At 42.6% G+C, this 126,394-nt stretch overlaps 4 protein-coding genes and 1 non-coding gene across 10 annotated transcripts; 2 read left to right on the forward strand and 3 right to left on the reverse strand.

The window, feature by feature from the left end:
- Positions 1 to 7,816: 7,816 nt before the first annotated feature.
- On the reverse strand, positions 7,817 to 20,362 carry RPL30 (ribosomal protein L30). 2 transcript variants are annotated; one of them, XM_068525608.1, is made up of 5 exons: positions 20,344 to 20,362; positions 11,010 to 11,061; positions 10,604 to 10,749; positions 8,656 to 8,786; positions 7,817 to 7,916 (listed from the first exon to the last, which is right to left on the reverse strand). In XM_068525608.1, exons 2-5 carry the CDS (start codon positions 11,028 to 11,030, stop codon positions 7,867 to 7,869), a joined length of 348 nt encoding a protein of 115 aa, XP_068381709.1. In that variant the 5' UTR covers positions 11,031 to 11,061; positions 20,344 to 20,362; the 3' UTR covers positions 7,817 to 7,866. The 2 variants fall into 2 exon arrangements, with proteins under 2 accessions (XP_068381709.1, XP_068381708.1); XM_068525607.1 differs by lacking the exon at positions 20,344 to 20,362 and adding an exon at positions 11,168 to 11,215.
- Positions 8,095 to 8,226, reverse strand: LOC137751669 (small nucleolar RNA SNORA72). The gene has a single exon (XR_011070915.1). It is a non-coding gene; the product is annotated as a small nucleolar RNA SNORA72 (small nucleolar RNA).
- Positions 20,363 to 20,377: 15 nt separating the features above from the next.
- On the forward strand, positions 20,378 to 41,953 carry ERICH5 (glutamate rich 5). Its single transcript, XM_068525606.1, has 3 exons — positions 20,378 to 20,645; positions 37,433 to 38,335; positions 39,834 to 41,953. The coding sequence occupies exons 1-3, from the start codon at positions 20,588 to 20,590 to the stop codon at positions 39,944 to 39,946; spliced, it is 1,074 nt and encodes a 357-aa protein (XP_068381707.1). The 5' UTR covers positions 20,378 to 20,587; the 3' UTR covers positions 39,947 to 41,953.
- Positions 41,954 to 52,908: 10,955 nt separating this feature from the next.
- Positions 52,909 to 60,634, reverse strand: RIDA (reactive intermediate imine deaminase A homolog). Its single transcript, XM_068526028.1, has 6 exons — positions 60,432 to 60,634; positions 58,138 to 58,243; positions 56,611 to 56,665; positions 55,237 to 55,305; positions 54,262 to 54,317; positions 52,909 to 53,290 (listed from the first exon to the last, which is right to left on the reverse strand). The coding sequence occupies exons 1-6, from the start codon at positions 60,494 to 60,496 to the stop codon at positions 53,228 to 53,230; spliced, it is 414 nt and encodes a 137-aa protein (XP_068382129.1). The 5' UTR covers positions 60,497 to 60,634; the 3' UTR covers positions 52,909 to 53,227.
- A 76-nt stretch (positions 60,635 to 60,710) lies between these two features.
- Positions 60,711 to 101,852, forward strand: POP1 (POP1 homolog, ribonuclease P/MRP subunit). 5 transcript variants are annotated; one of them, XM_068525962.1, is made up of 16 exons: positions 60,711 to 60,794; positions 66,187 to 66,327; positions 67,811 to 67,978; positions 69,678 to 69,853; positions 71,396 to 71,644; positions 74,914 to 75,001; positions 75,823 to 76,010; positions 76,700 to 76,956; positions 77,081 to 77,186; positions 79,359 to 79,470; positions 80,000 to 80,119; positions 86,576 to 86,691; positions 88,740 to 88,931; positions 90,028 to 90,182; positions 98,329 to 98,670; positions 99,631 to 101,852. In XM_068525962.1, the coding sequence occupies exons 2-16, from the start codon at positions 66,189 to 66,191 to the stop codon at positions 100,283 to 100,285; spliced, it is 3,063 nt and encodes a 1,020-aa protein (XP_068382063.1). In that variant the 5' UTR covers positions 60,711 to 60,794; positions 66,187 to 66,188; the 3' UTR covers positions 100,286 to 101,852. The 5 variants fall into 5 exon arrangements, with proteins under 5 accessions (XP_068382063.1, XP_068382064.1, XP_068382065.1 ...); XM_068525963.1 differs by having other exon boundaries at positions 77,081 to 77,180; XM_068525964.1 differs by having other exon boundaries at positions 77,081 to 77,174.
- The last annotated feature ends 24,542 nt before the right edge of the window (positions 101,853 to 126,394 follow it).

Consider the following 126,394-nt stretch of genomic DNA (forward strand, 5'->3'; position numbering starts at 1 on the left):
AAACAAATACTAACAGACATAAAGGGAGAAACTGAAAGGAATACAATAATAGTAGGAGACTTTTAACACCCAATCACATCAATGGACAGATCTTCTAGACAGAAAATCAATAAGTTAACAGAGATCCTAAATGATACAATAGAACATTTAGACTTAATTGATATTTTCAGGACATTATATCCAAGAAAACCAGAATACACATTCTTTTCAAGACACTTGGAACATTCTCTAGGATTGACCACATACTAGGGCACAAAATGAGCCTCAACAAATTTAAGAGTATAGAAATTATTTGAGTATCTTTTCTGACCACAAGGGCATGAAACTGGAAATCAACCACAGAAAGAGAAATGAGAAAAAAATGATTACATGGAGACTAAACATGCTACTAAAAAACCAATGGGTCGGGGCTTCCCTGGTGGCGCAGTGGTTGAGAATCTGCCTGCTAATGCAGGGGACACGGGTTCGAGCCCTGGTCTGGGAAGATCCCACATGCCACGGAGCGGCTGGGCCCGTGAGCCACAACTACTGAGCCTGCGCGACTGGAGCCTGTGCCCCGCAACGGGAGGGGCCGCAATAGTGAAAGGCCCGCGCACCGCGATGAAGAGTGGCCCCCACTTGCCGCAACTAGAGAAAGCCCTCGCACGAACCGAAGACCCAGCACAGCCAAAAATAAATAAATAAATAAAAATAAAAGTAGCTATAAAAAAAAAACAAAAAACCAATGGGTCAACAATGAAATCAAAGAGGAAATTTAAAAATACCTTGAGACAAATGACAATGAAAGCACAACCATACAAAATTTATGGAATGCAGCAAAAGCAGTTCTTAGAGGGAAGTTCATAGTGATACAGGCCTTCCTTAAAAAACAAGAAAAATCTCAAACAACCTAACCTACCACCTAAAAGAATTAGAAAAAGACTAAACAAAACCTAAAGATGGCAGAAGGAAGGAAATAATAAAGATCAGAGAGGTGATAAATAAAGGATGTTTTAAAAATAGAAAAAAAAAATCAATAAAAACAAGAGCTAGTTTTTTGAAAGGGTAAACAAAAAATGACAAACCTCTGGCCAAGCTCACCAAGAAGAAAAAAGACCCAAATAAACAAAATAAGCAACGAAACAAGAGAAACAGCAACCGATACCACCGAAATACAAAAAACTCTAAAGGAATACTATGAAGAATTATATACCAACAAATATGACAACCTGGAAGAAACAAGACAAGTTTCTGGAAACATACAGCCCACCATAACTGAATCAAGAAGAAATAAATTGGGACTTCCCTGGTAGCGCAGTGGTTAAGAATTCGCCTGCTAATGCAGGGGACACGGGTTCAAAGCCCTGGTCCAGGAAGATCCCACATGCCGCAGAGTAACTAAGCCCGTGCGCCACAACTAATGAGCCTGCGCTCTAGAGCCCATGAGCCACAGCTACTGAAGCCCACGCACCTAGAGCCTGTGCTCTGCAACAAGAGAAGACACTGCAATGAGAAGCCCATGCACCGCAACGAAGAATAGCCATCGGTCACTGCAACTACAGAAAGCCTGCACACCGCAATGAAGACCCAATGCAACCAAAAATTAATTAATTTAAAAAAAAAGAAAGAGATTGAACAGACTGATCACTAGTAATGAAACAGAACCTGTTTAAAAAAAAAAAAAAAATCCCCTACAGACAAAAGTCCAGGACCAGATAGCTTCACAGGTGAATTCCACCAAACATACAAAGAACTTATACCAATCCTTCTTGAACTCTTCTTCCAAAAGACTGAACAGGAGGGAACACTCCCAAAGACATTCTATGAACCCACCATAACCCTGACACCAAAATCAGACAAAGACACTACCAAAAAAGAAAATTACAGGCTAGTAACTTTGATGAACATAGATGTAAAAATTCTCAACAAAACATTAGCAAACTGAATCCGACACCACATAAACAAGGACCAAGTTGGATTCATCTCAGGGTCACAAGGATGGTTCAACGTAAACAAATCAATCAATGTGATACACCACATCAACGAAAGAAAAGACAAAAAACACATGATCATCTCAACGGATACAGAAAAACCATTTGATAAAATTCAACATCCATTCATGATAAAAACTCTTACCAAGAGATATAGAGGGAATATGTCTCAGCATAATAAGCTATTTACGACAAACTCATAGCCAATATAATACTCAATGGTGACAAGCTAAAGCCTTCCTGCTAAAATGTGGAACATGACAAGGATGCCCACTCTCACCACTTCTATCCAACACAGTATAGGAAGTCCTAGCCACAGCAATCAAACAAATGAAATAAAGGTATTCAAATTGGAAGGGAACAGGTAAAATTGCCACTATATGCAGATGACATGATACCATATATAGAAAACCCTAAAAACTCCACACAAAACTACCAGAACTGATAAATGAATTCAGCAAAGTAGCAGGATACAGCAAACATACAGAAATCGGTTGCATTTCTTTACACTAACAATGAAAAATCAGAAAAGGAAAGTAAAAAAAACAGTTCCTTCTAAAATCACATCCAAAAAAATAAAATACTCAGGAATAAACCTAACCAAGGAGGTGAAAAGACTTACATGCTGAGAACTATAAAACATTAATAAAAGAAACTGAAGATGATTCAAAGAAATGGAAAAATATCCCATGTTCTTGGACTGGAAGAATTAATATTGTTAAAATGGCCATACTACCCAACACAATCTACAGATTTAATGTGATCCCTATCAAATTAGCCATGACATTTTTCACAGAACTAGAACAAGTAATCCTAAAATTTATACGGAACCACAGAAGACCTGAATTGCCAAAGCAATCCTAAGGAAAAAGAACAAAGGAGGCATAACCCTCCCAGACTTCAGACAGTACTACAAAGCTACGGTAATCAAAACAGCATGGTACTGGCACAAAAACAGACATATGGATCAATGGAACAGCATAGAGAGCCCAGAAATAAACCCACAAACCTATGGTCAATTAATCTTCGACAAAGGAGGCAAGAATATACAATGCGGAAAAGAGTTTCTTCAGCAGGTGGTGCTGGGAATGTTGGACAGCCACATGTATATCAATGAAGTTAGAACACACCCTCACATCATACACTACAATAAACTCAAAATGGCTTAAAGACTTAAATATAAGACATGACACCATAAAACTTCTAGAAAAGAACTTAGGCAAAATATTCTCTGACATAAACTGTACCAATGGTCAGTCTCCCAAGGCAATAGAAATAAAAGCAAAAATAAACAAATAAGACCTGATCAAACTTATAAGCTTTTGCACAACAAAGGAAACCATAAACAAAACAAAAAGACAATCCATGAACTGGGGGAAAATATTTGCAAATGATATGACTGACAAGGGCTTAATTTCCAAAATATACAAACAGCTCATACCACTCAATATCAAAAAAACCCAATCAAAAAATGGGCAGACGACCAAAACAGACATTTCTCCAAAGACATACAGATGGCCAACAGGCACGTGAAGAGATGCTCCACACTGCTGTTTTAGACATGCAAATGAAACCTACAATGAAGTACCTACCACCTCACAACGGTCAGAATGGCCACGATTAAAAAGTCTACAAATAACAAATGCTGAAGAGGGTGTGGAGAAAAGGGAACCCTCCTACACTGTTGGTGGGAATGTAAATTGGTGTAGCTACTACGGCGAACAGTATGGATGTTCCCGAAAAAACTAAAAAAGAGTTGCCATATGATCCAGCAATCCCACTCCTGGGCATATATTCAAACAAAACTATAATTCAGGGCTTCCCTGGTGGCACAGTGGTTAAGAGTCTGCCTGCCAATGCAGGGGACACGGGTTTGAGCCCTGGCCTGGGAAGATCCCACATGCCACAGAACAACTATGCCTGTGCGCCACAACTACTGAGCCTGTGCACCTAGAGCCTGTGCTCCACAAGAGAAGCCACTGCAATGAGAAGCCCGCGCACCACAATGCAGAGTAGGCCCCACTTGCCGCAACTAGAGAAAGCCTGCGTGCAGCAATGACCCATTGCAGCCAAAATAATAATAATAATAATAATAATAATTCAAAGAGATACATGTACTCCTATGTTCATAGCAGCACTATTTACAATAGCCAAGACATGGGAACAACCTAAGTGTCCATCAACAGATGAATGGATAAAGATGTGGTACACATATACAATGGAATACTACTCAGCCGTAAAAAAGAATGAAATGCTATTTGCAGCAACACGGATGGACCTAGATTATCATACTAAGTGAAGTCAGGAAGAGAAAAGACAAATACCATATGTTATCACTTAAATGTGGAATCTTAACTATGACACAAATGAACTTATCTATGAAACAGAAACAGACTCACAGAGAACAGACTTGTGGTTGCCAAGGGAGGGTGGGGTGGGGGAGGGATGGAGTGAGAGGTTGCGGTTAGCAGATGCAAACTATTATATATAGGGTGGATAAACAACAAGGACCTACTGTATAGCACAGGGAACTATATTCAATATCCTGTGATAAACTGTAATGGAAAAGAATATAAAAAAGATATATATGTTTAACTGAATCACTTTGCTATACAGTAGAAATTAACACAATATTATAAATCAACTATAGTTCAATAAAAAAAAAAACAGTACTACCTCATTGGATTGTCACAAGGATTAACATGTACAGTACTTACATGTTACGTTAGATATCATGTTTTTACTCTTCAGTAGCCAAGAGTATTGCACACAAGGATGATACTTTAACTGTATGTTAAATGAATGAATGGATTCTTTGCTTATCTTACCTGAGGAAAGTACTTTGGCAGACTCCCACTCCTGCATTATCTTTTGAAGCAAATAGGTAGGAGGTAGTAAAGGTAATAAATGGTAAATATACAAGATGTTCAAGACCAACTATCAACAAGAAGAGGAAAGAGGGAAAGAAACAAGATGCCACTGAAAGCAGAGGGAGTGCAAGTCTAAGGGGTAGCTGGAAGTAAGAGCTGCAAGAAATCAAAGAGAACTGTTTTCTATGAACTAGATGATCATCGTCTAGAAGGCCCAACTAACTGCATTTGCTACCAGCCTGAAGTTTTCTTTCTTCTCCATATACCTTTTGCTCCTGCTTCCATATCATATCGATTGCAATTAACATACTCCACAACATCCAAACTCTTCTTTGGGACCTTCCTATCTCTAGGCCTAAAAACAGGTAGTTCAGCATTAAGTATGGATTAAGTCCAATTGACTGGAATTTCCTGCAATCCTTGCATATTAGAGCTTCCCGGCCAAATACATTACTGTAAGTCCCCTACGTACAAACCTTCAAGTTGCGAACTTTCAAAGATGCGAACGTGCCCTGTATGCCAGCTGTTGTACTGTACTACTGTACTTTTCAACGTGCTGTACTGTAAGATTAAAAATGTTTTATTTTTTATTATTTGTGTGAAAAGTATTATAAACCTATTACAGTACAGTACTATATAGCCGACTGTGTTAGTTGGGTACCTAGGCTAACTTTGTTGGACTTACAAATAAACTGGACTTAGGAACACGCTCTCGGAACGAAACTCGTTCGTATGCATGGGACTTACTGTACTTTCATTATAATCAGAAAAATATATTTTAAAATGCTACCTTAGACCTCATTTTCTCCAATTCTGGCAGCACTTTAATGGCACTTCATCACAGTTGCCCTAGGCCAGAATGAATGAGGTATGTTTCCCATCTACTAGTTCTAAACTCCTTTCCTCTGAACTTTAAACTTTCTGCTGAAACGATGAGTGCACAAAAGCCACATATAAAGAAAAGGTAAAAGCCAAATGATCTTATAGCATATTAACACTACCTAGAAGGCCCTAGAAATCATAAATTATTTTTCTAAAAACCATAATTCCAAAATGCCTACAGCCAGTCATGCAACAGAACCTTTACAAAGAAATGGTACACTGGTAGTCACAATATTGTATTCTTCGGGTACCACCCAAACCTTAAGAAATTAATTGGAACTAGTCAACCTTGAGGGGGAAAATAATCCAAAAATAACCCGAAGGGACTTCCCTGGTGGTGCAGTGGTTAAGAATCCGCCTGCCAACACAGGCGTCACAGGTTTGAGCCCTGGTCAGGGAAGATCCCACATGCCACGGAGTAACTAAGCCCATGCACCATAAGTACTGAGCCTGCGTTATAGAGCCTGTGAGCCACAACTACTGAGCCTGTGTGTCACAACTACTGAAGCCCACGCCTAGAGCTCATGTTCTGCAATGAGAAGCCACCACAATGAGAAGCCCGCACACCACAACGAAGAGTAGCCCCCGCTCGCCGCACTAGAGAAAGCCCGTGCACAGCAATGAAGACCCAACGCGGCAAAAAAAAAAAAAAAAAAAAAAAACACCAAATAGCATGAAAGGTCAATCTGAAAGAAGAAATTGACCAAGTAAGTAATAATCACACAAACTTCCTTAACCAAAAGACAAACATTTGAATGACCACAGAAACAGACTAACAGCATTAGAAATCAGCAGTAGTCTGACCAAGGAATTCTTATCAGAGATAAAGATTTTATAACTGTGGTTCTTAACCAAGAGATGCTGTGAAAATGTGGTGACACTTGGGGGCGTTGTTACAATAACATGGAAGGAAAACCAGGAATGAGACATATCAAGCAGTATCCACAATCCTCCACAACAAAGAACTGTCCCATCGAAAAATGTCAGTAGTACTCCCTAATCGAGAAAACTTGAGTAAATGAACTGGTAAGAAAACTCTAGTTAATAATGGCCACTCTCCAAATTATACCCACAACCTGATTAACTTCAGGTATTAACTAAAATCATGCAACATCCAGCTTGAAAGAAACCAATTCCCTCACCTGTGAAAGTAGGAATTTGACCCACCCATGGCTGTTACATAACTATTAAGAGGTAGCCTTCTGACTCCAAGTTCAGTAAATACTTCCTGGATAGTGTATTGAAGGCAACCATATCTCCTATGGCTCATTCCTCTACCACCAAAAACTGCCTACCCAAGTTGATTGATTCTGAAGACCAAAAGACATTTCTGACACTTCTGCAACCTTAGAACCCAACACAAATTGTGCAGGGTACCCTACCAGCAATATTCAGCTCTGTAAATCTAAGTCAACATTCTTCCCCCAAGTTAACTTCTTTGAATGTTCCAAAGGATATTATTAAATGTGGGAAAAGGTTTACATAGGACATACTTGGGAGATGTAGTATGCAGTTTCCCCAAAATCTGAACACCAAACCTACCTCACAGTGTATCTTTTAGGACTAAAATAATATAAAACACACTTTGCAAAACTGTGGAATTAACACTATTTAAGATCTAGGAATAGTCTTAAGTTGTCCAAGTACATTTCTTCTACCCTAACCACTGCACATCCTTCGGTAAGACCTTGCTTCATTAAAGTTCAACAGAACTTTTCTCAGCCTGTGAAAATTTTGGGGTGGAAGGAGCATATTTCACTTAATCCTCTTTGCTACTCAGATTTGGTGGATTTAAGCTGGACTGTACACTGCAATTCTGGTTAGATTCTGGGTATTGAACCTTGCTGCCTCTGACATACTCAAATATAAAATAACAATATCCTGAGACTGAAAATGATGAAAATTAAGTCTCTTAAAAATCTAGTACAGGAAAGGAACTCAGTGCACTCCCTTTACAAAAACAGGGGAAGAAACTGGGATGTCTGGGAAGTCTTGCCAATATATCTAGCTGCCCCATGCTCTCTAATCCTAGCTTCAGGAAAGTATACTGAAACAAAAAGAAATTTAAAAAAAATGACTGAAATGAATACAGTATTTTTAAAAGAAGCTCTGGCCAGTTTTATTAAAGAAAAATTGTGCATGATTTACTTTTCACCAGTCTGTTCTGGCATGCTTCTAATGATATCAGAATCACCTAGAAAATAAAACACAATAATTTTACAATTCATTTAATGTCAACAGGTAATCATCAAATTAGCAATGGTTATCTTCAAAAGTTATTACACTAGCTGTGCTACCATTTCTCAAAGTTGATTGGATACGTAGAGTCACAGACATTTCCCACATAAGATTCATCATGTAAATCAGACTTGGTTTATCACCAGCATTTATAAAACCAGACCTAGGAAAAGAACTAGGTCTGGGGACACATGCATGGTCTTAATATAGCGAATGTTTAGCCTGCCCTGATTATTACAAAATCAGAACAGCGAGAATATTCGCAGTATTTTATGAATTAATTAAAAATTCGTAAGTTCAAAACATGACATGTTTTTGTAGGCCCTTCTTTTTCTCAACTTAATTTTATCCATCTGTTCTCAGGCAGCCAGTAAACATTCCTTTTTTCTACTGTTTCACCTGATTATTCTGTCCCTTTATAATTTCACCTTTTACCAAGGCCCTAAAGTCATCATTTCTTAGGTGCTGCATGAAATGAAACTCATGATCTCAAAGTAAAAAGAATTTCATTTATAAAAAGGTAATTCTGTACTGACATTCATTATCAATTCTCTGTAAAATAAAATTACAGCATATCCCTTGCTATATCCAAATCCTCAACATCTGAACTTAGAAACCAAAGACATTTGTATAGCAAGAAATACTTGTATTACATTATAAAGGAAAAGCATTACTTTATGATTTAAAAAGCATACCTGGATCAATGATAGCAAGTGTGCATACTCTGTAGTATTTTCCACACGCTGTGCCCAATTCAATATTATTGCCACTGTAGTGATGGACACCAGTTTTGGCCAACATGGCATAATACTCTATTTCAGATTTCCTTTGGGAACCAAAAGAAGGTAAATAAATACCATACCAAGTGACACAGATTAAATGTTACTTCTTTCATTAGTTCTAATGTTGGTAAGGCCTTCAAACAGTAAGCCAGTTATTACTCTTAAAAACATTACCATATCCATTATTCATTACAAACCATCTTTCCTTGGATCCCTTACAAGGGATGGGACAACCAGTAAATACCTGTGCTCGTGGAAAAGAGTACAAAATAAAATTATCATTTACTTAGCATTTACTATCGCCAGACACTTTACATTATATAATTCCCATGACAACTTCTAAGCCATTTCTATCACCCTCTGGTGCTCTGAAACCTAGATGGAGAGTGATATTACAGGTATACCTCAGATACTGCATATTCATTCCAGACCACTGCAATAAATCAAATACTGCAATAAAGCTAGTCACAGGAATTTTTTGGTTTCCCAGTGCATACAGAAGTTGTGTTTACCCTATACTGTAGCCTATTAAGTGTGTAACAACATTGTGTCTAAAAAAACCAACGTACATACATTAAAAAATACTTTATTGTAAAAATAAATAAATAAATTTAAAAACTACCCATCATCTGAACCTTCTGGGAGTCGCAGTAGTAACATCAAAGATCACCATAACAAATAACAGAGAAAAAGTCTGAAATATCTCGAGAATTACAAAAATGTGACATAGACATGAAGTGAGCAAATGCTGTTGAAAAACTGGAACCTACAGACTCATTCAATGCAGGGTTGCCACGAACATTCAATTCGTAAAAAAAAACAAAAAACAAACAAACAAAAAACCAACCCGCAGTATCTACGATGCGCAATAAAGTGAAGTGCAATAAAACCAGGAATGCCATATGCTTGTGCTTACCCAGAGTTAGCAGTTTTGTGTCCACTAAGTAGGTAGACATGAATGGATTTACGAATTTGAACGGAGTCCTAATACACTGTTGCCACTACTCACTCAAAAGTGTGGATCCGCAGACAAGTAGTGCCAAAAAGTGTTTGTTAAAAATGCATAATCTCAGGCCCCAATCCAGATCCATTCAATCAGGAATTGCATTTAAACCAGATCATTCGTGACTGTGTGCATATTCATGTTTGAAAAGCACTGCTATAGAAGGTAAGCATGAAAGGTTTGGAATAAGACCAAAGGTTTGGGAGGGGATGGGATGGAAGAAGAGATCTCTCCAGGCTTTGCCAATTACCTACAGACACTATATGAAACGCTGTGAGGTTATGTTATTACCATAGAAAAATCAACAAGGGAAAGGGACTGAAAACACGGTTTATATTCTGCATGGCCCAAGTTTCTTTAACTTATTTACAATACCCATTAAATTCAGTTTCAAAACAGTGAGGCAAGCAAAAACTGGGGGAACTGGGAACCTGCAGCTCCACAGGCCAGCCTGAACTTTTCTGACCTTAGCTTTTCTACACTACAACAAGTTCATAAAATGAAGCTCTTTTAAAGCATCTCAAAGTTAAAAAAAAATGACCCAAAAGGCAGGACACATGGACAAACAAGTTATGTTTCTGCGCTGCCCTCAAACTTCGACGTTCTCTGGTTTTTACCCCTTCTGCCACGCATTTCTCCCAAAGAGAACCTCATACGAGGAGAGAATATGACGAGGAAGAGAAAAATCAAGAGCCAAAAATCAACAACCGTTAAATTATTCTCCAGGTGTCCCTTCGTAATACAAAATTTTACACGATACCCAGTTTATGCTACCCAGATTGCAAGTTCACATTCCCGGATATTCGCTCACGACCAATTTGCAGTGGGAGACAAACATACTCAGGTTCTTTCAATTACCTCAAGGCTGGGCAGTTGTTGGCGAGGATGACCAGTTTCGCTTTGCCGTGTCGGATCATTTTCAGAGTCTGCTTGTACCCCAGCACGTACTTTCCACTTTTCATAACCAGCTGGAGCCTAGAGTTGATCGACTCCAGTGACTTTTTCTACAAAGCAAACATGTAACACGGACTTGAAGGCCTTGTTTGTAACCACTCAAAACTGGATCCAGCTTCCTGGAAGCTGAACCCCTTAATAAAACCTCCGTAGAGGGTCCCAAATCCCTGAGAGAGTCCTTCGGGTTCATTCTGGACCCCTACAAGGCCAGCGGGCACGCTGTGCGCCCACTGTGCTCGGACCTGCCCGCCCCGGCCGAGACTCATCTCTCCACGTGAACAGGCTTCCGGCCCTGGCCTGCTACACTTACCGTCTTCTTTGCGGCCACCATCTTCCTGCCTTAGGCGCGGGACGCCCCCAGTCTAGAACACAGAGGACAAGACAGGAAGTTTAGGATCCGAAGCTCCAAACGGCAACTCCCTGGACTCCCCGCGTGGCTTAAACCTCGGTACGGAGGAGCCTACTCACGCACTGCAGCCGCCAAGATGGCCGGAGAGCGAGAAAAGAAGGATATCCCACAATGCCAAGCTCTTCACGTCGGGGCTGGGGCCCCGCGACCGGAGGCGGAAGCAAATCACAAGCGGAAGGGGCGGGGCAAGAAGAGTAGGGGTGATGTGGGTATCTCTACGGACTTTGAATTGGTTTGGCAGCTGACTGGTGCTGCCCACCTGCCGGCTGCGGGCTGTAAACCTCGCCGTGTGTGTTCCGCTGCTCATAGCTGAGGACTGAGGAAGTGAGGAAAGTGGACACGAGTTGGAGAAGCCGACTGAGAGTGAGGCGGGAGGGACGGTGAGAAGAGGCGGCGGCGGCGGCGGCTGGACCTCGGTCTTAGCGCCGCTGAGCGCATCTCTGCCCCAAGTCGGGGCTCTTGAGGAGACTCGGGGAGGACCGGGGTGTGCCGCAGCTCCCGGGTCTACCCTCTGCCGTCGGTTCCGCCGGGCCTGAAGCAGCTCCGTGCACTCCCCTGCCCTCACCCAAGTTGCCGGTACAAGTTGTCGGAGAACGGTGGCGCCCCCCTCTGGCTCCCCTAAACTCACCTCTTTTGTGGCCGTGTTAGTGGGAACTTGTAAGCCGAATTTTCACTGGGAGTGATAACAGGTCTAATTAAAAATCTTTTTGTTGTGAACGTTGGACCTTGATACAGATATCCAGTAACGAATCATTCAAAATATTAGGCACAGAAAGTCTCTCACCACCACACACACACACACACGCAAAAAAAGGTAACATCTGACCAATAGGTAAGCTGTCATCGTGTGTCAACTTTTAGGAATCTATCCTACAGGAACAGTCACACTTGCCCAAAGACATGAGAATAAGGATATTTATTTCAGCATTAATTTTTAATAGCAAAACAAAAATAGAAACAACCTCAAATGTTCATCATTCTTAACCACTATATATGTTGGTATATGCATAGACAATTCAAGTCTGGAAAGCTAATCATCGGAACGTATCTTGGATGAGAGAGATAAGAGTAGGTGGTGAGGAGAGAACATTTACTTTGTATGTTTCAGTACTGCTTGAATTATTTTACACTGGATTATTTTACAGCATGCATTGTTACGTAAAGAGCTCCTTTTTAATAAAAAAGTGGTTGTTTTCAATAGAGCTTGTGAAACATCAATTAAAGCAGTATTTTTCAAAGTATGGCTCCCAGATCACCTGATTCAGAATCACCTGGAATTCCGAGCCCTGGGCCCCACCCAGGTCTGTGGAAGAAAACTTTGGATGTAGGGCCTGGGAATCTGAGGTTAATGAGCAGCCTCCACGATTCTCATACATACTTAAATTTCAGAAGTAGAGAGCAATGAAATAGCCTAGTTGGTTCTGAGGCATGCATGCTTAGACAGAGACAAACTAATGATGCCTTACACTTTTATAATGAGCTCTATACTTTGAATGCTATTTAATATCTACTTTCCCTCAAAGGAATCAGGCCAAATATTACCTGCATTTTAGAAAGTATATGATTAAAGCACTTGAGGTGACTTTCCTGGGTGCTTTTCATTTTATAATAACAAATTTCTGGTCTTTAATATATGTCCTCACTATATATATATATATATATATATATATATATATATATATATACTTTTTTTTTTTTCTTAATGTCCTCACTATATTTTAAAGAAAGGCCTTAGGTGCTTTCTCACAGGGATCTTACCATGGTTTTGTACTGGAAGCCAGGGAAGCCCAAAGTACTCATTCATCTCTACATTCATATATATGAATCATGACCACAAAATGTTTGAGAATTCTTCCTAGGGAATCTTAACTGATTTTTGCCATATCTTTTTGGAGATATATTTAGGTTCTTGGTTTTTCTATTTAATACCTGCAGGACTTTGGTCAAATTGTCTAACCTCTCTAAGCTTCAGCTTCCTCATCAAAAAACAGGAATAATAATGTCTACCTCATGGTATTGTTATGAGGATCACAGTAAACGTAATGGTGTATGAAGCACCTAGCACAGGGCCGTGTACATAATAAGTGTGCAGTGGATGTTAGTTCTCTTCCTCAGTCCCACTCCTATCTCCCTAACTCCCCGCTGTAGCCATCCATCCACACCTTAAGTTGTGGTTCACAACATTGCAAAAACCCAAACGCTAGGGGAAGAAACACTTGCCATGCAAGAACGACAGTCAAATCCTTTGGCTCATGAAGATTTTGTAAATATTTCCACACTTGTATTTATTAGAGCAGGAGTTGGCAAGCTTTTTCTGTAGAGAGCCAAATAGTAAAGATTTTAGGCTTTTTGGGCCATATGGTCTCTTTGGCAACTGCTTAACTCTGCTGATGTAGCACTAGAGCAGCCACAATATGTAAATGAATGAATTTCATTCATTGAATGAATGAGCACGGCTGTGTTCCAATCAAACCTTATTTACAAAGTCAGGATTTGGCCTGCAGGCCATAGTTTGTTGACCCCTGTGTTAGAAGATTACTATTACTTTCATTAAAAATAGCTACTTTAGGGCTTCCCTGGTGGCACAGTGGTTAAGAATCTGCCTGCCAATGCAGGGGACACGGGTTCGAGCCCTGGTCTGGGAAGATCCCACATGCTGCGGAGCAGCTGGGCCCATGAGCCACAATTACTGAGCCTGCGCGTCTGGAACCTGTGCTCCGCAACAAGAGAGGCCGTGATAGTGAGAGGCCCACGCACTGCGATGAAGAGTGGCCCCCACTTGCCGCAACTAGAGAAAGCCCTTGCACAGAAACGAAGACCCAACACAGCCATAAATAAATAAATAAATAAAATTTAAAAAACAAACAAACAAAAAATAGCTACTTTAAGTCACGTCATTATTCTAAAGAGATATGTATTGAAGTATTTACAGATGAAGTGTCATGATATCTGCAACTTACTTCCAAATTGCTAAAATAAATGTAAATAAAATCCTAAAATAAATGTAGATAAACAAGTAGGTAGAGCAAATGCAGCAACATGTTAACAACTGTTGACTTTACAGTACACGGGGAGGGGGTGAGGTGGGACTTCCCTGGTGGTCCAGTGGTTAAGACTCTGCGCTTCCACGGCGGGGGCCTGGGTTTGATTCCTGGTCAGGGAACTAAGATCCTGCATGCCGTGCAGCGTGGCCAATAAATAAGTAAGTAAAACTACAGAAAAAAACCCCTAAGAATATTTTAAAAAATAAAAATGAGAAACAAAGTGGGGGGTATACAGGTATTCATCGTACTTTTCAACTTTTTGTGAGTTTGAAAATCTTCATACCAAAAAGTCGAGGAATTTATATGTTTCAAGAAAGGACTTTGCCATTCAGACATTATTTTATTTTTTCTGGATGCTACTCTGCAGCATTTCAGAGTGATTTAGAAAGAATACCAACAGGTAAATGTGACAGGACAGAATTCACACAAGGCTCTCTGGTTTTCCTTCCCCAAAATCACTGCTCTAAATTTCTGAGAATTCTGCAGGCACCTGCATTTATTGTGCTTCTGGTTTTTACTTGCTGTGAGAATGAAAAGTGACAGGCTGCATTCCCTGTTAGAGCAAATACCAACAAGATCATCTGCTATTCATTGGTTCAGTACACTGGCCCATCCCCTTATTGTTAAGCAATTAAATCTATCATATTCATTGTCATCAACTATTACTTATTCAATGTCCAAATTAGGAAACAACCCATTAATGATTTGGAATTCCATTTGTCTAACTCAGCCTTCATATTCTTAAGGCACCCTGGACATTAAACATGCTCAGAAATAAAGCAGGGAGAGGGAGGGATTGTGACTCCAAGTGAAAAGACCCTGTGTAAACTCAGTGAATGTTGGTGGCCTTTCAGCTAGCTAAACACACGTACACTGAGACACGAATTCTGAACCCATAGAGGACAAGAGGGAATGAATGCCACCTATTCCTCTCCACCCTTTCTGCCTCCACAATAGTGAAGAATCCAAAATATTTCTCCTATACCCCTTTCTGTTCAGACTGGGAATGCTCCAGACTGCACTGCATTAAAAATAGGGCAGAGAGGGCTTCCCTGGTGGCGCAGTGGTTGGCAGTCTGCCTGCCAATGCAGGGGACACGGGTTCGAGCCCCGGTCTGGGAGGATCCCACGTGCCGCGGAGCAGCTGGGCCCGTGAGCCACAGCTGCTGGGCCTGCGTGTCTGGAGCTTGTGCTCCGCGACAACAGGGACCGCGGTGGTGAGGGGCCCGCGCACCGCGATGAGGAGTGGCCCCTGCTCTCCGCAACTGGAGAGGGCCCTCGCGCAGAATCGAAGACCCAACACAGCAAAAATAAATAAATAAATAAATTTATAAAGTTCCTACCAAAATTCAAAAAAAAAAAAAAATAGGGCAGAGAAACACCTTCTCCTATTTTCTTAAAAATCATTTTTCCATTCCTCAAAATGGGTATATTTTTATACTCTTGGATACGAAGAACCCAGAGCACTTTATTCACTGTTTTACTGTGGCGGAGTGACACTTTTGGAAAGTAGAGTAGTTTTACATTTCTTAGAGTCAGTTTTTGAAATTTTAGTGTTAAATGAGATTCCTGCGTTTCTAAGCGTCCACAAAAGTATGATGTTTTACATTTTATTTTTAATAATTTGAAAAGTCTAACATATACTTTTATTCTTAATAAAGCTATAATGCACAGGCTTCTTTTTTTTCTTTTAACTAAAATTTAATTCCATAACACTGCATGTCATGCTGATCAGAAAATGTCCCTGATTACTTAATGGAGAAATAGATAATAAATGCAATTTTGTGACAACATCATAACATGGGTATGTCAAAGAAAAGTGATAAAAGGAGTCCTTGAAGGCAAAAAAGATTTATGAACTATGCCTTCAAGATGTAACACATCAGCCTGTAAAATCACAGTATCGGTTATGATTCCATATTATCAAGACAGGACTAAAGGAATAAGACAGGACTGGTAATTGCTAAGAATGAGTGTGGTCTGGGAGAGCGGAGGGAGAGTAAGCATTATATCTTAGTTTAGATACTTATTTTGTAAGCAATAGAAACAAGTTAGCCAGTTAAGCAGAAAAGGAATTTATTTTGTAGTTCACCAAATGAATAGGAAGCCTGGAGAGCAAGAACTGGATCTGTGTATACTGGTCATGGGGGAGGCACCACCATTTATTAGTCACTGGTTCAGAGCACACTCTGCAAACCTCAGGATAGCATCCCAACTTTCAAAGGTGCTTTACCTTGGCTGTGCCATAACTGAGTGCCCCCCTATCATTCTATAGGTTTGGCTTCTTCTGGATGATGAGGTATATGGAAAGACCAGTAAATCACATAGAAATTAACCTATTACCTTGCTTGTCTCATAGTAAAGTGAGTTCTTTGATAAGATATGATACTGAATGTAATGTCTTGATGGATGTGTAATGGCTTGATAATACCATCCCCTAATTGATGGTGTTGGCAGAGGCATGATGGGCAGGAAAAGCAAATTTAATCCAGTGTCTATTACAGTAAAGATTCTCTACTGTCCCCAAAGAGGTCCAATAAGTCTTCTGCAAGGAAGATCTTCAAAGTAAGGATACCATTTCAGAGGCTTACAGTTGGTTACTCTTGCTGCTGCTGGCAAATTAGGCACTCAGCCAGGAAAACCATGTTAAGTGGTTTGAGCCCATACATACCTTCTATCCTTGTCATTTTATACTTGAGCCCATTGAGCAAGCATTGGGGTGGCTCGTGAGAAAGATCTCTTAACATCCATGGGGCACCTGATTATTACTGTTCACCTGATTATAAAATGCTTCCTCTGAAAGAAATGGAAGAGACCATGACTTGAATAACAAATTATCTCTGAGGCAAAGTAAGATACCCAAGTCAACTCCTAAACAATAAACGATGGGGAAAAGGGGGCACTTACCCGGGCTCAGTAAGCCCTGGTTTAGCACAAAAGCATTAAGATTCAGAGAATTCCAAGTCATGTATTTATATTTAATCTGTGAGTGATTGCATCCCTTTCTGTAACAATGGAGTTTTGAACATTTTCACTAGCTAAATAGAATGTGGCTTTCACTTAAAAAAAGAAAGAGAATCATCTGAAGTGGGAGCCTGCTATGAGCTGACTTGTGGCCCACCCCAAAGTCCTATGTTGAAGGCCTAACCCCCACTGTGGCTCAATCTGGAGACAGGGTCTTTAGGAGGTAACTCAGGTTAAATGATATCATAAGGGTGGAATCCTAATCTGATAGGACTCTGGCTTTACAAGAAGAGGAAGATCTGCCCCCCTCCGCAACCCCCCATGTGAAGACACAGTGAGAAGGTTGCCATCCATAAGCTAGAAAGTAAGCTCTCACCAGAAACCACATTGGCCAGCATCTTGATCTTGGACTTCCTAGGCCCCAGAAGCATGAGAAATAAGCATCTATTGTTTAAGCCACCAAGTTTATGGTATTTTGTTATGGCAGCCCACACTGACTTCTACAGGGCCTTTTGATAACATTTATATAAGAAATAAATATTTCCCAAATCTAGGCTTATTCTGAAAGGTCCATCCACATTCCTCCTTTAAACTTCCTGGCACTAATCCTGTATTCTTGCTCCTTCTCAGTTCTTGACTTGGAATCCAGCCAAATCATTAGCCACTTTCAAAGTACTTCTCTTTCCTTGGGGCACAGTAACCCCAGACAGAAGGTAAAGAGAAGAATCACAGTACATATTTGTAATGTTATGAAGCATACTTCCTCAAAGATACCCAGTCTCCTCTTCCTACCAAGGGATTTGTGAACTGACTGCTGGATGGCCAAGGCTTCATCTGGCTTGTGCTGCAGAAGGGAGAGGGAGAGGAAGATGGAGAGAGAGAAAAGAGAAGGGATCAGGAGGGGGAGGAGAAGGGAAGATGGGAGTGAAGGGAGGGAGGGAGGGAGAGACCTCTAAACATATGGTAATGTCCATAGTTGTGTACCCCATGACCCATAGAGGGAAATATGACAAATTTTAGGCAATTTGAGCATCAAAATAAATAATGATGGTGTTATGAGCTGATAGTGTCCCCACCAAATTCATATGTTGGAGCTCTAACTCCCTATACCTTCAAATGTGGCTGTGTTTGAAGCTAGGGCCTTTATAGAGGTAATTAAGGTAAAATGATATCAATCCAATATGACTGGTGTCCTTATAAGAAAAGGAGATCATGACACAGAAACACATGTCAGGAAGACCATGTGAAGATACATAGAGAACACTGCTGTCTACCAGCAAGGAGACAGGCCTTCAGAAGAAACCAACCCTGCTGATACCTTGATCTCAGACTTCCAGCCTCAGAACTGTGAGAAAATAGATTTCTGTTGTCTAAGTCACCCAGTCTGGTACTTTGTTATGGCAGCCCTAGCAAACTAACACAGATGATAACATAACTCATTGACTAATATAAGAATTAATGAGTATTTATTGCTCTAAATAAATGAATAATAAATGGAGGGAAAGGGAAAGTGCTCCCTAACAGTAGAATGTCAATAATAAATGTAGATGGAATAATGTAGAAATTAGGAAATTAGAAAAACCACCGTTTGATAACCATCATAGTAGTAAGTGTTCCAAGCAAGAATATTAATGTATGCTAAATTAGCAGGTAAAAGTTTGATGAGACATGTACACACTACTACACTTTAAATAGATAACCAACAAGGACCTACTGTATAGCACAGGGAACTCTGCTCAGTATTCTGTAATAGGGCTTCCCTAGTGGCGCAGTGGTTGAGAATCTGCCTGCCAATGCAGGGGACACGGGTTCAAGCCCTGGTCTGGGAAGATCCCACATGCCGCGGAGCAACTAGGCACATGAGCCACAACTACTGAGCCTGCGCGTCTGGAGCTTCTGCTCCGCAACAAGAGAGGCCGCGACAGTGAGAGGCCCGTGCACCGCGATGAAGAGTGGCCCCCGCTTGCCGCAACTAGAGAAAGCCCTCGCACAGAAACGAAGACCCAACACAGCCAAAAATTAATTAATTAATTAATTAATTTAAAAAAATTCTGTAATAACCTAAATGGAAAAATAATTTGAAAAAGAATAGATACATGTATATGTATAACTGAGTCACTTTGCTGTACACCTGAAACTAACACAACATTGTTAATCAACTATGCTCCAATATAAAATAAAAATTTTTTTAAAAGTTTGATGAGATACAGGATACTCAGTCTTAAACTCTCTTCCCATAAATTACGAAGAGTAAAATAGTAACTTTTCAGTGGAGAAACCTAGCAGACTAACTGCTAGGTAGTTAAGAAACCTACCTTAACTAACTGATCAAAGTTAACATCACCAGACTTCCCTGGTTGCTCAGTGGTTAAGAGTCAGCCTGCCAATGCAGGGCAGGGGGGTTCAATCCCTGGTCCAGGAAGATCCCACCTGCCAGGAAGCAACTAAGCCCGTGCACCACAACTACTGACCCTGCGCTCTAGAGCCCACGAGCCACAACTACTGAGCCACAGCTGCTGAAGCCTGCACTCCCTAGAGCCCATGCTCCGCAACAAGAGAAGCCACGGCAATGAGAAGCCCGCAGACCCCAACAAAGAGTAGCCCCTGCTTGCTGCAACTAGAGAAAGCCCGCACGCAGCAAAAGGTTAACATCACCAATAATAGGGCAAATTGACATCGTGTGCCCTTTATATGAATCCACAGACAACATAACGTCTGCCCATTCCAGACAAAACTGCATCACCTGAAAACAATCATGAGGAAACATCAAACTCAAACTGAGAAACTTTCTACAAAATAAATGGCCTGTTCTCAAAACAAAGGAAAAACAAAAAACAAAACAAAAAACGAAAGACGAAGAAAGACTGATGGAACTACTTTAGTTCGTTAAAGCAAACTAAAGAGAGGCACGACACCTAAATGCAATGTGTGGTCCTGAGTTGGACAACTGAACACACTTGAAGAGAGAGTGGACTAAATAGTATGTTATCAACGTTGAAGTTCCTTGTGGTAACAGTACTGAAGTTATGTAAGAAGACTGTCATCACATATCTAGTCACCAATCAATAGCCACTGGCTACAATCGCCTCCTCCCCTCCCCAGCGATTTCGCGATGATTCAGATGAGCCCTCCCAGGCCTTCGCCCTCTCTCTCCCTGACATCACCCTATCCCTGCTGAAGCCCTTTTCCTCTCTGCCTTTCCCACCCTCTCCACCTCCTCCTCCCTACCTGGCTCCTTCCTTGTCTCTGTCCTCTTCTGCGTCCTTGCTGTCCCCACCCTGGCTCCTTCCCCCAGCGAGCGGCTCGCTTTCCTTTCCAGGCTTGCGCTCTGCAGCCGCGGGAGGCGGCCGCGCGGAGTCGGAGGAACTGGTGCTGAGGCAGCGGTTCGCGCGGGATCCGGACTCAAGGACCCAAGCCCGCGCGGAGCTGGGACAGGGGGCGCGCTCGCCCGCCGGGCGCCCTCCTGCCGGCGATGGGCTGCTCCAGCAGCGCCCTCAACAAGGCCGGCGATGGCAGCAGGCCCCGCAGCGGTGAGCAGGGGATCGGGCCCCACCCACGCCCGGGCGTCGGGCTTCGGGTCGTTTGCTCCCCGGGTGTCCGTCAGGTGCGTCTCGTGCCCACGCGGCCCGGCAGGGGGGCAGCTCCTCCCTGAGGATGCGAGTGGAACCCGGAGCGGCGCTGCTGTGCCCCAGGATGCGGCGGTTCCCGTGCTCTCCGCCGCGCACGTTGCCCCCCGCGAGAGCCCAGGCGTGGGGAGGCCCTGCTGGGGGGATGTGAGCGCGGGGAGCTCGCCTTAAATCCCTAAAGCGGTCAGCCACAGAGTTCTCTTAAACAGAGGCGGAATTGCCTCAATTTACGATAACTGCTGTTAATCCCTTAAACGTACGAGATTTCAGATTACTCTACAGATGGGCATTCACTCCATCAAATAGGTTCCTGCACTTTTAAAGAGGCCAGATACATTTTCCTCTATCCTTGGCTTAAGTATTTCTTGACGAATATGCATGTGATAAAAAAGAGGTCTTCACTGAATCCTATATAGAAATTCAACACGTATTCTAAGTGTCTACTGTATGACAGCCAGGTGCTTGGCTAGATGCTGAAGGTATTCAACGTAACTGACCTTACTCTTGGGGGTTGAGGTTGGAAGAGACAGACAACAAAAAAGTTAAACAAATGATTGGAGGGAATGTTACTCTTGGGGAGGGACAAAAGTGTCCAACGGATGGAAGGGGTTTTTTAATCCTCTCAGAAAAGAATGAGTAACCTTGTTTTAAAAAACATTTTATCGCCAGTATAAATAACCATCCACATGAGTCACACCGTTTCATTTTTTATTCATGCTTTCATTGCTGGTCTAAGTTTTCGCGGATGCTGTTCTGAAAGAAATGTTAAAACGAGTGACAACCAGTTGCATAGAAAATTAATTAATACACTGCATAAATTGCTCAATGCACATCTCGAATCAATCAACAGGTGTATTTTGCTTCTGACCCTCAGTTAGACAGTACTCTCTTGTAATTGGATACTATTGTATGTTCATTAGCATTTCAACTCCATGGTCTTGGAGGCCCCATAAATAATTCATCCCTGTTTCTGTAGCTCACAACTTCTTTAAATTCTGTGTACAACCCTAAGCCTGTGTTTATGTGCTTTTAGATAAAAATAGTCCAAGGTTATTAAATGTCCCGTACATGCATTTACTCACTGTACCCCCAGTGCTTAACAATGCTTGGCACATGATTGTTGAATGAACTACTTCATTTAATCCTTATAACAATGCTTTGACTAAGTATTATGATCATCCCCATTTTACAGAGAAGAGTACATAATTTGTCCAAGGTTGCGGGGCTCCTTGAGAGTCAGAGCTGGGCTTGGGACTCAGGTGCTGTGATTCTAGAACTTGACCTTTTATCTGTTCTTTTCCTCCTTAAACCAGTTTGTGGTAACTAGATTTAAACCTGTTTTTGTCTCAGATCCCTCTGGTTCCCCATTACGTGTGTGGTCATCCATTATGCAAACAACAAAAGAAATATAGTAAAGTATAATAGAGTATTTATTATAATTTAATAAATTTAATTTAATATTATAATAGAGTTTATTATAGAAATATTATAATACATGCACATAATATATTAATATGATATAAATATAATAAATATTATCACAAGTAAAATATTTATCCCTAAGTAAGAGTCAGTAAAATATGAAGTTTATATTTGCTTCCAAGTTTAAACTAGGAATATTTGGAGGACATTTAGCCTTAGAGATATTTTCAGCAGCTACATAGATGCAGAGGAGTTTCCTGTGCCCTCCCATAGAGCTACAGATAATCTTCATATCATAAGAGATTCTTTTAAAATTCACAATATCAACCTTAGAACTCCATGAGTTAAAGCTAAAATACATCAACTAGCCTGTAGACTGGATTTCTGTTTGTACAGTTCCGCCTAACAATTTTCTGTAACTGGCTTAAGAACTGTTATACATAGTGCAGTATTAGCCTAGAAGCAAAAGCATCATAAAATAATGGCTTGGACTAGATTACCTCTAAGATCTCTTACAGCTCTAAAATCCTGTAACACTAAAATATGGAGGTATAATACTTATTTTCTGGGCTCCAACGAATCAGATAGTTACTACTGGTTAGGTAGCTGTTAGGCTGAATAGGAATAGTCCATACTATTGATTGCGTGCAGACATTTGCTCTGACCCATCAGACACCGAATCCCACTGAGCTGCTTTCCATCACCTCCAAAAGATGACTCACTAGGGAAAGAGATGTGGGGGGGAGGGGATGAGGACAGAGGTAGAGACTGGCCTCCGGTGTAAATAATTAACCAGTGCTACTCAAAGTACAGAACAGAGCCTGGTACGTGGTAGTCACACATAGATTTTTACTGAATGCCCTGAAATGTGTGAGGAAAGAGGCTTTTCTTTTCCAAAAGACAACTAGACAGATTGAATTTGGAATTTCTTGTGTTCATGGAAGCATGGTCTACATATTAGGACAATTTTTGGTCCTTTCAGTGCCTTGAGGAGCTGATGAATCTGAACACAGAGATTCTGTTGACTTCATAGACATTAATGGACCCAAAGGTTTCCAGGTCTTTGGCATCTAAACCTTCCTCCCTGTGCTACCAGCCCCCTGCTTCTAGGTGTGATTACTGTTCCACTCTTTTCTGATATAAATGCCATCCGTTTCTGGCAGACTTCTTCCTGAGATTTTATAGCTTAAGCACCAATGTGGACAGAGTAAACAGATGGTAATTATTGACAAATTCATTGCTAGGTTAATGTGTACATTTCCACTGACAGCTGTTATCATGTGTTTGTTCTTATCTGAACTCTCACTAGCTGCTTGGAGTTCACACTGCTTAGGTAATAGGATGAGGGTTGAATTTCACAGTTATGTGAATTGATCTTTGTACTGTAGAAATACCTTCAGTCATCAACCAATATTTTCACACAGTGACATTTCAGTCCTAAGTAGACAAACACTTCTCCTTTGTAATTGAAGAACAAACATCATTAACATTAAAATGAGTTTTATAGGCTTTTCTGGCATACACATATTATATAAATGGGATTACTTTCATTCAAGTGCTAGAAGTCTCTGGACTGAGTCTTGTATGTCTTTATGTCGCCTGTAGAGCTTGGCACAGAGAATGCTCAGTAAGTCTTTGTGGTGGGCCTGATTATTACATACAGCTAATTATAATGGAATATAAGAACTATGTACATGGTTCAAAAAATTGAAAACATTTGAAAAATGCGTACAGTGAAAAGTATACCCCCCACGCTAGCCCCACCATCTGCTTAGTTCCAATCACAGCCATGGGTAAAACTTTTATTAGGTTTTTTTTTTTTTTTTGTATATTGTTCCAAAGTTTCTTTATACACTGCCAATATTATTTCCCTCTCCCATCTTTATTCATAAAATATAGTGTATTATACCTATTATTCTTTACCTTGTTTTTTCAGCTAAAAATATGGAGCTCTTTCTATAATCTCTCTATAACATAGAGTACTTCTTTCTCCTTTTTTACCCTTGTTTAAGAATCCGTTGTGTAATTTATTTACCCAGACCGCCAGTGAGGGACATTTGATTTGTTTCCAGTCTTTTCCATTGCAAACAAGACTGCAGTGAATTCCTTTACACATACATCATTTTGAAAGTATGCAAGCATAACTGTAAGACCATTTCCCAGAAGTGGCATTACTAGGTCAAAGGGTATGCACATTTATAATTTTGAGAGCTAACTGCCTAAATGCTTTCCATAAGGGTTGTACCAAATTACACTCTCATCAACAACATAATACATCTTTTTCTAAAATTGAAGGCTTTTGACATTAGTTCAACCTCATCAAAACATGAGCATGGAGCAGAAATCAGGAGACAAGGTAGGAGCACCCAGTTGGTTTCAGATGTCTCATGTAATCCCCATAAGAGCCTTAGTTTCACCAAGTACAGCTAGAAAACTGCAGCTTAGGGAGGATAAGTAACTTGCCCAAGGTCTCAGAGCTAGTAAGTGATGGACCTGGGGCTTAAGCCCAATGTGTGTGCCTCCGAAGCTCTTGTTCTTTTCACAAACTCCAGTTCCATCTGGGTCCTGTCCTGGTTCTGCTAGAACTCATCATGTGGCTGTCCATGAAGGAGAAATGCAATCCATATCTCTTGAGGGGGTGGTTGGGTCAATGGATGGACTGATGGAGATGGGGATTCAGGGGGATGAGAGTACAACTGAGAAAAGCAGAGGGAGAGTAGGCATCAGGACCCATGGAATAACATAGACTGGAAGGTAACACTGGCCAAGATGGACTTGAGAAGACAGGGTTGGGTTGTGAAGAGACTCTCCTAGTCGTGCAGGAAAAGATCAATCCAGCAAAACAAAGCTTTATTGTGTTCTATGAAATCATTCTTCTGTAAGATTGCCGCACGTCCCAGCTCACATGTACACTTTCACTCTTTCCCTTTTGTGTTAATGTTTTACAACATCAAGTTTAAAATAAAAAACCAATACTTGTGAGGGTTCCTGAAAGGCTCACCAAAACTGATTTTAAAAAAAAATCAAACTTGGCCAGGCTTCGAATCCCGGTGTATATAAGTGTAGGTAGTACAGGTAATTATTTTGTTTTTTTAAAGTGAAATATCAGAATATAGCTCTCCAAGTGAGTGTTAATGTCAGGGAAGTATCATGATGGCCTCAGAAGCTTCCTTACTGTCCCGGAGCTATTGCTGTTGTTCACATTCCTTAAACCCTTCCTTGGGAATTGCCATCAGGCGCTAGAGTTCATTCTTTTGTGTGTATTCAAGGGTGTCAGAGCTTCATCCCTTTAAGGATGAAGATTGCCGGGGGGGGGGGGCCGGGGACCCCAAAAACCCAAACCAAAACACCTCACATTGTTTTTAACAGCTAAAACGCCATAGGCATTACGCTTTATGAAGGTGGGTGAAATAAGCCAGGTGGTGCTAGCATGCTGAGAAACAAGGGTGGTCATTGGAGATGGAGAAAAGAAAGGGCAACCTGTGTCATGGGGTCAAGTTCAGCTGACCCCATTTTCTTCTCCGTGGAAGGGCCCAAGGGGCTGTAGGGTCCCCAGGACTACTGCACTGGGCTCTGGTGACATGGTGACTGTGTGGCCGTAGCCCCACATCCAAGAGAGATGACCCTCTTTTCTCAGACGACACAATCAACAGTCCTTGGGCCTCTCCTCCAGCCTGACTTTTCTAATAAGACAAAAGCCCCCGAGGCCTGATAACATGCTCTTTATTCATACCAAACACTTCTCGACTTTCTAATCTGTATGGCTTCACTTGCTTTGAGATGAGCAAATTCATATTAGGCCCGTTTAGATAAGTGACAGGTCCAAATGAACATTAAGTAGGAGAGGCAAGATGTAAAAAGATGCAAGAAGCATCATGACATCTCTGCTCTATCTATATATTTTCCAGGTCACCGAAAATCACATTTCATTTATATACAATTTACTCTATGGCCATGACAGTATAATTCAAAGTGGACATCAAAATAGCACCAATTAACATCGTGTAAGACAGATAAGTATAAAATGAACTTGACTTCGTAGGCTAAAGATTGAAATGACTCTTGGTCAAGAGGCTGCTCAACAAGCCTCCTCTACGACCTGAGCCCCCAGCCTCGGCCTGCTCCTTTGTGGCTGTTCCAGATTCCTCTCCCCCAGGTCCCCCCATGCCAGGCCCCTGGGGGTCAGTGATAGACCTGCCTCCTCTTCACTAAAAGAAAGGCCCTTGCGATCTGCTTCTTTCCCCTACAGTCATAAGGATGTACCATCAAATCAAGTATTCTTTTTTTCTTATCAATTAATTGTCTGCTCCTTCCACCAGGACACTCATTCGGGGACAATACTTTTTCAAGCCTGTAGTGTGTTTGTCTTTATACTCAGTGAAAAGGCCCTTTCTGCTCTCTCCAACAAGCAGCTTTTCTTTAAAACCTAGTCCTAAAGGGTCCCTGCAGGATGAGAACATTCCACCCTTTGCAGACTGCCCTGCTTCATCTATCTTCTCAGCCTTGCCCAGCTAATGCTGCTCTAGTCTATTTTTGGTGACAGAAATACACTTGTCCCTGTATTATATGTATCACAGTTTCCCAGCCTGTGAGCATGGGATCCAGTGTGCCAGCCTTCCTCCCAGCCTCTAGGGAGGCAGGGTCTGGATGGTCCGAGCCCTCCGGGTACAGCTTTCTCCATGTGCCCCGTGTGCTGCACAAATACCATATTCTATGCGTGCTGTGACATTAAAGAGATGGGAAGCCCTGGGCTAGGCCTTCCAACTGCTCTATCGCTTTCACTAGTAGTTTCTCTTACTGAGAGAGAACATTTGCCCTCAGCCATTCCAGTGAGGACCTCTGTTGAGATGCCCTCCCCAAACCGCCCTCCTTGCTTCTTTCTCACTGTCATTGGTAATGATAAGGAACTTTTTTCCCCTCCTTATTCTTATCCTTTTCCACTTTCCTAAGACTGATAGGAACCGCATAGTTTCTTTGGCTAATTTCCTTTTCCTTTGTTTGCTCTGGAGTAGCCTCTACAGACTAGATGGTTTTTAGTTTTTTTTAAATTTATTTTTATTTTTGGTTGCATTGGGTCTTCGTTGCTGCGCTCGGCTTTCTCTAGTTGTGGCGGGCAGGGGCTACTCTTCGTTGTGGTGCGCGGGTTTCTCATTGAGGTGGCTTCTCTTGTTGTGGAGCACTGGCTCTAGGCGCTCAGGCTTCAGTAGTTGTAGCATGCAGACCCAGTAGTTGTGGCACATGGGCTTAGTTGCTCCACGGCATGTGGAGTCTTCTGGGACCAGGGCTCGAACCCGTGTCCCCTGCATTGGCAGGCGGATTCTTAACCACTGCTCCACCAGGGAAGTCCTCTACAGACTAGATGGTTATGAGAGGCTATAATCACCTGTACACCTTGAATTAGTGTGTGTGTGTGTGTGTGTGTCTGTGTGTGTGTGTGTGTGTGTGTGAGAGAGAGAGAGAAAGAGAGAGGTGGAGGGCACACGTGAGAGCGAGAATTTCAACAAACTAAGAGACAGTATAGAGTTCCAATTTAAAATGTGGGTCTGGAGTTGACTGTCGGGGTTTAAATCCTGGTTCAGCATCATTTATTAGTTGTGTGACTTTGAGCCACACAACCTCTTTATGCCTCAGTGATGTCATCTGTAAAATAGGATTAACAATAGTTCCTATTTCATAGAGTTGTTCTGAGGAATAAATGGGTTAATACTATAGTGTGCCTGGAATGGAACCTAAATATTGCCTACACCAGGGACTGGCAAACTGGCCTGCTGGCCAAACCAGCCCACCACCTGTTTTTATAAATAAAGTTTTATTGTAACACAGACATGCCCATTCACTTACACATCGTCTAAGGCTGCTTTCTCACTACGATGACAGATGACAGAATTGAGTAGTTGCAATAATGACCCTATGCCTGGCAAAGCTGAAAATATTTACTATCTGTCAGTCCCTTTACAGAAAAGAATTTGCTGAGCCCTGGCTTGGAATATTGTCTAGTAAGTCCTCAATGAAAATGATCAATTAATATCAATTTTAGTAAATCTCAATTTTTATTGCTTTTCCAAGATCAAGTTTTGTTTTTTCCCTCAAGATCAAGGTCTAGATCTGAATTTGTTGATTTTCTGATCTTTTTTTCTTTTTAGTAAGTGTGTTAAAGGAAAGTGACAAAAATACTGTCAGTAATAGCAAAAGTGGTACAAAAATATTCAAAAATCACAAAAGTGGTTATGCGAATGGCCCAAGTTTTATGAACATTTTTCTAGGGCTTCTCGAGCTTATTTTGCTAGGTTACTTGCTCTTGTACTTTTGCTACTATAATTTTTAAAAAATAGACTTGATTTTAGAATAGTTTTAGATTTACAGAAGAATTATGAAGATAGTACAGAAAGCTCCCATATAGTCCACATCCACTTTCCCCTATTATTAACATCTTACATTAGTTGGGTACATTTTTCACAAGAAATGAACCAAGCTTGATACATTATTATAAACCAAAGTCCATACTTTATTTTTAAATTTACTTAATTTATTAATTTGTTTATTTTTTGGCTGTGTTGGGTCTTCCTTGCTGCGCGTGGGCTTTCTCTAGTTGCGGGGAGCAGGCTTCTCATTGCAGTGGCTTCTCTTGTTGTGGCGCACGGGCTAAGTTGCTCCGCGGCCTGTGGGATCTTCCCAGACCAGGGCTCGAACCCATGTCCCTGCATTGGCAGGCGGATTTTTTTTTTTTTTTTTTTTTTTTTTAATTTATGGCTGTGTTGGGTCTTCGTTTCTGTGCGAGGGCTTTCTCTAGTTGCGGCAAACGGGGGCCACTCTTCATCGCGGTGCGTGGGCCTCTCACTGTCGCGGCCTCTCTTGTTGTGGAGCACAGGCTCCAGACGCGCAGGCTCAGTAGTTGTGGCTCACGGGCCTAGTTGCTCCGCGGCATGTGGGATCCTCCCAGACCAGGACTCGAACCCGTGTCCCTGCATTGGCAGGCGGATTCTTAACCACTGCGCCACCAGGGAAGTCCCCCCTCACTTCCCTTAATGTGATCTGTACTAACCATGACAGCAAAGTCATCTGAATTGCATGTGGATCCCTAACCTGAGAGAGCAGTAGCAGCGGTCAGCTGAAAGACCTGGGCTCTCAGTCCTACTTGGTCTGCCCGCTGCTTTTTCTGGGGGCTCTCAGGGTACACTAACCACCCAGACTTGAGGTCCAAATGTCTGGCGTGACTCTGACTGCTCTGTTGCAAAATTTAACTATTCCATCCCAGCCACAGACTTGCTAACTGCTAATGGGAACACTCCCTTCTTGAGCACAGACACGTGCTCTTGGCCACAGGCACCTTTGTACTCTGCACGGTGATGGAGTGAGGCACAGACACAGTGGCTGAGCCGGGAGAACGGCCACCAATATGAGCATCGGTGGAGCCGCTTGCTCACAGCTCTTAGAGAGCAAGGCACAGCAAGTATTAACCTTCATTTCAGATGAGAAATTAGAAGACCTCTTTGTCCTGACCTAGCCAAGGTGGAGGCTTAGCAAGCCCAGCCAGTTCTGGGACATGAGGAAGCTAGAGAAAATTCTTGCTCCCCAGTATGGAGCTCACTTAGATCAGCTCTGGCCCTTGCTTCATTGCTGAAGCAATATACTCACCTCATCTCTTGTGCTGCCATGGCATGCTAGCATGAGGACAGAGACCATACCCAATGTTTAAAGATGGGCAGTAATGCCTGCAGAGAACACGGGACACCCACACCCATCAGTTCTGTGTGTTTGTCATCCACTTTAGTCTCTCCTAACTAATCCCATCATGGCTTTCCCTGATAAACCCAGAGTGCTGCCATAGATAAGCTAACTATCTGGGGATCTTATTAAAAATACTGATTTTGGTTCAGTGGATCTGGGCTTGGGCCTGTGAGTCAGCACTAAAACAAAACCCAAAAACCTCCCAGGTAATACTGATGGTGCAGGTTCTGGAACCACAATTTGCTTTAAAGCACCTAAATCTTCAAAGTAGGATCACACTTCCTTTGGCTCACATCTGAGCTCTGCTACTCCGTCGGAACTGTGCACCCTTCCCCAATAAATGTTCTTAATCTTTCTGTGCCGTATTTCCTCAACTATATAATGGAGATAATAATGGACTTACCTGGTGGAGTTGTTGGGAAGATTGAATGAGATAATCCCTATAAAGCTCTAGGCACAGTGCCTCAATAAATCTTAGCCACTCTTGTTCCTAGTGAAGCATCATGGGCGAGGCCTGTTTAGGTTGGTGAAGTGTCACAATTTATGCATATCAGAGACATAATCTTCACTTTCTCTCTCTTTTTCCTTGTTCACTGACGAGTCTTTGATTTTGTAGACTGGATTTCTGCTCAAATGTTGGATCCCCATGTACCGATAATGACCATCAGTCAATGAAACTTGCCTTTTTTAGTACAAATACTGTTGATAATTTTTAAAGTGATGTTTTATGCAATCACTGTAAAATACCTTTTTTGAAATAAGAGTTTATCTTATGGGAGTCTAGAAGAAACCAAAGAAAATGAAACTAGAAAGTCATATCTGAAGGCAGTGACTATTTGCCATGTTTGATGACTGGCTCTGAGGCTCTTCAGTGTCAGCCTCTCCGCTAGGCAGAAGCCCCCCATCTCCATGTGTACTTATCAAGTATTCCAGAAGTGGCTTTCTAACTACATGGTCTTGTTACTCTGTAGTTAAATTTCAAAATTAGATTTACCTTCAAACTTTATTGCATTTACCTTGTGATATCAAAACTAATTTTAGGGACTTTACTGGTGGTGCAATGGTTGGGAATCCTCCTGCCAATGCAGGGGACACGGGTTCGACCCTTGGTCCGGGAAGATCCCACATGCCGCAGAGTAACTAAGCCCGTGTGGCACAACTACTGAGCCTGAGCTCTAGAGCCTGCGAGTCACAACTACTGAGCTTGCGTACCACAGTTACTGAATCCTCCGCGCACCTAGAGCCCGTGCTCCGCAACAAGAGAAGCCACCGCAAGGAGAAGCCCCCGCAATGAGAAGCCCGTGCACCGCAACAAAGAGTAACCCCCGCTCGCTGCAACTAGAGAAAGCCCGTGCACAGCAATGAAGACCCAAAGCAGCCAAAAATAAAATAAATAAATAAATTTATTAAAAAAACCTAATTTTAGATACGTAAATTCAGGTAGTTCTACTAAAAAAAGAAAGGTGGTTTGTCTGATTTTTATTTGTCCTCTGTAGGTTTTTTTGGCTAATGGTTTCATACTCCAGTTACACGGGATATTGCGTAAGTTCACCTCTCTTCAAAATGAGTGCCTTTTTAACATCTATTGACTGGTAGAACACACCCTTGGGGATTAACATTTGTGCCAAAGCACATAAGGACAGTATCTTTACATACTTTGACGAGGGAGAAGGGCAAAAACAGCTAGAATAGCACCACTGTTAGCTCCAGAAATATTTGTTGTATGGATGGATAAATGATGGAATGGAATTGAGGAGAAAGCAGAGAAAGAAAATGAGAAGAAGATGAGTGGACTCTTCCCTTAGAGCAGACTCATGCCGCATCCCTGGTTCCCAAAGCTCAAAAGCTACCAGAACCTAGAAATGGTGGCAGCAAGGGAAAATACCAGGATGCCGTTTCTCATTGATCATCTAGAAAACTCAGCAGACAATCCAGTGGGGTCTTTGGGATGGCTGATATGCCCTAGCCATGGATTAGGAAATATTGACCTCAAGTTTTTCTCCTTGCTGGGTAGAAACTTTTCATTTTTGATTAGGGTGATGAACTGAGTAGAAAAGCTTCCACCATAATGTGAATTTCAGGTATGTTAGTTCTGCTTCTAATCCCTTCTGTAATGTTGCCTAGTATTTAATTTCTTTGTGTGCCTATCACAACTGGTGCTTGCAACAAGGGTTCTGTTAGTTCAGCTGTCACAACAAATTTGTGCAGGGATCAACTTACAACAGAATCAAGAGAGATAATGAGCACCAAAGGATTAGGCCCAGAGCAGTGTATGATTTGATAAAATGTAGGGTTCAGAAAACAGTCACACCCTTAAACAGCTTCGGGTGTGGAAACAATGCATCTGTCCACAATATTTATTACATAATAATACAGATTAGGCACAGAATGTCTCCTGTTTGTGAACAAAAGATCTCACTGCTTTTCAAGTTAGAGTGCTAGAAGAAATGATGTAGAACCTTCTTCCACCTCAAGGAGTTATCCTGGGGATTCACAAAACCATGTGGACAGAGTGTGGAGACCTTTGGGTAAGAGGTCGTGCATAGGTACCAAGCTGTGCTTAATAAGGGAAGTAGCTATTATTTGAATTTCTTTGCAGACAGTAAAGTCTAGGATGGCGAGGACCAGATCTTCCTTGTTAACTGCTGTAACCCTTGTGCTTAGCCCAGAGCGGGCATATAGTAGGCACTTGATCAATACTTGATGAATAAATGAAATCAAAGCCAACAAACAGAATGAAGCATATTTGTGTATATAAAAGCTAACAGTGGCCTGTATTAATGCCAGTCAAGTCCGGTCAAATCATGGCTGACATGAATACTACTTCACTCTCTATCAACAATCACGATTTAAAACTTACCATTAGTAACAACAGAATTTTATAGGTCAACAGTGACAACGTTACAGTGTTTAGGGGACTGTTTATCCAAGCTCTTTAATGTTGCAGTTCATTCTTTCTGTTGCTGAATTAGCTATAATTTATTGACAGGGCTACTGCTAACCCACAGAGGACCTTTATGAAATTAGAAAAAGCTGCCCTTCCCACCCCTGATGCATGCAACCTTGCTGGTGCACACAGGCTGGACTTCATCTCTCCCTCGCCCCTTCAGCGGGACACACCCCATGCAATGAGAAACCTGCAGAGCCGTTTGCTGCGTCCCTGTTTACTGAGTACCTTCTCATGTCACATACCATGTTGAGTAATTACACACATATCATCTCAGAATTATCAATGATCCTAACAAGCCTAAAAGGCAAAGATAATATCCCCATTTGATAGATTAGGAAACTGAGGTCCAGAGAGTTTCATAACTTGTCTGGATTGCACAGTTAAGTAAATGATGGGATAAGGAGTCACACTGAACATCAGAACAGTCTGGAATGCCCTGCTCCACCTGAAGAGGAAGGAGCCCAGATGGATCCCAAAATTGTACTTCCCTCAGCAGCTGGGGATAAAAACATTCCGTAGCATAAGAAAGGAAGTTTTGTGGTCACTGTAGTCTTTAGTATTGTGTTCTCTGAGAGACGGTTTGAAACAACCATTTGTTTTCCAACCCTTTTCATTTATTCACTCTGATCTTTCTTTTTTTCTGAATAGGCTCAGAGAAAGGTACCAGTATTAAGATGAATGGAATTACCTTCCCTTTCTGTGTGTCCACCACGGTCTCTTCCTTGCTAGGGCTGGCAGGTGAAGTGTAACGCTTTCCATGGCTGGCTTGCTTGGCGTTCAGGGGGTGCCAGTCGCTGTGCTGGTGTTTTCCAGGTATTAACTCGTGTAATCCTCACAAAAGCTCGACTGCTCCTCTTCCCACTCTACAGGTGATGAAACTGAGGCACAAAGAGGCTTAACAAGGCTAGTAAGTGGAAGAATGAGGTTTCAAACCTAGTACATTGGAGGTGTCATTTTCAAGATCATAAGATCTCTGTCCTCCCTTTTAGAGCAGATTACTCTCTTCTATCACATAGAAAAAAGAACTACTGAGTGATTAGTGAGGAGTTATTAACTCCGAAATACATTTATTTCAAAATTCAGAGTGCAGTTAATCAACATGAATTACAAAATGAGTGTGTCACTACACTTTTTTCGCACTTTCTCTAATTGTTGGTGATCATTTTAAAGATGTTTTAGCTTTTGGGGCTACCTCAGAAAAATGTTAGAGACAGTGACTTCTTTTGTAATATTTCCCAGCTTGGTTGACTATTTTCAGGTTGCAGTATAAGAATATTATATGTTGAGGACATTTCCCTTCTTCACGTATGCCAGTAAGATTAGAAAAAGTATATAAGAATGAAAATCGATACTTTGATCATGGGCATCAATGTTCTAGTTATGCCAAAAATTGATAGATCCTTTGGAAACTTAAGACACCATGTGTGTATAAATAAATTTTCACAAAGCTTTTGGTTTTAGGGGAAAAAAACTTGACTTAGCCTGATAGCATAATATATTTTTCAAAATATAAAATTGAGTGGCTATGATTTGGGTGTGTCAACACATTTTTTTCCTTCAAGCTTTCTGCTCTAGAAGAATGATGACAATAGAATGCACCCACAGCTGGCACAGCTGGATGAAAATCATTCGTCTCATTTAACTGACAGTACTGAACACTGTAATAACTATTTTACCAGAAAATATAATTTGTCAGACATCTGTGATTAGCATAATAATACATTTCCTTGTCAATTCCCTAAGGCAGCCATCACCTAAACATCCTTTGTGTGACAGCTAAATGAATTATCTTGTCATAATGAATTTCTTTATAGACCTGAGAAATTGCTTCTGTTAAGTTGCCTTCTGTGCTATTAATTTGAAGGCTTCGTGCATAATGAGGCTGGAGGGGGAGGTGAAGGCTAGCCCTCCTCCCAGCTCTGGACCCCAGGCCCACAGCCTGTGTCCTGTGTCTCACAAAATCCTCTCTGAACTCTGCTTCTCCAGCTTCGGGCTCTAATTCCTTTCCACTGGGGGATTCACACACAGTCGCAGAGGTAGGGTGGGAGACTATTTGATGTGAGTAAATGTATTAAAAAGAGAAACAATTGGCAGTGAAATGAAGTAATGAGATTACATAAACTAAGGACGTGAAGATCCATGACAGTTACTAACTCGGGAAAAAACAAACAAACAAAAAATGTTTACACAAGTAATAGTTTACTACATGGCTCAGTTCTTCATAGCAGACATATTCATTATGTGTACATATAACTGAATATTGATATAACCCAAATTACAACATGATTACTATTGTATTTTATTTTTATTTTTTAAAAGATATTTATTTATTCATGTATTTGGCTGCATCGGGTCTTAGTTGCGGCACGTGGGATCTTTGTTGCGGCATGCGGGATATTCCATTGCAGCGTGCAGGCTCCAGAGTGCACAGGCTAAGTTGCCCCACGGCATGTGGGATCTTAGTTCCCCGACCAGGGATCGAACCCGCGTCCCCTGCATTGGAAGGCGGATTTTTAACCACTGGACCACCTGGGGAGTCTCATGATTACTATTTTAAATCATTACTAATATGCAATTACTGAATTGAAAGGAAATGTGAATGTGTAATGGGAGAGGGTGAAGGATGATGGAGGTGCGGGAAAAAAAGAGCTAAGTCTTTATTTTCCATAGTGGGAGTTAGTTGAAGTGCCCAAACTAAAAAATAATGAAGTAGCAATTCACTTAGAGATATAGGAAAAAAAAGTATCCCTCCTAGACAGCTAAATTTGACCCTAGAGAAGGGGAAAAGAGAGAGGAGACCTGAGTCTTAGTTGTATATCTGGGGTTTTTTTTGTTTTTTTTTGTAAATGGGATGTCTTTTTTTTTTTTTTTTTTAATTTATTCATTATTTATGTTTGGCTGTGTTGGGTCTTCGCTTCTGTGCAAGGGCTATCTCTGGTTGCGGCAAGCGGGGGCCACTCTTCATACCGGTGCGCGGGCCTCTCATTATCGTGGCCTCTCTTGTTGCGGAGCACAGGCTCCAGACGCGCAGGCTCAGTAGTTGTGGCTCACGGACCTAGTTGCTCCGCGGCATGTGGAATCTTCCCAGACCAGGGCTCGAACCCGTGTCCCCTGCATTGGCAGGCAGATTCTCAACCACTGCGCCACCAGGGAAGTCCTTAGTTGTATATCTTAACTTACATTAAATAAGCAGGTAACTCTTTAAACTATATGCATATATAACTGGGGTCAGGGGTAACTGAGGGAAAAAAAGAACAAGAAAAGATGAAAAATTATCTTTGGGGGAAAAAAGGTAGAAGAGGAAATACATCACCTAGAGGCCCATTTTAACATGCTGGTTTATCTTCTTCCAGTATCTCCCCCTCTGTTTGCTTTTCCTGTCTTTCTCCTTTCCAATGATCAACATTGCTATAATCATACTGTATATAAAATTGAGAGCTAACTTATTGAGCACATAATTGCACAGCAGACCTTGTGCTAATATACACTTTATATCCATTATTTTATTTGATTAACCCAACTGGGAGTGCTGATTTTTTAACTTATTATACAATAATTATTTTATTATTTTAGCATATGGTCTTCAGAATCATCTTTTGCATGGTACAGTAATATTCCACCCAATGGATTATTGATCTTTCCCCCAAATTATTAGACTTTCAAGCTGTTTTCCAGATTTTGCTGTTATAAAGAATACTGGGATGATATACTTTCCCCCAGAGCATTTCCCTGAAGTTTATGCTTTTAGGGTAAATTTCCAGAAGTAGGATCACTGGGTCAAAGAGTATAAACATGTTGCCACATTGCTTTCTTAAACTCTCCAGGGGGCACTTATGCATTCATTGTTTAATGTGATACGATGCCTCTTGCAACTCTGACGTAGGTAGGAGAGACAGATTCACTGCCATTTTATAGACATGATTATTGGGAGCTAAGTTCCCAAGGTCACACAGTTGGGGGAAGAGCCAGAATTAAAATGCATGTTTCCCAACTCTCTCTTGATTTCTCTTGTAACCGGGACCCCCAAATGAAATGAAACTCAGGCTGGACTGTGCCTGCCACTTTCTCTCCCAGACATCTTAGTTTTGACCTAGTGGGGCTTCACTGTCATGGGACCCTTTCCTTTCACTGAGGGCCATTCTGCTTTAGGGGGAAGGTAAGACCTCTCTAGCAGCCCAAGGACCACTTCTTGGGCTATAAAATCTTCTACTAAGCCTAAGGAGGAGAAAGGGTGGGACAGAGGAAAAAGCATGAGGGGACAAAGGGTACTGAATTAGAATATGGGACAGGAGTCATGAGAGGGTGCCCAACGAGCAAACAGGAAAAAAACCCTGTGATTTTGGGGGACCTTCATGCTTAAGACTAGGTATTTGAGCTGAAAACACTAAAGAGATTGGACTTAGGGAATGTTAGGGTCATGGTATGGCCTCTCTGTACTCAACTGTACTGTACCCAGGACTGTCTTGAACTGTTAAATCTACTTCTTGATAGCAATACGCTTTCTCAGGATAGAAACGAAACAACAATTTGTATTTTTTCTTTTCAAATGAATGATAAAAAGTAACTTCAAATATGTATTTTTCAACCACAGAAGAAAGTGAGTCCTGCTTTGTCCAACCAAAACCACATACACTGGGAAGAGAATCTACGTTATATGGCAAGGTACAAAAGGAAAGCCTTCCTCGACTAGAAAAGCCCAAGATTTCAGCCGTGTCTACAGCTAATGGTGTTAAATCCCTCCATGAACAGCCCCTGGCAAAGGATGCTGCAGACCCACCAGGATCCACAGAGGAAACTCAGCCTCTTAAGGGACTGAAGGAGTCTGGGCCACCTCAGCCAGGTGGCAAAGATGATACTCCAGGAGCAGGAGAAAAGAAGGACGTGGAAGCAGTGACAGAGGCTCAGCCTTTTAAAGGAAACGCTGAGACCGAAGCTTTAGGAGCAGAAGCCGAGAGTCAACCTTTGAGGACAGCGGGAGAGAGGGACTCTCCTGGAGCCGTGGAAGGTACTGAGAATCCACAAGCTGCCGGAGAGATGACACCTCGAGGAACAGCTGAGAAAATTCCACCTCTGGAAGCAGCTAGAGAGCCACAATCTCAAGAAGCTCTGGGGACGGATGAACAGTCCCAACTCCCAGAAACAGTTCCCAAGGAGATGGAATCTCCAGAAATATTGGAAGGAAGTCAGCTTGTGGAAACAGCTGAAAAGCAGCAACTTCAAGAAACATTGGGAGAAGATGAGCAGTCCCAACTTCTAGAGATGATTCCCAGAGAGAATGGAACACCAGAAGTATCAGACAGAAGTCAGCTTATGGAAACAGCTGTCAAGGATGATTCACTCCATAAAACTCCTGAAGGTCCAGGAGACATGGAGCAGATCCAACCTGAAAGAATAGTTGGAAACATGGAACATCCAGCAGGAATTCTAGAGACAGGGGCAAATGTGGAAACGGTCAGGAAAATTCATGCTAACGAAGAGGACCAACACGATGAAGGTAAAAGTCATGCTGTCACAGATTCAGGTAGTTTAGGTGTGCTCCATAAAAGATCATCTCTGGGGGACAGGGGTGGCTGACGCAGTCCCTCTAGTTTCTGTTTCCGTGGCTGAAGTTCATTTGACCCAAACCAAAAAGGCTTCCATACTTGAAAAACAGGCATTTGACTTTCTGGCACAAATTTTCTAAAACATAGTCTGTGTTCAGATTTGTAACCTAGAGCTTCATTGTTGAATAAAATGGAATATTGAAGGAATGTTAAATTTCTGAATTTTTCCAAGTTCACTCTTCATCAGGCCCCATGTATGGCACGAGGGTACAAATTGAAGATGGTCAGTGGAGGAACGGACTTTTTAATGAAAGAACACACAAATGACTCTTAGAGTGTCATTTTCATCTTTTTGCACTCTTATCCTTGGAAAATTACTGTCAGCCTGCTCCTGTCCTCCTATAGTCTTTTTATCTTTATTAGAAGACTAGAGAAATGTACTACGTCTTAGCAAATGGTGTTTTTTTTAATGTACTTTACCAGTATAAAGCAAATGGTATCTATACTGTTCTTTATTGGAGTTATAATAAAAAAAAATCTTCTAGGGCAGGATTTACATTTCGGTAAATTTGGGCTTCACCCTACAGTATAATCAAGTGAAACATTCATCCGTTTTTTAATTCTCTCATTAGTTAATGCAGCAGTTTTTGAGTGTCTAATCATCTGCTAGCTGCAGGAATAAGGGGTAGTCCCTGTTCTCAAGGGGCTCACAGTCTAGCGGGGAGAAGGCAGAATTTAAACAAAATACTACAGTCTACTGAGGTAAGTGCTTTAGTGAAGGTATATAAAAGTGCTCTGGGAATAACAAGGGAGAAGCAAGTAAAGGTATATATTTGTTAGATCAGGGTTGGCAAACTCAAGTCTTTAAGGCCTAGGATCATGACAGTGGGTGAAGTGAGGGGCACATGTAATGCTGTGGGAAGCCCCGGGCACCTTGGTGAACAGGCGCACAATCCTATCAAAAGAGGCAGCTGCTTCTGGGCTCCACTCAAAGCATGGGGACCAGTGTTGCCCAAAGTGACTTCTTAGGGAAAAATTTGTATGTGCAATGGCCAGCCTTTTAAATGTTTAAACTCTTTAAAAGTTCAATGATTGTTTTCTTTAAACACCAGAATGACCAAACAAGACGCTTTCTGGGCACCCATAGAACACATTTTGATTTAGATATAAATGGAACTTTCTATTTGTAATACGTTCTACTGTCTTTCTTGGGTAATTCTGCATCCTGATTTTATATAAGAAAACGCCAGGACTCGGAAATGGTAAGTGACATGGGCCACTCTGAGGATCTGAGAGACCCAGGGCAATTGCCTTTCTTGACACCACCAGAGAAACTTACCGTCTAGACCTAAAAAGCAAGAGCTGCCCCCCTTGGAAACCAGCTGCGGGGCACTTTGTTGCTAATGCTAAACAAGTATCTCTTAATATCACTTTTGGTTACTTTTCCAGGTGAAACAGGAGAAGAGGTTGAAACAGAGATGGAGAATGAGAAAGTAAGTGAAGGGGCTGAAACAAAAGAAGAAGAAACAGGAGAAGCTGTGGGTCTTTCAGCAGCCACGTAGATAGGTATGGTGATGGAAGGGTGAACCGACACAGCGTATTATAACAGAGAAGACAGAAAGCGGCAGTGAAGTTTGTGGTTACAGATCTTATCTTTCAACATCTACATCTTTTATACAAGGAGTGTGGTTATCATGTTCTTGATTACATTGTTCCATAAAACTGCTAAGCTGTGAACAGTTTTTCTAGCTACTTACAATTCAAAACTACAAAAAAAAAAAAAAAGAAAAGAAAAGAAAAAGAAAACTACAATACCCAGAGCCAATACCAACTAGGGTATATGTTCGTTTAAGAGGGTGAGGGTGTTTTCTTCACTGTGGCAATGGGTCCATTCAGTGTAGAAAATGAGACCCTAAAAGAAAGTATAAACCTTTAAGTATAGGTGGCTGGAGAAAGGAGTTAGCAGAGTTTAGGGAGCTCATGATAATAAAGTCATACAGTTGGAATTAGGATGGAGTAAGAATGATCAACAATAACCGGGCAAACTATACCTAGTATTTCTTTCCTATCACAGAATTTAGAGCTGGTGGGAACCTGGGAAAGTATGTCATCTAATTACCTTCTCACCTTAAGTCGATCTACTACCATACATCCTTATTGATCATGGTGTATTAAATATGGTAACAAAATTCTTCTTAAAGGAATGCAGACTCTGGTGCTGTTATAAGATTAGGTATTTTCACAATGAAAGGTTACACATGTTTTATGTGCCATTTTGAATCGTCTAGTGATTTTATACTTATGTGAGGTGTTTCAATTGGTGTTATCCTTTTGACTGACATTAAAGGTATTTTAAATTAACTGACTTTTAAATGTATTTCAGAGGCAACAAACAGCAAGAATTAAAACCTAGATTTGTTGCCTATGTGGAGTCTATTCCTTGGGCCCTATTTTTTTTGTTTTTAAGATTACTCTGATTTAATATTAGGCTTTAGATGTGGAAAACAGCTGAAAAATCAAGATTTAAAAACCATTTATAATATTTCATTTGTGTTAAAATGATACACCATAGAAAGTCACTTTTCAAGTATTCCTCCAAAGTTGCCAAGGGATTTTGGTAAATGATGATATGTGAATAATAATAATGATAGCAATCTTGCCCACCAATGAGTGCCTTGTGTTTATGAATATCAGGATAGAATTATATTCTGGAAACATTTTGTAGTTTTATCTTATTTGTAAATATGTAGTTTAAAGATAACTGCTCAGATGAATTAACTAGACTCTTTTACTTTAGCTTCTGTATTAAACTGACTATTAAGATGATGTAATTAATTTTAAGAATATAGGATAGAGGGAAGAATTATCATCCTTACTCTGATTTTAATGTTAATGTTTCTGACTTTAAAGAGTTGAGGTAGCTAACAAGAGGAGTTACTTGAGTAGATGACTTCATCCTTCCTGCAAAGTAAAGAAGCTGGATTGTGATTTTATTGAGAACAAGGATTGTTTTATGTGTCTTTGAATTCATACATTTAGCTCTTTTAATGGGACATGATAGGTGCTTGATAAGTATTTGTCGAATCAATAAATGAATAATAAATACCAAGTGTTCCCATTTACACTTAATTCATTAAAAAAGAATATAGAATTCTTTATATATTGCATTTGAAATATGAATTTGTGTGACACTAACGTTTTCATTCCAAAGCTGCTCAAGGTTAGTAAGACTATATATTTGGTGCAGTTCCAAAAACAGCAATAATTTGAGGTCAGAAAGTTACATAACTCAGAACTGATATAACATCTTTCAAGCTACATTTTGTAATCCAAAGGTGTTTTTCCTGACCCAAAGGTATTTTTGTATAGATATCTAGTAAATAGAAAATGTCAGAGCTTAGTGTAAAATATGATCACCTTAAAAAGTGATTGTACTTTGTATCAAATACTGAAATAGTAGGATTCATTTACTAGGCATAAAGGTCCATTCTCCATTGTGTGGATTTTTAAAAAAAATCTCTAACATATGTTAAAGAGATCTCTATTCAGAGCTCATTCTTGAAAGAAGTCTTTCTCAAAAGCATTATTATATAGTTGTAATGTAAAAGTTTTCAAATTACTTATTAATACCATTATTTTCCATAATAACTAAAATCATTTATTCTCAGAAAAATTTGGAAATTTGTATAAACTTCTGATACTTTCTATACTTTTGTCTTTGGCCTTTAATGTGGTTACTAAGACATTTTTAGAAATTATTCTTTTAGATAATATTAATAACTTTGTAATTCAAAACCTATAAAGAAAATTGAAATGTTCCATAATATTTGAATATTCCAAAATTAAAACGTTTCATCTAAATAATCTGCTAATTTATTTTTTTAAACAAAATTAAAGTAATAAGTGCCTGTAGTAAAACTCAAATAATAAAGAAAGGTATAAAATGGGAAGTAAAGTTGTTCCTCCCATATCCTTTAGTCCTTCTATGAAAAGATGATAAAGCTTCTTGTGTTTACTTCCATAAGAAGGTAATGTAGGGACTTCCCTGGTGGTCCAGTGGTTAAGACTCCGTGCTCCCAATGCAGGGGGCCTGGGTTTGATCCCTGGTCAGGGAAGTAGATCCCACATGCATGCCACAACTAAGAGTCCACCTGCCGCAACTAAGAGCCCGTATGCCTCAGCTAAAAGAGCCCGCATGCTGCAACTAAGACCCGGCACAGCCAAATAAATGAATAAATTTTTGAAAAGGGTAATGTATAAGCCAGGCTATATGGATATGCTAAAACAGAAGTGTATGCTTACACATCCACATTTTAAAACACAAATGACGGGCTTCCCTCGTGGTGTAGTTGTTAAGAATCTGCCTGCCAATGCAGGGGACACGGGTTTGAACCCTGGTCTAGGAAGATCCCACATGCCGCGGAGCAGCTAAGCCCATGCACCACAACTACTGAAGCCCGTGTGCCACAACTGCTGAAGCCCGCGCGCCTAGAGCCCATGCTCCACAACAAGAGAAGCCACCACAATGAGAAGCCTGCACACCACAAAGACGAGTAACCCCTGCTGGCCGCAACTAGAGAAAACTCCCACTCAGAAACAAGACCCAACGCAGCCATAAATAAATAAGTTAATTTAAAAAAAAACCACGAATCACTATTTTGTCCTTACATTGTGAAAAAGTGCGTGTAAAACCACGAATCCATCCTTTCCTATGCTAGAATTCTTTTCTTTTGCCTAAAACTGGTATATAGACTTAGCATAGCAAAGTGCATTCTAAGTTCCCAGACTCTGAGAGGAGTTTATCAATTTTGCTTCCAGATTTAAAATGCACAATTTGGATAAGGCTTGAGCTATTTATAATGAATTAATAGAAAAACTACCATCAGGGCTGGATTTTCCACTGGATTTTCTAATTCCAGTGGCCATACAACCACTTTGTAACCCAGTTTTGTGATCTATTAAGATGATTGCAGAATTCTCTGTATCTAGCTGGGAAGGAAATGGTGAACAAACGATTCGCCAGCTGGCATCCCCATTAGGGAGTGAACGTTGGCGTTTACTGACAGAGGGTGCCAGTTGCAAATCTAGGAAATTCCCAATCCAGATTCCAAAACTCTTGGCCAGATGTGCTCTGTACCATCTCCTGATACCAAGCAGGGCCCTGTGGGGCTCCTGGGCACAAAGCCTTTCTGTGTCCCCCATTTCTTTGATTACAGGAAACAGCCTTCATTCAGCCTCCATGACCTTCCCTGAGTTCCAGCGGGCAGATTCAAGCAGTTGTAATTAGGGAAGGGAGGGGATGCGAGACCAGGGAGAAACAAACAGTCAAGAGCAGCCTTGGGGCAAGGCTCTGTTTCCCCATCAATGGATGCACACAACAATATCTTTGAGCTATTTCGCGGATACTGAAACCCCCTCCAGGTGAGAGAAGTTAACGATTAACGATGATATGCTGCCCACAAGCATGTAGACCCCAGACCAGTTGGACCTGAAGGTTGATGATGCCGACTCCTACTGACCTCACCACCAACCCATCAGAAGAATGTCCATGAGCTGATCACGCCGTATTTGAACAATTACTATAAAACTTCTATCTTCTCCAAGTGAGGACACACAGTTTTTTGAGGCAGGAGCCTGCTGTGTCCCCCTTTGCCTGGCAAAGTAATAAAGGTAACCTTTTCTACTTCACCCAAAACTCTGTCTCCAAGATTTGATTCGGCACCGGTGTACAGAGAAGCTGAGCTTTCTGCATCACTCCTGGGGGACCCACAGGATAGGAGTGTGTGGCCAACATGTGACCTCATTGCTTTTTCCATTTAAACTTTGCAGTAAGAGTCCTAGCATAGCTAATAGCCTTTGAGCAGTCGAAACACCCACGTCATTATTTTAAAAAAAAATTTTTTTTGGCCATGCGGCACGGCTTGTGGGATCTTAGTTCCCTGACTAGGGATCGAACCCAGGCCCTCAGCAGTGAAAACACAGAGTCCTAACCACTGGACCACCAGAGAATTCCCCATCGTCATTCTTAACAAATGCTTTATTCCACACTTGGCCTTGAGTTAAAAATGGCTTTTAAAGGAAAATATTTCTTTTCCACATTGAAGTAATCAAAGAGTGTTGGGTGGTCATAGTCAAATAATCTGTGCTCTTTTGGTAAATACAATAGCTTCTTAGAGCATCTAACATTACAATCATCTCATTTTTATAAAGCTAATCTGGTGACCCAATTCTGAATTGTTTCACAAAAGTCAGCAATGTGAACATCATAAAGCCATTCATGTAGCCCAGTACATCTGTTGGGTGAAAGGAGAATGATCCTCTAATAGCAAGGCATGGCTGTGTCTGAAAAGTTGAAAGCATTTGCTCACAAGGTATCATTTAATCTAAAACTTTGTCAGCTCCTCTTGTCCCCAGAGCTTATAAAGTTAACGAGTGAGATTGGTTGTAATCTCAAGGTTTTAATTGCAGAATCAGTGTAATCTCAGAGAACTGTTGACAGGTGTGGAATTTCTCTTTTCAGTTCTTGTTACTTTCAGCAAAAGTTAAGGAATTCCCTGTCAGTGTTAACCCATATGGAGTCAAACTGGAGACCTTCAGCTTTACTTCAGAAATACCACCCAGCAAATGTACTGGGCAATAGTTGAGATATTGCAAGCTAACAACCATATCGTTACTTCTGCACCTAATGAAAGAAGTCTCCAGACATCAGCCAGGCTTTAATAACTTTTGAAGGTCGAAGAGGGGCCAGTCTGTATTATGTTAATGTAAATTACCCTTTCTGTTTAATAATGTGCAACTGACGTGAATAAACATGTAACTCTATCCACTATTGGGACAGAGATCTGCAAGCCTCACCAGTTTCCAGAAAAAGAGTTCTGAGAAACCAGTTAGGGACAATAATTTTGGTTTGAAATCTGCCTCATTTTTTTTTCCTTGTAAAATATAGGTAGTTCTCAAATTTTTCTTAACAAAATAAAAGTAACTGTAGCAAAACATAATTCATGCTATCATATAAATTTATGAAAAAAATAATGCATATTATACTTAATCAATTTATGTGACCCTGATTCCAAATACTTAAAAAAATATATATTCAGTGATAAAGAGAAGAGGCTTTCCACAGCAGCTGTACTGTTGTAGAGGGGCTTCGGGCTGGGAGGGAGTTTCAGCCCCAGCACCTCACTAGGAAGACACAAGGCCCAAAGGTGAACTCATAGCAGTCCACTGTGAAAACAAATGAAAAGATTATTTCAGCTAGTGGTTATTTAGTGGATCAGTATGGATTTGCTTCAAGTTTTCTGGATATCAGAGGTTTGTTAAAAAGTGTTTTGTTTTTTTTTTGGTAAAAACACTGCTTCTGTCTAAGTACTTGTATGTGACACAGTGATTATTTAGGTAATAATTGCAAGGAAGAACTCCTTTACTATTAAAAAAATAATTTTTTCTTAGTAAAAAATGAATACATGTTCATGGTAGAAACTTCAGAAAATATAAACTTTAAAAAGAGGAAATCTAACATTACACATAATACAATCAGTCAAAAATCATGTTGATGCATCTGAGGGATTATTATTTTTTTAGTGTTGCAATAGCAAGTTAGCCAAAGCACAACTATTAATAGAACTTCATGTCTGTTGAACTGCTGAGCATAGCACTTCTGGATTTTCCTCACTGGAATCTATTGGAGATAGCAGGTTACAGAGAATGTTCCAATAATCCTTGCTATATTAGTAAATATTGATGAGTGCTATAGAGAGAGCAACTATGCCCAAGTATATTAGCACTTAGCTGACCACAATTTATGATAACTAATTTTTTGATATCTTAGGAAAAAACACAAACTAAAAATTTTATTTGAAGTTATTGTTAATGCTTTCTAATTGTTGACCAAATGTTAGTGAAAAGATTGTAAGCTCTTTAGAGAGCAGGAAAAGTGCCCTACAGGGCCTAGTACAAATTTTGCACTCTAAATGCTTGTTGATGACAAATGCTCTTTATTCTTATATAATCATGATAATTTCCTCAGAACTGAATATAATTGGCTACAGGGAAAATATGGCCAAAATTTTTATAAAATTATTTTGTACTGCTGGTTCAATATTTACAATTTTGATTGAATGTTATTAGAAATAAAGTGTTTGAAAGCTTTTCTCTGTATTTATGTGAATTTTTGCTATAGAAACATATTACTTTTGACTGATTGTGTCCTTCAGAAAGAAAAGCATTTTTTAAATTACCCACTCCCTCAAAGGTAACGAGTATGACAACAGCAGGGAAATATGGGTGACTCTTTAGACATTTTATGATCATTTATTTAATGATAACACACTTCAAAGAGATTGCTATTTCTTTATGTTTAAAAGGTTAACGTGCAACGTGTTCCTTTTCACGTTTAACAAAATCATGATTCTCCTTGTGGAAAGAAGACTCAAAATCCCAACCCAGCCACTAACAAACCAGCTTGGATACCAGCACTTTATTTCCAGCTTTCTCATTGTAGGGTTAGAATTTGAAGTCACGACCTATCTGTATCTATGCCCCTTAGACCCTGACTGGCCAGAGTAGTATCTGATTTCCTGGCTACAGTGACTGGTTTAGGAATGCATCCCTATCCTGGGCTGGACCAATCAGAGGCTTCTCTGAGACTCTCCTGCCAGAGATATCAGGAAATGATGTCTTTCTGCTGGGTTAGTACCTTAGTGGTCTCTCTCTACCTTGGTGGCCCTGCAGCATGTTCCCCTAAGAGACAGATGGAGCTGGGAGGTTTCTGGAACACACATGCTTAAAGCCAGCTGTACTCTGGATTTCTCTGTTACATGAGCCTATGAACTCCTCTTTTTTTCCACTTATACTAGTTGAGTTGGGTTTCTGTCACATCCAAATAAGAGTCTTAATATTAAAAGTAGAAAGAAGTGTCATAAATGAGCTGAAGAAAATATTAAATATAAGAGCAGAAATTAATGCTAAAGAAAAGAAAGGTAATAGAAAGAATCAAAAGAGCCAAAAAATGGTTCTGTAAATAGATTAATAAAATTGATAAACTTCTGGGCAAGACTGATTAAAAAACAATAGAAGCACAAATAAACTATATTAGATGAAATGAAGGCACTTGAATACAGATGCAAGAGATTAAAAAGGTGAAATTTAGATGAAGTGTGCAAATTCTACAACAATGTAAATGACCGCAAACTGAAGTAAAGACTAGAAAATCTGAATGTTCCTGTTACCATGAAACAAATTGAACCAGTAATTTAAAATTTTTTCCCAAAGAAAATACCAAGCCCCAACAGTTTTATAGGTAAACGCCATCAAACATTCAAGGATAGATATTTACAACCATAAACTCTTTTATAAAAGAAAAAAACCAGTCTCACAGATGAACATAAATGTAAAGATCCTAAACAAAAAAAAATACATCATTCTAAATTTGAGTGTATAAAACATACATTATAATATATATGTTGACCAAATTGAATTTATCTAGGAATGAAAGGTTGGTTCTACATTATAAAAAATTCATTACTATAGTTGTATTTTACCATATTAGCAAATTGAATGAAAAAAATCATATCACGACCTCATAGATAACAGGAAAAATTCAACAAATTTCAGCAACCATTTTAAACTCCAGTGTCACCTCACTGACCCTATTAAACCTGCAATCCCCTATACTCTCCAACTCCCCTTGCTTTGCTTTTCCCTATAGCTCTTAACATTTTAACGTAAGTTTTTGCGTCTGGTTTTTCTTTCTTACTTTAAAAAATTGTGGTAAAATATAGATAACAAAATTTACCATTTTAACTGTTTTTAAGTGTACAGTTCAGTGGCACTAAATACATTCACAGTGCTGTGCAACCATCCCAATTATTTCCAAAACTCTTCCATCTCTTCCAACAGAAACTGTAACCCATTAAGCAATAGCTCCCCATCGCTTGCTACTCCCAACCCCTGGTAAGCTCTAATCTATTTTCTATCCCTATGATATATATTTCCCTAGTATATAATTTACTTGCTTTGTTTGTGTAAATTTCCTGAGGGCAAGAATTTTAGGCTGTTTATTGTGGAAATCACGGTACTTGTGACAGTATCTGGCTTATTAAGTATTTGTGGAAGGAAGGGGGAGGAAGGGCTTTTAGCAAAGTACGGCTAGAAGGAAATTTTCTTGATCTAATAAAAGGGATATATAAAAAACAATAGTGGGGCTTCCCTGGTGACACAGTGGTTAAGAATCCGCCTGCCAATGCAGGGAACACGGGTTTGAGCCCAGGTCCAGGAAGATCCCACATGATGAGGAGCAACTAAGCCCTCGAGCCACAACTACTGAAGCCTGCGCGCCTAGAGCCCGTACTCTGCAACAAGAGAAGCCACTGCAATGAGAAGCCTGTGCACCGCAACGAAGAGTAGGCCTCGCGCCCCGCAACTAGAGAAAGGCCGCGCACAGCAACGAAGACCCAACACAGCCAAAAAAAAATATATAAATAAATTTATTAAAAGAAAATCAATAGGAAGCATCATACTCAATGGTGACATGTCAAAGACATTCCTTTAAAAACAAATAACAATGCAAATATGATTTCATTTTTGTTTCAGCTCAGAGACTTAAAATATGTCAATGATTCAAACATATGATAACAGAAGAAAGAAGAAATGATAAATGCAAAATTCAGGTTTCCTCTGAGATGGGAGGGAAGGGGACATCCGGATTGGAGCATCATATCTGGTCTTATATAGCAGTAAGAATGTTCTTTTTCTCAAACTGTGTGGTAGGAACGTGGGTGGTCAACATTCTTTTGTATCTGCTTGGTATTAGATGTTTAAAATTTTTTTAGACCATAATATTGAGTGAAAACAAGTCAGACAAATATATGCTGTATTTTATTAATATAAAAGTTAAAATCAGGCAAAACTAAATGATCTTCACTTCTTATTTGAATGCATAACTTCTAAATGGCAAAACTATAAAGACAAACCAGAATAATTCATATAAAATTTAGGACTGTAGTTACCTTTGGCAGAAGTGAGGGTAATGGTTTATGCAGGGCTCCCAGAGAATTGGTGATGTTCCTTTCTTGGGCTGGATTTGGTACGTAGGTGTTCATTTTATTATTGTTTAAACCATGCATATAAATTACAGCTTCTTTGATAAGTGTGAAGTAGTGGATAATAAACCGGTTTTGATGGGTAACATAAACTCAGGTATTGTCCTAGACAAATTTCATCACCTGCCAACATTTTTCCAAGCACACTTTGCGGGGGCTGTTTGTCACCTGCTGATTTTCCTATGTCTTTTTATTTATTTATTTATTTATTATTTATTTATTTTTGGCTTCACTGGGTCTTCGTTGCCGCACGCGGGCTTTTTCTAGTTGCGGTGAGCCGGGGCTACTCTTCGTTGTGGTACACGGACTTCTCATTGCGGTGGCTTCTCTTGTTGCAGAGCATGGGCTCGAGGTGCGCAGGCCTCAGCAGCTGTGGCACGCGGGCTTCAGTAGTTGTGGCTCGCGGGCTCTAGAGCGCAGGCTCAGTAGTTGTAGCGCATGGGCTTAGCTGCTCCACGGCACGTGGGATCTTCCCAGACCAGGGCTCGAACCCGTGTCCCCTGCATTGTCAGGCAGACTCTTAACCACTGTGCTGCCAGGGAAGCCCTTTCCTAAGTCTTTACATTTTTTAGGCAATACCAGTTAACTATGAGCAACATTTTTTAACTGAAAGGGAAAAGACCTTTCACTTAACAGTCTACCACAGACTGCATTACTACAGTCCTTAAAAAAAAGGTTTAAATTTTCTAGGGCATTTGTATGTACAAAGAGTACCCAAATACTCCTCCCCCTCACTGCACAGTTTCCCCAATTATTAACGTCTTTAATTAGTGTGGTACCTTTGTTTCAATTGATGAACACCGACACATTATTATTAACTAAAGCCCCTAGTTTACATGAGGGTTCACTCTTTGAGTTGTACATTCTATGGCTGATAAATGCATGATATGTATCTACCATTACAGTATCATACATAGTAGTTTCACTGCCCTAAACATCTCCTGTGCTTCACCTGTTGCTCCCTCCCCTACTTCCTCCGCCACCCTGGCAACCACTGATCTCTTTACTGTCTCCAAAGTTTTGCCTTTCCCAGAATGTCACATAGTTGGAATCATACAGTATGTTATCTTCTCAGATTGACTTCTTTCATTTAGTAACGTGCATCTAAGGTTCCCCATGTCTTTTTGTAGCTCGATAGCTTATTTCTTTTTTCTTTTTTGGCTGTGCCACACGGCTTATAGGATCTCAGTTCCCCAACCAGGGACTGAACCCAGTCCATGGCAGTGAAAGTGCCAAATCCTAACCACTAGACCACCAGGGAATTCCCTCATTTCTTTTTATTGCCAAATAACAGAAAGGTTTCTATCATTATCATCATAGCTATGTGCCAGGCATTATTCTAAGTGCTCTATACATATTAACTTATTTAAACCTTACAACAACTTTATAAGGTAGGTCCTAGTAATATCCCCATTTTACAGATGAAACAAAGGAGATATTTTACAGAAGAAACAGAACAGAGAGCTTAAGTAACTAGCCCAAAGTTACAAAGCTCATAAGTGGTGGAATAGAATTTGAAATCAAGTAGTTTGGCTCCAGAGCCTACACCCTTGACTACTGCACTGTACTGCTTCATGTAAAAATGTCTAAAATAATTTTCAGGGCCTAATCTTGTTTATCAACTCATAGTGCTATACTCCCCAACTCTACATCCTTGAAGAATCCTCATCCTTATCTTTTATGTCAATAAATTTAGGTATGTAAATAGCAGAAACTTTTCCATCTAGCACATTATTCATATGATAATTACTAAATACTGATGAATAGTGACAGCTTTTTTGATCCTTTGCTGTATGCTAGACACTGCTAAGTACTTTCCATATACATTATCTTATTTAATCCTTACAACATACCTTTGAGAAGGTGCAATTATTATCTCTCAAGAAACAGACTTAAAGAGGTTAAATAACTAGCTCAAGATCATACAGCTAATAAGTGGTAGATCTGGGCCTTGAATCCCGTTAGAATTACTCCAAAGTCTGTGCTCTTAAACTCGTTATTGACTGGGCGATTTTTGCAGAAACTAACTCCTATGGCCGGTGATTTGTTATTAAGTGATATTGATATGTCTCTCTGGTCAATACCGTTCAGGTAACAAAAGACATTAATACATCTCTAGTCAATGTGTTAAAACTGCTCTTCCCAAGTGCTTCTAATATTATCTTTTGGTTTACCAAACTTTTCAAATTAGCATGACATTTCTAAATTAACCTCAAACAAATAGGTATATGTAAAATGTTATGTGTGTATGTAAGAATGTTACAGCAGCATTGATATGATAATTTTGCAAATATGGAATTGTTTGGATCAATGGTTAAATCACCTAAGGCACATTTACACAAAAGATGACTCCGCAACAGCTTTAAAAATGAGGTAGGATCAATATGTAGTTACATGGAAGACCTTCAAGACAAGAAGAAAGCAATCTGTAGAATAATATAAGCAGTAAAGCTCCATTTATGTCAACAAGCCAAAACCAAACTAGATGATTAAGTATATAATGAATAGAAAACTATCTGCTGGTTACACTCAAAACTCTTAGCAGTGGTCGTCTTTGGGGAGGTAAGTGGAATGGACAGTGAGTGAAGGGGAATTTTACTTTTTTTTAATATATAAATTTATTTTTGGCCGCGTTGGGTCTTCGTTGCTGCGCACGGGCTTTCTCTAGTTGTGGCGAGTGGGGGCTACTCTTCGTTGTGTGCGCGGGCTTCTTAGTGCAGTGGCTTCTCTTGTTGTGGAGCATGGGCTTTAAGTGCATGGGCTCCAGTAGTTGTGACTCACGGGCTCAGTAGTTCTGGCTCAGGCTCTAGAGCGCAGGCTCAGTAGTTGTGGTGCACAGGCTTAGTTGCTCCACGGCATGTGGGATCTTCCCGGACCAGGGCTCGAACCCATGTCCCCTGCGCTGGCAGGTGGATCCTTAACCACTGCACCACCAGGGAAGTCCTGGGACTTTTACTTTTTAATCTACATAATTCTGTGTTGGAATTTATTCTATAAGGAGGTATTCATGTAGTAGTTTCTAAAAATGTTAAAAGACTTCAAAGAACAAACACAAAATGGTTATACATAGCCTTATTACCACGGTGTAAAAATGTAAAGGCCGAAGTAAGCTTTGAGAAAAAAAGTTGGAATTTAAACCTCATAGTTCCCCCACCTTTATTTAGGTAATAGGATTTAGTGTATACATTAAACTGTTAAAAAATAAGTGAACAGAATCACACAAAGGAAAATCTGCATGCTATTTTATTTCCATTAGAAAAATATTATCCATATAAAATTTGGTCCAGTTTCTTCTCCTTTACCTCTACCATTCAAACTTAAATGCTTTAATTTTACTCAAGTAAAAGCAGAATCATGTATCTGACATGAGAACTAAATAGTTCACATCATTAAATTAATAGAGTTTAATTGAATTAGGTGTGCTCTTTATTATTTCTCAGGAATAGTAACTCATCTTTCCTACATGCTATTTCCCTTTACTTTTATTTTTCTGAGTAACTATGTAATGTGTGTCTCTTTTCCCACATCCAGTAATATGAGTACTACAGAAGTGTAATTTATAACATCAGTAACTAGATTCATCATTAATCTTCAACTCATGTTCAATTCCCCTTATTATATGGTATTTTCATAATAACTTCAGATATTTCAGTCAACCTTACACTTTCCAACAAATACTGTAAAAATTAAGACGTTAATTTAAAAACATTATTAAAATTCCAGGCTAAATAACACTGGGCCCACTTAGAGTGATGCTGTCACGAGAGGTCCTTGGACAGCTACCGCTTCAATCTCAACACGGCCTCCCTGTCAGGAAAATAATGAATAAATTAAGAGAGCGCCATAATACCTACTAAAAACATATGCAATTTTTAACATATGCATTTTTAACATTAAACTTATCAAAGAAGTAAAGGAGGGGGCACATGCACCAAGAATCTACAGTAGGCCAGGTTACCATGCTCAATGTGTTCGTCTATGTTAGCTCATGTGATTCCCACAGCAGCTCTGTTATCAGGGGTTCTCTCAATGCAGAGGATTGATACACTGTAGCTTAGAAAGGTTGTTTAACCCATCCCAGGACACAAAACTAAACAGCAGAGGTTCAAACCCATGTCTTATAACTCCAAGTTTGGAGCTCCTTCTATCACATTCTATACCTTAATAAATTTGATGATACTGATCATTCCAAGTAACAACAAATTAAAGCAACAAAAATACCACTCATAGAAGATAAATTTCTTTAGTGGAAAACTGCCAGAAGTCCATGAGAGCTGCTTCTTTATAGGTAGAAATACTGTGCTGCTAAGGGGCATAGGAAGAGCTTCTAGTTCGACTAGAATACCAAAGTAGGAATGGTGAGAAATCTATGAGCCATTGGTTTTCAGATGATTTTTTCTAATAGAAGGTCTAGTGTTTTTTTGTTTTTTGTTTTTGTTTTTGTTTTGGCCACGCTGCGTGGCTTGCGGGCTTAGTTCCCCGACCAAGGATCAGACCAAGGATCAAACCCGGGTCCTTGGCAGTGAAAGCGCAGAGTCCTAACCACTGGACTGACCGCTAGGGAATTCCCTAGATTTTTTATTATACGATAGAAAAGTAAAATTTTTACTGCAGAACTCACAGACTTGGCTCAATTTATAGTCTCTAAGTAACAGTAAAACAATACAGCTGCTATTTTACTTTTTCTCACCATTTAAGTACTCTGATTCCGTTGTGTTCATGTCCATGTGTGGCCTTGATTTTTAATTTTCTTAATTTTAAGACAAATGTGTACTTACTTTGGGCAAAGCAGCAACCTGGTAAGCAGCTCTTGCAGGAAAATTACTCTGGAAATCTAAATTTAAAAGAATTTCATTTTAGTTTTCAGATACTATGCTGAAACTCAACACTGCAGGATCAAGAATCTGGTAAGTGCTTCAGATATGTGTCAGTTCTTAGATATAAGCGACGTGGAAAAAAAGAAGCTCATACTTATATTTGTTTGATAAAATACTTTGCCATGATTCCCATGATGTTTAATATTTAAAAAAATATCTTAGTTTTCTGGGAAAAAAAATGAAAATACTCACATACTCTGACACTTTGATCTTGTTTGACATGAAGGAGGTTGTTTTTAAAGTGATAATTGTAAGTAATGATGCCTTTTGCGTGTTATACCTTTGTCTTATCTCACCAGGTGGTAGGGATACTCATTTTCCCCACTAGGACAGCAATGTTAATAATAACAGATAACACTTACTGAGTGCTTACAACGTGCCAGCATCTGTTCTAACATGTTTACATGTTGTATTAACTCATTTAAGATTCCAACAACCTTATAAGGTTTTATCCCCATTTTGCATATGAGGAAACCAAGGCACAGAAATATTAACTAACCAGCTAATGATTCTGAGAGAGTAGAACAGAGGTGGTGGCTAGATCTTATCACAGCGATAATAAATACAATCTATGTGTTGAAAAATGATTAGGAGGGCTTAGAAAGCCTGAGAAGGGTGTAACAAAATTAAGCTTTAGGGAAATGGATTTGTCTGGTTGTAGTATGTTATTCTAGGGAATGCAATAGAAATATCTTGGATGTTTTCATGGGGGCCACACTGTGTGTTTCTAATCAGGCTATTAATTCTTTTAGGACAGGATCTATGACCATTTCTTTTGCATCTCCCAACATTCCTAATTCATAATGGACACTTATTAAGGTTAATAGATATATTTCTCTTTAAAATGGAAAACAGTAATAAAGCCAAATTACTTACATTGTTTGTAGATGTCATTGACAGTATTGAAGTCGTTTATGTCAGCCAGCAAAACAGTTGTTTTTACCACTAGGAGATATATACATTGTCATTAGGTTTATTTAGTTATTTGGTCTAATCCAAAATGTTACTTAGAAAAACAGTACTGATGAAATAAAATTCATATTTTAAGGCAAGACAAGAAAAATTTAAACATAAAAATTTTTTCTCTGCCCATTTAGTCCTCCTCTGTCCCCTCTAGTGTGCAGTGTGCATCTGCACTGAGCATTAGCCGGACCCCTCCAACAATAGAAATACCTGCCCAACCATAACGTTCAGTTCTTCTTCTGCTGGTGCTAGCCATGTAACCCCTTAGAACGTAACATTACTTACTTATGACCTTATTAATGTCACTAGCTATATTACTTGTGTTCTGCCTATTTTACAAGATTATTGTTTCTTGCATTATCAAATGTGACTGAGCCTCCCATAAATAACTAGATGACTTGAAATTATTTACCTAAAATATAGTTCTACAGGATCAATGATTATAATAGTGTAATTCTAGATATGGGAAGAAGCAACAAGAGAGAATCATTTCCTGGCTTTTGGCTACTATGAACAGAGCTTTAGTCCACTAATAGCACATTGAGTGGCATATCAGTGAAACCCTCGCTCGACCTGGGAATGAGCATTTCTAGCACCGCAAGACAAATTGGTCACGAAATGCCTCCCAAACCGTGGCTGAAATTAAGATCGAAAGAGAGGGGATTGTAAAGTAAGAATGTTGCCCACCATCCAGTTCTACAAGAACCAAGTCATTAGCCACTGCAGTCGCTGACCTACAATACAGTGAGAAAGGAATTCAGGGAAAAGATCAGGGTAAGGCACTTTGTGCTCTGGGAAAACTGGCAGAACTGGCCCTCAGATATTTTCAGGAGAAAATTTTATGAACCTAGTTTTTCGCATGTTCCCATACTAAGAGAAGCACTAAAACCATTAACTAAGATATCTGTTCCTCGAGAACAGCAGTAACCTTCTACCAAGATGTGTGCCATTTTGATTGCATGTACCCCTTTGCCAAAATCATATATATTCTGGTCTTTCCCCTTACCTCTTCGCAACAGTCCTCTGATCTTTCTGTAAGTCTGCCAGGTTATAATCCTCAGGTTGGGTCAAATAAAATTTTCCATTTTTTTTCTTAGATTGACTAATGATTAATTTCTCATTGATATTATGTATATGGCTCTGGACTCTCTTGATTAAAATGAGACTGAAATTAAACCAACTTCAAATAACAAAAATATGGCATGACATATTACTGGATGCCATGTGTTCTTCAAAAAGACCAAAGAAATATCAAACAGAAATGTGAAATAATATCAAGTTGCTCACCATTCGTGAAGTCACAGCTCGCTGCTTTCAGAATTTCACCCATGTTTGTAAGAGCCTGTGAACAGAGATAAGAAAGGCCTAAGGCACTGATGCTACATTGAAGCTTTAATTCAATTCAATTAACCATCTTTACTAATATCTCCTTAAATAGCCTATGTTGCAGAAAAATCTCCCTTTTCTAGGAAATTCTACTCTTTGTAGGCCACCTCTATACAAGTGAATTGCTTCTTGGCTTTCTTTAATGGAATGAATCTTTCTGAAATACAGTGAGAAGTTGCCTCCTTTTGTGAGGAAAAAGACTGAAGTCTCTTCCTCAGTGCTAGAATGGTGAAATTCTCAGCCAAAGTCCACTAAGCTAAAACAGAAATTATTACTGGGGCTCCTAATTCCATATCACTCTGAGGATAAGTATGAGCTAGTAAGCATTAAAACCTGTTTTCTTTAAAGCAATATTTGATTTTAAAAAGGTTTTTTTCCTTTTTATTATTTTTCAATTCATTCTTCCACTTTGATTGGTCACATTATAATAGTTGATGATTTAAAAAAATTAATCTTCTAAATAGGTAATACATAGATATGACAAAATATTCAAAAGCTATAAAAAAGCATATACAGTGAAAAGATGTCTTCCACCCTTACTCCCCCTCCCCAGTTTCCTTCATCAAAGGTAACCACTGTTTCTAGTTTCTTGTATATCCTTCCAGAGACAGTCAATGCTTGTACCAACATAAATGTATGTATCCTTAGACACACACACAGATGGTAGCTTATTGTGCATGCTGTTCTGCCTCTTGGTTTTATTTTATCATATAATAATTTATCTTGGAGATCTTTCCACATGAATTTAGTTGTACAGATCTAGCATGATTTATTTAACTAGCTCCTCATGGATGGACATATAGGTTGTTTTCTATCTTTGGATATTACAAATGACTCAGTGAATGTATTAAATTATAATTTAATTCCATTTATTGGATTAGAATTATATCTCCCATTCTTATTTAAAAAAATGTACTGCATGTAACCTTTGATATTTCTCTTTCTAACAAAATGTTGACTTTTACTTTTGTGGTGGTGGATTTTTTTTTTTTTGCAGGTCATTGGCCCTGATAAAACAATTTCCCAACCCATGTGGAAGTGGCAAGATGTTTTCAATAATTCAGGGTTTTTCCCTCCCATTTTACTGAGATATAATTGACATATAACATTTATTAGTTTTAGGTATATAACATGATGATTTGATACATGTATATACTGTGAAATCATTACCACAATAAGTTTAGTTGATATCCAATAATTCAGGTTTAAGGTCACCTTGGAAAGTAAAATCTTTTTTTTTTTTTGGTTGTTAAATGATTCATCACATTTCCAACTTTCTACTGACATAAAACTGTCTTAAGTCAACCAGTAACTTAAAAAGTACTTATCTGATTATCTCTATAATAAACAAATCAGCCAAATGGATTCTTAATACTCAATATTAAAAAGGAGTAGAGAAGGGAACTTCAAATGTGGAAAATGACTCACTTGTTTAGCCTCTTCTGCCACCCCTCCTGGCACAAGCTGTCCACTTGCAGGATCCATGCCTAGCTGTCCTGAAATGTAAATGGTCCTGTCGACTAACACAGCCTGACTGCAATGAACAGAAATCCAGGATAAATGTAAAACATAAATATAAAATGTAAAACTCAATGCTAAAAGATTTCTTTGCTAAGACACAAAAAGAACAAAATGTAAAATAAAAAAAATTGATAATTGGACTTCATTGAAATTAAAACCTTTTGCTTACTGAAAGACATCTTTAAGAAAATGAAAGCCCAAGTCACGGATTAGGAGAAAATATCTGCAAAACACATATTTAACAAAGGACTTGTATTCAGAATATATAAAGAACTCTTACAACTCAATAATATAAAGACAACTCAGTAAAAAATCGGCAAGTGATCTGAACAGACACTTCACTAAAGAAGACATACAAAAAGTGAAGGAGTAATGGAAACCAAAGCCACACTTACGATACCATCACACACAATAAAGCATCACTGATAGTAACAAGTATTGATGAGGATGTGGAGAAACTGGAACCTTCATACTTTGTTGGTGCGAATGCAAAATAGTACACACACTCTGGAAAATAGTTTGGCAGTTTCTTAAAAATTTAAACTGGGAATTCCCTGGTGGTCCACTGGTTAGGACGCGCTTTCAATGCCGAGGGCCCTGGTTCAGTCCCTGGTGGGGGACACAAGATCCCGTAAACTGCGAGGCGCGGCCAAAAAAAAAAAATACAACCCAGCAACTTCTTTCTTAGACAACTACTCAAAAGAAATATGTCCGAAGACTTTACATGGATATTCAGAACAGCATTATTCATGATAGCAAAAAGGAAAAACAAAAATTAAAAAACACCCACGGATAGATCCAACTAAAGACTACATATTATTTGATTCTACTTATATAAAATTCTAGAAAAAACAAGCAAAAAAAGCAGCAGAAAGCAGATTAGTGGCTGCCTGGGGTCAGGGGTAGGGGTGGGAATTGAACACAAACGGGTATGAGGGATTTTTTTTTTTTTGCAAGGGGGGGTGGTTTGCGGGGGTGATGTAAATGTCCAAAAACTTGATTGTGGTAGTAGGCGCATGACTCGATACATTTATCCAAACTCATGGAACTCTACACTTAAAATGGTGAATTTTACATGTAACTTACAACTCAATAAAGCTGTAAAACAAACAAAAGAAAGCAATGCCAAGAGCACTCTTAAGAAAATAAGTAATTAGACAAGGTTAATCACTGCTGAAGGGTCAATTAAGGATCCACCTGTGAGGGTACACTTTTCTGCAAAGTGCTTACTTTTGGAACTGATTATTTCTGTAATGAGGATACTAAATATCAGAATTAGGATAAGATCACAGGAAAAAGCATAAGCTACACTGAGACCTGAAAGAGAGCCAAACACATCAACTTCAAAGGCAATTTATTCGTTTTTGGATAAAGAAAGCCCCGCCATTGTTTCTCTTAACTGTGATAAAAAATATACATCAAACATAAAATTTACCATGTCAGGGACTTCCCCGGTGGCGCAGTGGTTAAGAATCCGCCTGCCAATGCAGGGAACACGGGTTCGTGCCCTGGTCCAGGAAAATCCCACATGCCACGGATCAACTAAGCCTGTGCGCCACAACTACTGAACCTGCGCTCTAGAGCCCGTGCGCCACAACTACTGAAGCCCGAGCGCCTACAGCCCGTGCTCCGCAACACGAGAAGCCACCGCGATAGAAGCCCGTGCACCGCAACTAAGACCTAACACAGCCATAAATAAATTTATATAAAAATAAAATTTACCATTTTAAGGTACACAATTCAATGGCATTAAATGTTTAAAAAAATTTTTTTGATAAAGAAAACAATATCAATTTAAATTCAGAAGTAAAATTTGTTTTACCCCATTTCACGGTTATTTAGAAAACAAGATATTCTCATTTCTAATTTTCTAGTTCCCTATAGTTTGTTTTCCAACATGCTCCCAACTTTCCTATCTTTCATTTCATGGCGTTTCCCCTGATTTGCAGACCGTTATCTTTTTTCTTTATAATTTTAAATACAAAATTGATAATTTTATAACACATAGTGGGTCTCTCGGTGGGCTTCCCGCTTTCCCGGGTTCCGTTTCCGGGTTCAGCATGTTGTATGAGGTTGCCCGGTGAACCCCAAAGGCCCGCCGCAGCTCGGACCCGGACTGGCCCAAGCCCCCAACTTCCGACCCCACAACCTCCGACCCCACCGGCCCCGCGTCCTTCTCAGCTCCCAGAGGCCTCCTGTACCTGTAGGGACCAATGGCCGCTGGGGCTTTCGCGGTGCTGATCACCTTTCTGATCAAAGACGACATGGCTAATCCTTTTCCCTTGCCGCCCCTCGGAGACAACTACCCCGTACGCGGCTCCTACTCGTGTCTCACGGGTCTAAACAGCTGAGGCTAGACTCCCTGCTTTAAAGAGTCGCTGGTTGGCGGGGGTGGGGGGTTCGCTCGGTATACTGGGAGTTGTAGTTTCCATACGACTCCGGGCCACGTGGAGGCCGCAGTCACAGTGGCGCATGCGCCCTCCAGCTCTCTCGCCGCGCACGTCGCGTCGGGGACTGTGGTAGAACATTGTCATCCTGACCTGGGACCACGGAGCGTCTGGCAGGTAGGTCGTGAGGGGCTGGCGTCCGCCAGGGTTCGCAAGTATGAGGGAGTGTGTGTGGCGGTCCCCACCGGCGCCCCAGTACTGGCCGGTCTCCCCTCCGATTCTCTCCCTGACATCCAGTTGACCTACTCTTCTCTTGCTGCCTGCGCAGGGGCCCCTCTTCCTGCCTGGCACCTCTTTCTGTTACCCAAGAACTGGGTTCACGTCTTGGAGGGTGTCAAGACAAACAAAACTAAACAAAACCAAAAAAACCAACCAAGACAAAGATCAGGAGAAAGAAGGATTTATTACTTGCTGCAAGTAAGGAGAACACCGGGGATCTTTCCCAAAGCAGTATCTCCCCAACAGAAAAATTGGGGAAGTTTTAAGCTAAGGATACATGCATATTCATGAAGGGGCTCCAGCAGAGGGGAATTCAGCATTGTATTGTGGCAAAGGTCAACAGAGTCCAAGCTTTAGTTGAAACCACAAGGGTCATAAGAAAGGTCAACATCATCATCGGTTAGGTTCTGTTGATCTGGTGATTGAGTGCCCGAGGGGGTTCAGATTCTGCAAAACAGCTCAAGAAAGTGCTTCAGGCTAACCTTTGTCATGGAAATAGAAATGGGAGTTTACAACTGATTTTTACTATTGTTACTTCTCTTGCCTGATAACAGTCGTTTGTTCTTTAGTTCCCGTAAGATCACTATTACTGAGACCTGTTTAAATGCAAGCATTGTGGCCAGGCTTAGGTCACCAAATGGCTTGGGCCAAAAATGGCTTCTCTTATGTCAAGAAATCCATGCCTGGTTCTCTTTCTCCGGGGACCCCCTACTTCATCTACTTACACTTCAGCCCCTGTGACCGAGCCCACTGTGTCTGTCATTTCTCTGCATTGCCCCTCCGGGCAGAGGCCGTCCTGGGAGCAGGCTTGCACATCCTAAAGGAATAAGATGGGTCATTGAGGGGACCACGCTGAGACCTGGACATTGTTCACCTCCCCCCTCCCATGCTCCCTTCTCTGGGAGAGCTCCCCAAGATTTTCAAGGTGTCTCTGCGTTCCCTTTCTATCTCAGCAGAAGCCTAGTGACTGGGATCTGATTTCAGGTAGGAGATTATAGGTCTTGGTCCAGCAAATGGCCCCAGAGCTGTTCTCTTGGCAGATATTCGGTCATGCTGTATCAGAAGCGGTGGCACTTGGCTAAATATTTTTTACTGTTAATATACGCATTATAGGCACGTTTCACTCCATTTATGCGTGCACATGTACATTCAACAAATATATATATTGAGTCCCTGCTTTGTGCAAGGCTAGGTCCTGGAGATGCAGCAGTGAAAAAGACTGGCAAAATCCCTGCCCTACCCTGCTTCTGAAACGGAATATAAGAAAATCCTCGTTATTCCCCCTCCTTTTGTTCTACATACTGCTAAGGTTTTGGCTTTCCAACTTCTGGCTTTTTCATTGGTTTAGAGTTGTGGCCTCCCCTTGCCTACTCAGTTTTATCCCCTTCTACTGTCTCTTCCCGTTCTAGTCTAGTCATCCAGCATCCTCACTCCTGAATTCACAAAGGAGATTCCTGAATACTTTCTTCCCTAAGTTCCAACTAGTGAAATCCTATTTTCTCATTGACTTTTCCTGCAGATTCACACTTTTTCTTTCCCTTATCCAGTTTCCTATTGTGCTATACTGCAAAATTTAGTCTCTTATTATATGTGGTCTTATTCTTTAAGTTTTTTTTTTTAATTTATTTTATTTTTGTTTACTTATTTTTGGCTGCGCTGGGTCTTCGTTGCTGCGCACGGGCTTTCTCTAGTTGCGGCGAATGGGGGCTACTCTTAGTTGCGGTGCGCGGGCTTCTCATTGCGGCGGCTTCTCCTGTTGTGGAGCACAGGCTCTAGGCACGTGGGCTCCAGTAGTTGTGGCACACGGCACCGGTAGTTCTGTCCTGTGGGCTCTAGAGCGCAGGCTCAGTAGTTGTGGTGCATGGGCTTAGTTGCTCCGTGGCATGTGGGATCTTCCTGGACCAGGGCACGAACCCGTGTCCCCTGCATTGGCAGGCGGATTCTTAACCACAGCGCCACCAGGGAAGTCCCTAAGTTTTCTTTGTTTTAAAAATAGTGAATAGAGCCAGACTGCCCGGCTTGAATCCCAGTACAACGACAAGCTTCGTGTGACCTCTCTGTGCTTCAGTTTCTTCATTTATGAAATGAGGATAGTGCTAGTACTTCCCTCATGGAGTTGTGAGACTAGATGAGTGAGGCATGGGGAATAGTGCCTGTACACAGGAAGTTCTCAGTAAGTGTTGGCTACCTGAGATGACTAATTCTTTAAGGAAGGAGGCCGCATCCGTGTACTACTTTGGTATACGCACAGCCCAAAGCTATTATGCACATAGTAGGTACCCAAAAGCTTGTTAAGTTTGATTAAACTGGATAATTAGGAGGTGTTTTTAACTTACAAAACAGTTCACCATATGATTCTTTAAATAAGGTGCTTTCTTGGAGCATTACAAATAATTAAACTTGAGTAAAATATTTCTTGTGAAACAACATACCTGTATTCATAAGGCAGACTTTATATTAAGTCTGAGTCACCAATTTTTTAGATTGAAAGAAATCAGACATAACCCTTTTAATCCCCAGGTTTTCAAACCAGAGTCCACTCTACCAAAGGGTGTGTCTGATCAACCAGGGGATCATATGCTGTATGAGAAAACATGACATGTCCAATTTGAAGATTTGGGAGAAAACACTTTTATAAACCCTGACACATATTTAGTGCTCATTAGAATTTTGACTAAATGGATATGAAAACAAACACAAACTGTGACTATTAGGAGTAGATGTAAAATTCACATGAATGTTAAGGTAAGAGTTAAGATTCCTTCTGGAAGCTATTTTAAACTAAATCTTCAGACTTGATAAGGATGTATTCTATATTCATTCTCTTCTGCTGTCAGAACTGTTTGAGGATCACTGCTAGTTCAATCTGCTAATTATTTGCTCTCGAACCTAAGCTCAGAGATGTGACTTCTGAAGGTTACCCTAACCCTGGTGTCCCACCCAGGGTTCCCAAGTAGTGCTCTGTTTTGCTGGGCAAGTTCTGATTCAAGCAGGTGGATTAAATTGTTTTGTAGGATAATTTTGAATGGTTCTTAATACAGACTGATCTGAATCATGTCCTTCACTAGCCAACAAGCTCTGTAGAACTCCATTTACCTCCTACATATTTTTTAGTTTGAAAAATGTTTTGGGGTGTAGATCTGGTTGTCTTTCATTTAGGTTAAAGCAGAATGGAGTGAGAAAGTGAAATGACATAAGTCTCTGTTATTTCATTTATTATTTAAGAATAAGAGCTACCATAAACTGAGCCCTTAGTTTATGCAAAGCCCCATGATTTGTGTTATGTACATTACCTTATTTAACACTCATAGCAACCTGCTGATTATTCCCATTTATAGAAGGAGAGACCGAAGCTCAAAGAGGGAAAGTAACCTTCCTAAGATTATACAACTAAAAAGTGTTAAGGAAGATAGTGAAGGCTCTTAAACACTATGTCACATAGGTTACTCTTAATTTTGCATGAAGTCTTGCATTGGAAAGGTGGTAAGTGAATGGAAGGTAGTTAATTCAGTGCTACTTATTGGACGTGGTGCAAATCCGGATGTGGCATTTGAAAGTTTGTGCGGGTGTTTTGGTCGGCATAATGATTGGGGTAACACTGCTGCCATTTACTGGGCAGGGGTCAGGGATGTTAGCCATCCTGCAGGGTGCAGTACCTGACTCTGCTTTGCATGAAAGCATTGGCTTCATGGATTTAATATACACTGAATTTTCCAGGAATACAATAAATTAGGCAAGATTGTACTTTTTAAAAAATTTTGTACTTTACCAAAGAGTGTTTACCAATTTGGGAAATTATGTCGCCAGTGGCATTACTACCTTCTCTTAGAGGTACTAGTACAACACACCGGTATTACTTTGCCTCTGTAGCTGTTGCAGACATGTAATCCTTTTTTAAAAAATAAATTTATTTATTTATTTTTGGCTGCGTTGGGTCTTCATTGCTGCTCACGGGCTTCTCATTGCGGTGGCTTCCCTTGTTGCAGAGCACGGGCTCTAGGTGCGCGGGCTTCAGTAGTTGTGGCGCACAGGCTTCAGTAGTTGTGGCTCGCGGGCTTTAGAGCGCAGGCTCAGTAGTTGTGGCACACGGGCTTAGTTACTCCGCGGCATGTGGGATCTTCCCGGACCAGGGCTCGAACCCGTGTCCCCTGCATTGGCAGGTGGATTCTTAACCACTGCACCACCAGGGAAGCCCCAGACATGTAATTCTATGTTTAGGTATGAGTAAAGACTAGTGTTAAAACATTTAAATGCTTGGAGAATAGCTTGGTTCTGCTACTCTGAGCTTCCCAGCCTCCTAGTGTCCCCCTTTTCCTGCAGGACCATTCCCGGTGTCCGACCTCCCTACAGTCAGCAAGGAAAGAGTTAATGACTGTTGCATGGGGGCTTCAGGACCTTTCTCCAGCTCTACAGATTGTGCCCATGCCTGTGTTGGTGCCTGTGTCAGTGATTATCTCGCTGGGTTGAAAATATCTCTATTTCATAATGCCATCTAGTTATGGTGAAATATTTACATACAGAAAATAGATATTATTTTATTAGAATTACTTTTAGTTCTCCTTTACATCACAATGAGGACACATATTGTAGGACATGTTTTGATAAAAGTTATGTGTCTAGTAGGTTACGTAATTAATGAATTTCATTTAAAAACAGAAAACAGGTGTTCAAACTATTCAGTAAAAGAAAGGGGGCATTGAGTTTGAGAGTTGAGAAACTACTGTGTAATCAGGCTCCACTAGGTTTTTGTCCTTTGTCCTTCTTACTTCAAGCTGAAATCTTTTTGCTATTCTAAATTAAAGGCACAGCTGGCCTCATCTCAGCAGTAGAAATGAAAACATCCGTAATTTATGTTCAGTTTTTGGTGAGGTTACCATATCTGAATAGTGTGTCCCATATTTCATTGATTCACGTGACTCGTTTCACCTAAGAGTTTTGATAAACAGGTTTAGCTAATTTAATTTTTTTTACCGCGGCATAGGGATCTTATCTCACACTTCAGTTTTCATTCTTCCAACAGACTTTATGCAGTGTCAACACTGGTATGTGACTTAATTATTTGACAGTGCAAAACAAAATTATTATTTTCTGTTGAATCGGGCTTGGGGTCCTTGCTGTAGATCAATATCATGATAACATTTTGATATCATTAATCCAGCTATAATAAATGGAGATTTATTATATTGAAGAATCAAATTTTGAGTCACATGAACATTTATTCATTACATTTATTTTTATTTTTGAAAGGAAGTTCCTTCTCCCTGTACTCAATTTATTACTTTCTTTCCAGAAATGTCTAATGCAAAAGAAAGGAAACATGCTAAGAAAATGAGAAACCAGCCCACCAATGTGACTTTATCCTCTGGCTTTGTGGCTGATAGTGGTGTAAAGTACCATAATGGAGGTGGAAAACCTTTCCAGACTCAAAAAGGTAAGCTATACATGGTGCTCTCTACACATACTTCCATTTGGATCAGATTGCTCTTGTCAGCTCCTTTTGATAGTCATAATCTAAATGATAAAGGAGTTGAGTTAAAAATAGATACAGTTGACCCTCATTATTTGCAAGTTTTGTATTTGCAAATTCACCTAGTTGCTAAATTTGTAACCCCAAACTTAGTACTCATGGCACTTTGATGGTCATTCGAGGAGGTGCAAAGAATGGGAAAAATTTTGAGTCACCTGATGTGGGTATTCCCAGTGGAGGTTCCCAGTGCCTTCCTGCTTCAGCTTCTTGCGGAGAAGACCGGAGGACGGAGACTGGTGGGACAGGGCAGTGTAGTGCAGGAAGCTCCAGCTCTCACCGGGGTTTGAATTCCGATTGTGGTGCAGCCTCAGGCAGGTCACTTAACACTTCTGAACCTCATTTTCTCTTTGTAAAAGAAAGGAAGTAGAATCTACTAGGATGAGTTGCTCTTACGATTTAAGGTCATAATCTCTGTGAGATGTATATATACATACATACATAGATACATACTTATTTTCTCTAGGAGCAGTGGTTCAGTGTTCACTAGTTCAGTGTTGGCTGTGACTTTCTAGAACATAACTGCTGGGAATAATGAGAATTGGCTGTAGGTATTGTAGAGCTGATATATTTTATCTGTACCTTAACAGTTATTATTAAATGACAGTTCTATATTTCCTAAAAGAAATGCAGTGCATTCATCTTATCTGCGTTTAACTTGTGTGCTGATTTTAGAACCTTGTAAAGTGATATGAAGGGGATAGCTGTTCATCAGGCAGCAATAGAAAATTGATTCAGATCCAACATTGATGCCCACTGTGCCAGTGAGAAGCCGTAGCACACATTATCTCATTTAAACCTCACAATGACAGACCTTGCAACATGTTTCATGATTATAGGGGCTTAATAATTATCACTGCCATGGAAATAAACAGGAAGGCTGTAAAATTCTCTACTGATCTTTCCCTGTATTCTTAGAGATATTGTGTTAAAGTCAGAATGGTTTGAATGCCTAGACATTTGTATAGAGACTCTGCTTTTATTTCTTTCTTAGCATAGTGGCTCTCAACTTGAGTGTGCCAGAGAATTATGATGAAAGACTGAGTATGCAAAATCATGTGGATTATAGTATTTAAGGGAGCTTAGGTGTAAAAGCCACATTGCATTATTTATATGGAGAAAATTTCCCTCGTATCTGTTATACCCAAGGTTCTTTCATGTGTCACACTGACATGATTAGCTAGTGTGCTGCCTCCTAGCTATGTGACCTTGGGGAAGTCAACTCACCTCCCTGCCTGAGATCCCTCCTCCTTAAGGGGAGGACAGTAATAGCCACTTACAGGGTGGTTGCAGGATTAAAAACCTGATCAGTTTTCACCCAACACTCTAATCCTTATCTCTGATAAAAGTGACGTTTTTCTTTTTGTTTTCTTTTTTGAAAATGTACTAGAGCCTCATTCTGGAACTTCACGACAGCGGCAAACCAGAACGACCCACCATTCACTGGCTGAATCTGATGCGAAGGAGCAGTCTTCCTCCAGGGTAACCTTTAAAAAAAAGGGAGGATGGAAAGCAGGTCCCGAGGGCACTTCTCAGGAGATTCCCAAGTATATAACCAGTAGGTATTTGTACAGAAGCCAAGTTTGATTGTACCCGGAGCTCTGTTTCTCCTGCAGCCAGATTTCTAATGCCTTCTCTCCTTGGCCCTGCCTCCCCGTCTCTCTCCTCCCCTCCGTCCACATGGGCGTGTCTCACCTCCAGCCTGGACTCAGGCCAGCGCCTCCCTGGGCCTGCTAGCTCTCCCTCCTTCGGGCTCCCTCCTCTCTCTTACTGTCTTCTTAGAGGTTCTGATTTGTGAGCTGTTCCTTTTTGTCTTAAAGTCATCTCTGCCACCCCCTCCCCCCTTTTTAAAAAATATAAAACACCATCCACACTCCTCAGCACAGCATCTCCAAAGATAAAACCCAACTTAACGCACTCTGAGGGCAGCCAAGACCTGTAAGTACCTGTCTCCAGGCCCTTTCCAGTCTCATTTCCCAATACCCCCCTTCACGCTCACCCCTCACTACCTGGTAACCCTGTATTGCACACACCTTAAGCGTGCCTTCTGGTGTTTCTTTATGCCTTCTTGGAGGAATTCACTTACATTTCTCCAGTGCTCTGTTTATTATTCAGAAAAAATAGTCTATTTTTCAATAAAGACAACTAAAAATAGGTATGGTCACATATTTGTAAAAAAACAGGAAATATTAAGGAAGAAATCCCCTGGAGTCAAAATCATTTAAAATTTTGTTTTTTCTTTGTTTTCTTGTGGGATTTATTACACTTAAGAATGGTTGTGATTATATTGCATGTAGCTTTCTATTTTTATTATTTTTAAAATAAATTTATTTAATTTATTTATTTATTTTTGGCTGCATTGGGACTTCGTTGCTGCACACGGGCTTCCTCTAGTTGCGGCGAGCGGGGGCTCCTCTTCATTGCGGTGCGCCGGCTTCTCATTGCAGTGGCTTCTCTTGTTGCGGAGCACGGGCTCTAGGCATGCGAGCTTCAGTAGTTGTGGCACATGGTCTCAGTAGTTGTGGCATGCAGGCTCAGTAGTTGTGGTGCATGGGCTTAGTTGCTCCGCAGCACGTGGGATCTTCCTGGACCAGGGCTCAAACCTGTGTCCCCTGCATTGGCAGGCAGATTCTTAACCACTGTGCCAGCAGGGAAGCCCAGCTCTCTGTTTTAAAAAAACTCTTTTTTACCTTATTTTTTAACTAAACTTTTTCTGATTAGAAAAGTAAAACCGAATCCTTAGTTTCACAATCATATAACACAGAAATAACTACTATTGGTGTTAATCTATTAGAAGTTAGGGTAGTGGGTGAATTAGAAGCTCATGTGCTTCAAATCTGTTTTCCTTCTGAAACCTACCAGGAAAAGTGTCAATTCAAGATCAGTTTTTTTTGTTTTTGTTTTTGTTTTTTTTTAAAGGAACTCCTTTATTTATTTATTTATTTATTTATTTTGGGCTGTGTTGGGTCTTCGTTTCTGTGCGAGGGCTTTCTCTAGTTGCGGCAAGCGGGGGCCACTCTTCATGGCGGTGCACGGGCCTCTCACTATCGCGGCCTCTCTTGTTGCGGAGCACAGGCTCCAGACGCGCAGGCTCAGTAGTTGTGGCTCACGGGCCTAGTTGCTCTGCGGCATGTGGGACCTTCCCAGACCAGGGCTCGAACCCATGTCCCCTGCACTGGCAGGCAGATTCCCAACCACTGTGCCACCAGGGAAGCCCCAAGATCAGTTTTTAATGACGGTGGTGTTTTCTTCGACAGCTTCTACTTTTGCTCAAGCTCGAGCTGCTGAAATCAGTGCCATGTTGAAAGCAGTGACCCAGAAATCTTCTAATTCACTGGTTTTCCAGACGCTGCCACGGCACATGAGACGAAGAGCCATGAGTCACAATGTCAAACGCCTTCCTCGACGGTTACAGGAGATTGCCCAGAAAGAGGTATAAGTGTCCCTTAATGTAAATGTTTAGGTTAGTGGTTCTTTTTTTTTTTTTTTTAATTTTACTTATTTATTTTTGGCTGTGTTGGGTCTTCGTTTCTGTGCGAGGGCTTTCTCCAGTTGTGGCAAGTGGGGGCCACTCTTCATCGCGGTGCGCGGGCCTCTCACTATCGCGGCCTCTCTTGTTGCGGAGCACAGGCTCCAGACGTGCAGGCTCAGTAGCTGTGGCTCACGGGCCTAGTTGCTCCGAGGCATGTGGGATCTTCCCAGACCAGGGCTCGAACCCGTGTCCCCTGCATTGGCAGGCGGATTCTCAACCACTGCACCACCAGGGAAGCCCAGGTTAGTGGTTCTTAAAGGAAATTGAGAAGTATTAACCTAACAGAATTTATTAAAATGAAGACTAAAAAACAGCGTGCTCATTTTGCATATTTTTTGGTTTAATCATTATCTTCCCCACCTCCACCTCCACTCCCCTCCAAAATTAGCAGGCCGTTGGATATTACAGCTACTTTTAAATACGGCATTTGGAACCTCTCTCTCTTTATGATGTTAAACAGTTGATGTTCCCCTGCCAGATTTAAAATGAAAATTTGACCTTCTTACCAGATAAGTAATTTTAGCTCTGCACTTTGTGGGTGTGACCAGTTGAGAGTTGGAAGGTTAAAAAAGGCAGCATCAATGCCTAGTATTTGCCTTTTGTCTTTTTTTAATGTTTAAACTTGAACTTGGATTTAATTTTTTGTTCAAGTCCAATTGTTTTTGGCTTTACCAAAATTCTTGGCTTGGACATTCTATGATTGTCTAACCACCCTATGTCTTTACTAATTATTCAAAATTTCTTTATCAAGTACCTTCTGTGTACTGGTATTATGCTGGTGGTGGGGTTAGGGTCCATTAAGGTAAAGTCCTTATTCTTAAGGGGCCCACAAACTAATGGAAAAGAGTTTTTCCCACAGAAGTTTAGCTTAGCTATGGAAGAAATGAAGAATGAAAACTAAACAGGAATTTTGTTCTCTCTAGATTTAATGTGAGGTCTGTTTCCTAGTGATAGCATTTAACATTTGTCTGTCAGTACCTAAGTGATATGAAATGTGCAGGTTCTCCCCACTTTTATATCTTTGGTCCTAAGTTTTGGGTTTAGTTATAGTCTTAGATGTTAAAAAACAATAAAAAAATCAACACAAAGCTAGCATTTGATTTATTCTTTCTTGCTTTCTAATATTAATAGCTGCAAATAAGTTTGAGTTACTGTGTTGAACATTTTATAAATACTCTAATCTTCCCAGTCCCCGAAGCTTGCCCAGTTAGTAAGTGATAGAACTGTGTTTCCTTCCTAAGTTTGCCTTTTTCTAAAATCTTCACTCTTTCTGTTGCCTCCTCTACTTTCATTGGAGAAATCACCAAGTTAAAAAATTAAGCAAACTAATAGAGTCTGTAAGGTACTCCACGTCACCTAAAATTAGCTGTTTGAATTCCTAACGTTTAACTTTGTTTTGAGATGGTTACAAACTAGGATCTGCCTGTCTTCTTGAAACTATAGGCAGAGAAAGCAGTTCATCAGAAAAAAGAACACTCAAAAAATAAGTGCCATAAAGCTCGACGATGTCACATAAACCGGATGCTAGAATTTAACCGGAGACAAAAGAAGAACAAATGGCTAGAAACTCACATCTGGCACGCGAAGCGGTTTCACATGGTCAGGAGGTGGGGCTACTGCCTGGGGGAGAGGCCGACAGTCAAGAGCCACAGAGCCTGCTATCGAGCCATGACGAGCCGCTGCCTCCTTCAGGTATGCTTTTCCGATTGCTTTCCCCTTTATTTTCATTTAGACCCTTTCTGATTTAGACTTTTAGACTAGTTCATGGTATGCCAAAGCCCTATCTGAGATTATTCATTTTAAAAATAATTACTGGGCAAGAGGCATTTTGCCAGATGCTGGAGATGAAGCAGCCTTAAGTTACTGGGGCACACTGACATTAATCAAATAATTAGCCAAATATACAATTGTAAGGGAATACTATACAACACCGTGAGCGTTCGTAACAGGAACAGGAGTGCTTCCCCATGGAAGTGATGCTTAAGCTGAGCTCTAAGGGGTAAGGAGATGGCAGAGTGGGTGAAGGCAGAGGCAGCCAGATAGGAGGGAAAGATTGAAATAAATTCATTGTGACGAAGATGAAGAGAGTGAGAGCAGGGCTAACATAGGGCGAGATTAGTTCTGGAGAATAAGTAGGAACGACATCCTGCAGGGTCTTGTTGGTCGTGCTCGGGATTCATTCAGCAGTCATTCACCACCACAGATATTTGAGAACCATCTATGCTGGGAAGTTTGTTTTAAACTCTTTGAGAGGACAGTTGGTTTTAGAGCTGCATAATAGTATTTATTTGGCTGTCCTATCTTCTCCTGCGCCTCCCCCCACCCCACCCTGCCCCTGGTCAGTTGCTAATTCAGTAGCTTTCTCTCTCTTCCAGTACATGTTTAGAAATTTGTTCTTTGCAGAGGGCCTTTCAATGGCAGAATGGCCTTGGCCGACTTTTTTTTTTTTTTTCATTATTAATTTATTTACTTATGGCTGTGTTGGGTCTTCGCCTCTGTGCGAGGGCTTTCTCTAGTTGCGGCAAGCGGGGGCCACTCTTCATGGCGGCGCGCGGGCCTCTCACTATCGCGGCCTCTCTTGTTGCGGAGCACAGGCTCCAGACGCGCAGGCTCAGTAATTGCGGCTCACGGGCCCAGCTGCTCCGTGGCATGTGGGATCTTCCCAGACCAGGGCTCGAACCCGTGTCCCCTGCATTGGCAGGCAGACTCTCAACCACTGCGCCAACAGGGAAGCCCCGTCATTTTTTTTTTTTTTTTTTTTTACATTTTATTTATTTTTGGCTGCATTGGGTCTTCCTTGCTGCAAACGGGCTTTCTCTAGTTGCGGTGAGCGGGGGCCACTCTTTGTTGTGATGCACAGGCTTCTCATTGTGGTGGCTTCTCTTGTTGCGGAGCACGGGCTCTAGGCGCTTGGGCTTCAGTAGTTGTGGCACGCGGGCTCAGTGGTTGTGGCTCGCGGGCTCCAAAGCACAGGCCCAGTAGTTGTGGCACACGGGCTTAGTTGCTCTGCGGCATGTGGAATCTTCCTGGACCAGGGCTCGAACCCATGTCCCCTGCACTGGCAGTTGGATTCTTAACCACTGTGCCACCAGGGAAGTCCTCCCTCATTTTTAAGGCAGAATAATATTTCATTGTATGTATATACCACATTTTGTTTATTCATTCATCTGTCAATGGGCACTTGAGCTGCTTCTACCGTTTGGCTATTGTGAATAATGCTGCTATGAACGTGGGTGTACAAATATTTCTTCAGTTCCTTGCTTTCAGTTCTTTTGGGTATATACCCAGGAGAGGAATTGCTGGATTATGTGGTAGTTCTATGTTTAATTTTTTTTTAGGAACCGTCATACTTTTTTCCATAGAGGCTACACTATTTTACATTCCCATCAGCAGTGCACAAGGGCTTCAGTTTCTCCATGTCCTACCAACACTTGTTGTTTTCTGTTTTTTTGATAATTGCCATCCTAATGGGTGTAAACTAAATACAAGAACCTTTTAAGAGCCTTTGATTTGAAGACTCAGCAGCAGAAATCATGGATTATAGTCAAATTCTTCATTTTGACTGTTGAGGAGCCTGGGATCCAGAGAGATGAAGTGACTTGCCTAGGGCTGCACAGCTTGTTGGTGGCCTACGTAGCAAGATAGGCCCTCCCCAGTGCTACATCGGGAGCTGATTCCCCTGGCCTCTGCTTTTTCCACTGTACTCTGTCATCTCTCAAATTTTAAGGCAGACATATAGTTACTTCTCATTTTGGACAGAATTTTTGCTGAGGTTATCAGATATCTTCTTTACATTTGATTAGTCCTAAGTAATAAAAATAATAGCTAGTAATAACAAATATTTTTGAGTACTTAATTTATGTCTGTTTTAGTACTTTACATGTGTTAACTCACTTAATCCTTACAACAACAGTATGGGGTAAGTTTTACCATTATTTCCATTTTACAAATGAGAAAACTGAGACGTTGAGCAGTTTATCCCCGGCCATACAACTGATGAGTGGTGAAGTTGGGATTTGAGCCCAGGTAGTCTAGTTCCAGAGTTCCACGCTCTTAACCATTATTCTCTGCTGTCACCCAGTTGTACACGCTCTGGTGGGGTTCCTCTGCCACTGACAGCTGAGAGTGGATCGCCATTGCTGGGAAGGTTTCTGTGTGTGAGTGATAGCATTGATTAATGTGAGTTTGTCAGAGCCTTACCTATAATTTTAGTTTCAGTTGCTGCGTGTCCTGAAATTGCTTAAAGGCGCTATGGCGGAAGGGTTGGTTCGGGGGTCAGTGAACCTGACTTGAGCGCTAGCTTCTCCACTTACTGATGATATGGCTCTGTTCAAGTAACAGTCTCTGTCTCAGTGTCCTCATCTGTCAAACAAGATTACGATAGTACCTGGTTCATCAGGTCTTGGGAAGATTAAATGGCCGTCCATGTAAGGAGTTAGCCCAGCACTGGCACTCAGTAACCTTCCAGTATCCATTAACCATTATTATAGTTCTTTAATGTAATTGATTTTATTAGCTCAGTCTGAGCTCTCTTCATCTTATTTAAATTGGTACGGCCTTACTCTGATTGCTCTCAGTTTTCCTTGTACATTGCTTAGTCAAATTTGGATATCATGGTCAAGACTGAGCAGTGGAGAAATATGGGATAAACTGCCACGTGTGTCTTTAGGCTCAGTGTTTAGTAATCCTGAGGTCCTGAATTAGGTAACCAAAGTGAGCAACCTTAACATAATTTTGCTGAATTTATTACTGTCTTGCTTATTCTACTCTGATTTTTTTACTTTAGGTAGGTTTTGGGGAGGGATAATCCGTTACTTAGAGGCAGTAGTTTTTACACCCTACTTCGAACTTATCTGTGAATATGGGATAAAACACATATTTTCTTTCTAAAAAGTAAGACACTGCCACTTACATTTTCAATAGAAATTCAAGTATTTGATTGTATCTCCCTCTTTTTGCAGGATTTATCCTACTACTGTTGTTTGGAGTTGAAGGGCAATGAGGAAGAAATACTGAAGGCACTCTCTCTAATGTGTAGCATAGACACAGGTAAACTTGTTTCAGAGCTGAGTCCCATTTTATTTTATTCTATTTTTTATAAATTTATTTATTTTTATTTATTTTATTTTTGGCTGCGTTGGGTCTTCGTTGCTGTGTGCGGGCTTTCTGTAGTTGCAGCGAACGGGGCTACTCTGCCTTGCGGTGCGCGGGCTTCTCATTGCGGTGGCTTCTCTTGCTGCGGAGCACAGGCTCTAGGTGCGTGGGCTTCAGTAGTTGTGGCGCGTGGGCTCACTAGTTGGGGCTCGCGGGCTCTAGAGCGCAAGCTCAGTAGTTGTGGCGCACGGGCTTAGTTGCTCCGTGGCATGTGGGATCTTCCCGGACCAGGGCTCGAACCCGTGTCCCCTGCATTGGCAGGCGGATTCTTAACCACTGCGCCACCAGCGAAGCCCAGAGTCCTATTTTAGTCTTTATATATGTATTCATTTCATGAACAAGTGTCTGCTGTAAGCATTTTGGAATTTAAACATGCTTTACTGAGACAGTTCTTGTTACCAATGACTATGTTCATATAAGGAAAGCTTGGGGTGGCTTTTAAACCATTCCAAATATTGTTGAGTGTAAAGTGAGAGAACCATTATTCTGGTGGAGTGAATTTAGGCAGGAGGAAACTCAAAACTCATTAAATCATTTACTCAAATATTTGTTGAGAACTTCTTGGGTGGTTTTGATGACTTCTTGATCTAAGCAGTGATCAAAACCAACACCTCATCCATCATGGAGATAGACAATAAATAACAGTATGGCTATCAGGAACTAATACTGCAGTCTCAGCACTTGAAATCTTAGAATTTTGTTTTTGTTTATGTCAGGATTGACTTTTGCAGCAGTTCACTGTTTGTCTGGAAAGCGCCAAGGTAGTCTCATGCTTTACCGGGCAAATAAATATCCTAGAGAAATGCTGGGTCCTGTGACATTTATTTGGAAGGCTGAGAGGACCCCTGGTGACACTTCTGAGAGCAGGCAGTTGTGGATCTGGCTTCATCCAAGTCTTAAACAGGTATAATCCTTGACAGTATTTCCTCATCACTCTGTTACTGTATTCTTGATTACTGTTGGAAATCAGTGCTATAGAAATTTCAGTAGTCTAAAAGTTTGATTGATAGCTTGGTATTTGAATATAAGGAGGATAGTTATGTGAATATTAAGTGGAGCAAATCTTGAGCTGACTTTTAGTAAGCCCTAAGTAGAAGGAGAGATGAAAACCAATCTTATTATGCAAAGGGCTTGAAATGGTGCACTGGGACTAATGCTTCCATCAGCCTGAATTGGTTCATTGGTATTCAGGTGCTTGTGAGAGCCTGTTTGATGATGAGAATCTGTTTTGAGTAATTCTGATGATTTTTTAATACTGCATTTAGCTTAGCTTTCCTTTTTTAGCATACTCACTGCTTTTATACAGTAGACTGTAAATTTTCTCCAAATTCCTCTTTAAACTAGTTTAAAAAAAAAACTGGTCAGAGTATTCATGTTGTTTTCATTAATCTTTGACATTTCGGAGTTCTTTTTTTGTTCTAAGTGCAGAGGAATCAAAAAACCTTTTTGATGATGATAAATTTAGTTTAATTTGTGAAGAATAAAAATGTACATTTTTAAAGGTAGAAAAAATAACATACACTAAACCAGCTTAAATTTGAAACATATTTAAATTCCAGAGTTTAAAAGTAAAATGTTTGAACATATCCTTAGGATATCTTAGAGGAAATAAAAGCAGTGTGCCAGTGTATGGAACCCACCAAGTCGACTGTCTGCCTCCCTGATCCCCTACTGACACCATCCCAAGAAAAAAGCCAAACTGACCTGCCCAAAGAGAAAATTGGCAAGAAAAGAAAATGGAAAGATGATGAGGAAAATGCTAAACCAATTAAAAAAATCATCGGTGATGGAACTAGAGATCCACTTCAACCGTATTCTTGGGTCTCTCCGACCACAGGCATTGTAATCAGGTATGGGTTGAATTTGCTCTGAACCTACTGACCGTTTTCAGTGAAGGTGTGCTCTGTTTTTGCCGGTGAAACAGACATCATATACGATGGAAGTTTCCATTTTAAGACCTTTTCTTTCTTTCAGTGATTTGACGATGGAGATGAACAGATTCCGGCTGATTGGTCCACTTTCCCACTCCATCCTAACTGAAGCACTCAAAGCTGCTTCTGTCCACACTGTGAGAGTAAACGTGCTTATAATGTTTTATTCTGGTCACCTCCTTCTTAGCAAATTTGTGAAACCTAACGTAATTTGGTAACATTTTGGGCCATGGCTTGTAAATGTTTGTTTCCCTACTTACTCTTATTATAAAAGACTTTTATCTTTCCCTTTTCCTAGAAGAGCAAATCTAAGTGAATGTAATAATTAAACTGACTTGTTCTTATTTAAATACAGACTGCTCCTGCAGCTTCTGAGTCTTGTGGAAGGTTCTTAACTTCTCCATAGGCAGCTAACAGGGAGCCCCTAAAATCCTGGAAAGTATATGCTGGTTTTTTTTTGTTTGTACTTGTGTGATGCATATTTTCTGGGGCCAGTTTTAAGGGTGATATCTAACAGGTTGAGAACAGTGTGTTGAGTGCTTCTCTGTCCACTAGAACGTTCTGCGAGGGTGATGTTTCTTTGTGCCGTCCATTCTGGAGCCACCAGCCACATGTAGCTACCGAGTTGCTAGCGTGACTGAGGAAGTGAATTGGTTCCTTTATTTAATTTTAATGAACTAACAGTTAAATTCAAACTGTTCTCTGTGGCTAGTGGCTGCCATGTTGACAGTGCAGGTCTGGAGAGTAGAGACTAGATTAGGAATCAGACACTTTGGGTTCAGATTCGGTTTGTTTTTCTGTATTTGTGCAATTAACCTCTCAGTGCCTGTGCCTCTCGCAGATTGGACACGTTGAATATGGTGATACATCTGAACAGAGTTTGAGCTGTTAGAAGACAGATACTTTAAAAAACAAAGACGACTTCTCTCTCCCTCTTCCCTGTTTCCACAGTAGTCTCAACCACTGTTGTCTCTTTCCTGGATCCTGAAGCAGCTTCTTAACTTTCCTTCATTGCTCTCGCTTTTCACTCTATTCTCCACGCAGGAGGCAAAGTGATACTTTGACAATTTATTCACATCGTGCTACTTCCTGATTAAAAGCTTTTGGATAGCTTCTCATTGTATTTGAGATAAATTCCAGAGCCCTTAATTTGACTGGTAATCTTATACCTTCATGTCTGCCTGGCCTCATCTCTCCTCACCTTTGGCACTTCAGCCATCCTGGCCTTCTTCCAGGTTCTAGAATATGTCAGATCTCACCTCCCTTAGAGCCTGTCTGAATGTCCCACCTCTATCGCTCTTCTTGGCTAAGCCTTCCTCATTCTTTAAGTTTCAACATCTATATCATTTTCCTCTAGCATCCTTTTCTGATCCCCTAAGTTAAATTATATCCCTCCCGTTGTTTTCATCCCATCTTGCACATCTCCTCTATTTACGTCTAGATTTGTTTGCATATCTGTTCGATGTTCGTGTCTCATTAGAGTCTGAGCTTCGTGATTGCAAGGACGGGTCAGTCCCATTCTTTACTCTGTCCCCTGGGCTTAGCACAGTGCCCGGTGCAGAGTTGTTACTCCATGCTAGCTCATAAGTTGCAGAGGGAGGATTCGAACCTAGGACGTTTGGTTCCAGGGCCTGTACTTTGAACCACTAGTTTGTGCCACCTGAGTTTGTGTGAGGTAAAGGGCGCATGTATTACAGGTTAGAATCTGTAGGGGCACATCCTACTTCAGTGAACTTTGGTATGAATCATGGCTGTAGGTTCTCTTCCTGGGCATGCTTACAATACTTGAAGTGCTGTTTGAAACCTTTCCCAATTCCTAGTTCTGTTCAGAAAAAAGGCAAGCAAAATACTTGTGTAACTTTCTTGAAATTTCTAGAAGTACTATAGTAGTAATAAATCCTTTTGCTGAAGATTTCTTCAAAAGGTATTGGTTTGGTTTTTCTTTGGTGAGGAAAATTTTATTGCTTCATTCTGTGGTGATGAAGTTGGTAGAGTGGGAGAAGAACAAGGAGCAAGGCATCTCTTGTTGGCACTGTGCTACAGAGACCACAGGTGTGCAGTAAATTAGGTAGGTAGTCTCCCAGAAAACCACGAATGTTTTTCTTAGTTTGTGAAATCTTGAGAGAAGTATAGTCCTGTGTCCATGTCTGTAATTAGAAGAATCATTAGTCTGATGTGACAGTTTCCCTGGTTCCCCTCATAAAAGATTCATTCCCACAAACAGGGAAAAAAGGATGGGGGCCAATAGCACAACCATTTTAACCAAAATTATTAAGTCTGATCCATTATTTGTCTGGTGAACAGGAGTTGTTGTTTTCCAGGAGGGAGAGGACACAGAGAAGACACCTCACTGTTGGTGGATTGAAACCTGCAGGAATCCTGATAGCGTTTCCCTTCATCACAGACAGGAAACCATTTTTGAATTGTTGGGAGGTATAACAGGGGGGATACTGGGTTGTACTGGGGAAGAAGGGAAGAGTGGGAAATGGGTTAAAAGAGCATCTTGCAGTTGAGCTACCTAAATGTAGTGGTGCTTTTTAACTTGTAACTGTTTGTTAAAATACAGCAAGAAAGCACAAATGAAGTGTTAGTATTCTAAATAATTGGCATTCCATTGCTATAGATAAATGCATGTACCAGCTACTAAAATAAAATCTTACTTACCTTCACATGATTGCATTTGTGTGTGAAGCTCCTGTAGTTATTGACAGGAACATACATGTTCATGTCATAAAATAACCTGTTACGTTAATTTAATGTTTTTTGTAAGAAATGCCACTCTTTATGAACGTTAATTTATTCTCTGAAAGTATCTTTGGGGAAAAAAAGGGGAATACGTGTCTTTACGTAATTAGCCCAAGATGAAAGTTTCATTAGAAAAATTTGAAAATTAAAGCAAATATATATGTGTTTGTGAATAACTTTCTGTTTGCTCTTTGTTTTGTTTTGTTTTTTGCTAAAGGAATAACATCACCAGCAGAAATTCCAGCAGGTACTATTCTGGGACTGACAGTTGGTGATCCACGAATAAATTTGCCTCAAAAGAGGTCCAAAGTTTTGCCCAATCCAGAAAAATGCCAAGGTAAAGTTCTTGAGACAACCTGGTTTTCCTTACTATTTAGAGCAGTCAGTCCCATTAGAAGAGTTCTGTCTGTGACACTTCTGCGGTAACTTTATCTGTAGAAGAATTAGGGCAGTCTTTACCTGCCTACCTTTCAAGGTGATTATGATCAAAGGAGATGGTGTATGAGGAAGTATCTTTTAGCTGTAAACATGTAGCCTGATCCTTATGTTCATTTTTTTCCCTGAGTTCTCTATTTTTAGTATCTAGTAAAACCTGTCTCTGCAAACTTGGTTCTCTGAAAATGCCTGGCTTTTCAGAATTTTAATTGTGAGGAAGGGATCTGCACCCGCAGCTGGTCTTGTGCTCTTTGGAAGCCTCTGTCTGACCATACAGATGATCCAGGTTCGAATCCTGGCAAGGCCATCCCAGGTGCCGAAGGGTAAGATGTCTTGGTTTAGACTCAGTAGAGTGGCCTGCAGGAGTTCTTTGGGGTGACACGGTGGGGGATGGGTAGGGGCTGGCTAAAATTTTAGTCTAATATTGCGATTTGCAGCAATTGTGATAATGTCTCATATTTACTGTCATTTAAACACGGTTAATTGGAAGAATAATTAAAATCAGCTTATGAATTTTTGGAGAAAGGATACAGGTGTGTGTAGAAACAACTTCAGAATTTTTTTTTTTTACCTTCACATGTAGTTAGATAGCTTATTAAGGGGGCAATAAAGTACTCTGCCAGAACTTTACATGAAAGGCGGATTGGATGAGGGAGGAGTTTAAGATATATAGGTAAGTTAGTTAATTACGGAGCCGAACACTTTAATCAATGAATTGTTGCCTCTTTCTTTTTTAATAGCAATATGGTCTGGAACAACCATAAAAGTTAACAGCGTCTACTACACCAATAAATGTTTACTGTCATAATCATCTCAAAACTGTAGTTAAACTCTCAAATCCTCAAATCCTCAAATCCTTTTTTGGAATAAGGCAGTATTAAATTCTTCCTAAGGCTTTTGTCTTAATATAATCAGTTCAAGGAAAGTTAAAGTCTATCTTGAAAAACATGATTTAATTTCTACTATTAAAGCTTACCATCTTATGAGTCATTGTGTTTTTTAATAATCAAAGTATAATTGATTTACAATATTATATTAGTTTCAAGTGTATAACATAGTGGTTCAATATTTTTATACATTACCAAATGATCACCAAGATAAGTCTAGCTACCATCTGTCATCATACAAAGTTGTTTCAATATCACTGACCATATTCCCCATGCTGTACATTACATCCCCATGACTTACTTATTTTATAACTGGAAGTTTGTATCTCTTAATCTCCCTCATCTTATTTCAGTCATCCCCCCCACACGTCTCCCCTCTCACAACCACCAGTTTGTTCTCTGTATCTAGGACTCTGTTTCTGTTTTGTTATGTTTGTTCATTTGTTTTTTAGATTCCGCATATTAGTGACATCATATGCTGTTTGTCTTTCTCTGAGTTATTTCACTTAGTGTAATATCCTTCAAGTCCATCCATGTTGTTGGAAATGGCAAAATGTCATTCTTTTTACGTCTGAGTGGTATTCCATTGTATATATACCACATATTCTTTATCCATTCATCTGCTGATGGACACTTCCATACCTCGGCTGTTATAAATAATGTTGCAGTGAACATAGGGGTGCATGTATCTTTTCGAATTAGTGTTTTCATTTTCTTTGGAAATATACCCAGAAGTGGAATTGCTGGATTGTATGGTAGTTCTATTTTTAGTTTTTTGAGGAATCTCTATTCTGTTCTCCATAGTGGCTGTACCAATTTACATTCCCACCAACAGTGTATGAGGGTTCCCTTTTCTCCACATCCTCGCCAGATCTGTGTCCCCAGGAGGACTCCCAATTGCCTTCTGCCTCTCTGGGAAACTCTCTAAGATCAGCAAGTGGCTCTTTTCAAATTACTGCCTCTGTGCTGGGACTTGGAACATGTAGATTTTGTGTGTACCCTTTAAGAGTGGAGTCTGTGTTTCCTGTAGCCCTCCAGCTCTCCTGTTCTCAAGCCCAGCTGGCCTTCAAAGCCAGACGTTCTGCAGGCTCATTCTCTCTATGCAGCACCCCCAGGCTGGGGTACCTGATGTGGAGCTTGGTTCCCCTACTCCCTCGGGGAAATTCTGCAATTATGATTCTCCTCCTGTTTGTGGGTCGCCTACCCAGGGGTGTGTGTCTTGACTCTACCATGTCTCCACCTCTCCTACCCGGTTCCTTCTTTATTATCTTTAGTCGTGGAGAGCCTGTTCTGCTAGTCTTCAAGACGTTCTCATAGATAGTTGCTCTGTAAACAGTTGTAATTTTGGTGTGCCCTTGTGAGGCGGTACGTTCAGGGTCTTACTTCACCATCGTGGCCACCAATGTTATTGTTGTATTTTATTAAAACCTGTTTTAAGTAATTTCTTTGAAGAAGTATCGGCATGTGAGCTATATAAAAAAGTAAACTTTTTAAGGAGTTAGTATTACACAAATATTATTAACAAGTGTAACATACCATCTGGGATGACAATTCAAAACTAATTTTAGAAATATACTTTGATGAGCTGGGTCAATTAATAAAAGATTAATCCTTGGAAGAATCTTAAGGTCATGATGGTCTTAATTCACTGACATAACTTCCAGTCTATCTTTCCATATCTGAAGTCATTCTTCGTTTTGAAGGTCATGATGGTCTTAATTCTCTGACATAACTTCCAGTCTATCTTTCCATATCTGAAGTCATTCTTTGTTTTGACTTGGACAAAACAGGTCAATTCTGGTGCTACTTAAACCATAGGTAGGAAGGGTTTGCCTGACTTGCATAACATAAACAATTTATCTTCTTATGTGTGCTGGGAATTATAGAGAGCTTGGAAAAGAGAAGATACAGCAATGTGATACTGTGAAGTAATAAGAAATACATGTTTTGGTGTTTGTCCATGGTTCCTGACACCTTGCTTCTAAAACTCTTGTCATTTCCTAAGTGACAAGAGCCTTAAAGGCTAAAAGGAGAGCCTTTTCTTATTCCTAACAAGCCCCTTTCAACCACACCTGAGTTTATGTTAATGAGTTGTCTTTTGGTAAAGCCCCTAAGGTTGGGGGCTGGTTGCCAGGGGAACCAACCAAAATGTTGGAACTTTCAGGCCCCACCCCTTCTCTCCCTGAGAAGGGAGAGGGGCTGGAGATTAAGCTTAATCACTAATGGCCAATCAATCATACCTACCTGATGAAACCTCCATAAAAATCCTAGAGTGGAGTTTGGAGAGCTTCCTGTTTGCTGAGCCCTTGGAGGTGCTGGGTGGTGGGGTGCCCAGAGAGGGCAATGGAAGCTCCACACCCCTTCCCCTTTACCTTGCCCTGTGCATCTCTTGCATCTGGCTGTTCCTGAGTTGTATCCTTTTATTAAAAAATCACCCAGTAATGTAGTAAGTAAACTGTTTTCCTGAGTTCTGGGAGCCATTCTAGCAAACTATTGGACGTGGCCAATTTATAGCCAGTTGGTCAGGACTTAAAATTGGCGTCTGAAGTGGGAGCTGTCTGTGGGACTGAGCCCTTCACCTGTGGGATCTGATGCTATCTCTAGGTAGGTAGTGTCAGGATTGAGTTAAATTGTAGGACACCCAGCTGGTGTCAGAGAATTGTTTGCTGTGGGAAAAACACCCACACACTTGAGCGTCAGAAATATTGAGAGTAGAATAGAGTACAGAGATGGAAATGGTTTTCTCTTTCAGTGAAGACCCTGAAGCGGTGATGCATATCCTCAGGTGCTTTGAAAAAGTTTACTTGATCATTTCTTTCTTTTTCTTTTTTTAATATATTCATTTATTTATTTATTTATGGCTGCGTTGGGTCTTCGTTGCCGCACGTGGGCTTTCTCTAGTTGTGGCGAGTGGGGGGCTACTCTTCGTTGCAGTGCGTGGGCTTCTCATTGCAGTGGCTTCTCTTGTTGTGGAGCACGGGCTCTAGGCGCCCGGGCTTCAGTAGTTGTGGCACGCGGGCTCAGTAGTCGTGGCTCGTGGGCTCCAGAGCACAGGCTCTGTAGTTGTGGCGCACGGGCTTAGTTGCTCCGCGGCATGTGGGATCTTCCTGGACCAGGGCTTGAACCCGTGTCCCCTGCATTGGCAGGCGGATTCTTAACCACTGTGCCACCAGGGAAGTCCTATCATTTATTTCTTGAGTTTGATAAATATTAACAATATGTTTTTGCGAATCTTTTCAACTTCATTAACACAGCATTTCACTGTGTAAAGAACTGGTTTTCGGGGTGAAATTTAAAAATACAAGTTCTGCTCTACTATCTGTTCTTTTAGTATTTGCTCTCCTTAACATCTGGTTTGCTTTGTTAGATTATTTTAACTAGTCTTTGTCTTCCAGAGATGAATTTGCTTTGGAAAACACTGACCTTACATTGTGCTCATGGGCTCTTTTTAGTCTTTCTCTTTGCACCCTCTCTATTACCGTGCACCCCAAACAGTTGACTTTCTCAAGTGCCCAGTTATTGGTCATTATTGCCATGACTTCTCAGTTTCTGCTCTTGGGAGAAAAAATATCTGATAGCTTCAGCTGGGCCTTTTTAACTGTTCTGCAAATTTAATTTAAAATAGAGTGAATTTGAAGGCTGTAACTTTGGTTCATTTGAATCCCAAATGAGTAAACCTTTTATTCATTTCCTTTGCTTCTCTAAGAAACACTTAAGAAAAATTTAAAATCTGGTGATCTTCAAATACATTTAAGAAAGGAGAAGATAAGCTATTCAACCTTTAAGTCACAATTCTGGAGTTATGTAGTCAATTAGCTTTGGTCCGAGATGAAAGAGAATGTGCTTTATGTGAGTCTCGGGGGAAGGACTTAGAATTACGCTCGGAATTGACAGTCATTCTGGGCACACTGAGGGGCGTGCTGACTCAGCTGATAATATTTTTTTCTCAGTAGTGAAGACTGTTGACTTAAAAGGCCTCCTTTGCCTTCAGACATACTCTGCTTTGTCATTATAGTATCACACAGAATAGTTTCACTATCCTAAGTCGGCTGTGCTCTGTCTATTCATCCCTTTCTCACTGCTTCCAACCCTTGCTCCTTCAACAGTCTTTATGGTTTTGCCTTTTCCAGAATGTCACATAGTTGGAATCATACAGTATGTCGCCTTTTCAGATTGGTTTCTTTCACATAGTAATATGCATTTAAGGTTCTTTCTTGTCTTTTCATGGCTTGATAGCTCATTTCTTTTTAGTGCTGAATAATATTCCATTGTTTAGATGTACCATCTACTTTGTTTCATCTATTTACTTACTATGTTTTAGAATATTTGAAGATGAAGTTGTGCTTTCCTATGCCTTTACACCCTAAGTATTAGCCATCTCTTTTGTCTGCAGCCAAATCTGAATAAAATCCCAGCTCTGTCACTCAGATCTGTGGCAGCACTCCACAGGAAAGCCTTCTCGGCAGACAGCTGTTTGATGGGGCTTTTTAGCTCCTAGACAGGCTGTGTGAACTTTTACAGCACACATCAGTTGAGATGGTGCTGGTTATTCTTTCCAGCAGCACTAGAAGCAGTTGCTGCTTTTAAGGAGCTTTCATCTCAGATCTTTTCATCAGTTTAGTTTTTTCTAACTTGTTTATCCCTGATATCTGTCACATTATGGCCAAGTCACTTCCAACTTATTTTTTTTCAGCCGTCAGACCCATGCAGGTTGAGTGACCTTTCTATGTTGGCATTTTAGGACCTTAGCCTAAACTCATGAATTGTCTGACTTTTTACTTTTAATTCTTCAGTCCAACAAAATAAGATTTGAAAGATTTTTTTTCCCCTAGTGTTTAAGTAATTGCATGTAGGAAGTCTCTTCTATCAATATATATGTTTATAACTGAAAAAATTCCTCCTCCTTTCCCACTAGAGTACTTTTTGTCATGATGTAGCTCGTTTAAAGGGATGAAACAACATATTTCACAACAAATATATTCATTTTAAAGGACAGAAAAATACATCCTTGAAGTAATAGGACAGAAGAAGAGGATGGTATCTGTTGGCTCAAGACCATTGGGTCAGGGATGATATAAAGAGCCCTGAAGCCAATAGTTAAAATATGATTTGTGCCGTCAGAGCATATAATCAAGAAATGGTTCGCCTCTGCAGTGATGCCTAGAACGTGATTATCTTAAATGTGGAATCAGGCAGATATTTAGAGGCAATTTAATGTAATATTTGCATCTTACAGACTAAAAATAAATGTCAAAGAAATAAGTTTAGGAGCCTTTGCTGTTTCACAGATTATGAAACCAACTGTAAGAATAACAATTTCTACTCAAGTAAATAAATTCCTCTAGAGAAGTTAGGCTTCTAGAGGAGCCTATAGAATAGTTTCCTGTAACAAAAGGTCACCTGGCTTTGTTCAGAATTTGACCTCACTGATCTAAGGAATGTGGTTTAAGGCTATTTCTTTTCCCTCTTAGATAATGAGAAAGTTAGACAGCTGCTTCTGGAGGGTGTGCCTGTGGAGTGTTCGCATAGCTTTCTTTGGAACCAAGATATCTGTAAGAGTGTCACAGAGAATAAAATCTCGGATCAGGTAACTAATGGTAAAGTCGTGAAAACAGGCTGAAATTCATCACCCTAGAGACCATGAACGTTATTTCATACTTTATAGAATCCCATAGACTTCCTTTTATTTTCAATTTTTTGATCCCTTACGATATATACAATGCTCTTTTCCGTTTAGAGAAGAATAATCTCTAGAAAAGGTTAATACAAAGACTTTTTCTTGAAATGATAATCTTATGGTTTAAATTTTTTTTTCTTTTATTATTTTTTCCCTTAAATGTTCTCTGTCATTAATTTCACAATGATTGAGCTCCTGTCAGCCCCAGGTATTGTATTAGATAATGGGGTAGATGACTAGGATTAGGTCGAAGAAGTACAGAGCACAAAGGAGGCCCAAAGAAGGGGTACTGAGCCCGGACTAGGGAAACTGGGGAAAGCTTCCTGGGTGGAGGAGCTGGTATTTGAGCTAACTCTTAAGTGCGTGGTCAGAATTAACCAGACTTCTTGCGGCCAGGGGCCAGGAGCCAAGGCTACAGTGGAGAAAGGATTGTCGGAGTTGAGAACAAGGGCAAGGGCCCAGGCCAAAAACAGGATGGCATGTTCAGGAATCTCCAAGTAGAGCAGTATCTTGGAGTTAAGGGTAGCGTAGGAGATGGAACTGAGGAGATAAAAAGGGGCTATAGCATAAAAGACCTTGAGACATTTTTGGATTTGGACTGAAGATGCAGGGCCCATTGAAGATTTTGAGTTGGGCCACGACATGATCAGATTTCACTCTGGCAGTGCTGTGGAGACTAGGGATGGGGATAAGGGGGCGGAGGAGCTGCAGAGAGGGCTTGTGGTTGGATGGCCTTAAAAGAGACCCTTGAAGTAGTCCAGATGGCATGATGGGGGCCTGAAGTGTGGCAGTATGGCTGGAGTGGAGGGGCTGGGGTTTAATACCTATACCTGGAAGGTAAAACTGAGTAGACTCAGTGGTTGATTGGAAGATGGGAAGTGAGAAAGGAGGAGGCCTGTGGGTTAGCTCCTAATGGTCTAGCTTGGTTTTAGGAGCTCAGCTAAAAGAGAGCCAGAGCCAGGTCTGACTTGCCACTGCTGTCTTCCCAAGTTCTAGCTAAGTGCCTGGCATATAACAGGTGTTTAGGAAATATTTGAATGAACAAGGAAATGAATGAAGACTAAATATTTGAAAGGATGAATGAATTAGCTAATGAACTGTGAGAATTGTATGTCATTCAGCCAGCCGGGGCACACAGGGAAGAGAGTGACGCAGCGGGGAAGATGAGTTTAGTCTCAGATAAACTGAGGGGCCTCAGGACGTCCCAGGAGCAGATGTCCAGGAGACAGGTTTCTATCCCAGGAGGAAAAGTTGGGACTAAAGAGATAGATATTTTGGAATTACCAATATGTAGAAGGTAGTGGAAACTTGACCAAAGGTAAAAAAAGGAGACTCGGGGCTTGGTCATGCATGAAGGGCATTCATGAGTTAGACTTTGTAGCATGGAGGTGGTCTCCTGTGTAGTCTTCTCAATTGAGCGTCAGGCCTGTCTCCAGCTGGCAAGAAAAATCTGCAAGGATGTTGTTATCCACTCCCTGCAGTCCACTTAATAGATAATTTATAGCATCTTCTCTTTTAAGACCTGCTGAGAAATTTTCTTAAAAGCTGGAGTATTTTCCCACTTGCCCCTCCTTGAGAAGTTGTTGTTTATAGCCCTTTTACTTCATGACCACCAATCTTAACCAAAATAAATGTAGGGACAGAGTATCAAAATATAAGATTAATCCTGATAGAAAAGGAATTAGCAGAATGAATGTATATTATTTTATTACTTTGAATCACCTAGTATATTCTAATTTAAGACAATTTGGCGTTTTCTACCAAAGCACTTGTATGGAGGAAAATCATCCTGGGAGGAATACCTTGTACTTAAAATGGCTCACATTTATTTACTGAAAACACCTTTTTCTTGCTTTTTAAAAGAGCATTTAACTTTCTAAAGCTGCTTATAGGGAGACCCAGTAGGATCTCCCGGAAGACTAGGGTTGTTTGTCTTGAATGATTTTCTTCCACTTCAGGATTTAAACCGGAAGAGGAGTGAATTGCTGGTGCCCGGGTCACAGCTTTTTTTAGGTCCCCATGAATCCAAGGTTCCTATACTTTTGATTCAACAACCAGGAAAAGTGACCGGTGATGACCAACGAGGCTGGGGAAGTGGCTGGGATGTCCTCCTCCCAAAGGGCTGGGGCATGGCTTTCTGGATTCCATTTGTAAGTTACTCTTCGATGCTGACCAACAGTTACAACATTTAAAATACATTCCTAGTGAATGCCAAGCCCTGAAAATGTTCCTGACTTTACGCACGACCTAGAAATTGAGTGCTAGTTTTCTGCCCTTTGAGCTATAATCCTGGATATGAGATACTTCATAGAGTCCCTGGAGCCCGGTTTTCATTACTAAGAGTTGTGCTGACATTTTTTGAATTTTTGAGGTTTTAAAAGTGGCCTGATTTTTGAATAGTAGTGGCAACAAAATGTTGAGGTTTCTTTACTTGAAATTTGTTACAGTTTAAAAGCCAAAAGACTTAGTTTTTATAGATGTATAGAATACAGTTGTTTCTGTAAGTGCTGTTCCATATATTCCTCTTTTATTAACTGCAGCTAAAAATTTTATTAAAAATCTAATGTGTGTTTTTTTTCCCCTGGTTAAATAATTACTTTGAGCTAGAGAGCATAAAGGACATGACATGTAAGACTGTTAGATTCAGGCAGATAATTAATTTTAGTGATTATGCATAGTGCAAAGGACATTCAGTTAATCATTTAGGAGTGGGAATATTTTTAAATCTAACTTTAAAATTATGAACTGTTTTAAGCATACAGAAGTTATACCTGTGTACCTTTCACCCGCCATCCAGCTTAAGAAATAAGACATTATAGGTTCATTGGAAGCACTCTGTGTATCCATCTCCAATCCCATTTCCCTCTCTCCTTCTAAAGGAATCACTAGTCCTATTTTTGGTGTTTGTCACTATCATGCATGTTTTTATAGCTTTATTAAGTATGTGTGTATATCCTAAAATAAAATAGCTATATTTGACATGTTTTTAAACTTTATTCCTTATATAAATGCTTTTGCAACTTGCAGTATTCACTCAACATTGAGATTTTTCCATGTTGATTGGTGAAGCTCTATTTCATTCATTTTTACTATTGTATGGTAACCCATTATGGGGTAGTTCCCCAGTGTATTTATCCATTCTACTTTTGATGGGTATTTAGGTTTCCCATTTTTCCCCATACAAAGAATTTAGCAGTTTCACTTTAAGTTGGTATAGTGACAGGATCTTTCTGGCATTTCTTTTAGATCTATCGAGGTGCAAGAGTTGGAGGATTAAAAGAGACTGTAGTGCATTCTCAGTATAAAAGGTCACCTAATGTCCCAGGTGATTTCCCAGACTGCCCTGCTGGGATTCTCTTTGCTGAAGAGCAAGCTAAGAATCTTCTTGAAAAGTACAAAAGGTAAGAAACTGGCTTCTCTAGTTTGATGTCTTTTTTTTTTTTTTTAATAAATTTATTTGTTTTTTGCTGCGTTGGGTCTTCCTTGCTGAGTGTGGGCTTTGTCTAGTTGCGGCAAGCAGGGGCTACTCTTCGTTGAGGTGCCCGGTCTTCTTATTGCGGTGGCTTCTCTTGTTGCAGAGCATGGGCTCTAGGCGTGCGGGCTTCAGTAGTTGTGGCTTGTGGGCTCTAGAGCACAGGCTCAGTAGTTGTGGCGCACGGGCTTAGTTGCTCCACAGCATGTGGGATCTTCCCAGACCAGGGCTCAAACCCATGTCCCCTGCATTGGCAGGCGGATTCTTTTTTTTTTTTTAAATAAATTTATTTATTTATTTATTTAGTTTTGGCTGAGTTGGGTCTTTGTTGCTACGTGCGGGCTTTCTCTAGTTGCAGTGAATTGGGGCTACTCTTCATTGTGGTGTGCGGGCTTCTCAATGCGGTGCCTTCTCTTGTTGCGGAGCATGGGCTCTAGGCGTGCAGGCTTCAGTAGTTGTGGCACTCAGGCTCAGTAGTTGTGGCTCACGGGCTCTAGAGAGCAGGCTCAGTAGTTGTGGCTCACGGGCTTAGTTGCTCCGCGGCATGTGGGATCTTCCTGGACCAGGGCTCGAACCCATGTCCCCTGCATTGGCAGGCGGATTCTTAACCACTGCGCCACCAGGGAAGCCCGGCAGGAGGGCTCTTAACCACTGCATCACCAGGGAAGTCCCTAGTTTGATGTCTTAAGGGGAAGACACATTGAACAATCATGTTTGTCCTGGCTTCAGGGACTCTTACTATATAATGTGGAGTTCCTAGACTTGTCAACATTCCCAAGACATAATTAAGAAGATACTACTTAGGTCAGGAGATTGCCCTATATCTAGGCCCATGCAGTTTACAAACCTTTTATGGCCCATGCAGTTTACAAACCTTTCTCTTGGTTATTTGCTTCACTGATGATGGTGTACACCTAAGCTGTGGACCTGAGTTCCAGGCGCTTGTTAATTGATTCCCGCTACTGAGCCCTGCCTCCTCAAAATGGAAATTGTGTTTTTCGTAATGGTTATAGATGGAGTACATACTTATGAATTTTAATGAAAGTATGGAAACAACCAAAAGACTTTTTAAACTGGTGTATTCCTTTTATCCAGAGAGATAAGCACTGTTTTTACATTTTGGTATCTATCCATCTAGACTTTTTTCTTTTTCCATTGGAGGAGTGGCCAGTGAGGGGCTTTATTTCCTTTATACTCTGGGAAGGAAACATAGGGCACCTGTATTTCCTACTGAACTGTAGACTTCTGGAAGCACGAAAACTCTCTTGTTTGTTGTGGCATCTGCAGTATCTAGCCAGTGCCTAGTGCACAGTGGGCCTTAATACCTTTTTTTTTGTTGACTGATGAATGGGTGACTAATTGAATGTTGTATTTCCTTGACTGTGAGCTGCACAGTTGTGCTCTCCTGTGCACTGCTGCAACCCCAGAGACAGGCCCTGCTTGGCTTTCCAGCTATTGTTTGAATGATGGATGAATGAGTGAGTGAGTGAACGGGGATACGTTCCTGGATTGCTGGTTTACAAGCCCTTTGAGGGCAGCCGTTGTGTGTTGTACATCCTATGCCTCCCATAGTGTGCAGGGGCTTCTCCATGCTTGTTAAATAATAATTGACAGTAATACTTATTTCTCACCCTTTAGATTTTTTTATGTATATACATTTTTCATAGACACAAATTTTTTTTAAGGCATTGTATTACATATACTATTTTGAAACCTGCTTTTTTCATTTAGCTGTATATTATGGAAATTTTTCCCATATCAATAAATATGACTCTAAACCAAGAGTTGGCAAACTTTTTCTGTAAAGGGCCAGATGATAACTATTTCTGGCTTTGTGGGCCCTTTGGTCTCCATGGCAGCTGCTCAACTCTGCCATGTGGCACAAAAGCAGCCTCAGAGGATGCGTAAATGAGTGGGCACGGCTGTGTTCCAGGCTCACGCTATGGACAATCCTATTTGAATTTGATAGCATTTTCATGTGCCACAAGATATTATTCTCTTGTGTTTTTTTCTTTTTTTTTGGCTGCACCGCGCGGCTTGTGGGATCTTAGTTCCCCAACCAGGAATGAAACCCAGGCCCCCTGCAGTGGAAGCGCGGAGTCCTAACCACTGGACCTTCAGGGAATTCCCTCTTGTGGTTTTTTCAACCATTGAAAAATGTAAAAACCATTCCTAGCTCGTGGGTCATACAAAAACAGGCAGTGGGCCAGGTTCGCCCAGTGAGTTGTAGTTTGCCAGTGCAGTATGGCTGTTTGTGATTTATCAGTGGCCCTTTAGGTTCTTTCTAATTTTTTGCTCTGTGCTTCTGTGAACAGCTTTCTATTTGTATCTCTACGTATTTGTCTGATATATTCATTTAGCACATGTTTACTTAGAACTTGCCATGTGTCAAAAACCTTTCTAGGCACTGAGGCTGCAGCAGAGGACAGGACGGGCAAAGTCTGCTCTGCCCCTGTGGAGCTTATTCTTTTTTTTTTTTTTTTTAACATCTTTATTGGAGTATAATTGCTTTACAGTGGTGTGTTAGTTTCTGCTTTATAACAAAGTGAATCAGTTATACATATACATATGTTCCCATATCTCTTCCCTCTTGCATCTCCCTCCCTCCCACCCTCCCTATCCCTCCCCTCTAGGTGGTCACAAAGCACCGAGCTGATCTCCCTGTGCTATGCGGATGCTTCCCACTAGCTATCTATTTTACGTTTGGTAGTGTATATATGTCCATGCCACTCTCTCACTTTGTCACAGCTTACCCTTCCCCCCTCCCCATATCCTCAAGTCCATTCTCTAGTAGGTCTGTGTCTTTATTCCCGTCTTGCCACTAGGTTCTTCATGTCCTTTTTTTTTTTTTTCCTTAGATTCCATATATATGTGTTAGCATACTGTATTTGTTTTTCTCTTTCTGACTTACTTCACTCTGTATGACAGACTCTAACTCCATCCACCTCACTACAAATAACTCAATTTCATTTCTTTTTATGGCTGAGTAATAGTCCATTGTATATATGTGCCACATCTTCTTTATCCATTCATCCGATGATGGACACTTCGGTTGCTTCCATGTTCTGGCTATTGTAAATAGAGCTGCAATGAACATTTTGGTACATGACTCTTTTTGAATTATGGTTTTCTCAGGGTATATGCCCAGTAGTGGGATTGCTGGGTCGTATGGTAGTTCTATTTTTAGTTTTTTAAGGAACCTCCATACTGTTCTCCATAGTGGCTGTATCAGTTTACATTCCCACCAACAGTGCAAGAGTGTTCCCTTTTCTCCACACCCTCTCCAGCATTTATTGTTTCTAGATTTTTTTGATGATGGCCATTCTGACAGGTGTGAGATGATATCTCATTGTAGTTTTGATTTGCATTTCTCTAATGATTAATGCAGTCTACAGATTCAATGCAATCCCTATCAAACTACCACTGGCATTTTTCACAGAACTAGAACGAAAAATTTCACAATTTGTATGGAAACACAAAAGACCCTGAATAGCCAAAGCAATCTTGAGAACGAAAAATGGAGCTGGAGGAATCAGGCTTCCTGACTTCAGACTATACTACAAAGCTACAGTAATCAAGACAGTATGGTACTGGCACAAAAACAGAAATATAGATCAATGGAACAGGATAGAAAGCCCAGAGATAAACCCACGCACATATGGTCACCTTATCTTTGATAAAGGAGACAAGCGTATACAGTGGAGAAAAGACAGCCTCTTCAATAAGTGGTGCTGGGAAAACTGGACAGGTACATGTAAAAGTATGAAATTAGAACACTCCCTAACACCATACACAAAAATAAACTCAAAATGGATTAAAGACCTAAATGTAAGGCCAGCCACTATCAAACTCTTAGAGGAAAACATAGGCAGAACACTCTATGACATAAATCACAGCAAGATCCTTTTTGACCCAGCTCCTAGAGAACTGGAAATAAAAACAAAAATAAACAAATGGGACCTAATGAAACTTAGAAGCTTTCATACAGCAAAGGAAACCATAAACAAGATGAAAAGACAACCCTCAGAATGGGAGAAAATATTTGCAAATGAAGCAACTGACAAAGGATTAATCTCCAAAATTTACAAACAGCTCATGCAGCTCAATAACATAAAAACAAACAACCCAATCCAAAAATGGGCAGAGACCTAAATAGACATTTCTCCAAAGAAGATATACAGATTGCCAACAAACACATGAAAGAATGCTCAACATCATTAATCATTAGAGAAATGCAAATCAAAACTACAGTGGAGCTTATTCTCTAGGGAGGCTAAAATGGCAAGAGCAAAGCCCTTGAGTGAGGAAGACGGGGTAGCATCCAGGGCATAAGGGGAGGAGTGGCATTCCTTAGGATCAGGCTTAGCTGTCTTATTTTAATAGGCTGGAAGGCTGACTCTGAAAATGTGAATACAGATTTAGGTAGGCTAGACTCTGCGCAGAGGTTGGGTAGTAGTCTGATTGTGACCGTCTTCTCAGTGAAAAATAGGCAAGCTTATCATCTAGGAATAAGGGGGAGAGAGGCTGTTGGAGATTTGAGGAGAGAGGAATTGATATAAACAGTGTTCTGGGAGAGTGGAAGATAGAATTGACTGGAGAAACGTATCAGATTTGTAAAAAATGTAAGAGTCCACTTAAGTTGTGTTGATAGCGAGACCCTTCAGGACTACCGCATGTTCTTCCCCAGCCATGTTCTGCCAATCAGGTGCTGGCGTGGGGTAGTGGAGGGTTGAATGTAACCAGGAGGGGCTTTGCCGGGGAAGGGACTTGGGGGTATGTGTAAAGGGAGTGAGTCTCTTAGGAACGGTGGCATCTAGGCTTCCAAGGAGAGAGATGTGAGGACGGTAGTGAGCAGTGATGAAGTGGTAAACGAATACAGTAAGTCTCCTACATACGAACCTTCAAGTTGCGAACTTTCAACGATGTGAACGTGTGTTCCATCAGCGTCAGCGTCAGGCATGAGTGAAATTGCAGCTTGCCCTCCATCTCCTATTGCTGATGATCCTTCAGCTCTACCATCCCCCACCTCCTCTTCCTCCTCCAGTCAGTAACTCTTCTTGCCTGTTCACTCGATGCCAGCCCCGTATGCCAGCTGTTGTACTGTACTACTGTACTTTTCAAGGTACCGTACTGTAAGATTAAAAATGTTTTCTTTAGTTTTTGTGTTTGTTTTTTATGTATTATTTGTGTGAAAAGTATTGATATTATAACCCTATTACAGCACTATATAGCCGATTGTGTTAGTTGGGTACCTAGGCTAATTTTGTTGGACTTACGAACAAATTGGACTTACGAATTCGCTCTTGGAACGGAACTCATTCGTATGTAGGGGACTTACCGTAGTAAGTTCCAGTGGTTGAGGAATTGTTGCCGTGGAGAGGTAAATGGGCAGGCAAAATAGGAGACATCATTCTGAGTGAAGGATACTTGAAATTGAGATTTTAAGGTGGAGCAGGTGTTGGTAGTGACCAAAGGTAAGGTGTGACCAGGAGAGTGGGTGAAGTAAAAGGTGTGAGAAGTTTCTGGTGGGCCAGGGTACTAGAAGGATGATATATGTAGCCGCTGAAGCCATTGAGAATGGGTCGGGATGGAGGGGAAGGCAGAGTGGCGGGGAATGGGGTGCCTGGGGAGTTGACCGAGGACCTGGCTGAGCAGGGAGAGCCAGTGGTTTATCTGATGGCTTGTGCTTCAGGGGAGCAGGAAGGAGAAGAAAAGCGGTCTGGGGGCATCAGGAGGAATGTGCCCACCCCTAGGCCTGTGGGGTGTGAAAAAGAAAGAGTTATCACTTGAGAGGAGCTGTAGGGGAAAGAAGGCAAAGAAGGACCTTAGGCTCAATCTCATAAATAAGATTTCTGGTTAAAAAAAAAAAAAGATGCATGCCTTGAGGATTTGATGTACTATTGACAAATTGCTATTTGTATTAGTGTAGAATTTTACCTCTAGTTCTGAGGGTGCCTGTTTTCCCTTACGTCTCGATAACATGGGCTATTACCAATCTTTTATTTATTTTTTTAAATTTACTTAATTTTTAAAAAATAAATTTATTTATTTATTTATTTTTGGCTGCGTTGGGTCTTCGTTGCTGCACGCGGGCTTTCTCTAGTTGCGGTGGCTTCTCTTTGTTGAGGAGCACAGGCTCTAGGCGTGCGGGCTTCAGTAGTTGTGGCTTGCGGGCTCTGGAGCGCAGGCTCAGTAGTTGTGGCCCACTGGCTTAGTTGCTCCGCAGCATGTGGGATCTTCCCAGACCAGGGCTCAAACCTGTGTCCCCTGCATTAGCAGGCGGATTCTTAACCACTGCACCACCAGGGAAGTCCTTACCAATCTTTTAATACTAACAAAACATAGATGAAAAAATGGCATCTTACCGTTTTCATTTTTTGTTTGTTTGCTTACAAGTGAGGTTGGGTACTCTTAAGTGTTTTCACCATTTTTTGTCTCTTTTTTTGTAAACTGCCCATCTCTCTTTTTAAAGATTTCTGGGTGAGGCAAGTACCCTGAGAGGGTTTTTCACCAGCTGCCCCTCTCAGGAGGCCAGAACACATTTGGTTCAATCTCCAGAATATAGGCTCAAACTGAACCTCTGATTAAGCATACAGGTTCATTTCCATTTGAGGTCCTAGGGCATAGCACACAGTAAGAAATAAAGGAGGGAAGGAATGTCTGGGCCTGTCCCCAAGGAGACCATCAGCCTGAGGGTGCAGGCTGTGACTCCCACAGAGTACCCCAGCCCAGAAGGGCCCATGGCCAGGCTGCTCCCTACCTCTTGGGGTCATTACATACCAGAGCAGGCCCTGGTTCCCACTAGTTTGTGGTTTTTTGAAGGTTCTCCCTCACTTACACGTTGCTGGAAAGGTCATTTGGTATCACCCATGTGGAGGGCAGTTTGGAAATATCTGTCAAAATTGCAAGTGCTAATAATACTCGTTGCCTTAGCACTTCCACTCCCAGGACTTTATCCTGTGGATATACTTGTACTTGTACAACATGTTCAAGGTCATTCATGGCAGCATCGTTTGTAGAAGCAAAAGCTTGAAAATAACCAAAATGTCCTGCAGGAGAGGACTGTCTAAATAACTTAGGGTATAACCATCCAGTGGGATAAGACTTGTGCAAAAGAGTGAGGGATGTCTTGATGTGCTAATATAAAATGACCTCCAAGATATTTTGTTAAATGAATAAAGATAAACAAAAGAGTACAGGATCGGTTTGCCACCATTTGTGTAAAATGGGTTAAAAAAGAAATATGTACATATCTGCTTGTAAGTTTATAAGATGTCTCTAGAAGGATATCTAAGAAACAGATGATGATATTGTCTTTGTGGAGGACAGCTGGGTCACCAGAGGTCAAGGGTGAGAGAGAAACTTCACCATCACCCCTTTTGTACCTTTTTTTATAAAATTTTTAAAAAATTTTTTGGCTGCATCAGGTCTTAGTTGCAGCACGTGGGATCTTGTGTTGCAGCGCGTGGGCTTCTCTCTAGTTGTGGTGTGCTCTCTAGTTGTGTACGGGCTTCTCTCTAGTTGTGGTGCACAGGCTCAGTAGTTGCGGCATGCAGGCTCTCTAGCTGTGGTGCGTGGGCTTTCTAGTTGGGGCACGCGGGCTCCAGAGTGCGCGGGCTCAGAGTTGCTTAGTTGCCCCATGGCATGTGGGATCTTAGTTTCCTGACCAGGGATCGAACCCGCGTCCCCTGCATTGGAAGGCGGATTCTTAACCACTGGACCACCAGGGAAGTCCCCCTTTTGTACCTTTTGAACTTGAAACCCTGTGAGTATTCACGGGCATCACTGCACAGCTCCAGGAGCACCCTTTACCTGCAGTTCTCCACGAGTGGCACTCCCCGGAGTGGTGCACGTAGGGCGACTTTGTGGGTGCATTATCTATTACAGTAAAAACCGAAGAAAACGAAAAAGCTCAGCCAGTAGAGTTGGTTATTATTATTTTTTGTAATCGTATTTCTTAGAAAACTTTTTTGTATGTTTGCTTTTAAAAGAGAGATGGAATACGGTGGCCATGGTTATTTTGATTGGCCATCTTAAATTGTTCAAAATTGGTCCTCCTCTTTGATTTCCATTAGACGCCCTCCGGCAAAACGGCCCAACTACGTTAAGCTTGGCACCCTGGCACCTTTCTGCTGTCCCTGGGAGCAGTTAACTCGAGACTGGGAATCAAGAGTCCAGGCCCAAGACGAATCGTCTGCAGCTTCCTCTCCAGGTGGTGAGGAGAGTAGCCTGAGGAAAGATGTGGTGTCTTGTGCTCCCGTGCCTGGAAGGACTCGTCAGCTGTCTGATGACGAGGGCACACCCCTAAACGACTCCAGCGAGCCCAAGGGAGTGATGGACACAGATGGTCCAGCCTGGGTGGGGACTGAGGGCGTAGTGGGCCAGGGTGCCACCGGCAGTCTCCTCTGCGTTCTGAGGTAAGTGCACACGACTTCCCGGTACGTCTTTGGATTGTCTGTTTTTTTTTTTGATACTGACCAGGCTACAGGAAGTAAAAGTTATCATTGTTCCTTTACACAAAGCCCAAGTGAATTTATGGACCTTCTGGAAGGGAAAGCCAGTGAATCATAGCGGGCCCAGGGAAAAGGCTAAATCACATACATTTGATTTGGGGCATGTTGCTAACTGATGAAATGATTTAAAATATCGCATCAATAGACCTAAACCAAGGCAGTTTATGACCTTTTTTATTTAGTCTTTGCTCACAAAGCAGTCCCCTCACGATGGTGATCTTAAGTAATGAAGAACCCCTGCAAGCATTCTTTAAATCGTTGAATTAGATTTCTTCCCATTGCTTTTGAATGATCTGCGTTTGTGGCCGACTAGATCCCCATTCACTGTGATATTGTCATATCACAGAGGTTACTGTGTAAAATGTGTTCTTCTCTCAGTGCTGCTGCAGGCTATTCGATTCTGCTTGTCATTTACCCTTTATTCTGTGCTCTGATTTTAAAAGAGTGCCACCCCTTTGCTTTATACTTATTTTTCTGTACAGTAATTTCATATCCTTCCTTCTTACTTTTCAGATAAGTGCCCCTTAGAGTTTCTTTTTTCATCAAAACATCAGTTCCTTTTTACTCTAATCCTCTCACTGTGAATATAGCCATAGATTCTACTCCACTGTCTTATTTTTCTCTGCCTTCAACTTTAAACCTTTAATCCTTGAGTCTCAGAATAGTAGACACATAAAAAAGAAAAGTATCATTACATAAATGTGTAAATGTGTATTTTTGATTTTTAAAAAATCGAAGTTTTGATCCTTTCCCCCTATAGAGTATTAAAAAATCAAATGAACTCTAGCAATGTCCAGTCTTCTAACTGCATATTTTCTCCTTGAACAAAATATCCTCAAAACGTGTGTCTCCCACTTCATGCAGGAGTAGAAAATTACTGAGGCAGCTGTCAGCCTGGTGTGGGCCCAGTTCTGGGGACAGTCGGGCAGCCCCGCGAGCTCCTGGCAGAGGGCAGCAAGAATTGAGCAGAGAGGCTTGCCTGTCCATCCTGGACCGCTTCCCCAAGGCCCTGGTGTGGGTCAGGCTGTCCCTGCTCAGGAAGGGCAGCCCCGAGCCGCACACCATGATCTGTGTTCCAGCTGAGGAGGACCTCCTCCAGCTCAGCCAGGATCGGCTGTACTGTGGGCCCCAGGAACCCAAGCATAGTGACCCATTCAAGAGCCAGATCCGGAAACAGAAGGAGAAGAAGAAACTAGAGAAGAGGCAGAAGCGAGGCTGTGCTGCATCTGAGGGCCTGGCAGAGGGGGACCCTGCAGCTGGACACCAGCCTCTGACCCTGGGCTTGTGGTCAGGCCCTCTCCCGGTTGTGACTTCTCACTGCTCCAGAGTTCTCCTTGGCTTTGTCACACAGGGAGATTTTTCCATGGCTGTCGGCTGTGGGGAAGCCCTGGGGTTTGTTAGTTTGACGGGCTTGCTGGATATGCTGTCCGGCCAGCCAGGAGTGGAGAGGGGTCTCGTGTTGCTGAGGCCGCCTGCCTCTCTGCAGTATCGATTTGCGAGAATCGCTATTGAGGTGTGAGGTCGGTTTACATCCTGGCACAGATAATAACTGTGTTTGCCAAGTCCCACAGCTGGAGAGTTGTTTTTGCTGTCTTCCGTTTCAATATGTCATGTGAAATTCCTTGGAAACGAGAATTAAAAAAATTATGTATTTATGCAAATGGATGAAATGTTTACCTCATTCCAGTAATGTCCTTGATTTCCATCTTTCCCTGTCCATGCTGTAATACTTTAAAATTTTTTGGCATATATAGCCAAAAGCTTTTGTATTTTGATTTCTTGGTCTATGTAATTCTTGCTGAAAATAATTAGAAGCTCTATTGTTTTCTTGTGTCCTATCAAGAACAAAGGGCTGTCAAGTCTATTTGAAAAATCTTGTAGTCACGTGATAAGCGACGACGGTTGTTTAATGATCTGATTGTTACAGAAGAGGAAAAGACTAGAAACATCTGGTCTCTGTGCATGAAGTATGGGCCCCTGTTGGCCACGTTCAGTTCTGTACTCTGGTCGGCATGCCCAACGCTTTACACCATAAAGAAGGAAATCATGGAAAATGTATTGTTGCCTCTTTTCAGACAGGTTCAGTTTATGGCAAAAGTGTTGAGATGGAACCAGAGTGGTGGTCTGTGGTCTTATGACCACTCGTCCTCTGTGTTGTTGACCAGCGCATGATTCCAGGAGTTACTTAATTTTTCTGTGCTTTGTTTCTGCAAAGAATTTTTCAAAGCCATAGAGGAGCATTTCTCAAAATATATTCTATGAAGTATGTTACCTAAGGAAAAGAGTCCAAGGACAGAGTGGGAAACTCTGGGTTAAATACAGTTAAGCAGGACTTCCTTGGTGGCACAGTGGTTAAGAATCCACCTGCTAATGCAGGGGACATGGGTTTGAGCCCTGGTCCGGGAAGATCCCACATGCTGCAGAGCAACTAAGCCCATCCGCCACAACTACTGAGCCTGCGCTCTAGAGCCTGCGAGCCACAACTTCTGAGCCCGCATGCCACAAGTGCTGAGGCCTGCACGCCTAGAGCCCGTGCTCCACAACAAGAGAAGCCACCGTAATGAAAAGCCTGTGCACCGCAATGAAGAGTAGCCCCTGCTCGCCACAACTAGAGAAAGCCTGCACTCAGCAAGAAAGACCCAATGCAGCCAAAGATAAATAAATAAATACAGTTAAGCACTTCTTTTTAAAGTACATTGTGATTCTCTAAGAAGTGGATAATAGTCTATAGTATCTTATAAATCTTTTTGAGCCCCAAATTCTGTCTTCAAGGAGAACTTTGTAGGACCCGTGTTCTTAGGGACATACTTTGGGAAGTGCGGCCGTGCAGTGCAGCGATGACCTCTGCAAGGTGATAGCTAAAATTTGGAGCTGCTTTTAAACATTCATGCAGTCCAATTGTCCACCTGACATTTTGAGCAGGGTATAAAAGAGGGGTCTCCTCCTGCCCCATAGGAAGAGTGGCGTCATCACTGCTTTTTTCCACTTGCAGGGAAGCTAGGTGCTCATCAGCTTTTAGTGGCTGTGCATGTCTCACTCATACTCTTACTCTGTCGTTTTCTGCCATACATTTCTAGCAGAGCTTAGGTGGGATTAGTGTTAATTTTTTATTTAAATGTACAGTTAGGTGACATTGACGTAAATGCATTGTGTTTTTGCAGTAGCGTTTGGCAGTGACTGTCTTTGGGAGTGACAAGTTGGGGAGAGATACAGCAGTACTACAGTAGCCAATGAAACGTCTGTCATTTTCCCTCTCACCCTTGCCTCTGAAAGTATTCGTGTCCAACGCAGATGAGACTGAAAAAAATAGTATAATTTTTTTTTGGTTTCTGTAAGCAGAATAAATTAAAATGTCACCTGGTGCTTGGTTGTTAATATTTGATGGGCCATTCCTCATTTGTTTTCTAGGCTCTAAGCCACTTCTGTGGCTTAGCTCGCTTGATGACAGAAGTCTGAGTGAGCTGCGTCACTGAGTCTCATTCCGTACAGCACCCCGCGTGGGCCCTGCTGCCCTGCCCTCATCACAGGGGACAGGGCACAATTGCTCTGCTTTGTGGTGGCAGGTCAAAGAACTATGCGCTGAGAGGATAGACTAGCATTTCCCAAAATACATTCCTGGGAGCGCTGGTCCCTGGAGATGTTTCCTGGGAAAAAAGTGTTTCATGGCTACATAAATTTGGGGAAGGCCATATACTGTACCCTCCTATTGCAGATCCACAATGAATATTTGTATAGTTGAGGCTCTGCAAATACCTATAGGAAGGAAATCTGTCTTTCACAGACCACCACTTTTTTTTTTTTTTTTTTTTTGTGCATACCTATTCTGGAGAATGCGTGGAATATACCTTGCAAAACAGTGTGACAGAATTTGCGTAAATAGATAAACAGGAAAGTGTCCATTTCTGTTGTGAAAAAGACTGATAAGAATGGTCTTATTCTCTGTAGCAGTGAAATGAATGGACGTGTTTATGGTGATCCTACTAGGTGTCTGCCGAGCCACCGAATAAGTACAGTATGGCTCCTGCCTTCTGGTTGAGCAGCAGAGATTTCATTCGGTCAGGAAGTGTCCTGAACAGCCAAGTTGTGAGCTGAGCACCTGGAGACCAGCTGCACGCCCGAATTGTGCATGAAACAGAATTCTGTCTGTGTGATTATGCTCTGCTTTTTAAGAACATTACATAAGTAATATTTTTATATTAATAACCCACATTCATCATAAAAACCTAGAAAATGCAGATAAGCAACAACAATACCAAAACTTAAGTCACCTGGATTTTCACCATCCAGGTTGTAGGCACAGTTACCTTTCTGGTGCATATCCTTCTAGGCATTGAGATGTATGTCGGCAGTTTTCTTTTAAGGAAAATAGCATCAGCAATATATAATGTATAAAAAACCCATGCAGGACATGTGCCGCTTAAGTGCATGTTGCCAGTTCCTTATAGAGCTTGATTATCGTGACCCTAATGTTCATTCTCCTTTTATCGGAAGTTAGTACTCAATGTTGCATTGCTGTCTTGGCTGCCACCTGCCCAGGGTGAGTTCTTTCTTCCCGGCCAGTGGCAGGTGGTGTTGCCGAAATCTCGGCTTCTCTGTGCACCGATGCCGAACAGAATAGGGAGACAGAGGTTTTGGAGGATGAGAGAGATGGCTTTATTTTTCTGCCAGGCAGAAGGGAAGACACAGCAGGCTAGAGCCTCAAGAACTGCGCCTCCCTCCTTGGGGAATTGGAGAAGATTTTATACGCGGGGCTTGCAGTCCGGGGTATGTGATAAGGATCAAAGTAGTGAAGGCCTTGTATTCTTTTTCCTTTGCATTATTTCAAAGCAGTCATAGCTGGCATCAGGCAGCCAGGTAACTTGGGTCCGTTTGTCTCTGGTTTATCGGCCGGCGACCTTCTCTCTGAAATGGTGACCCTACAGGGGGTGATTTGTTAGAAGGGGGCATAAGGAAGGTAAGCATGGGGATGTAATAAGGTTAGGGGGTGATAGGCACAGGATGTAACTCACACAGAGTTAGGGGTGATAGGTGCAGAGTGTAATTTACATAGTGTCAGGGAGTGAGGTTAGCTTTGTGAAATACAAATCTAGTTACAGACGCTACGGATTAGTAACAGTCCGCCTGCCAATGCAGGGGACACAGGTTCGAGCCCTGGTCCGGGAAGATCCCACATGCCGCGGAGCAACTAAGCCCGTACGCCACAACTACTGAGCCTGCACCCTAGAGCCTGTGAGCCACAACTACTGAAGCCCGCGCGCCTAGAGCCCGTGCTCCGCAACAAGAGAAGCCACCTCAATGAGAAACCCGCACACTGCAACGAAGAGTAGCCCCCACTTGCCACAACTAGAGAAAGCCCATGCACAGCAACGAAGACCCAACGCAGCCACAAATAAATAAATAAATTTATTAAAACAAACAAACAAACAAACAAAAACTAGGAGTGATTAACTCTTTCAGGCCAGGTTATGTTTCTTCTCTAGTCTGTTCGCTGTTCCCTTTTTTTCCCTGCTCTCAGGAAAAGGAAAATTCATTTCTATTTTTGCTGCAAGAAATTCCCCACTGCTAGTTCATTCCCTCCATATCAATGAAGGAAGGGAAACGGGTGTCATTCTCGTCTGGCTGAGGACAAAACTTCAGTTTTGCTCCATTTGACAAACACCAGCTGTCTGGTCCAGGGGCCTATCTATCTCCTACTTCAGGCCCACCCCCAGGGATGCCGACTTCACGAGTCAGGGGTGTGGCCTGACTTTGGGATTCTTATGAGCTCCAGGTGACTTGCAGCCAGGATTGAGAACCCGTGGTCTAGACTTTAATATGAGGTTCAATGCAATTAGCCAAGGACACAGAAGCTTATCAGCTTATCATGCAGGGCAGGAGCAGATAGATGTAGGCTGTCTTCAGCAGGGCATGCAGCTGTCACTGATGTCCCCGGATGGGGTCCTACTGCATTGGAGCAAACGGCCCAGTTCACATCATGGCATTTTCCTTCTTCTTTTTTAGAAATTAAAATTCAACCAGGTACTGTTCTGGAAGAACCCACCCTAACCACCCGTGTGCTTTCGCTTAGGGAAGTGTTTACAAACGCGGACCACTCCTAGGTCCTTGCCCCAGCCTCACTGCACCCCCTTCGTCCTCCTCACTTTGCACTGAACACACTGATCTTTAGGCTCCTTGACCAGCCAGGCTCTTGATGCCACCAGACATGTGCTGTGCTTTGCCTTCATGGAATATTGTCACCCCTCCCCCATGCTTTCTGCACCCCTGTCCCTCTCATCCCATCCTGCTGAGCTTGGCCTAATGTTTCTTAGGGAGACTCACTCCTGCCTACATTATTTTCTATCACACAATGGATTTATTTCCTGATGACAGCACAATGTGTAATGATTATTTTGTTGTTTACTTGTTTGTTGTCTTTCCATTAGGCTGTGAGCTTCATGAAGGGGAGACCATGTCTTATTTGGTTACCATTGCACCTCAGATTCTAGCACAGTCCCTCACCCATATCTTTTTTTTTTTTAATTCATTCATTCATTTTTGGCTGCGTTGGGTTGTTGTTGCGGTGTGCTGTGGCTTCTCTTGTTGCAGAGCACGGGCTCTAGGTGCGTGGGCTTCAGTAGTTGCAGCACGCGGGCTCAGTAGTTGTGGCTCGCGGGCTCTAGAGCGCAAGCTCAGTAGTTGTGGTGCACGGGCTTAGTTGCTCCGTGGCATGTGGGATCTTCCCGGACCAGGGCTCGAACCCGTGTGCCCTGCATTGGCAGGCGGATTCTCAACCACTGCGCCACCAGGGAAGTCCTCACCCATATCTTGTATTTAATATATTTTTGTTGAATCGATGTCTTAATCAAAGAGGGTGTTTGTGTTCAAACTACAATACCATTTATCCCCAGTGTATGTTGTAATGGACTAAGGGGCCACTAGGTGGTGCCAAGACCTCATGAGAAAACCGCCTGCTGTGGAATAACATCGGAACTGGAATACAATTCAGTCGTGTGTGTGTTGTTGGACTGGGGGAGTTCATGAGGTTACAGATCAAGCAGTGTTCCCTCTTGTGGGGCAGACCCCTACTCCCAAGATCCTACTTTGAAAAGGCTCCGTGATTTTTAAAGAGGGGCCTAGAGAAGAAACAACTTGAAAAGCTGTCATCTAAAAAATAAATCCCATACACATTATCCCCAGTAAGTTTGCTGAATGCCTCCAATGACGGGGAGCTCATTACTTCACCTGAAGATGCCATCTCCCCCTTGGCAGCATGCTGATGGGCGACCTGGCCCTTTAGCCCCGGCTTCAGCCTGTCTCCCCTCCTCCCTGCTTCCGTCGGCTAACATTGAGAACCAGCACTTTATTTTTAGGAAGTCAGTTATTAACCTTTTTGCTTTCTCTTCTCCAGGCTAAACAAGCCCCATTTCTTTTAGCTTCCCTTCTCTTGTTTCCAGCATCTCACAGAGGACCTTAAATTATTTTTTGGACAAGACATAATTTGTTCTCAGAACACCCCTGCACTGCTGCGTGAGCCTCAGGCAGGGGCTGCTGGCTTTAGGGAGCGCCTCGAACGTTCTGGCTCGCTGTGGGTCCTCTCTGAAGTCTCCAGCCTTCTCCTCCCTTGCCCTGCAGGATTTAGCCGCTACTGCTTGAGGCGTGTGTGAGCGTGGTTTTCCTCAAAAGCAGAGCCTGGATGGCTTACGGGCAGGTAGTTTGTTTTAGGAAGTGACCTAAGGGAACGGGAATGCGGAGCCGGGGCAAAGGGAACTGGGGAAGGAGTGAGAGCTGATGAAGCGTGCATTATTCAGCTGGTCACGCGTGGAGGCCAGTAAGGGCACCCCGCACTGTCCACGTGAGGCCCAGGAGAGGGGAATCTCTGTATCAGCTCTCATTCCTCCCGGGGAAAGGGCTGCCCCAGGGAGTCTTCATTTCCTTGCACCTCCAGGTTTGCACAAGGGCAAACAGAACGGCAGAGTCTGCTCGTGGGCATCCCAGGGAGGCCTGTGCAAAGCCCCGAGGCAGAAGAGGTGCAGCTAAGGCAGGGCTGCAGCAAGCGCTGAACAAAAGCTGTGCCCGGGGGTAGAGCCCTCGGGATAGGTGACTCTCTCATGGTGCCACTTTTGAGAAGCCAAGGGGGGTGTGTGTGTGTGTGTGTGTGTGTGTGCACGCTTGTATGGGGGAGGTGCTTGATGAGCTTTCTGGAATAAGTGCCAGCAGTTGGCATGTAGACTCTGAAGCTGATCTTGCCAAAGTGGGGACAGCTATGGTCCAGCCGCTGCCACCTCTCCGACCGGGGGTGGGGTGTCTCTGCGGAGAGGCTTTCTCCTTTGGTGAGCCCTGCCTGGCACGGTTCTGAATATTTCCCATTGTATGCCTGCAACCATCATTAGGAAACAAGTCCCAAGACTCGTGTCTGGTAAGGAAATCCCCCTGTGGAGATGTCCTGCTGGCTCCAGGGCTGGCTCTCCAGTCATTTTTGCCCAGCTAGCTTCCAGCTCCCTTTGGCTCATCCCTACCCACCTCATTTTTTCCTCCTAACTCAGCGGTTCCTCTCTCAGCCTCCCCCATGCCTGCAGCTCAGTTTATCCGTTTCCTCGGTAATATTGATAGGGACAGAGAAAAGGGCCAAAGTAGGTGATTAAATAATTAATCCCACTGGGGGATTGCAAGTAGACAAAAAAATTATGGGAGTCCCCTGTAAATTAATGATCACTCAAGAAAGCAGGCTTGCTTAGCAACAAAACATGCAACAGAAGCATGAGACATGCCCCAAAACGACAAAACAATGGTAACATGAGACCCACATCCTGCCCAGTGAGGTCAGTAAGTTAATGATTCCTAGGGCACGCTCCTCTGCACACACTAAACACAAAAATACAAGGAAAACATGAAATTAGACTGAAACCTGAGATGGTTTATCATATTTTAGTATACGTTACTTGCCTTTTTGCTCATTTCTGTTGTGCCATGACAGTCCCAGTTTGACCATGTAGGGACAAGAAAACTCCCCTGCCCGACATGCAGGAGGAACCGATGATGAAACGGTGACGTCTACTCAAGCATGAGGAAGAAGGTGGTCTTCCCCTCCCCCCAACTTTTCCTTTGATTATAAAACTGTAGCCCACTAAGTTCTCAGGGCACCACTCCTGTGCCCGCCCGCTTGTATCTCTCACAAGCATCCTGTACTAATAAATTCTCTCCTTACCTGTCATCTGCCTCCCCCTGAATTCCTTCAGCGCGGAGACAGAAGAACTTACACTGTACTAAGTCCCGAGACACTTCTGCCGGTTTCAATAAAGGGGAGGTTGGAGAACAGTCTTGCTGCTTAGAATGTGGTCCTGAGACCAGCAGCACCTGCATTAGAAATGCAGGGTCTCAGGCCGCACCCCAGACCTCCTGAAACGAGTTTGCATTTGAAGAAAGTCACTAGGGGATTCACGTCCGCAGGAAAGTTGCAGGAGCAGCAGATCGATTCAGTGGTTTCTAAACCTGGTTGTCATCAGGAGTACCTGGGGAGTTTGATAAAAACACAAATTTCTGAGCATCGGTGGCCCTGAAGTCTGTAATTTTTATTAAGCTCCCTTTGTGATTCCAACACAGGCCATTCGTGGGATCATGTCTGAGAATCACCAGAACAGGCATCTTTTGGCTTTTTTCCACTTCTAAGATTCTGACATTTTTGCCGCTCACTGACTTTTCACAACTTTGAGTGTCGCTCTTTTTGGGTGTTATGAATTAGCAGGACCTAAGGTTTTTGTGTGTGTGTGTGTGTGTGTGTGTGTGTGTGTGTGTGTATGTTTTAAACAGGCCTGGTTTCTAATTTCTGAATGTTCTGGTCAGGAACTTGTCTTTCTTCCAACATCTAATGGCCCTGGAGTCCCAGTGTCCTGATGTCCCTTTAAGTAACTCATGGGTACGTTGCCAAGCCCTGCAAGCTCCCACTGGAGACGCTCCAGTGGCGCCTGGGATGGCGTTTTGCCTCAGCCCCTCAGGCGTTAAGCGCTGGATGCCGTGCCTGAGATGCCCGGTCCCGACTCCCTGGTGACGCTATTGAGAGATGGAGCCCGAAGCGTCTACGGAGAGAAGTCAGAGTGTCTGATTGCATTTGGTCTCATCAGGCGTCTCGGATGCCCCGAGTTGGTCCTGTCCACTGACCTCACGCCCACGCAAGCCTGAGCAGCCTTTGAGAAGCAGCTACAATCCCTCGCCATGGGCACCTTGGCGGGGGCATCTGTGGTGGCACCTCATGTGGAGAGGAGCTTGGCTGGCTTGGCACTAACTGGCCCCGGAGCTCAGAGCACTGAGGCGGCTGAAGACCTCCAGGCACCCCAGCCGGGTGGCACGAGGCACCAAGCCGAAAGAAAGATTTCCTTAGAAGGTCCTCCTAGAACTTGGGCTCTCATGCAAAGCCTAATATCTCACCCCATTAAATTCCTTGATGTGTCATTCATGGTTTTCTGCCCATCTGTGGCAGGCAGAGCTATCCCTTTGGAACAGAGAGGAGAGAAGGTAGGAATTGTTTTTTCCTAAGGGCAGAGCTTGGCTCCCCAAAAAGCTTGCCATTCGTTTAGCTGAACGCACTGGGGACGGGGTACCCTGGACGGGGAAGGAAGTGGTAGCCAAGGGGCAGCTGGCCTTCAGCCTGGGGTCAGTGCGGGTTTGGGGTCTGGGGTTTGTTTTTCCTGGGCCAGCATCATCACAGACAGCTCTGCCCACCCCACCCTCCCAGAGGCCAGAGTTGAGGGGGGCCATGGGCTGCGTGTCTGCCATGTTTGCAACCTGAATCAGCGGACACCTCCCCGAGCCTGAGGGGGAGTGGAGAGAGGAAAGAGGGGAGCAGGGGTGGCTAGGGACCCCCAAACCCCAGCATAACGCCTCCCTCATCATCGTCACCAGTGCTTCCTCAGCCTGTGTCTCCCTGTGGTATGAAAAAACTTAATTATACCAGCGTGGCATGTGGGATGGATTTTCAGTTTCCAGCTACTTCCTTCAGTCATTAGCAGTGACAAAGAGGCACTGACACAGTGCTCACTGTACACTAGGCTTTGTGTGCAATATTCCAGTTACTATTTACAGCCACACTCATTACTGTCTCCATTTTACAGATGAGGAAACTGAGGTTTAGAGCAATTCAGTAATTTGCTGGAAAGGTACAGATTCGGGGTCTGGTCGCCAGGTTGTGCTGCCCCCCGTCCTTCCCCCATTTGGACCATCAGAGTCGTGTCTGTTCTGTGCCAGGCACCGGAGGGTCAGACACAAGCGTGGATCAGATGCGGGCATGTCCTGAAGCCATTCAAGGTCAAAAACTTGCTCTTTTGGTGCCACGTGAAGAGCGTTCAGAATTCTGGCTCTTGGTCTGGCATAGGAATCAAGTCTTTCTCATCCTGATGTTTTCCTAGGAAAGATGGCCCTGGAGTCCCAATAGATTTATTTCACTTGCTTTTCTCTCTCTTCATTTTGCCCCGATATGCTGCTGTTATTTATGATTCGAGCACCACCCAAACCATTCATCTTGCCATTGATAGGCATGTATGAAAGGCTTGTGATTACATCTCCCAATTGGCCTGCTCATATTTGAAACATCAGCCAAAAAGCAAAGCAATAAAAAAGCAGCCACTCTTCCGCCCAGAGAGGAGTGGATACACAGCACAGCGTGGTCTTTCTGAACGCAGAGAGGTGGTCTCCCAGCCCCCGCCTCTCCTCCCGCTCTGCCCAGTGTTGGTCTTCGAAGCCTCCGCTCATCTGATTCTTTTCATCTTGCCCCCCCCCCGTCAGTGGCCCCGGCTCCCCTGCCTGCATCCCTCTGAGCCTTGTTCCTCCCCCGGCCGCTTGTGTGGGCCTCTTCAGGCCCAGCCCTGCAGGCCCAACGAGGATTAATGTTAATCTCCTGTTCATGAGAGTGAGTTGAGTTATTCTTTCCATCTGTCACCCCCCAGGCCAGAGCTCTGTGCCCTCCTTTCCTTCCATCCGAGGTCTCTGAGGGCCAACGGTGATGACCCCCGGCCCTGGACACATACAGGGCCTCTGCAAGGCAGGCTGTCCAGGGACAGGTTGGGAGCTGAAAGGCCCTGAGACACGTCTTGGCCAACCCCCTCGTTCATTTTGCCGAGGAGGGGACGTCGCACTGTCACCCAGTCACAGCTGGGACCAGAGCCCAGGTCTCCTGACAGGGCCAGGTGCTTCTCAGGACCATCTCTTAAACTAAAACTGTTTCCAGAAAGAGTCTAACATCCACAAGAGAATGGAGCAGGTCTATATGCTGCACTCGAGTTCTGCAGCTCCTCTTTCTTCCTCTCCTGTGATGCCCCCAACTTTTCTTTGGCAGTTCTGCCCTCTGCATCTCTTCTTTCAGAAGCTGCCTGGAAAGCTGGCAAGAACAACAAGACTTGGGTTCAAGTCCTGGCCTTCCCTTTGCCGAAAGGCCCCCGGGCAGGTCCCTTAAGCGGTTGGATCCACCATGTCCATTTGATTTCCGTTAAAATGGAAATAATATTAACGTCCACCTCACCATCTCGAAGCAAGACTCAAGTGGAGTTATAGAAGCACAAATGCTTGTGTTTATATTTGTCAAGCACTTGCCACGTGCCATTCACAGATCCTTGGCTTCATTTACATGGCTTACGTTCTGTAATCCTCACGGCAATTCTGTGAGTTATATAATCCGCATTCTATAGAGAGGCAAACTGAGGCTCAGGGAGGTGAGGCAATGCCCAGGGTCACACAGCTAATTGGGATCAAACCCACATCTGTCCAAGTCCTTAACTGGGTTGTCACAGTGACCTCCCTTTAATAGGCCCTTAGCAAACAGGGGCTTAAGGTATCAAGGGCCAAAACAATGGAGGTCAAAGCATTGCCTGTCCTTTCTCAGAGACTTCATAGGGGGAAGGAGGTGGGGCTGAGGATGACCAGCTCAGGATTCCTATTTCCCTCAAAACCGGGGGGGGGGGGGGGGGGGGGATGAGGATGATCCTACTGGCAAGGGGGGGGGGGCGGGCTCCCACAGTCCGAGACGATGAAGTTCCCGGGTCTGGCCGCGGGGTGGCGCCATGGACCGACACAGGCGCTCCCCCAGGTCCCCGGGAGAGGAGCCTCAGTTCAGCCTTTGACACGTCCGTGGATGGAGATACAGGAAAGCAGGCCCTGCAGGGGCCTTCAGTTTTGTTGTCCAGCGCTGCGGCCCGGGAACAGGTGAGGTTTACGCTCCTTTGGATTCAACAGGATTTGAGGAGCTCTGGCCACAGACTAGGATCTGGGCTTTGGGAACCCGGGGTCATACATGACCAGGTCTGTCCCTGTCCCCTAGGAAATCACAGGCCACCTGGGGAGGCAGACACGGATACCGCTGGTCCCTTCAAAGTGAATACAAAAAAAAAACAGGACAGGTTTTTATGGCCTTAAAAAAAAATTAAAACTTGTATTTTCTTTACCACCAGCAAATGAGAACTTCATGCTTTCCCAGACCTCCGCCAGCTCTGCCTGCTCACTGGGAGTGACCCATCCCCATAGGAAGTGGAATCTGGGAATCCCATCCCAGGGCTTAGATGAATGTTCTGAAGATCAGTAATGGGCCTTCCTCACTAAGCACATCCCACCATTCATGACCAAACCCATCTCACCTGGGGCAGGCCTCTGCCTCTTCTAACCTGGCAAGCTCTAGTTCTTCCTCAAATAGCTACCCATCTACCCTTTTGGTGTCACTTTTCCTGAATCCTCCAGAATTAACCACTCCCTCCTGTGTATTGTGTACTCTCCAATGGCTGGACGTTTGCCACGTATAGTAATCTGTTTACAGGTCTGCCCTGCTAGACTGAAATGTCCCTGAGGGCAGGCTTTTTGGACTTGAATCCCTAGCGTCCAGCACAGTTCCAGGCAGGTAGAATGTGCTATTTAGGCACTTGTTGAATTTGAGTTACTTGAGTGAGACCGCACACAGGATTTTTTTAACAGTGGTTACCTAATTCAGTCCTAACAACACCTTGTACACTTGGTATTATCTGCATTATTTTAGAAGTGAGGTGATGCTAGTTGCTGCAACAGGTCAACCCTGAAATCTAAATGCGTAACACACCAGAAGTTATATTTCACATCACAGCCATAGCCTTCTTCTACCTCAAGGCTATTTCATCTAGAATACATCTTTCCAAGACTGCTGCTCTGGCTGCTATAATAAAACATCACAGACTGAGTGGCTTTAACCATAGACATTTATTTCTCACAGTTCTGGAGGAATGGAAGTCCAGGATCAAGGTGCCAGGAGATTTGGTTCCTGGTGAGGCCTCTCTTCCTGACTTGCAGATGGCCACCTTTTTGCTTGTGTCCTCACATAGGAGAGAGAGAGAGAGAGGTAGAGAATGAGATGTGCTGCTCTCTCTTCCTCTTCTTAGAAGGGCACTAATCCCATCATGCAGGCCCCACTCTCATGACCTCATCTAAGCCTAATCACCTCCCAAAGGCCCCACCACCAAATACCATCACATTGGGGGTTTGGGCTTCAACATAGGAATTTTGGGGGAACACAAACATTCTGTTAGTAACAGCTTCCACTACACAGACACAGGGGCTGCCCTGGACCAGAAGTGTACACACCTATGAACTGTGCTCTGACACAAGTCCTAAATGTGAAACCACCTCTATAGACACAGAGAGTCTGCAGAACATTGTGTGTCCCAAAAGAAAAGACTTGTGTAAAAGAATCTGCATGTTGGGAAATTAAAAGGGCTGCATTTCTTAAAGAAGCTATTTTTCCCCACCGTTATTTAGCGAAGTGTTATGCTTACGACAGAAAAAAAAAAAATGATGTTTTGGGAGAAAATTTGAAGAGCAGAGACAAGCAGGTGAAAGCAAGGATGACACAGAGAGACAACGATGTTCTCTCTGTTTCTGAAGATAACAGAGCTCTGGAGACAAGCCATTCCTGGGCGGTTTACAGTGGGAGCAGCAAAACATCATCTTTGCAAGATTTAGCTTGAGCACCAGAGACAAAGGTTTTATTTCTGATAATTCTTTTGCATATATATAGAAACAGGAGAGGCAGGAAGAGGGGGTGACTATACCTCCCCCTCCTCGCGGCTTTGTGCTGCGCCCGCCTTGTGGGTGTTGATGGCTGACATAGAGGTTAAAAGCGACTTCTGGGAGGTTACCTGACGACATTTTGACATTACAGAGAATGGAGGTGACGCGTCTTTGTGGGAATTAAGATACTGGGGCCAATTATAACAATAAACCTGCCTTAAAGGGAAAAAAAAAAAAGAAAAGCCAAGGCTTTAAACCCTCGGTGTTGATTGATCCCCCCTTCCCTCTCTCAGGAGAGGCCTGAAATTAGTGTCTGGGACACAGAGACATTCCTTCACCCTGGCATTTCTGGCCCGGATCAGGCAATAATGAGATTCCCTGAGAGCTTTGGATTTCACTCCAACAACTCAATCCAGTTTGATAAACATTCCTGGAGCGAGTGTTGGTTTCTGCCTGCAGGGAGCATGCAGTTTGGTGAGAGAGAGAACGCATGTGCTCTAATAACCGGAAGACAAAGAGGGGTGAGACCCTGTGGAGGGGTGTATGCGTGTGTGTCTGTGCGTGTGTGTAGAGGGTGCATGGGGAGTGATTTGGGGAGTCTTCACACCAGCCCTTGGAACATGGTACCACTTAGCTCTGACGGAGAGGAGCACAGACTAAGGCACATGGGAGCTCGCTCAGCATTGCCCAAGCAGCTGACCCCTGATGGGAAGTGCACAGAAAGGTTGGGAAGGAGGCTGGAACCATGGCCAAGGCCACCCTGCAGCAGCAACACCTGACTTCCCTTGGCCACCAGAAGCCCCCGCATAAGCACCAGCTGAGGAAGCTGCATCTTGCAGTTGGGCCATGGTTGATGGGAGTGGGAGAGGGTGGAAGGCGACACAACAGTTTGGTTGCTGCAACCCCACGTGGGAGCACCATGTGGCGGCCGCTGAGTCTGCGTAACCCTGGGAGCTGGAACAACACAGGATCCATGCAGGCGAGGGAGAGAGGCCACCTGCCTTTGTCAGTGACAACTTTGGCAACTCTGTGCACAAGCCACGCTGCCGTGGGACCCAGGTAACCTAGTCTCCCGACCCAGCAGCATTCCCGGGGCTTGGCGCTCACCTCTCTGAGTGTCATAGCCAGAAGCCAGGACCTGCTCACTCTTATCCTTCTTTTGCCCAGCGTGAACTCCGTCCTCCTTTTCAATACAAAAAGTCCTGGATTCTGGTGGGGTTGGAGGTGATGGAGTGCTGTCAACACCCGCAGCGTCCGAGGGCCAGCTGGCCCGATGCCCCGGGATCTCCCCCTTGGCCATTGGCGTTACTGTCCTCTGAGATCCTGTCCATTCTCTTTCCTCTTGTCACACTGCATGTCCCCATGGCTGGTTTGCACCTCTTGGAAGGTGGCTACTGGGTCTTGTTCTCCTCTGTAGGTCCTTCTTGTTTCTTCAGCGCCTACCAGTGTTTTGGGCCCTGGTGGACCTTCAATTTAATGTTTAATCTTGGAGTCACGTAATAGGTGCTTGGTCACTTCTGGATATAGCCGGAGACAAATTTGTCGGATCATCTTCGACACACTGGGTGTTGTCTTTGTGTGCTTGTGGTTTGCACATTATACATGTCGTGTGGATGCTGATGGCAACATGGTCTCCATGCCCCTTTCCTAAGCAATTTTCAAGCTGGGCTGTTATCCTTGTGGCTCTGGTCTCCTTGCTGTTGTTTTCTTCTTTATTCCTCAGATCTCATCTGAGATAAATCTTCAAGCCCTCCACCCATCCCTGAGCTGGTCTATGACTCACCAAGTCCCATCCTTGAGAAAAAACAGGCTGTCCCAGCTCTCCCGTCTCCGCCCTCCATGACCCAGCGCTCTCTCTCCAGCGATGATGGACCTTTACTGCAGCGATGGGTCGGGGTTTGGTCCTGAGTTGGCGACGTTATTAAAAACAGATTTAGTAATGTTCAAAACAGTGAGTCCCCTTGTCCAGTAATGGTTCATCATAGTCATAAAGCTAAACGGGACGATTAGGCGTCAACTGATCTCTGCTTTTAAAAGGCATGACCACACCTACGTCATTCCAGAGAGAAGGAATTATCTTTTACTTGTTATTTTTTAAAGACCTCCAGAGAGAGCTCAGCCTCCTGCAGAAAAGCACTCTGGTGATACAGTGTTTGCTAGGCCACGCTGAGCTGAGTGTGCAAGCGATGTGCACACTCCGGGGTTTCTGCGACCGTTCCTGTCCCCACCACACGCCCTCCGCCCCCTTCTGCAGGCACAGGGTCTGAGACAAGGCAGCAGCCGAGAGCAGAGAACAGAGAAGCGGGGGAACAGCTGGGCGTATGAAAAGGCTGCAGGCTTTGGTGCCTGGATTCAATGCCACCTACCATTGACTTGCTCTGTGACCTGAGGCGAAGCTGATTAGAATCCTTGAGACTCAGTCCCCTCGTCTGTGACTGGGGGAGTGATAACTGGTACTTTGCAATGCTGTGAGGTTGGAAGTAATATACATGAAGTGCCTCGTCCCATAGTAGCTGCTCCACAAATGCCTACTAGTATTGGGGACAGAGAAAAACGATGCCTGGGTGAGGCAGTGGGGACATTTGGAATTTGCGGTCTGCATGGACACACTTCAGTCAGGGGTGAATCCTCCTGGGGGTCTCCACTGCTCACAGCATGGGGCTCCCAGGGAAATCCTGAGGCTGCCTGCTGAGCTGGAAGGGGTGCTGGTCCCATGGGCATCCCGGGTACTTCCAGCTGACTGGCCAGTGCATCCTCGCCCCAGGTTGTGGAGGTCATGGGCCCACATCTGTGGGTTCTGTGGGGGGTGATACACGTTGCCTGACTTGATGAGAAGCAACCTGTCGCTGGGCTGTTGGTTTCCATGGCAGCACAGGGAAGAGCAGCCAAGCAACCAGGCAGTTATGCTTGAAAAAAAAAAAAAAAGCATGATTTGGGAACCTAGGGACTGTCATTGCTCTGTGTATGCAAAATACAGAGATTCAATTATGAAACAGATGTTTATTCAGAATCTACCACATACCAGGCACATGGGATATATCAGTGAGCATAACAGAGATCCCTGTTCTTAAGGAGCTCACAATGTAGCAGGTAGGGTTGGAGAGGCAGACAATGAACAATAAGCATGAGCAATACATACGTTGTAGAGTGTTTTAGGAGGTGAGCCATGATATGAAGAGAAAGAGGTATGGGGAACTAAGAGTGCTGGGTGGAGGTGGGGTGGGTTGCAATATGAAATAAGGTGGTCAGAGTAGGCCTCCTTAAGGAGGTAACATTTGAGCAAAGACTTAGGTTTCAGGAATTAGCCTGGCAGAGAGACAGCAGCATGTGCAAAGGCCCTGAGGCAGGAGTGTGCAGGGGGGGATCAAGGAGTAGGGAGGACGCAGGAGGGGGCCCTCGGAGCAGAGAAGTTGTGGACGTCAGACCACATCAGGTCATCTGACTTGGGCTTTTCTACTGAATGGCCAGTTAGAAGTCTATGGTGATGATCCAGTGGGAGATGATGGTGGAGCCAGTGGAGGTAGAGATGAGTCCAGTGAATAAAGAGTTGCAACTGAATATGAGAAATGGGACGGCACACAGATGACTGTGACTCAAAGTAGAATAGAGTAGAGTTGCCACACACACAAATCAAAATCAAATCAAATCAAATATAGAAGGGATTCGAAGGAGGGAAGGAGCACATCTGGCTGACAAAATCATAAAAGGCTTCAAGTATTAAGGATGGGCTTTGAAGGATGGATAGATTCCATCTGGGAGCAGGACCGGGAGGGCAATGAGGGCAGGCGTTGCATCTGGGCAAAGCATGAAGGTGGGAAAGGTAGGGACAGAATCAGGCCTTTTTCAATCTATCCTTCCTCTCCTGCCTTCCCCGGCCCACCCCAGAGCAAGCACAGAGCACGCAGGGCAGCAAAGGGAGTGGAGACAACCGGGCTGACTAGTGGGGAAGCTGGGGCGGTATTTCAGGTGGGAAGTAGGGAGGATCTAAAGCAAGGGCTGCAGCTGGGGGTCTGGGGAGACGGGGAAGGTGCTGACTGTCGAGCGACTGGCTGTCGGCCGAGGTTGGAGTCGGAGATGGCCCTGAGGCCCAGCCGGGAGTAGGGGCCACAGGGGTGCCACTCAAAGGAGTAGTTGGTGAGAAAAGAGGAGACGAGAGAGGCAAAGGCTTTGCCTTTGAACACACTGACAGCCAGATGTCTGGGGGGCAGTGGTCAGGCAGGGGCTGAAATGCCAGTCAAGGAGTTGTGACCACACTTGGCTCTCCGTTGATTTGCACTGATCTGTTTGTTGGGGGGTCCCAGGATCAGTGGAGAGACTGCAGGATCAGGATGGGAAAAGAGGCAGAGTCCAAGTGAAACCACATGGCTGGACCTACGGCCAAGGTCAGGCTTCTGGCAAATGCTGGATGGCGTCGCTGGCGCCTTTACAACTAGATGTTGGATGCCGCCCCTGCTGGTGGCAAAAGAATACATTTTAAAGAGGCCCGTGCTCCAGACTCAACATTTCTGGGAGGAAGTGTCAACTGCCAGGGCTTGGGGACAAGGGGTCTTGCCTTTCAGCTTCCAGGGTGGATGTGTGGGAAGGGTCTGCTTCCCCGCAAGGTTCTCACCATGGTCGATTCCCCAGTCACAGCACGTGGGGCACATGCAGGGGGCTGAGGGAGACAAGAGTCCCTGTGTCAGTTTGCTAGGGCTGCCGTAACAAAGGACCACTGGGGGCATTAAGTCAGAAATGTATTGTCTCATAGTTCTGGAGTCTAGAAGTCCGAGGTCAAGATGTGGGCAGAGTTGGCTGCCTCTGAGGGCCGTGAGGGAGCCTTTGTTGCATGCCTCTCGCCCAGCTCCTGGTAGCCTCAGGCGTTCATTCCTAGACTTGCAGATGGCTGTCTTCTCCCTGTGTCTTCACACTGTCTTCCCTCTGTGCGTCTCTTTGTGTCTAAATTTCCTGTTTTTATAAGGACATCAGTCATACTGGATGAGGGCCCACGCTAATAACCTCATTTTTAACTCGACTACCTCTGTCAAGACCCTATTTCCAAATAAAGTCCCATTCTGAGGTAGCGGGGCTTAGGACTTGGATGTATCTTTTGGGGGGGGGACGACACAATTCAGCCCATGACAGTCCCCTGCAGCAGCCTGTTGGTTTGGCTTTTTGTAACTTCAATTCACTTCTCAAGAACAGGATGGTTTCCATCCTGATGGTTTTAGGAAGATATTTGTGTAATTGTCAATTTTTAAATTATGGAAATTAAATAAATCTGCTTTGCTGTTTCAATCATTCATAAGAATCAGTTAACAAGCTTCGGTTTGCTCTCAGCAATTTCTGTTGATAGGTTGGAGATTCAATGCACTGCTTGCGGAGTGTCCCTGGCCGTGGGATAAATGTTTTTTCCATTATTAACTTTATTGCTGTGGTGCAAAAATCAGTCAGGACAGTGGGGCTGTTCTCACTGCTTTTGGACGGAGAAAACACGTTCAGCAAGTGGGCTGCATCAAGGGGCCAAATACCAATTTACAGCAGAGACCCGTCACCCCAGGCCCAACCGGGGGTGGTTGCTTCGCCAGTCAGACCTCCTCCCCACGCGTACTTTCTCCCCCCGTGGTTTCCAGAAAAGACTCAAGTGGCACATGTGTTCGGCCTGACGTCTGGGGGCTTCTGCTCCATCCATCTGGATGAGCTTTTCCCGTCTGGTCACCTGCACCTTTGCTGTTGACTCCACTGTCTCGGGAGCATTCTTCTGAAGGAGGATGGAGGGCCTTGGTGGTGCCAGATCTCAAGTCCCCTCTTTCTGCCGTCCCTTTACATGAGTCATCTGCTCTTTCTTCCACATCTTCTCTCTGGGCCCAGCAGGCCAGGAAAAAAGAGCTCTGCTTTATGAACAGGAAAATGGGGCATCAGAGGCAGACAAGCACCCAGCAATTGGCATCCCTCTAAACAGGGAGAGAAAAAGGAGATTTGGGAATGGACCGGGCAACCCCCCCAAATAAACATACGTGCAACTAAAGGAAGGGAAATGGCAACAGGGGAGGAAAAAACTCCTCACTTTCAGTGTTCTTTGGAGGGGCCTCCATGCCCAGATGTCCAGCGGGGCCCCTGGCCAGGGCTGAGAGCAGCAGTACTGAGTAAACAGGAAACGCCAGGAATCTATTTTAATTTGGTGCTGTCTTTACTTTCCCTCGTTTCAGTGGAAAATGAGTCTGCATTCCACAGACTTCTGAGTGCCCAACAAATAGAAGCGGAGACGGTGCCAAGGCTAAGGTTCCTCTGCGCTGGTTTGGACCCGGTTCTCCTTTGTGGAGACCTTGGAAGGCTCGGCCCGGCAGGAAGCAGGTGGTTTGCTTTAGAGAAGACCCGTGGGAGGCAGCGGAGAGTGCCTGCGCCCGTGACAGATTTCTGTCCTCTCTGCAGCAGCCTGCTTCCCATCAGTCGCTGACAAGGTTCAGCCCCGCTCCTGGCCGGCCGGACACCAGTCTCCGGGGCTGACAGCGGAGGCGGCCACGCCACAGGGAGAGGATGGCCGTGGCCGCAAGTTCTGTGAGGACACCCAAACTGTTCCTGGAGGCCGAGCGAACTTGGCCTAGGGGTGCGGCCAGATATGGGGCTGCGGTGGGCTGGGGGGTGCTGGGCGGGGGGCGGGTGGTGCATTGCGGGGTTTTGCCCTAAGGCCCACCTGCTCAGATCTGCAGGCCCTGGTGACAGAGTCGAGGAATGAGGTATTTAAAGGGCTCTTTCGTGGTTGAGCTCCCTGGTTTTTTCCCTGTCTGTGTGACTGGGGGTGACCTCTCTCTCCACGTTGAGACGGCTTCACGTGTGTCTCCAGCTCCCCACGGCATCCCTTTCTTCAGCCCCTCTCTCGCTCAGCAGATGCCTCGGACATCCTTAAATCACCACATTTCAGGATTACTACACCTTTAAAAAAACAACAAGGGGAGCTTCCCTGGGGGGGCAGTGGTTAAGAATCCGCCTGCCAATGCAGGGGACACGGGTTCGAGCCCTGGTCTGGGAAGATCCCACATGCCGCGGAGCAACTAAGCCCGTGCGCCACAACTACTGAGCCTGCGCTCTAGAGCCTGCGAGCCACAACTACTGAGCCCGTGTGCTAACAACTACTGAAGCCCGCGCGCCTAGAGCCCGTGCTCTGCAACAAGAGAAGCCACCGCAGTGAGAAGCCCGTGCACCGCAACGAAGAGCAGCCCCCGCTCCCGGCAACTAGAGAAAAGCCCGCGCGCAGCAACGAAGACCCAACGCAGCCAAAAAAAAAATAAATAAAAACAAAAACAAAAAACAAGGTTATGATGTCATCAAGCCTGGGATCTACCAGGGACTTCAGGTCATTTTCTTGGGCCCACCTTCTTCCGCCTCCTGTCTGAAGACTCCCATTGAACGGGTCTGCATTATAATTTGAATACTCGAAGGAATGTCCTGTGGGTTTTCATGAAGCGTTTCTCCAGTGGGCTCATCCTTTCCCTTTCTGTGCCAGCAGCCCCATCTAACGCATGTCTTTTGGAAACCCAATGAGCCCTGAGAAAGTCAGGTTCTGGTGGTGGCCGGGCACAGATATGCTCTGCAGCCAGCTGGGAAGGGCTTGGCTGGTGTGTAAGTGTGCTCACGTGCGGAGGTGAGCCTCAACACACCTGGGCCTTCCCGACACAGGCCTGGGCCTTGGCTCTCTCTTGGTCGGCCCCTCTTGAGTCTCTGTTTCTCTTGCACGATCTGCTTACTTGCCTTCCTCTGCTAGCAGATTTGGCTCTTAGCTCTTTTACTCCACGATTCCCTCTCCCCTATAACTTTAATTTACTAATAACCGGGGCTTGCTCATGGCCCTTGGCTGTCATTCTACCTTCACACCTTTCTAGGGAGTCTTCCAGCTTCAGCTCCCACTCCTAACTCCTTGGCTCTCCCCACGTCTCCCAATTCAGGTTCTGGAGGGTGCGGCTCTGGTTGACCCAGCTCATCCTCCTCTGGGCACAGCTTTTGTGCCCCCAGGCCATCTCAGTGGTTACTGTCTAGCCTACGACCCTGCTGCACTTGGTCATTTCTCATAGGACCTGATGTGCCACAAATGCAAAACTTGAATTTGATCATTATTTCTTGAATGTTTATTATGCCATCTGATATCACTCGTGAATGACTAAGAAAGATACAGGGGAAATGTCTTTAAATTCTGATAGGTGAGCTTTTGAAAAGACACTGATGATGTCCTTAGGTCCACCCCACACCCCCAGAAGTGAAGCTAATGCCATCAATTTACCTCCCCAATCAAGTCCAAATTCTCGAGTCTCTATCAGAGCTGGCCACTCAAGGCCTTCTTAGCTGCCTTTCTAGTCCTATCGATCTGTCTTCCTCTTCATGTGACCCGCGTTCCAGATGTTTCCCAAGCTTGCTTTGAGCTATTCAGCTTCTCTTTTGCTCACAGGTTTCCTCTAATGTCCAAATTCTACATGTGCTTCAAAGGCCAGCTCAATACCTGTGTTCCTTTCCTGTGGTTGTCCCAACAAATTACCAGTGGGTGGCTTAAAACAACAGAAGTGTATTCTCTCACAGTTCTAGAGGCCAGAGCTGAAGTCAAGGTGTCAGCAGGCCTGCGCTCCCTTCAAAAGCTCCAGGGGAGGGGCTTCCCTGGTGGTGCAGTGGTTAAGAATCCGCCTGCCAATGCAGGGGACACGGGTTCAAGCCCTGGTCCGGGAAGATCCCACATGCCACGGGGCAACTAAGCCCGTGCGCCACAACTACTGAGCCTGTGCTCTAGAGCCTGCGAGCCACAACTACTGAAGCCCACATGCCTAGAGCCCCTCCTCCGCAACAAGAGAAGCCACCGGAATGAGAAGCCCATGCACTGCAACGAAGAGTAGCCTCCCGCTCACCACAACTAGAGAAAGCCCACGCGCAGCAACAAAGACCCAACACAGCCAAAAATAAATAAATAAATAAATAAATAAATAAATAAATTTATTAAAAAAAAAAAAAAAAGGCTCCAGGGGAGAATCCTTCCTCACCTCTTCCGGTTTCTGGAGGCTCTGAGCGTTCCTTGGCTTGTGGCTTCAGGCTGTACGCTGTCTCTGTCTTCACGTGGCCTTCTCCTTTGGGTGTTTGTGTCTTTTCTGTTTCTTACAAGGATCCTCGTCTTTAGATTTAGGGACCACCCAGGTAATCCGGGATGATATCATCTCAAAATTCTTAATTTCATTACATCTGCAAAGATCCTTTTCCCAAATAAGCTCACATTCATAGGTTCTAGGAGTTAGGAGGTGGACATATCTTTTCGGGGTTGGGGGCCCCATTTGATCCCCTACAATCCCCAGTTCCCTTGAAGACTGTCACCTCGCCAAAAGTGACCCTTCTCCCTTTTGGGCTCCCATGCCCTTTATTCAAGACTCTTAAGGCCCTTTGACATTCTACTGTGCAGTTTAGATATTTTGGTACTAGTGGTAAGAGTGTGGGTTGCAGAGGCGTCCTGGGTTCAAACCCCAGCTCTGCCACCTGCCAGCTGAATGGCACTTGTCAAGTTATCTAACTCCTCTTGCCAGGGTCAGGACGCAGTGAGGCGCCTGGGGTACACAATTTAAGGGGGCCCTTATTCACAGGGCCTGCAAGTGCAGGGTTGGCCCTCTCTCTACCCTGAGGGTGAGATTCCCATGAGCTGCCTTACATTTTGTGCCCTAGGTGCCTCTCTTGTCTTACCCTAGTCCCTGCCCTGCCTCTTGCCCTGGTTTTTAAATCTGTAAAGTAGAGATAGTGACCTCCCTGAGAGAGAGAGTTTATAAGGACTAAATGAACGGCAGAAGTAAAAGACTTACACAGTAAGGGCTCAGCAGATGAAAGCTATCGGTTCTCTGACCAGACAGTATGTTCCTGAAGAGCTAGTCTTCATGTCTAATTTATTTTTATATTTCTAATAACTTTAAACATATTACATTGAAAATAGTATGTGATCAATTATGTTTGAGTATATTAATGTGTATTTGCTGTTTGAGGCATGTGGTAATTGGGTTAGTGTCTGTAACCAGGCAGGCAATTCAAGCTTCAAGTCCCTAGATCAAGAGTTCCTGAACTGATTCATTTCCTTTAGTCTAGTGTTTAGAAGATTTAGGTGAGGTGCTTTGGACAGAAGGAGTAGAGCCCAAGCCTCAGAAAATTTTCGAGGCTGGTTTTCAAATTAGAACCATGAAGGAAGAGGCTCCAAAAGCAGGATGCGTGCATGCTGGAAGGATTAGCTTGCGTCTGGATAGCAGCAGCTCAAATGTGCAAAGTGGCTTGTGTCCATGCATGCTGGTCCTTCAGGAATGGATGGGCTCCTTCTCCGTTATGCCTTTGCCAGCTCCCTGGGAAGCAGATTCTTTCCTGGAACACGGAGACTATCTTGCATCTTGCCTGGAACTCTGTGAAACTCCAGCTGCGTGCACCCCAAAACACCACATTTATTTGATATTGGGATTGATATTCCTCTTTTACATTGCGGTTGGGACTCATTAACTCTCAATAAGGACCGACACTGAAGGCGGAGTTTCCTCCCTTTGTAGCAAAAAAAAAAAAAAAAAAAAATGTTTCCTTGGATGGGCCACCGCTCCTGTAACTGATTTGCTCTCCTGGCACAGGACAGCATGTTGTGTGGTACCCTGAGGCTGGTGAGAAAGGGGAGAGACTCAAGAATTCCTGGGTGGGAAGGTTCTTCCCTGCATTCACCACAATTACTAAAACACTACATTTAATAGCCCAAGACTGGTCTATATTTGCATGGAAACCACATATATGTGGAATTTTATTTTTTTTACTTCAAGATGGTCATAATAAGAGCCAGACGGTTGATCAGTCTAACAATTAGAAGCAGCTTCTAAATTCCCCACACAGTCATGTTGGGTTCAATTCTGAGATCTTGTTCTAAAAGTTCAAACCGTGTGGTGTTTATCTAGCAACCTCACTAAAGCACTCATATTGGCTGGTGCCAGACATGTGCATTAGGTTTGCAGTTGCCCAGTTCAAGGACTGCTCTATAACCAGCCTTGGAATTTAAATAAAGCAGTCTGGAAGGGTGTTGGAAAGGTTCGTTTTAATAACTGGTTATATTTGCGTCCATAATATCACTATTAAGTTGGCAAGCAGGAGGCAGCCTTCGGTGTGGCCGAGTGTATATCGTCACCACCCCTGGACGAGCTGTGTGCTTTGAAGCAAGGCGCATAAAGGGGTTCTTGGCTTCAGGAACTTGGCTCAATGCTTCTATCCATTTGAGCCATGTCCACCATTGCACCTGCTTCTTCTGGAGCCAGACTTACACATTATCACCATTATTCTTCAATAGCACTGAAATTGCACTAATCTATGAAATCTGTCTCTTCCCTTTCTTTCTCTGCCACAAACTTGAATCTCCAGGAGCTTGTGGGAATGGGTTGGGGGGTTGAAAACTACATTCTGGAATCACTGCTTGAGACATGTTTTTATTATATTTTTTTCAAATGATTCTGGTGACGAAAATAGTATAGTTACAGGGCAAGCAAACACTTAAACTGATAACAATCAGATGGTAAGGACCTCTGCTTTAATCTGCTACATGAGAGGTAACTGCTACTCATTTCTGAGGCAATTATCCACTTAAGAGTGTGGGATTGGAGAGGCCCTTCCAATACAGTTAGTGGTGCTTATAAAAGAACCGCTACCTTCAAGAGAGAAGAATTTGGGCACCAATGATGAACTCATTACTTTCATTTGTATCTTACATAAGCCACAAGATCCTAATGTAAATATCAAGACATGGCTAACGCTCCCATTGCATCCAGTTTGTTTTTTAAACTCTTGAACGCCCAAGAAATAAGGAAGAAGCAGCACGGCAAGGCCAGAGGAGTCTAGACCAAGGGTTGGAAAGCTATAGCCCACCAACTGGCCACCTCCTTCTGTAAATAAAATTTTACTGACACCAGCCACGCTCATTTGTTTATATACTGTCTATGGCTGCTTTCATGCTACAATGGCAGAGTTGAGCGGTTGCCACAGACACTGTATGGCCAGCAAACCCCAAAATATTTACTCTCTGTGTCGTTACAGGAAGAGTTTGCAGACCCCCCTGGTCTAGACAGTCAGATGAGTCAAGTGTTGGCTAAAAGTCCCCAACTCACAATGCCAAGAGAAGGACAGGGTTGGCTTTGGTTGTTGTCGTGCAGTGTGTAATTTAAAAAATCTTTACAAGTCAATACAACTAAATCTCCTACTCACCTTACTTTGGAGACGCAATATGGAAAGTAAAATTAGGTCTGAATATATTTTATATGTTACCTAAACTCCTGAAGCATTGCTGGACTGTGCAAATGTGCATGTCAATGTCATTTCTTACAACTTTTAAAAGATGCAAATGTTGGCGACCACTAAAGTACTGGCATTATGCTTGTCTCTGTGCAAAATTCTACAACGTGCAAAACCACGTGCTATAGCTATAAATATAGTCCCACTTCAAGTAAAACTCTTCTGTCTAATTATTTTCCAAATCTTTGAAACCAGTTTTAGGAGTCACCAGAAACCTGTAGTTAAGACACATTTCTTAGCTGAGCCTTCCAATGCCAACATGTTGGACCAAGTTCAGTAAAACATGCCATAAATTATATGACTACGTTATTTGAATTAATGGGACACTTTCCACAATGGCAGGAAT

Source organism: Eschrichtius robustus, chromosome 17 (genome assembly GCF_028021215.1).
Source record: "Eschrichtius robustus isolate mEscRob2 chromosome 17, mEscRob2.pri, whole genome shotgun sequence".
NCBI classification, from domain to species: domain Eukaryota; kingdom Metazoa; phylum Chordata; class Mammalia; order Artiodactyla; family Eschrichtiidae; genus Eschrichtius; species Eschrichtius robustus.

Excerpts from the sequence above, each read along its gene's own strand:
- RPL30 (XM_068525608.1), bottom strand. The coding sequence starts at position 11,030 with ATGGTGGCCGCAAAGAAGACG. Across the intron at positions 10,750-11,009 it reads TGGTGGCCGCAAAGAAGACG|AAAAAGTCACTGGAGTCGAT; the intron begins GTAAGTGTAGCA and ends TTTGCTTTGTAG. Across the intron at positions 8,787-10,603 it reads AACAACTGCCCAGCCTTGAG|GAAATCTGAAATAGAGTATT; the intron begins GTAATTGAAAGA and ends TGGTTCCCAAAG.
- ERICH5 (XM_068525606.1), top strand. The coding sequence starts at position 20,588 with ATGGGCTGCTCCAGCAGCGCCCTCAACAAGGCCGGCGATGGCAGCAGG. Across the intron at positions 20,646-37,432 it reads TGGCAGCAGGCCCCGCAGCG|AAGAAAGTGAGTCCTGCTTT; the intron begins GTGAGCAGGGGA and ends TTTCAACCACAG. Across the intron at positions 38,336-39,833 it reads AGAGGACCAACACGATGAAG|GTGAAACAGGAGAAGAGGTT; the intron begins GTAAAAGTCATG and ends TTACTTTTCCAG.
- RIDA (XM_068526028.1), bottom strand. The coding sequence starts at position 60,496 with ATGTCGTCTTTGATCAGAAAGGTGATCAGCACCGCGAAAGCCCCAGCG. Across the intron at positions 58,244-60,431 it reads GCGGCCATTGGTCCCTACAG|TCAGGCTGTGTTAGTCGACA; the intron begins GTACAGGAGGCC and ends TGTTCATTGCAG. Across the intron at positions 56,666-58,137 it reads TGGCAGAAGAGGCTAAACAA|GCTCTTACAAACATGGGTGA; the intron begins GTGAGTCATTTT and ends CTCTGTTCACAG.
- POP1 (XM_068525962.1), top strand. The coding sequence starts at position 66,189 with ATGTCTAATGCAAAAGAAAGGAAACATGCTAAGAAAATGAGAAACCAG. Across the intron at positions 77,187-79,358 it reads TCCACACTGTGAGAGTAAAC|GAGGGAGAGGACACAGAGAA; the intron begins GTGCTTATAATG and ends GTTGTTTTCCAG. Across the intron at positions 79,471-79,999 it reads CATTTTTGAATTGTTGGGAG|GAATAACATCACCAGCAGAA; the intron begins GTATAACAGGGG and ends TTTTTGCTAAAG.